Source organism: Chlorocebus sabaeus, chromosome 28 (genome assembly GCF_047675955.1).
Source record: "Chlorocebus sabaeus isolate Y175 chromosome 28, mChlSab1.0.hap1, whole genome shotgun sequence".
Classification (NCBI taxonomy): Eukaryota; Metazoa; Chordata; class Mammalia; order Primates; family Cercopithecidae; genus Chlorocebus; species Chlorocebus sabaeus.
This window is the reverse complement of record NC_132931.1, coordinates 1,614,974-1,745,010: the sequence shown is the minus strand read 5'-3', so window position 1 is coordinate 1,745,010 and position 130,037 is coordinate 1,614,974. Positions and strand designations below refer to the sequence as shown.

Genomic DNA, 130,037 nt, shown 5'->3' with positions numbered 1-130,037 from the left:
GCCAACATGGTGAAACCTCGTCTCTACTAAAAAAAAAAAAAAAAAAAAAAGATTTACTGGGCATGGTGGCACACACCTGTAGTCCCAGCTACTCAGGAGACTGATGCCGCAGAATTGCTTGAACCCAGGAGGCGGAGGTTGCAGTGAGCCGAGATTGCGATTGCGCCACTGCACTCCAGCGAGACTCTGTCTCGAGAAAAAAAAAAAGAAGGAAACCTGCAGAATTAAACTTACAGTGTTATCCTCCACAAGGGGCTCAACAAAGCCATGGAAACATGAAGTGAGATTGCAAATGTGACACTTCCAATAAAATTTTTTTTTAAAGAAAAAGAGGTCCATTAAATAATATACCTTAAAAAGCCAGGAAACTAACTGCAAGTCCTACAAAGACAGTGGCCAATGATTCTGTGATTTAAGGAATGCTGATAAAGAATGTCTTAATGCAGCGAAATATAATATGAAGTACAGGTAATCTTCTACTTTTAGCGTTTATTTTATTAGCCATTACAGGAGGCAAGTAGAAAATAACTATTTCAGGTCTAGAAAACCAAGAAATGGTATAGTAGCCAGTACAATGGTAGCCTCACAGCTAGTAAAACGGTTGTGATATGACCAGGGTTTTTCCTAAAGGTGTTCACAGAGTCATCCTGTAATGTCACAATAATTCCTATCACTGTGGATGAAAATCCTAACTTTTCCTTCCCATGACTGGCAAGTAAGTGTATGAAGAGTAAATTACTTCTATCATGAAAAAGAAAGTTAACACTAGTGTACTTTCTTCAGCCACTAAAATTCTGCAGAAACACAGATATAATAAAAAAATCATCAGGCCGGGCACAGTGACTCACACCTGTAGTCCCAACAGTTTGGGAGGCTGAGGCGGGTGGGTCGCCTGAGATCAGAAGTTTGAGACCAGCCTGACCAACTTGGTGAAACCCCGTCTCTACGAAAAATACAAAAATTAGCCAGGCATGGTGGCACATGCCTGTAATCCCAGCTACTCAGGAGGCTGAGGCAGGAGAATCACTGGAACCTGGGAGGCGGAGGTTGCAGTGAGTCAAGATCGCGCCATTGCACTCCAGCCTGGGCAACAAGAGTGAAACTTTGTCTCAAAAAGAAAAAAAAGGAAAGAAACTCAATTGTCAATATTTAGTCCCTAACAAGACTAACCCAGGAATAACAGAGCAGATAAAACCCAGCAGATTAAACTTCATTCAAGTACTAAGGCATACTGCGAGCCACCACAGTGCCTCTGAACACCGTGGAGGCAGTGGTCACTATTCTTGTACTGATGAAGACGACTGGGTATGGGATGCAGGGTCCATGGAGAGTGCCAGGACCGCAACTCAGAGCCAGGCTTTTCATCAAGGACTTACAGCCACACTTGTCACCTCTAGCTGGAAAAACATTTTAGTAGAAATGTCATTTTATTGTTTTAATCCCAGAAATGACCACAGTGGCAAATAGAACTTACTCTTTTATTGTTGTTGTTGTTGTTGAGGCAGAGTCTCACTCTGTCACCCAGGCTGGAGTGCAGTGGTGTGATCTTGGCTCACTGCATCCTCTGCCTCCCAGGTTCAAGTGATTCACCTGCTTCAGCCTCCCAAGTAGCTGGGTTTACAAGCACCCGCCACCACGCCTGGCTAATTCTTTGTATTTTTAGCAGATACAGGGTTTCGCCATGTTTGCCAGGCTGGTCTCAAACTTCTGACCTCAGGTGATCTGCCCGCCTCGGCCTCCCAAAGTGCTGGGATTACAGATGTGAGCCACCATGTCCCGCCTAGAACTTACTTTTTAACAACAAACTTGATTTTATTACTCTCACGAAGGATCCTTTCCAGTCATGGAATTCCAAACGAGAAGGGGTTCGAAAGGGGATCCTGTCTGGCAAGGCTTCTACATACAGGAACTCGGGGTTTGATTCAAACAGGATATGGTACTTTTACTGCCTCAGTGAGTCCAAGAGCTTGAGCTGAAAGTTCAAGAGAACATAATTTGTGGAAAATAAAATTTGATATAGACCTTATTTTATTTGTATCTGCATTCTCAGTACATTACGGACAAGTTCCCTACAATCGAGCAATATTCACTTCATATTGAAGGCATTTTGCTTAGGATATTGGGCAAATCTGAAGAACAAGCCTAAAAAATAAATACTTTTAGGAGGAACATTTGGGGAATGTTCCTGCGAGCACTCCCCATTCATTACTTCCTTCTCCGTGACAGATACACCCAATCAACTCAAACACACTTTCTTGCTAAGCTTGCTCAGAATTGTTCAAGACAGCACTCCAGGAAACCACTGTCAACAAATCTAAGTATTTGCCTCACGTGTGTCAGCCAGATTCGAAGTACAGACAGCGGAATGACATTTAGCCCAATGCCTCCCTTCCTCTCCCATCCTGACACATGAGAAAGCTGAATCCAAGAGAAATGAAGTTGTCTGCTTGGTTTCAATAGCAAGTGTAGTAGCAGAAATAAACCAAAGCCCAGTTTCTGGGACCTTCCTCTTTTAGTTCCTGAACTTCCATAATTCATTCAGACATGATCCTTCATTGATATGTTACTGAAGACCAACAGTAGGGGAAGGACTATGAGTCCCTTCATGTCCATATGAAAGGGTGAGACTCTTGTCTCCAAAAAATAAAAAATACCAAAATGTTTCAATTAAAAAAAAAAAAGGGTGACGGTTTTTGGCAATGTTTAAATAGAAAATAAGAGTATCACTTTCAAATAAGCTGATACTTTCTGAACATGTAATAACCAGGGTCACAGAATCACAGAGGCCAGTGAGAAGATTGAAAAGTACCCCTGTGAGCCCCAGTGACACAAACACCGCCAGGAACATTTCCTGTTCCTGTCCCTCCAACTCATCCACAGCAACATAATGTCAGCAAGTGGCACGATCTGCCTCCCTACCTCCAGGCAGCCACAGGGAAAGTAGAGAGCAAAGGGACCATTCCCTGTGTCACTGATTAGTGAGGCTCAATGGGAAACATGAAGCATGATGGGCACCCAAAGATAGGTGACAAGTTCAGTATCTCCCCTTTGTCTTCCTGCTTCACGTATTATCTGCATCTTCCGCTCTTCTCATGATAAGGAAAGAAGCAGCAATAGCGTGTCTACTGTGGAAACGTGGGACTACTCATCAGGAATCATGGAACTTAATGTAGAAGTTTATACAGCCCTGGGAAGCTTTCAGACCTGGTCTCCTAACATGTACATCTAAGTTTTCTAAGGCTCTTGACCAGGCAGTAGACTGTGAGCCCCCAGGAGTTTACACAGGTTTTCTAGGGTCTTCACACAGCTAACCACAGTCATGGCAACTCCTTAATCTCCTTTTTAAACAAGTGTTTTCCCAATTGTTCCCTTAAAATTGGGCAGTTTAGGTTGGGCACGGTGGCTCACGCCTGTAATCTCAGCACTTTGGGAGGCAGAGGTGGGCAGATTACTTGAGATCAGGAGTTTGAGACCAGTCTGGCCAACAAAAAAATACAAAAATTAGGTGGGCATGGTGGTGGACACCTGTAATCCCAGCTGCTCGGGAGGCTGAGGCATGAGAATCCCTTTAACCCAGAAGGCAGATGTTGCAGTGAGCCAAGACTGTGCCACTGTACTCCAGCCTGGGCGACAGAACAAGACTCCATCTTAGAAAAAAAAAAAAAAAAAAAATTGGGCAGTTTAGAGCCTCTGATATAGGAAGTGAGTGTGCACAATGATTGGCGGCGATGAGCTAATAAGCATCATTAACTAGGCCATGGTGGTTTTTTAAAATTGTGATTTGCCTGGCGAAGTGGCTCACGCCTATAATCTTAGCACTTTGGGAGGCCAAGGCGGGCAGATCACCTGAGGTCAGGAGTTTGAGAACAGCCTGACCAACATGGAGAAAGCCTGTCTCTAGTAAAAATACAAAATTAGTCAGGTGTGGTGGTGCATGCCTGTAATCCCAGCTACTCGGAAGGCTGAGGCAGGAGAATTGTTTGAACCCAGGAGGAGGTTGCAGTGAGCCAAGATTACACCCCAGCCCGGGCAACAAGAGTGAAACTCCATCTCAAAAGAAAAAAAAAAAATCGATACCCATCAGATGGTGAGGCATCCATAATGTGACAAGGTGCCAAGGAATATCCCTAAGGGTGGAACTACAGCAAAGTCTCCTGGATTTCCTTCCTCGGGTCCCTTCCCTGGGCCCACTCCCCACCCATATAACCACATCTTCACTCTTCTCCCCTAAACACAAATTGAGGGACACTCAAAGCAAGCATGGTACTCACTTCTTTTTTTTTTTTTTTTTTTGTGATGGAGTCTCGCACGATCGCCCAGGCTGGAGTGCACTGGCTGGATCTCAGCTCACTGCAAGCTCCGCCTCCCGGGTTTGCGCCATTCTCCTGCCTCAGCCTCCCGAGTAGCTGGGACTACAGGCGCCCGCCACCTTGCCCGGCTATTTTTTTTTTTTTGTATTTTTTAGTAGAGATGGGGTTTCACTGTGTTAGCCAGGATGGTCTCGATCTCCTGACCTCGTGATCCACCCGTCTCGGCCTCCCAAAGTGCTGGGATTACAGGCTTGAGCCACCGCGCCCGGCCTGTACTCACTTCTTAACCGATCCATCCCCTCCTCCATCCCCAACACATGGGGAGAACTTATGTTAGCCTTGAAAATAAGAAACACTTACCAGCCTACAGTTATTTTTCCAGGCTGCCTTTTTTTACCCTCTCACCTGGCAGAAATTTATTCTCCTGGCCAGTAGCTATTTGTAAAACTGGTCTGCCTCCCATTTTCACACCAAGATGCTAATTATTTAGTAGAAAAGGGAGTATTCTAAATCAGACAATTAGCAAATCGCCTAGAATTTCCACCCCCTCCACAGAGGCACACAAACAAGAGAATTAACCCAATTTGTTGTCTGTAATAAACAGGATGTTCTACCCACCACTGAGCCCCAGAGCTTGTTACTAGATGACTAATCCCCAGCAGTAATGGCTACAATGGCCCAGTTCCCTATTTTATTACTGTGTGCAGAAATTTGAAAGGCACTCCTCTCCCACCCCCATCTTCTCTTACATACTTTTGCACATCAATCCATTAAGAATCTGAAGTGTGGCCGGGCGCGGTGGCTCAAGCCTGTAATCCCAGCACTTTGGGAGGCCGAGACGGGCGGATCACGAGGTCAGGAGATCGAGACCATCCTGGCTAACACGGTGAAACCCCGTCTCTACTAAAAAATACAAAAAACTAGCCGGGCGTGGTGGCGGCGCCTGTAGTCCCAGCTACTCGGGAGGCTGAGGCAGGAGAATGGCGTAAACCCGGGAGGCGGAGCTTGCAGTGAGCTGAGATCCGGCCACTGCACTCCAGCCTGGGCGACAGAGCCAGACTCCGTCTCAAAAAAAAAAAAAAAAAAAAAAAAAAAAAAAAGAATCTGAAGTGTGGCCGGGTGCGGTGGCTCAAGCCTGTAATCCCAGCACTTTGGGAGGCCGAGACGGGCGGATCACGAGGTCAGGAGATCGAGACCATCCTGGCTAACACGGTGAAACCCTGTCTCTACTAAAAAAATACAAAAAAATAGCTGGGCGAGGTGGCGGGCGCCTGTAGTCCCAGCTACTTGGGAGGCTGAGGCAGGAGAATGGCGTGAACCCGGGAGGCGGAGCTTGCAGTGAGCTGAGATCCGGCCACTGCACTCCAGACTGGGTGACAGAGCGAGACTCCGTCTCAAAAAAAAAAAAAAAAAAAAAAAATCTGAAGTGTAATATATCTTATTCACTATTACCCTGTTAAATTGCTCTACAGCTGCCATGACAGTAATTGCAGTGATCAGTGATTCAGACTTCTTGAGCAAAGGGCTTTAAGTAGGTTTCATTATTAAACCTTCCAGAGGTCTTATTATTGAAATGAACCTGAGAGAGAGCAGTATGCCTCCTTGAGGCAGTCATACTAATGATTCTTAAGTTACGAAAAGATGTCAGACTCATCATCAATGCTGCGCTTGTGAGTACGAGTAACTGGGAATTTATCAACCAATAAAACCAACTGGCATTCTAAGAATGAAGAATAATAATCTCATTTTAAGTAGCATATGCGGTGCTGTGCAACCCTTTAAAAAGCTGCCTTTGGCCAGGCGTGGTGGCTCACACCTATAATCCCAATACTTTGGGAGGACAAGGCAGGCAGATCACCTGAGGTGAGGAGATCAAGATCATCCTGGCTAACATGGTGAAACCCCGTCTCTACTAAAAATACAAAAACTTAGCTGGGTGTGATGGCACATGACTGTAATCCCAGCTACTCAGAAAGCCGAGGCAGGAGAATCACTTGAACCCAGGAGGCAGAGGTTGCAGTGAGCCGAGATTGCACCACTGCACTCCAGCCTGGGCAACAAGAGCCAAACTTTGTCTCAAAAGTAAATGAATAAACAAATAAATAAGTTGCCTTTGACCGGGCACAATGGCTTAGGCCTGTAATCCCCACCATTTTGGGAGGCCAAGAGCGTGGATCACCTGAGGTCAGAAGTTTGAGACCATCCTGACCAACATGGCAAAACCTTATCTCTACCAAAAATACAAAAATTAGTCGGGCATGTTGGTGCATGGCTGTAATCCCAGCTACTCAGGAGGCTGAGGCAGGAGAATCGCTTGAACCCAGGAGGCGAAGGTTGCAGTGAGCTGAGATCTCGCCACTGCACTCTGGCATGGGCAACAAAGCAAGACTCCATCTCAAAAAAAAAAAAAAAAAAAAAAAAAAGAGCTGCCTTTGCTCACTGAAGTATTGCTTATAAGAGCAAACACTGGAAACAACTCAAGTGCACATGTATAAGGAACTGATTCAATAAAGTAGGAGGCAGCCATCCACCCAATGGAATACTATGCAGCTCTGATTTAAGAATGAGAAAGCTTTCTCTGTACTAACAAGGAAAGATCCCCAAAACATACTGTTAAGGGCAAAATAGTACAGAACAGGTTACATGAGCTACTTTTTGTTTAAAAGAGTATGAGGGGGGTAAGAACAAACGTTCATATTTGCTTTTATTTATGTAAACACTGGACGGATATATAGGAGCTATTAAGAGTGACATATGATAAGGTGGAGGAGTTCTACAGGGTGCACCAGATAGGGCTGGAAATAATATTAAACATCTCAACATATGCCTTTCAAAATAACTTTTCGTATTTTTAATTTACCTTTACTACCTATTTGTTTGGGTCAGGGCTCCATTTCCTCCACTTTGGGACCAGGTAATCAGGCTTCAGACTACCTACCTCTGCCTGTCAGAAGTCACTAACCTCATGAAAGGAATAATTTAGGTTAAAGGAGGAGCAAAGCTATTACTCAACTGTTTCCTTAGGAAAGGAAAAACTGGGCTGGGCATGGTGGTTCACGCCTGTAATCCCAGCACTTTGGGAGGACGAGGCAGGCAGATCACAAGGTCAGGAGATCGAGACCAGCCTGGCCAACATAATGAAATCTCATCTGTACTAGAAATACAAAATTAAGGCCAGGCATGGTGGCTAACGCCTGTAATCCCAGCACTTTGGGAGGTTGAGTGGGGGTGGATCATGAGGTCAGGAGATTGAGACCATCCTAGCTAACGTGGTGAAACTCTGCCTCTACTAAAAATACAAAGAAAAAATAGCTAGGCGTGGTGATGGGGACCTGTAGTCACAGCTACTCAGGAGGCTGAGGCAGGAGAATGGCATGAACCCAGGAGGTGGAGCTTGCAATGAGCTGAGGTAGTGCCACTGCACTCCAGCCTGGGCAACAGAGCAAGACTCCGTCAAAAAGAATAGAAAAGAAAAGAAAAGAGAAGAAAGAAAGGAAGACAAAATTAGCCGGGCATGGTGGTACGGGACTGTAATCCCAGCTACCCAGTAGGCTGAGGCAGGAGAATGGCTGGAATCCAGGCGGCAGAGGTTGCAGAGAGCTGAGATCGTGCCACTGCACTTCAGCCTGGGCAAGAGCAAGACTCTGTCTCCAAAAAAAAAAAAAAAAAAAAAAAAAAAAAACTGATAAAACATGCGGGCCCCTAAAATTTGAACATTTAGATGCAAGACTGGGTTAAAATATCTTTAAAACACATAAAAAATGTACAAAGAGCAGAGGTGTGACAATATGCTAAAAAATATATAAGGGGAGTGAAAGAGCAAGATAGTGGTCCTCCTTCCCTGCTCCCTTTACAGTTTTATTTCATCCTTGGCTTTTCATAATGGACTTTTGTAAAGAGGGTAGATACGCATCCAGGTCTAGGATTACAACTACAGGTGTCTGTTTGTTTATTTGTTGAGACAGAGTCTCACTGTGTCACCCAGGCTGGAATGCAGTGGTGCAATCTCGGCTCACTAAAACCTCCGCCTCCCGGGCTTAAGCAATTCCCCTGCCACAGCTTCCCGAGTATTACAGGCACCCGCCAACACGCCAAGCTAATTTCTGTATTTTTTGTAGAGACGGGGTTTCACCATGTTGGCCAGGTTAGTCTCAAACTCCTAACCTCAAGTGATCCGCCTGCCTCTGTCTCCCAAAGTGCTGGGATTACAAGCATGAGCCACTGTGCCTGGCCTGGATTGCAACTATTTTAAGACCATGTTCAGCACAGTGCCTTTTTTAAAAAAAAATTTTTGAGACGGAGTCTCACTCTGTAGCACAGACTGAGTGCAATGGCATGATCTCAGCTCAACGCAACCTCCACCCCCTGGTTCAAGCGATTCTCCTGCCTCAGCCTCCCAAGTAGTTGCAACTACAGGACCTGCCACAATCCCTGGCTAATTTTCTGTGTTTTTAGTAGAGATGGGGTTTCACCATGTTGGCCAGGCTTGTCTCGAACTCCTGACCTCAGGTGATACGCCCACCTCAGCCTCCCAAAGTGCTGGAATTACAGGCGTGAGCCACCACACCCAGTCACAAGTGCTATTTTATTAAATACTTCTGTGGTCCCCCTTCCCCAGACAAAAATAAAAAAGGAAAAAGGAAAGGGGAAGCCATTGTTCAGGGCCGGTAAAGGGTTTATCTAGCTTTGTGGTGTAAAAGAACCCATAATACTTAATAAATTTAATAATATTTAACAATATTTAATAAATTTAATAAATGTATTAATATTTAACAATATTTAATGGATTTAATAAATGTATTAATATTTAGCAATATTTAATAAAATTAATCCATTGTCTAGTCCTTACATCAAAACACCAAGGACAACTAGGCCCTCCTACCTCCTCGTAACTTCAACTAGATAAATGCAAACATGTTGGCTCACGCCTGTAATCCCAGCATTTTGTTGTTTTTTCTTCTTTTTTTGAGCCCGAGTCTCATTCTGTCACCCAGGCTGGAGTGCAGTGGCGTAATCCCAAATCACTGCAACCTCCGCCTCCAGGTTCGAGCGATTCTCCTGCCTCAATCTCCTGAGTAGCTGGGACTGCGGGCACATGCCGACATGCCTGGCTAATTTTTTGTATTTTTAGTAGAGACAGTGTTTCACCATGTTGCCCAAGCTGGTGTCGAACTCTGAGCTCAGGTGATCCACCTGCCTTGGCCTCCCAAAGTGCCGGGATTATAGGCGTGAGCCACTATATTTGGCAATCCCAGCACTTTGGACTGTCAAGGTAAGAAGATCACTTGAGTCCAGGAGTTCAAGACCAGTCTGGGCAACATGGGGAGACACTGTCTCTACAAAAATAAAAAAATTAGCTGGGCTTGCTGGCATATACCTGTGATCCCACACTCACTTGGGAGGCTGAGGTGGGAGGATCACTTGAGCCTAGAAGGTTGAGGCTGCAGTGAGCTATGATTCTGCCACTCGACTCCAGCCCAGACAACAGGATGAGACCTTGTCTCTTAAAAAGATAGGCAAGGCATGGTGGCTCACGCCTGTAATGGAGCCCTTTGGGAGGCCAAGGTGGGCGGATCACAACCACCCTGACTAAGACAGTGAAACCCCGTCTCTACTAAAAATACAAAAAATTAGCCGGGTGTGGTGGCGGGCACCTATAGTCCCAGCTACTGAGGAGGATGAGGCAGGAGAATGGCATGAACCTGGGAGACGGAGCTTCCGGTGAGCCGAGATCACAACACTGCACTCCAGTCTGGGCGACAGAGCGAGACTCCATCTTAAAATAAAATAAGATAAAATAAAAATAAAATAAAATAAAATGATAAATGCAAATTTGAATCACCTACAGGGTTAAAAGGCCACAAATGTTCCAATGTTAGCAGGGAGACTAGGATGGAAGAAGCCTCCACAGCTGCCCCCGTCAACCCAACTAAGAGAAAGAGGTTGGCGGTCAGAGGAACAGGTAAGGCAAGCCTTCATCTGAGCCCATCAGCTTCTGCAGAAAAAATATTCCATGATCATGGGATGACCTGACTGACTGATGCAAACTGTCCACACAGCTAGTTTGTCTTTGCCTCCTCTCTAGATCCAAAATGTATTGGAAATTAATGCCATAAGAGACCTATTGCTGCCCTCCTCATCATACACCCTTTATAGGAGAGCTCACACGAGCTGATGACTCTGGAATTCTGGTTACCATCAATCTAGATATCATGCCACTGGGCTCTATCTTTCCAACTACATTTTAGACATCTCTACCTGGATGTCCTGAGCATCTTGTGTCCAAAGATGAATTCCTTCTCCCTGGCAATGTATGTTCTCTGTATTTCCACTTTCCCTGTCTCAATTAATGGCATTGCCATGCACCAAGATACCTGAACCAGAAACCTGAAGGGCATCCTACAGTCCTCCTTCTGCCCTCCTCCTATTTCTAGTCACCGTGTCCACAATAAGCTGTCCTGATATTTTACCTCCTAAATATCTCTCAAAACCTCACTTCCCTTTCATATGCACTGGCACCCTCTATCAGCATCTCATCACTCATTCAACAATATTTAATGAGTATAAAGCATAGCTAGGTGTTTTTAAACAGAATAAAAACAGTGTGATCTTTGTTTTCTGGTGGCTCAACATCTAGTTGTTGTTTTTTTTTTTTTTCGAGATGGAGTCTCGCTCTGTTGCCCAGGCTGGAGTGCGGTGGCGCGATCTCGGCTCACTGCAATCTCCACCTCCCAGGTTCACGCCATTCTCCTGCCTCAGGCTCCCGAGTAGCTGGGACAACAGGTGCCTGCCTCCGCGCCCGGCTAATTTTTTGTATTTTTTTTTTATTAGAGACGGGGTTTCACCGTGTCAGCCAGGATGGTCTCGATCGCCTGACCTCGTGATCCGCCCGCCTCGGCTTCCCAAAGTGCTGGGATTATAGGCGTGAGCCACCGCGCCCGGCCAAGTTGTTTTTTTCTTTTTTTTTTTTTTTTCCTGAGATGGAATGTTGCTCTGTCGCCCAAGCTGGAGTACAGTGACGTGATCTCAGCTCACTGCAACTTCCGTCTCCCAGATTCAAGCAATTCTCCTGCCTCAGCCTCCCAAGTAGCTGGGATTACAGCTACGCACCACCACACCTGGCTACTTTTTGTATTTTTAGTAGAGACAGGATTTCACCATGGGGGCCAGGCTGGTTTCGAACTGCTGACCTCGTGATCCACCCACCTCACCCTCCCAAAGTGTTAGGATTACAGGCGTGAGCCATCTCTTATCATTCATTCCCTAAACAACACCCAGAGTGTCTCCTCAAAACTTAAATTAGGCCAGGCGCGGTGGCTCAAGCCTGTAATCCCAGCACTTTGGGAGGCCGAGATGGGCAGATCACAAGGTCAGGAGATCGAGACCATCCTGGCTAATACGGTGAAACCCTGTCTCTAATAAAAAATACAAAAAACTAGCTGGGCGAGGTGGCGGGCGCCTGTAGTCCCAGCTATTCGGGAGGCTGAGGCAGGAGAATGGCATAAAGCCAGGAGGCAGAGCTTGCAGTGAGCTGAGATCTGGCCACTGCACTCCAGCCTGGGTGACAGAGCAAGACTCTGTCTCAAAAAAAAAAAACCAAAAACTTAAATTAGATCATTTAATTCAGGGGTCAGTAAACTTTTTCTACACAAACCAGATAGTAAACATTTTAGGCTTCTGGGCCATATGTGCTCTGTTGAAACTACTCAACTCTGCTCTTGTAACATTAAAACAGCCATGGACAATATGTAAATCCATGGGTGACACTGTGTTCCAATATGGTTTATTCATAAAAATAGGCACCAGGCCAGATTTGACCCATGGGTTGCAGTTTGCCGACCCCTGATGTAATTGCAGTGCTTCCTACTCCATTGGAATTAATCCAGAATCCTTTCCATGGCCTAGAAGGTGCTCCATCCTCATCTGAGTATTACTTGCTCCTCCAGGCTCCACTATGCTCCAGCCACCCTGACCATCTCTGTGGTGCTTAAACACCGTGCCAAGTCTGTTCTCATCTCAGGTCCCTGCAGTTGACATTCTACCCATCAGGACCACTCTTGCCCAGATCTTCTTTGAGCTGCCTCAGCTCAAATGTCACCTCCTCAGAGAGGTCTTCACTGCCCACCCCAATAGGTCAGTGCCCATCCCAATGCCCAAACTTTCTAACTCCCAAAGCTCTATTTATTTTCTTCAAATTACTTATCACCATCTGAAAACATATCATTTGTTGCATGTATATAGTCTCCTTTCCCACCACCACACCACCACTAGAACAGAAGGTCCCCGAGAACAGAGACTGTCTTACTCATTCTCCCCTAAGTTCCCAGCACCTAGATCTGTGCCTGGCACTTAGTAGGGGCTCAAAAAATACCTGTTCTCTAAACTGTTATTGCCTCTAGTCTCACTCCCTCCAACTCACTGGTATCCTCACTACCACTAGTGATCTTTCGAAAACACAAATGGGGCCAAATATGGTGGGTCATGCCTGTAATAGCAGCATCTTGGGAGACTGAAGTGAGAGGATCCCGTGAACCCAGGAGGGTCAGGCTGCAGTGAGCCATGATCATGCCACTGCACTCCAGCCTGGGATACAGAGGGAGACCCTGTCTCAAAAAAAAAAAAAAAAAAAAGAAAAATTAGCACTGTATGGTGGTGCACACCTGTAGTCCCTACTACTTGAGTGACTGAGGCAAGAGGATCCCTGGGCCCAGGCGTCTGAGGTTACAGTGAGCTATGATTGTGCCACTGCATTCAAGCCTGGGCAACAGAACAAGACTCTGTCTCAAAAAAAAAAAGAAAGAAAAAGTGGGCTGGTAACAGTGACTCATGCCTGTAATCCCAGAGTTTAGTACCTCTTTTTAGCCTTTTAATTTCTGAAAAGCAGGAGGGCAGAAAAGATCAGTCAAATTAAACACAACAGCAGGGAGGCCACAATGAGGAGGTCTCCAAGGGTCTTTTAGCAAACTTCCTAAAACATGTCTCAGCTGTGCGGAAATAAGATTTTACAGTTGCGGTGGTGCGGCCCGTAATCCTAGCACTTCAGGAGCAGAAGCGGGGCAGATCACTTCAAGCTAAGGGAAACATAGAGGAAACCCCCGTCCCCTCCCCTCCCCCCAGTCCCACCCGGGTCTCTACCAAAAACACAAAACTTAGCCAGGCCTGGTGGCAGGCGCCTGTAGTCCCAGCTACTCAGGAGGCTAAGGCAGGAGAACTGCTTGAACCCAGGAGGCAGATGTTGCAGTAGGCTGAGACCGCACCACTACCAGCCTGGATGACAGAACAAGACTCCGTCTCAAAAAAGAAAAAAAACAAAGAAAAACAAAACACAAGGTTAAGAGAGACCTCAAACCTTACAGATACAAGTTTAACAGGGACCCCAAAGCAAAAAATCCCAACCTTTTTTCTCCCAATCATTGAAACACCAGGAGGGTATAATAGTTTTGCAGCCTAGCTGTAGCAGGCTGATGCCCACAAGATGCCCATATCCTAATTCCGGGAACCGGTGAACATGACCTTACACAGCAAAAGGGGCTTTGCAAGTATAACGAAGTTAAGGGTCTTTGGCCAGCTTGTCCCTGCAGGGTTTATGTACTCACCTGGATCCTCATAAGAGCAGAGCAGGTGATGGAGAGCGGAGGGAGGTGTAGCGATGAAAGCAGGAAACTCGCGTCACTGGAGAAGGGCAGCACAAGCTGAGGAGAGCAGGCCGCCTCCGGGGCCAGGAAATGGAATCTCCCGCAGAGCCTGGGAAGGCACTGACCCTGCTCCCATCTTGACTCCGTGGGACTGACTTTAGAATTCTGGCCTTCAGAACTGTAAGGGAATACCTCCGTGCTGTTTTAAGCCACTAAGTGTGTGGTAATTTGTTGCAGCAGCAATGGGGAACCAGTATTGTAGTGAAGCCTCAAAACCCACCTGAAGGGGCCAGGCGCAGCAGCTCACATCTGTAATCCCAGCACTTTGGGAAGCCGAGGTGGGCGGATCACTTGAGGTCAGGAATTCCAGACCAGCCTGGCCAACACGGTGAAACCCCATCTCTACAAAAAATACAAAAATTAGCCAGGTGTGGTGGTGCATGCCTGTAATCTCAGCCACTCAGGAGGCTGAGACATGGGAATTGCTTGAACCCGGGTGGTGGAGGCGAAGGTTGCAGTGAGCCGAGATTGCACCACCGCACTCCAGCCTGGGTGAGACTCTGTCTCAAAAAAAAAAAAAAAAAACTCACCTGAAGAAGGTTTCCAGTTCTGCCAGCAGTCCCCCGTGCAACACCCAGAAGCAGACATTCCTTTGCTGCGGGCCATGGACAGGCAGAAGGAAGCGCCTCCTCATGGCAGAGGCCTACCCGGGAGAAACCCAAGGGAAGGCACTGCCAGGCCAGCCCCTCTGCCAAGGCCATTTTCTTTTTTTTTTTTTTTTTTTTGAGACAGTTTTACTCTGTCTCCCAGATTGGAGTGCAGTGGCACGATCTCGGCTCACTTCAACCTCTACCTCCCCAGTTCAAACAATTCTCCTGCATCAGCCTCCCAAGTAGCTGGGATTACAGGAGCACAGCATACCTAGCTAATTTTTGTATTTTTAGTAGAGATACGGTTTTGTCATGTTGTCCAGGCTGGACTCGAACTCCTGGCCTCAAGTGATCCACCTGTCTCAGCCTCCCAAAGTGCTGGGATTACAGGCGTGAGCCACAGCACCCAGCACTCCTCAAGGTCTTTGATGGCAGGTTTTTCTAGGTGATCAGTCCTTGTCTGGTCTGGCTGTGTCCCACTCTCCCTCTCACCAAGTTGGAACCCCTAGCTAGTTACCAAAGGAGGATAGTGTGTACCCCAATCCCAGCTTGGTATTAAGGAAGGAGACCACTACTACTCCTGCTGCCCTCCTCCCCGCACCTTGCCTACTTCACAAGACAGGAGGAAAGAGAGAAAGAAACAAAAGTAAGATAAATAGCCAGACAACCTTGGCACCACCACCCGGCCCTAGGAATTAAAAAAAAAGTAGTAATAATAACATCAACCCCTGACCTAAACTACTTGTGTTATCCGTAAATTCCAGACACTGTATGAGAAAAAGCATTGTAAAACTTTTTGTTCTGTTAGCTGATGCATGTAGTCCCCAGTCATGTTTCCCACGCTTGCTCGATTTATCATGACCCTTTCACATGGACCCCTTAAAGTTGTAAGCCTTTAAAAAGGCCAAGGATTTCTTTTTCTGGGAGCTCGGCTCTTATGACACGAGTCTGCCAATGCTCCCGGCCTAATAAAAACCTCTTCCTTCTTTAATCCGGTGTCTGAGGAGTTTTGTCTGCCGCTCGTCCTCCTACAGTATGGTTCAGATCTGCATTTAACTCATGAAGCCTGGTTGCTCCCCATGCCCTGGAGGAAAAAAGGGTCTCACTGCAGGTATGATACAGGACGGGCCTGTCCCCAGAACCCTATGAGAGGGAAGCCCAATGTCCCACCAGGTTGGCAGGGCTGGGGAAGGGAGAGTTATGGTAGCCCCAAGACTAAAAAGACGCAGCAGAGGAGCAGGACAGTGCTCCCATGGCACTCATGCCGCTGCCTGAGTGGGATGAGGGAGGAGTGCACCAGCGCGGCTTTTCCCCTCCCTCCCTGCCATGTTAGTCTGATCCCCTCCAGGTGAGCCTGCCCACTTTGGGCCCAGGGTTGCTGCTGGGGCCTGTACCCAAATGCAGCCCCCCATGGCCATGGCACCAGGAGTGGGGCAGAGCAGGGAGGAGTCCTGGACAGAGGAGATGCAGGGATAGGAAGGAATGGGCCTCAAACTCCAAGAAGGGGCCCTTCTCATGGGTCCTGCTTTCTGGCCTCTCCTCCCTTACCCCTGGGCTGATCACCCTGTGAAGAACTAAGCCAAGGTTTCTCACCGTCAGGTCCGAGGGGTGCAATTACCAGGCCCTTAGGGAGGTGCGAGGCCCCTGAAACGATGCAAGGTGCCCGGCCTAATCTTTATATTATTAATAGAGATGGGGTTTCACCATGTTGGCCAGGTTGGTCTCGAGTTCCCGACTTCAAGTGATCCGCCCGCCTTGGGGACCCAAAATGTTGGAATTACAGGCGTGAGCCAACGCGCCCAGCGAGCCCTATTTATTTAAGCCTGTACATTTTGCACTTGTTAAAGTATTTGAACATTCAATTATCATGTTTTCTTTCAGCAGTCCCTCCCGGTTGCACACTTGGATAGTTTTTTTATTTTTTCAGACAGGGTTTACCTCAGTCTCGCAGGATGGAGTGCTGTGATGGGATCATAGCTCATTGCAGCCTTGAACCTTCGGGTTCAAGTATCTGGGAAGCTGAGGTGTGACTACAGAGAAGGGGTCGCGCCATGTTGCCCAGGCTTCTCTTTAACTCCTGGCCTGAAGGGTTCCTTCCGCCTCGGCGGCGCCTGGACATAGTTTTCTAGTTTTGACCCACAGAAACACTGTGCTGGGTCGGAGTTTGTCAACTACCCTTCTCCAGCCAGCAACACACAGAAGAACATGGTGGGGAAGTTCGCGGTTACCAGGCTCCACCCTGAGGAGAAAACAACCCAGATCCAGGCATGGTAGCGTCACTGTGACGTCGCCGATGGCTTCGCGGTATTGTCGCCAAACACCCACTCTTGTGACGTCGGCGGGGCCACGCGTCTGTGACGTCACCGAAGGTGCGCTCCTGTGACGTTACAGAGGCCCGACCCTCACGTGGAGCCAATCGGAATTCGAGGAGCGGCCACCGGGTTTTCCAGGAGCGCGCATGCGCAGATGCGTGGCCACAGACTGTAGGTCAATGTCCGCATGCTGCCGATTAGTATCCGCAGGCTCCCACCGGGCCCCCGCCACCGATAAGCTACAAGGAGGAGCTTTACCACTGGCTGTACTACTACTACTTGCGCGACTTCTCAGCCTGAGGCGTAGGGCGCAACAAGGGCCTGACGCTGAAAGAGCAGGCGCTGCGCACCAAGCGGCTGTCGCCTGGCGGGCACAAGCACAAGGTCGGGCAGAAGCTCCTCAGTGGCCACCGCAAGCCCGCTAGCTCCGGCTGCAGCCCTTGCCGCACACTTGCCTCACCTGAGCCTGGGTACGTCGCTCCCCAACACCTCCCCTAGCCAGTTCCCGGGGACCCCGGCTGCGTCCCCGCCGCCCGGCGCCGCTCATCCTGGGCAGGGTCGGCCCCCTCTGAGGCTGCCCGGCATTAGGGAGCTGCCCCCCCGGCTTGACCTCTGATGGCCGTTGCAACAACATCAAACGTTGGAACTTTGTAGGGAGGTACAAGGGGCTAGGAAACGAAGAAAACATCTTCTTAAAAATATAAGCGATCGGGCCGGGCGCAGTGGCTCACGCCTGTAATCTCAGCACTTTGGGAGGCCAAGGCGGGTGGATCTTGAGGTCAAGAATTCAAGACCATCCTGGCCAGCATGGTGAAACCCCGTCTCTACTAAAAATACAAAAATTGCGGGCGCGGTGGCTCAAGCCTGTAATCCCAGCACTTTGGGAGGCCGAGACGGGTGGATCATGAGGTTAGGAGATCGAGACCATCCTGGCTAACACGGTGAAACCCCGTCTCTACTAAAAAATACAAAAAAATTAGACGGGCGAGGTGGCGGGCGCCTGTAGTCCCAGCTACTCGGGAGGCTGAGGCAGGAGAATGGCGTGAACCCGGGAGGCGGAGCTTACAGTGAGCTGAGATCCGGTCACTGCACTCCAGCCTGGGCGACAGAGAGAGACTGCCTCCAAAAAAAAATACAAAAATTAGCCGGGCGTGTTGGCGGCCACCTGTAATACCAGCTACTCGGGAGACTGAGGCAGAGGCGGAGGCAGAGAATTGCTTGAACCCGGGAGGCGGAGGCTGCAATGAGCCGAGATCGCACCACTGCACTCCAGCCTGGGCGACAGAGCGAGACTCCATCTAAAAAGTGCTCTTGCTCAGACTGAAGAAAGTAATTGGGCCGGCCGGGTGCCTCATGCCCTTAATCCCAGCACTTTGGGAAGCCGAGGTGGGCGGATCCCTGGAGCTCAGGAGTTCCAGACTAGCTTGGGCAACTTGGTGAAATTCTGTCTCTACAAAAATACAACAAATTAGCTGGGCATGGTGGCGCGCGCTTGTAGTCCCGCTACTTGCGGGGCTGAGGCTGGAGTATTACTTAGCCCAGGAGGTGGAGGCTGCAGTGAGCGTGATCTCGCCACTGCACTCCAGCCTGGTCGACAGAGTGGGACACTGTCAAAAAAAGAAAAAAGAAAAAGAAAGTAACTGATCTGTGTTTTTGTCTGATTTCCTACAGGATACCGAAGGACCTGTTCAAAGTATTTTCTGTAACTCCAACTGTAACTTGGTTCTAGGAAGACAGAATCCTTTTTTGGTCAACAGACCTTTTCGCCCTCACTTAAGTTTACTGCTTCGATATCATTTCCTTACTAACTGATTGTTAATTAAGTAGTGTCCAAGTAAGTTAGCCTTTTTAGGGTTTATTAATTAAAAGAGAGCATCAAGAGTGACAGTTTAACTTCCAGGTTTTGGTTTTTTTTTCCAGTTACTGTGGTAACTCTTTTCAAGTCCACAAATGATTTTGTTCTTAACTGTAAAGAAGAAGTTAGAAATGTAAGTGGGGAGAGAACAAAGTTAGGAATATGTGTAAGATTTCTACCTAAATGTCAGCTGGGCGCAGTAGCTTACACCTGTAATCCCAGCACTTTGGGAGACCAAGGTGGTCAATCGCCTGAAGTCAGGAGTTCGAGACCAGCCTGGCAAACATGACAAAACCCCATCTCTACTAAAAATACAAAAATTAGATGGGAGTGGTGGTGGGCACCTTTAGTCCCAGCTACTCGGGAGGCTGAGACAGGAGAATTGCTTGAACTTGGGAGGCGGAGGTTGCAGTGAACCGACATCATGCCACTGCACTACAGCCTGGGCGACAGAGCAAGACTCCATCTAAAAAAAAAAAAAAAGAAAGATTTCTACCTAAATGTCACATACTGTTCTGAAGGTTAATATTTGGTATTCTGATGTGTATTGCACAGTGTGTCAACCTCAAATAATCAAAAGGGTCAGAATCTAAAGGGAGTTTATTCATGCAGAGAGTTTAAGAAGGGTCACCTGGGAAGCACAGATACCCAAGAGTGGAAGACAGTGTTCCAAGGCTTAGAAGTTTGGGATCACTTGCATAGACAAAGTTTAGGGAAGTTTAGCAGAATTTCAGCATCTCTCCCTGTAACGCTGAATACATACTTAAAACAATCTGATTGGTCCGGGTGGTCTTTCTTTCACTTGTATCACCCACGCGGGAGTGCAGTGGTGCAGTCGCCACTCAATTACAGCCTCAGCCTCCCTGGCTCAAGTGATCCTCCCACCTCGGCATCCCTAGTAGCTGGGACTAGAGGCATGCACCAACACACCTGACTAATTTTTGTATTTTTTGTAGAGACAGGGTTTCACCACGTTGCCCAGGCCAGTCTGAAATTCCTGGGCTTAAGCAGTCCGCTCACCTCGGCCTCCGAAAGTACTGGGATTGAATGCATGAACGGCTGCACCCAGACAAGGTGGTCTTTTTTTCAGGAAAGGTATATTTAACCTTCTACACTGAAGATGTAAGTCATGGGGTCTTTTGTGCCATCTGGTGTGAGTTTGGTACAGAACAATAAAGGAGGCAGTTAATCTGTAACAAAGATGAGTGATTGGAAGGAGAGGAGGACTAGTCTCTGGTCTCTCATAGTCATTTACCGACTGAAAATAATAAGGAAGGAATAAATTATAATTTAAGAAGCAGAAGTTACAAACATGCTATGTGACTCTGTCAGGGTGTAACTTACCTCTTGTCATAGTAAATCTTATAGGGGGTCCTGAAACTTTTTTTTTCTTTTTTAGTTACTAGGATCTCTGCCCTGTTGATCCCACAATTCTTCAAGGTGGATGCTGCTATCCACTTTTTTGTTGTTTGTTTTTGAGACAGAGTCTTGCTCTGTCATCCACGCTGGAGTGTAGTGGCGTGATCTCGGCTCACTGCAATCTCTGCCTCCTGGGTTCAAGCAATTCTCCAACTTCAGCCCCGCCAATAGCGGGGATTGCAGGTGCCCACCACCACACACAGCTAATTTTTGTGTTTTTAATAGAGACCAGGTTTTACCTTGGTGACGAGGCTGGTCTCGAACTCCTGACCTCAGATGATCCACCCGCCTCAGCCTCCCAAAGTGCTGGGACTACAAGCATGAGCCACCACACCCCGTCCGGGAGGGAGAGGTTACAGTGAGCCAAGATCACACTACCACACTCCAGCCTGGGTGACAGAGTGAGACTCTGTCTCAAAAATAAATAAATACATACATAAATAAAATACTTAGGATCTCCATTTCTGTGGGTCAGGAATTCAGGAGTGACAGAGCTGGGTTATTTGGGCTCAGGGTGTCTCAAAACATTGCAGTCAAGCTGTCCACTGAGACTGCAGTCACCTAAAGCCTGTTGCCAAGATGGCTCGCTCATGTGACTGCTGACCGGAGGCCTCAGTTCCTGTCACATGAGCCTCTCTACAGGCTGCTTAGGTGTCATGGTGTGACAGCTGGCTTTCCCAAGTAAATAATCAAAGAGTGAGCAAGAGGAAGCCACAGAACCTTTTATGATGTAGTTTGCAAAGTTGCAAGCCATCACTTTTGCTTTTTCCCATCTGTCAGAAGGGAATCATGTAACCCAGCCCACACGGATAGGAACTGGGCTCCGCCTTTTGAGGAGAGTATCAAAGAATTTGTGGACGTATTTTAAATGACCATACTATGTTTAATTATTGCAAGTACGGTCACTGTAGAAAAATTGGAAAATAGGGACAAGCAAAAAAAAAATCACTTGTAATTTCATGACTCAATGGATAGCATTACTAGTTGGGTGTATATAATTCCAATATTCAAAATATAAACACACTAGATGTACTGTGGTATAATCTGCTCTTTCACTTAATGTATTTATGTATTATAAAAAATACCTTTCATGTCAAATATTCTTTCCTTTTTTTTTTTTTTTTTCATTGAGACAGAGTTTCGTTCTTGTCACCCAGGCTAGAGTGCAATGGTGCAATGTCCGCTCACTGCAACCTCTGCCTCACGGGTTGAAGCGATTCTCCTGCCTTAGCCTCCCAAGTAGCTGGGATTACAAGCATAAGCCACCACGTCAAGCTAATTTTTTTGTATTTTTAGTAGAGACAGGGTTTCACCATGTTGGCTAGGCTAGTCTCAGACTCTTGACCTCAAGTGATCACCTACCTCGGCCTCCCAAAGCGCTGGGATTACAGGCATGAGCCACCGCACTTAGCCCCTCATAACATTCTTTAATGGCTGCATACATTTCATCATATGTATGTATCATAACTTAATGAATTCTGTTATAGGACGCTTAGTTTGTTTACAGGTTTTCCCTGTTTTACACGTGTTGTTAAATGAACATCCCTATAGCACATTTATTTGTACAATCATGACTGTTTCTTAAATCCCTAGAAGTGAAATTTTTGCAACACAGTTTGCATAATTTTAAACTTCAAATGCCTGTTACCTAATTTGAGCAGAATTTTTACTGCAATAATCAAGAGTCCATTTGGCCAAATTCCTTATCTATGACACCTGCAAAAGTTCAAATATTGATAACTGTAAGTGAATTTGTTGAGAGTGACTGAAATCACTATGGAATGAGAAGTTGCTATAAAAATTTTACTAAAGAGTGAACTGGCCGGGCGCAGGGGCTCACACCTGTAATCCTAGCACTTTGGGAGGCCAAGGTGAGCAGATTGCCTGAGCTCAGGAGTTTGAGACCAGCCTGGACAACACAGTGAAATCCTATCTGTGCTAAAAACACAAAATTAGCCAGGCGTGGTGGTGGGCACTTTAATCCCAGCTACTCGAGAGGCTGAGGCAGGAGAATCACTTGAGCCCAGGAAGCGGAGGTTGCAGTGAGCCGAGATCGCACCACTACACTCCAGCCTGGGCGACAGAGTGAGACTCTGTCTCAAAAAGATAAAATAGGGAGATCCGAGTGTGTTAGCACCAGCACCAACACACTACCAAACAGTTTTCCAAAGTGGGGGCACCAGTGTAAACTCCCATTAGAGCTGTATGGATTTCTCTTACAGCACGTCCTCTAAATCTTCGGCACTGTTAGTGTTTTCAGCTTTAGGATTTTTGGTGACTCTATAGAGGAATCTCATAGTGGGTATTTTGTTCGTTTTTGTTTTTGGGTTTTGGGTTTTTTTTTTTTTAACAAAATATATTCCAATTTAAAACAGAGTTCATTTCAGGAGAAAGATATGAAAAGTCAACTTCCATCGGTGTCTGGATTAAGAGTCAGGTCCAGTGGCCACAGAAGGTGACACTGAGCTGCTCCTCAGCCCCTCCTCCTGTCCCCCAACGTGCAGGACACATGCATTTCAAACAGTAAAAGCTTTGAAAACAGCATCGTAGGGCCAGGCGTGGTGGCTCACGCCTGTAATCCCAGCACTTTGGGAGGCCGAGGCGGGCGGATCACGAGGTCAGGAGGTGGAGACCATTCTGGCTAACACGGTGAAACCCCATCTCTACTAAAAAATACAAAAAACCAGGCGGGCGAGGTGGCGAGCGCCTGTAGTCCCAGCTACTCGGGAGGCTGAGGCAGGAGAATGGCGTGAACCCAGGAGGCGGAGCTTGCAGTGAGCTGAGATCCAGCCACTGCACTCCAGCCTGGGCGACAGAGTGAGACTCCGTCTCAAAAATTAAAAAAAAAAAAAAAAGATAAAACAGCATTGTATAGAATATTCTTTTTTAAATAAGGTTGAAATTGTCTGAAATCAGGACAGTGTAATATACAAGTATCACCGGGTCTTGTCCACCAGGCCAGCCGCAGGATCTGCTGCCACCACTGGGGACATTGGCAAGGGAATGCCCCTCTAGGGGAGCCGGGGGACCCAGGACGTGGGTCTTGCGGTGGCCAGGGGCTGCTGCTGCCTGGGCATGACATGGTCAGAGAAGGTGGTCGGCACTCACGAGAAAGCATTGGCAGGTGAGATTTCACCAGGGTGAAAATGCACACCCCACGCGTGGTCCCACACATGACAAGGGTAGGGGTCGGCTGCCCCTTCCCTGACCTGAGGGTGTCACTGACATGAGAACCACTGCCTGGGACTCTACTGGGGCAGGCACCCCTACCCCAGGCCTGCAACACCAACCTCTGCTTTTTTGAGGGGTCGGGGGATCAGGCACTCGGACCCAGAGGACCCAGGCCAAGACGGTTTGGTGGCCTCAGCCTGGCTCTGGGATGCTTGGCACAGCCCCCTCCCCTGGAAGGGCTAATACTTAGCACCCCAGTCTGCACGCTGGGCGATTCCACCCTTGTGCCAGGTTCAGGTCCCCTTGTGCGATCTGGGCCCTCAGAGATGCCACAAGTCCAGGCCCCCTAGAGGGGTCCGCTGCCGGCAGTGGATACACTGGCCCCGCCAGGGGTGGCACCATCTGCTCCCCCAGGGCACGGCCGGGCCCCAGCACTCACCATGGGGGCTTCTGGCGCCAACCCTCTTAAGTAGACACTTGGCACAAAAAAAGGACGCTTCTGGGAGAGACAAAAGCGGAAAAGTGGCGAGGGGAGCGGGGACGCTGCCCGGTTTCCCAGTGGGGCTGATCACCAGAAATGTACCTGTCCCCTCCACGGGGCTCCCCCTCTTCTCCCACCAGAAGCCAGCAGACAGCCCTGCGCAGAAGGAGGCGGGGGCAGGCGTGACAGTGGCAGGCGGGAACTGCTGGTGGGGTGGTCTTATTTGGGGGCTGTTTCTTTTATAATCTGCCAAGGCCAGAAGCAGCCGTCCAGGGTCCCGGAATTGCAGTGGGCGAGGGCAGCACGGACGATCCATCCTGGGACAGCTGTGCGAAGTCCAGACCCACAGGGTGCTGCAGTGGTCAGTCAGCAGCAGACGAAAGAGCCACCTCCCCAAAACAGTCCCCTCGTTCCCCACCTTCTGAGTCTTTGGGGGAGAACCAGTCTGGGTGCCTCCGTGCCTAAAGGGGCCCCGGGAGGCGGTCCCCCGGGCTGTGGCTCAGTGCGCAGCGGTGGCCTGGCGGGCTCCCCATCAGACCGTGGCTGTGGCCAGTCAGGCCTGGAAGCTGCCAGGGCCGGCGCCTGCCTCCACCTTCCACGCAGCCCTGGCCAAAGTGCTGGCTTCCCGCTCCTCAGGGGTGGGCACAAGTGCTTGGGACAAGGCCACGCATGTAGATGCCGGCCACGTCCCTCTCTCTACGTCTCGGGTACACACCTGGGAATATTCTGTAAAAGTCCCCACTCCACCCTCACTGTTTCCAAACTGGGGACAACACAAAGCAGAACAAAACGAAAAGAAATGCTCCATCCAAGTGGCCTTTGGGTGTTACCGGGGACATCCCTCCAGCTACCAAGCCCACATGGGCTCCAGTGGGGTGCACTCCAGCTGGAGCAGGGTGGCGGTGTAGCCCTCTGGAGCCCCTGGGCAGCCCCAAGCAGCTAATGTCACCCCTGGAGGCACAGCCCGGAGCAGCCCTGAGCCCCCATGACTCCAGCCCAGGGACCCTTCCCAGCCTCTGCAGAGGGATGGGGTACCTGGCCAGAATAGAGGACCCTGGGCGTTTCTTCAACCTGTGAGGTCAGGCGGTTCTTTTTTTACAAAAAAAAAAAAAAAAAAAAAAAAAAAGTTTAGGCACTTCCCAGGGTGGGCGACTGAGGGAGTCCCCCAGCCCCTTTTCAGGAGACCAGTGGGCAAAACACAGCATTGAGTCGTGAAGAGGCCAGGCGCACTGGGCGTCAATAACTTAAAAAAGGGGGAAAATGTCAGTCCCCGACTCTCCACGCCTTTCCTGATGAAGAAGAAAAGAAGCGGGGAAGAGAAAGAAAAAGCACGTGGGGTTGGAAGGACAATCGCGGGAGGCTGCTGGAGTGGGGACCCCCATGCTGGCTGGCAAGGGGCTCCGTGAGGCCCAGAGTCGCTGGGGACACGGGGCACTCGTGTGTTTTATGTTTCGTTGGGTGTTTTCTTTCTTTTTTTTTTTTTTTTTTAGAAAAAAGCCAGTCATAAGTCAAGGCCGGAAAAAGGCTGCCTTTGCCCGTTGACAAAAGGTGCGCGAAGTGTTCGCAGAGATATACATCCCCTGATAACTGTGAAATAAAAACCATTTGTTAAAAATATTAAAAACAAACAAACAAAAACAAACAAAATAACTCCTCCGCAGGCAGAGGCCCCGGCCCGGGCTCAGCAGCGCCACCCGGCGGCAGCCGCGGGCTCGGTGTGAAGGAGAGTTTGTCCGGGCCCTTGTCTCCGTCCGGTCTCCCTGGGCCTGGGCGCTTTCAGACCGGGTTGTGCTCCTTGAGGTTGAGCTGCAGGATGGTGCCCCTCACGGCCGCGAGCACGAAGCGGATGTTCTTCGTGTAGATGATCTTGTCGCCGTCGGGGTTCGTGTCCACGAACATCTTCAGGATGAACTCCCGCGCCGCTGGGCGTCCCGCTGGGGCCCGTCGAGCTCGGGAACGGAGCCCACCAGGTGCCAGTACAGGATACTGTCCTCCAGCAGGTCCTTCTCGTTGAGGAAGAGGATGATGGAGTTCTGGAACCAGGGATACTTGACGATGGTCCGGAACAGGGCTTTGCTCTCCTCCACCCGGTTCTCCTTGTCCGACTCCACCAGCACTTGGTCGTATTCACTGAGGGCGACGAGAAACAGGATGGACGTCAGGTTCCCAAAGCAGTGGATCCGCTTCCTGGAGCCGACCGCTGTCCCCCCACATCCACCATCCTGAAGATGATGCTCTCCAGGTCGAAAGATGCCGGTGGTGGGCACGCGGCCCCGCAGCGCGTCCTGCGGGGTGGGCAGGTGGCCCGAGGTGGCCCTGCGGGCAGCGTCCGTCAGGGCAGTACTTGGCCGGGTCCGAGAGCTGGCACTGGCGCCTGCGGTCGCAGCACTCCTGGGTGCCGGGGTCGTCCCGCAGGGTCCTGATGGCGCTGACGTACCGGTGCTGGAAGGTGGTCACCTTCTCCACGTCCGCCTCTCGCATCCGGAGCCACTGGCCTTGTTCTGCTCCTCCTTGTGGAGGATCTTCAGCGTCTCCATGGCCCGGATCGTGGCCTGGATGGCGGTGCAGATGTTGTGGTAGACGAGCTTGGTGAAGCCGCGCTTGGCCTCCTCCGAGTAGCCGGCGCCCTGGACGATGCGCGTCTGTTTGATGAAGATGCTCTTCCCGCTCTCGCCCCTGCGGAGCAGCAGCTGCTTGAGCTGGCGCCGGGCGTCGCGCTTGTCCCCCGCAGCTGCTTCTGGATCTCGGCGTTGATCCGCTCCTTCACCTCATCGCTCAGGCAACGCGCCATCACGGGCTCCAGAGTCATCGTCCCGGCCCGGCCGCCGCCCACCGGCCCCCGCCCGCCCTGCCCCGCCTCGGCCGCTGCCTGCGAGCCGCCGGGTCCCCGCTGGGGCAGCGCCCACCGCGGACTCCCGCGCTGCAGCTTAGCCTGCATTGCCGCCGCAGCCACCGCCAACCGCAGCCTCTGCAGCCGAGCGACAGCGCCCGAGTTGGGTTTTTTTCCTTGAGATGGAGTCTCACTCACTTTGTTGCCCAGGCTGGAGTGCAGTGGCGCGATCTCAGCTCACTGCAACCTCTGCCTCCTGGGTTCCAGCGATTCTCCTGCCTAGGCCTCCCAAATCACTGGGATTACAGCCGCCCGCCACCACACCTGGCTAATTTTTTGTGTGTGTTTAGGAGAGACAGCGTTTCACCGTATTAGCCAGGATGGTCTCGATCTCCTGACCTCGTGATCCACCCGCCTCGGCCTCCCAAAGTGCTGGGGTTACAGGCGTGAGCCACTGCACCTGGCCTAATTTTAGTATTTGTATTAGAAACTGTGTTTCACCACGTTGGCTAGGCTGGTCTCGAATCCTGACCTCAAGTGATCTGCCAGCCTCAGCCTCCCAAAATGCTGTGATTACAGGCATGAGCCACCATGCCCTGCCAAAAGTTGCATTTTTTTTTCCCCCTGGGAGATGGAGTCGCACTCTGTCTTCCAGGCTGGAGTGCACTGGTGTGATCTTGACTCACTGCAACCTTTCCCTCCCGGGCTCAAGCTATTCTTCTGTCTCAGTCTCTGGAGTAGCTGAGATTACAGGCCCATGCCACCATGCCAGGCTAATTTTTTTCTATTTTTAGTAGAGATGGGGTTTCACCATGTTGGCCAGGCTGGTCTTGAACTCTTGACCTCAGGTGATCTGCCCGCCTCAGCCTCCCAAAGTGCTAGGATTACAGGTATGAGCTACCACACCCAGCCCTTTTTCTATTTTTTTAAGAGAGGGAGTCTCACTATGTTGCCCAGGCTGGATTCAAACTCTCGGGCTCAAGCCATCCTCCTGTGTCAGCCCCCTCAGGAGCTGCGATGACATGCACATGCCACTGTGCTTGGCAACTTTTCATGTTTTTCCATTTCCACTGGATTGTAAATAAACTGAAGGCAAGGTCCAGAACCTGTGTGTGCTTGCAGGCCCACCAGCACTACAGATATGTAGCTTGAGCTGGACAGAGATTTAGGGCATAGAACTTTATTTTCATTTTATTTTTTGTAGAGGTAGGATCTCACTATGTTGCCCAGGCTGGTCTCAAACTCCTGGGCTTCCAGTGATCCTTCTGCCTCAGCCTCCTGAAGTGCTGGGATTACAGGTGTGAACCACTGTGCCTGGCCTTAGGGCACAGAATTAATGCAGTGTGAAAGGAAGTGCATCTAGCCCAGCCCCCCATTGATGGATTCATCTACATTCACCAGACAAGGTAGGGAGTTCAGGATGAGTTGCTATTATTTACAAAGTGATAACGTTTCCACTTGAAATCATGGTCCTGTGCGTTCATTCACCCCTCTAACTTTTCAAATCAGGAGACAGTGACTAGAGGCCCTGCCCACCATCCCCACAGCAAATGTCATGAGAATTTCAGGTCCATCCTGACAACCGTCCCGTCTCAGTGCCTGGGTGAGTTTCCTCGGTATTTAAGAATGCTTACCAGTCTTCGGGCTTCCACCCCAAATCCAAGAACTAGATTTCTTTCAGCTTCATTGACTTTTTATTAAGGGAGCAAGCAATTTTCTCTGGCAGTGAAAGCATTCTGCAGATGCGCAGTTCTATAGAGGAAATGTAAACCAGACACCTACCCCGCAAACAACTCACTTTTTTTTTTTTTTTTTTTTTGAGATGGAGTCTCGCTCTGTAGTGCAGTGCAGTGGTGTGATCTCGGCTCACTGCAACCTCCACCTCTCGGATTTCAGCCATTCTCCTGCCTCAGCCTCCTGAGTAGCTGGTATGACAGGCACTTGCCACCATGCCTGGCTAATTTTTTTGTATTTTTAATAGAGATGGGGTTTCATCATGTTAGCCAGGATAGTTTCAATCTCCTGACCTTGTGATCCACCTGCCTCAGCCTCCCAAAGTTCTGGAATTACAGGCGTGAGCCACTGCATCAGGCTCAACTCATTATTCCAGTAAGGACAGACAAGTCTCAGAACCTGCCAGGAGGGGATGATTCTACCCCTATAGCAAATTTAGAGAATATTAAAAAGGAAAATTAAAAGCACCTCTATCCTTCAAACCCAATGGTAACTACTGCTAAGATTTTGCTTTTTTTCCCATTTTCTCTTTTATTTCCTTCCTCCCTCCCTCCCTCCCTCACTACCTTCCTATTTCTTTCCTTTTCTCTCCTTCCTACTTTCTTTGCTTCTTTTCTTTCATTTTTCTTTCTTTTTCCTTTCCTTTTTCCTTCCTTTCTTCTTTTTCTTTCTTCCCTCCCTTCCTCTCTTCCTCCCTTCATTCCTTCCTTCCTCTTCCCTCCCTATCTTCCTTCCTTCCTTTCTCTTTCTCTCTTTCTTTTCTTTCCTTCCTTCCTTTCCTTCTTCTTTCTTTCTTCCTTCCTTTTTCTTCTTTTCATTGTTCCTTTCTTTCTTTCCCCCATCCTTCCTTCCCACCTGCCTGCCTTCTGTTTGCTTTGCATCAGATTTTGAAACACATTTGGAACCATGCTTAACATTATGCTAGGACAGTTTTCTACATAGTTATACTTCAAAATTTTTAAAAATAAATAACACAAATGGGTGTACCAAAATTTAAACATTCACCTGTACAATGTAAACAATGAAATTTTTTATTCGTATAGTCAATATTTGTATGTGCATTTTTTATATGCTTTTGATTATTATCTTAGGATAGATGTCTAGAAATGGAGTTAGTGTGCCAAAAAGTAAAAATTCTTTTTTCTTTTTTTTTTTTTTTTTTGAGGCAGAGTCACTCTGTCACTCAGACTGGAGTGCAGTGCTGTGACCACAGCTCATTGTAGCTTCCACCTTCTGGGCTGTGCAAGCAGTCCTCCAACCTCAGCCTCCTGAGTAGCTAAAACTACAGGCGTGTACCACCAAGCCCAAATAATATTTTTAAAATTTTTTTGTAGAGATGCGGTCTCACTATATTGCCCAGGCTGGTCTTAAACTCCTGAGCTGAAGTGGTCCTCTTGCCTCAGCCTCCCAAAATGCTGGGATTACAGGTATGAGCCGCCACCACTCCCAGCCTAAAAAGATTTTTAAGGCTCATGACATACTGTGCTGAATTGCTCTCTGGAAATGTTACAATTTTTGTTTATCAGGGAGGTACATTTTTCTGTACACTCTACCTTGGGAGGCGGAGTTTGCAGTCGAGATCATGCCACTGCACTCCAGCCAGGTCAACAGAGTGAAACTCTATCTCAGAAACAAACAAACAAACAAACAAAAATAGGCAACAAGGAAGGATGCTTAGGGTGTAACACTAAGCAAAAGAAGAAAATTTGATTGTGCTTTGCTTACAACTGTGTTTCAAATGTAATCACTGGGGAAAAACAAGGGTATGACAAAACAGTAGCAGTGCTAGGCAAACTGATTTGCGTTTATTTTCTAAATCAGTTATGACGCACTTCTAATACTTTGGTAATGAAGGAAAAAAACTATGCTTTGTCCAGCACGAACTGGGCATGACTAGACTTGACAGCAGTCTGTGGCGCAGCTATCCAGAGAGTTTGGTTGACGCCAAGCTCAGGCTGAGATGACAGCATGGCGTGGCGGCTAAGGAATTGACATGGCGCCCAGCTGGGTTTCGCAATGGCATTAGAAAACACCATAGAAGCCTCCACACAGCACTCACAGCCAGAGGCTGGGCGGCACTGCAGGGGCTGGGGACCTTGGATGAGCATAGCACCATTGCTGTTTGTTTCACAGAGCAGAACACAGGCTCAGCCACTTCCCCACACAGGTCACACAGCCTTGGGCTGGAACACGTTTCCCATGCAGGGCTCCTTCCCAGGTACCCCAGTCAAACTTGATGAATTAAGAAAATTATGGCTGGGCATAGTAGCTCACGCCTATAACCCCAGCACTTTGGGAGGCCAAGGCGGGTGGATCACCTGAAGTCAGGAGTTCGAGACCAGCCTGGCCAACATGGTGAAACCCCGTCTCCACTAAAAATACAAAATTAGCCGGGCATAATGGCATGCACCTCTAATCCCTGCTATTTGGGAGGCTGAGGCAGGAGAATCACTTGAACCCAGGAGGCGGAGGTTACAGTGAGCCAAGATTGCACCACTGTACTCCAGCTTGGGTGACAAGAGCAAAACTCCGTCTAGAAAAAAGAAAAAGAAAATTCTGATGGTGGTGCATGCCTGTAATCCCAGCTACTCGGGAGGCTGAGGCAGAAGAATCGCTTGAACCCAGGAGGCGCAGGTAGCAGTGAGCTGAGACTGCACCACTGCGCTCCAGCCTGGGTGACAGAGCGAGACTCTGTCTCAAAAAGAACAAAACAACAACAAAAAAGAAAATTCTGAGATGTCCAGGACCACCATGGATTAGAGGATTTTGCATGTGTGTGCCTTTTCTGTTTACACATGTATGATATGAAACAGTTAAATGATACAGAACTGTGTAATACATTGAGCAGGTACAGTGGCTCATGTCTGTAATCCTAGCACTTTGGGAGGCCAACGTGGGAGGATCACTTGAGCCCAGGAGTTCGAGACCAGCTTGGGCAACATGGCGAAACCCTTTCTCTGCAAAAAAATTTTAAAAGTAGCCAGCCGTGGTGATGCACGCCTCTAGTTCCAGCTACTGAGGAGACTGAGGCAGGTGGATCACTTGATCCCAGGAGTTTACAACCAGCCTGGGCAGCATAGCAAGATCCCATCTCTACAAAAAAAAAATAAAACAATTAACTGGATGTGGTGGTACATACCTGTAGTCCCAACTATTCGGGAGGCTGAGGTGGGAGATTCGCTTGAGCCCAAGAGGTTAAGGCTGCAGTGGGCTGTGATTGCACCACTGCACTCCAGCCTGGGCAACAGAGCAAGACCCTGTCTCTTAAAACAAAGCAAAACAAAACAAAAAATATGTAACATGTGAAGGAAAAAGCTCCGGTCACATCCTCCTCAGACAACCACTAGTATTCCTAGTATCTACCCTTTTGTATTTTTTTTTCTATGTGCTAACTCATGTGATGACAATTTTAAACAAATTGTCCCGTGTTCTCACCTGGAATTTTTTTTTTTTTAGACGGAACCTCCCAGGTTCAGGTGATTCTCCTGTCTCAGCCTCCCGAGTAGCTGGGATTACAGGTGCCTACCACCAAGCCCGGCCAATTTTTGTATTTTTAGTAGACACAGTGTTTCCCGATGTTGGCCAGGCTAGTCTCGAACTCCTGGCCTCCCACCTCGGCCTCCCAAAGTGCTGGGATGACAAGCGTGAGCCACCATGCCTGGTCAAGGACTTTGTCTTGTTCCCACATGTCCTCGGTGTCTAAAACAGACTCGCTTGGGAGGTGCATGCAAAATGTTCTCAGCCTGCTTCTGTGTGAAGGCCAGGGTAGGCACCTGTACGGAATCGGGGTCCCTGAGCCCATTGGAGTGGGTGCCATGCTTCAGAGTTGGGGCCCCCTGGCCTGCCATTCCCCAGCTCTCTGGTCTGACGTCAGCAGTGCGTGGCTTAGGAGATGATGAATGTGGCTTCCCGGCATCCTCTGTTCTCTTTTAGACAAAGGTCCAAGTGAGGACCCTTAGCCCGAGGAGTGGCCCATGGAGGGTGAGGCCCTGTCTACCCCCCACATTTCATGCCCACCCCCACCCCATCTCTTCTCCCCTGCCCTCCACCTCCCCTTGGCCTCGGGGTCTCTTCCTTCTCTCCATCCCATCTCTCTCCAGCACCCTGGTTTGGGGATGGGAGTCCTGTGGGCTGCCTGAGGTGGGAGGAGATTTAAAGACCCGTCTTCCAGAAGGTCTTTAGGAGGTACCTGGTCAGAACTGCGAGCGGTTCCCACTGCTAAGGGAAATTACAAGGCTTTGTTTTCATTATACACCCTGCTGCCTTCCGCAAAGGTTTTAAGACTGGGAACTGAGCCTCCTCTATCTGAACAAGTAGAATAGAGGCCTGAAAGCACAAAATTGGCTGTGTCCAGCAGACACACCCATTCTGAGGAACATGAGAATTCCCACCCTGCTGAGAATGGAAGTAGGACAGAGAGAGAGGGAGGCCAAGGTGAGGGTGGGTCTGTTTCACCTCTGGAGTACCCTGGAATGGAATGAGTGAGTGTCAAAGGAGAGAATTGTCACTTCCCCAAACCCAGCCTGGCCCGCGAAACCAGGAAGTCTTTTTTTTTTTTTTTTTTTTTTTTTTTTGAGACGGAGTCTTGCTCTGTCGCCCAGGCTGGAGTGCAGTGGCCGGATCTCAGCTCACTGCAAGCTCCGCCTCCCGGGTTTACGCCATTCTCCTGCCTCAGCCTCCCGAGTAGCTGGGACTACAGGCGCCCGCCATCTCACCCGGCTAGTTTTTTTTGTATTTTTTAGTAGAGACGGGGTTTCACCGTGTTAGCCAGGATGGTCTCGATCTCCTGACCTCGTGATCCGCCCGTCTCGGCCTCCCAAAGTGCTGGGATTACAGGCTTGAGCCACCGCGCCCGGCCGGAACCAGGAAGTCTTAACACAGTTCCACTGCCACCTGGTGGCAGTGTGCTCAATTTGCAGGCTTAGTGTGTACCCACTAGTTCTCAGTCACATACTATACTCAGTCACATACCTAGAAAGACCCATGGTCACTGCTAGTACACAGAACCTTCCAAATCTTCATTTAGACCGGTGGTGCCCTAGATTTGATTTCACAAACAAGATTGTGAGCCCAGGAATTGTGGATCTGTCTGCGTGTGACATTTCTGAGGAAATAAGTTATCCACCGCCACCGCCCCAGCCTTCCCCCATTCCAAGATCCCACCACAGGGCCAATCTTGGTACCAGCAGAGCAGGAACATCAGCCAAGAAGCAGCCACCAAACAGCCTCAACAGACTGCCTTTTGCCTTCCAGACAGCCACAGTGACGTGATCCAGCCCCTGTGGAAGCAGGTGGAGCTGCTCGTCAACACACATTACAGTGAGTAACAGGTGGGACGGGGTCTGGGGACATCCCGGCCCCCTCCAGCTGCCCTGTTTGCAGAAGGACTTTGGACCCATCCCCTTGCCTGCTCCCATCGGAGCTGCTCTCTGGGCAGGGACAAGGGAGGGAGAGAAGGGAGGAGCTGGGACCCTCCTTAAAAAGAAAAGAATAAGATAAGATAACCTCAGTGGTGTGCCAGGCATGAGGCTAGGTGCTTCCCCATGTTTTTTTTGTTTTGTTTTGTTTTTTTGTTTTGAGACAGAGTCTCACTCTGTCATCCAGGCTGGAGTGCAGTGGCACAATGTCGGCTCACTGAAACCTCTGCCTCCCAGGTTCAAGCGATTCTCCTGCCTCACTCTCCCGAGTAGCTGGGATTATAGGTGCCCGCCACCACGCCCAGCTAATTTTTGTATTTTTGATAGAGACAGGGCTTCACTGTGTTGGCCAGGCTGGTCTTGAACGCCTGATCTCAAGCAATCCGCCCGCCTCTGCCTCCCAAAGTGCAGGGATGATAGGCATGAGCCACCATGCCCAGCCCCCCGTATTGTTGTATCCCATCTCACAAAATCCCCATGTCTTAAGACCCACTTTACAGATGAAGAGAACTGAGGCCTGGTAAAGGGGTGTGGCTCGTCCAAGGCCCCACACTACTCAGTGGCAGAGATCAGGCTCATTCCACGGCGTGGTGTTGGGCCACACCAGCGTGTGGGGTTGCTTATGGTGGCAGGAGGGACACTGGAGGGGCCTTACTGGAAGGGTGAGGTCAAGTGGACGTAGAGGGAGGCAATGCCGAATCTCAGCAGCCATTAGTGGTGACTTCTGTGCTGCCTGGGCATGAGGGCGTGGACCCAGCGTGGGCCTTGGGGTAAGCACGGGTTGAGTTCTTATCCCCTGGCTCTGCTGTTCAGTGGCTCTGTGACCTCAGACAAGTCACGTGCCCTGTGAGCTCCAGGGTCCTTTCCTGCAAGCTGGGGGGCCACTCTTTCCACCTCCCAGGAAGGCTGGCAGGCCTTCAAAAGGGTTTTGGCAGCTTTGCCCCCTACATAGGCACAGGACACAGGGGTTGAGGCTCCTGGCCCCCTGGCACCGGGTGGCCTTACAGCAGCCATGTCTCTGCAGCCAAGGCCATTGGCATCTCGGAGCCCTTCAAGGTGCCGTACTCCAAGTTTCTGATGCACCCGGAGGAGCTGTTGGTGGTGGAGCTGCGTGAAGGCATCTCCCTCCGCAGGTCCAACTGCTTCGGGATCGCCAAGTTCCAGAAGGTTCTGAAGGCCAGCAACAGCATCCAGTTTGTCATCAAGAGGTAAGGCCCGACCAGGTCCACCGGAGACAGCATCAGGCCTGCTTAGCACCCAGGGGCAGGAGCAGCACCAAACTGCCATCAAGCGATTCTTGTGCCTCAGCCACACCAATAGGTGGGACCACAGGTGTGTGTCACCGTGCCCAGCTAATTTATTTTTTTATTTTTAAAATTTTTTTTTTGAGACGGAGTCTCACTCTGTCGCCCAGGCTGGAGTGCAGTGGCCGGATCTCAGCTCACTGCAAGCTCCATCTCCCGGGTTTACGCCATTCTCCTGCCTCAGCCTCCCGAGTAGCTGGGACTACAGGCGCCCGCCACCTCGCCCGGCTAGTTTTTTGTATTTTTTTTAGTAGAGACGGGGTTTCACCGTGTTAGCCAGGATGGTCTCAATCTCGTGACCTCGTGATCCGCCCGTCTCGGCCTCCCAAAGTGCTGGGATTACAGGCTTGAGCCACCGCGCCCGGCCCATGCCCAGCTAATTTATTTATTTATTTATTTATTTATTTATTTATTTATTTATTTATTTAATTTTTTTCGAGAGAGGGTCTGGCCACATTGCCCAGACTGTTCTCAAACTCCTGGACTCAAGCCATCTCCTGCCTGGTCCTCCCAAAGTGATTACAGGCGTGAGCCACCATGCCTGGCCACTATTTCTTTTCTTTTTTTTTTTTCTTTAGACAGAGTCTCATCTCTGTCTCCCAGGCTGGAGTGCAGTGGTGCGATCTTGGCTCACTGCAACCACAGCCTCCTGGGTTCAAATGATTCTCCTGACTCAGCCTCTCGAGTAACTGAGACTACAGGTGCCGGCCACCACGCCTGGCTAATTTTTGTATTTTTAGCAGAGATGGGGTTTCACCATGTTGGCCAGGCTGGTCTTGAACTACTGACCTCAAGTGATCCAGTCACCTTAGCCTTCCAAAGTGCTGGGATTACAGGCATGAGCCACCGCACCAGGCCCCTTTTCTTTTCACCTTTTTTTTTTTTTTTTTTTTGACAGCAAGGTGTTAGATGGGGTTTGGCTGCAGTTGGCAGACATGAGGCTCCCCAGGCCTGCCAGACCCAAAGTCACTGAGCTGACCCCTTTCACAGTCTCAGGAGAGCAGTGTTCAGTTTGTCCAGATGCAGAATGGGAACGTCCCATCAGCTCACGGGTTCTCCAGGCTGGCGTGTTGGTGTCCTGGGCCAGGGGCTGGGGGCAATGTCCCATCGTCCTAGGATGGGAAAGTCTGGCAGTAGCTTCTCCAGGCTCTTTCTGTTTCCTTGAGCGTGTTGTGTTTTTGCCAGTGAGGGCCCAGGGCGGCATCCGTGGATACACCATGTGTGCCCAGCTAGGATAAAAAGTCCCTTTGGGGAAGGTGGTGGCAGTTATTGAGTAAAAATGTGGTTGGGGGATTTCAGGAACAGTGGCTCATGCCTATAATCCTGGCACTTTGGGAAGCTGAGGTGGGAGGATTGCTTGAGTCCAGGAGTTCAAGACCAGCCTGGGCAACATAGCAAGACTGTGTCACTACAAATTTTTTTTTTTTTTTTTTAAGCTCTGATGTGGCAGCACATGCCTGTAGTCTCAGCTACTCATGAGGCTGAAGCAGAAGGATCACTTGAGGCCAGGAGTTCAAGACTAGCATGGGCAACATAACGAGACCCCATCTCTAAAAAAAAATTAAATTAGCTGGGCATGGTGGGGCACACATGTTACACCTGTAATCTCAGCTATTCAGGAGGCTGAGGTGGGAGGATCACTTAAGCCAAGGAGGGGTTTGAAAGCTCCAGTGAGCTATGATTGCACCATTGCACTCCAGCCTGGGTAGCAGAGCAAGACCCCTCCTCAAAAAAATGAAACAATAAAACAGGGAATGGGAGGATCATATTTCCATTCTGTGTTTGTTAATTCTGTGTTACTGTAATAGCATACGTTTAGGCTTGGTTTACGGCTGGGCACGATGCCTCATGCCTGTAATCCCAGCACTTCGGGAGGCCAAGGCGGGCACTTGAGGTCAGGAGTTCGAGACCAGCCTGGCCAACATGGTGAGAGCCCGTCTCTACTAAAAATATACAAATTAGCCAGGCGTGGTGGCTCACGCCTGCAATCCCAGCTGTAATCTCCCTGTCGTCAGGAGACTGAGGCACAAGAATCACTAGAACCCAGGAGGTGGAGGTTGCATTGAGCTGAGATCACGCCACTAGACTCCAGCCTGGGCAACAGAGTAAGACTCTGTCTCAAAAAAAAAAGAAAAGAAAAAGAAAAAATTACGCTTGGTTTGCTTGAAAGTGGCAAGAAAGAAGAGACTCTTAAGGGTTTATTCCTCCAGGGGAATAGATGGTTCTCAAACTGGGAGACTCACAGTGTCATTTTAGCATACAGTGGCGAGGAGACCCGCTGGGACAGGGAGCTCTTCTGCAGGGCCTGCCCTATGCCAGGAGGGAGGCTGCTGCTCCACGACACACAAAGAGCAGATAGCGAAAAGCTACACAACAGGGCTGGAGAGCAAGAGTTGTGATTTGTGCAGTAGAATCAAAGGCTTCAGCAGGCCAGGATAAAATGCAGCCACATACCTGGTGTGTCTGGGCATATTAAAAGGAAGATTGAACTGGGCATGGTGGCTCATGCCTGTAATCCCAGCACTTTGGGAGGCTGAGGTGGGCAGATAATTTGAGATCAGGACTACTAAAAATACAGATATGAAGGCCAGGCGCGGTGGCTCACACCTGTAATCCCAGCACTTTGAAAGGCCAAGGTAGGCGGATCACCTGAGGTCAGGAGTTCGAAACCAGCCTGACCAATATGGAGAAACCCCATCTCTACTAAAAACTACAAAATTAGGCCAGGCGTAGTGGCTCACGCCTGCAGTCCCAGCACTTTGGGAGGCCGAGGTGGGCAGATCACGAGGTCAGGAGATTGAGACCATCCTGGCTAACACGGTGAAACCCTGCCTCTGTTAAAAATACAAAAAGGTAGCCGGGTGTGTTAGTAGGCACCTGTAGTCCCAGCTATTTGGGAAGCTGAGGCAGGAGAATGGCGTGAACCTGGGAGGCGGGGCTTGCAGTGAGCCAAGATTGTGCCACTGCACTCCAGCCTGGGCAATAGAGCGAGACTCCGTCTCAAAAACAAAAACAAAAAACAAAATTAGCCGGGTGTGGTGGTGGGTGCCTGTAATCCCAGCTACTTGAGAAGCTGAGGCAGAAGAATTGCTTGAACCCAGGAGGCAGAAGTTGCAGTGAGCCGAGATCGCGCCACTGCACTCCAGCCTGGGCAACAAGAGCAAAACTCCATCTCAAAAAAAAAAGAAAAAAAAAAAATTAGCTAGGCATAGTGGCATGCACCTGTAATCCCAGCTACTCAAGAGGCAAAGACAGGAGAATCGCTTGAACTTGAGAAGCGGAGGTTGCAGTGAGCCGAGATTGCCCTCCCGCATTTCAGCCTGGGGGACAGAGTGACACTCTTGTCTCAAAAAATAATAAATAAATAAATAAAAAGGGAAGATTGCATTTCAGGCGGTTTAAGGATAAACTCGTGATAGACATATAGCCCATCAGATGTATGAAAATATAGGGAAATAAAGATTCACAAGAGAGTATGTGTAATTATAGCACAGTAATTGGCTCTACTGTATACATGTATAGTACTGTACTGGTTGAAGGAGAGTTTCTTTCAACAGATTCCCAGCATGAGCAATGTGGTGAAACCCCATCTCTAGGGGGAAAAAAAAAAATTAGCTAGGCTTGGTGGCATGCACCTGTAGTCCCAGCTACTCAAGAGGCTGAGGTGGGAGGATCACTTGAGCCAGGAGGTTGAGGCTGCAGTGAGCCATGATCGCACCACTGCACTCCAGTCTGGGTGACAGAGTAAGACCCTGTCTCAAAAAAAAAAAAAAAAAAAATGTAATTACATTCTGGCCGGGCATGATGGCTCATGCCTGTAATCCCAACACCTTGGGAGGCCCAGACAGGAGGATCGCTTGAGCCCAGGAGTTTAAGACCAGCTTGGGCACTGTATCGAGACCCCATCTCCACAAAAAAATTTAAAAATTCTCACACCTGTAATCCCAGCAGTTTGGGAGGACAAAACGGGAGGGTCGTTTGAGGCCAGGAGTTCAAGACCAGCCTGGTCAACATAGTGACCCCGTCTCTATTTGATTTTTAAAATTAAAAAAATTAGCCAAGTGCAGTGGTATGTGCCTGTAGTCCCAGATACTTGGGAGGCTGAGGCGGAAGGCGGAAGAATCGCTTAAGCACAGAAGGTCCAGGCTGCTATGTGAAGATCCAGTGAGCTATGATGGCATCACTGCACTCCAGCCTGGTGACAGAGCAAGACCTCGTCCCTTTAAAAATACAAAGAGAGGCCGGGTGTGCTGGCTCATGCCTGTAATCCCAGCACTTTGGGAGGCCAAGGCAGATGGATCATTTGAGGTCGAGAGTTTGAAACCAGCCTGGCCAACATGGTGAAACCCTATCTCTACTAAAAATACCAAAAATTAGCTGGGGGTGGTGGTACTCACCTGCAGTCCCAGCTCCTCGGGAAGCTGAGGCTCAAGAATCACTTGAACCTGGGAGGTAGAGCTCGCAGTGAGTTGAGATCACATTACTGCACTCCAGCCTGGGCGACAGAGCAAGACTCCTTCTCAAAATAAATAAATATATATGTAAATAAATAAACTACAAAGAGACAAACTAAAAAACCATCCTGGGCGCCTGCTGGGTCCCAGGCTTGCAGCCTAGTGGTAAATGCCACCAAGTCCTGCCCTGGAGTTGCTGATGTCACCCAGACAAAATCACAATATCATGTCAGTTAGAGATAACTGCTGTGACAGGATATAACTCAGAGTGAGGGGGAGAGAGGGACAGGAGGAAGCTGGATAAGGAGGTGACGCTGCAGCAGTGACCCAATGAAGGGAGAGGGCCAGCCAGGTGCATAAAGAGTGTGGGAGCAGGCCAGGCGCGGTGGCTCACGCCTGTAATACCAGCACGTTGGGAGGCCGAGGCAGGCAGATCATGAGGTCAGGAGTTTGAGACCAGCCTGACCAACATGGTGAAACCACATCTCTACTAAAAATACAAAAATTAGCCTGGCATGGTCGTGTGTGCCTGTAATCCCAGCTACTCAGGAGGCTGAGGCAGGAGAATCGCTTGAACCCAGGAGGTGGAGGTTGCAGTGAGCCGAGATCACGCCATTGCACTCCAGCCTGGGTGACAGAGGGAGACTCTGTCTCAAAAAAAAAAAAAAAAAAAAAAAAAAAAAAAAAAGACTGTGGGGACAGAGAAAAAGTCATGCAAAGTTCCTAAGGCAAGAACGTGCTTGTGTGTTTGAAGGCTCGCAAGGTGCCCTTGTAGCTGCTGGAGGCTGAGTGAGGGAAGGATGGTGAGATTGAGGCCAAAGAGGTAGCAAGGGACCAGGCACGGTGGTCCACGCCTGTAATCCTACCACTTTGGGAGGCTGAGGTGGGAGGATTGCTTGAGCTCAGGAGTTTGAGACCAGCCTAGGCAACATAGTGAGACCTTATCTCTATAAAAAAGAAAAACAGATCAGGAGTAGTGGCTCAGGACTGTAATTCCAGCACTTTGGGAGGTCGAGGAAGGTGGATCACCTGAGGTCCGATGTCTGAGACCAGCCTGGCCAACATGGTGCAACCCCATCTCTAAAAATACAAAAATTAGCCAGGCATGGGGGGTGACGGGGGCCTGTAATCTGTAATCCCAGCTACTCAGGAGACTGAGGCAGGAGAATTGCTTGAACCTGGGAGGCAGAGGTTGCAGAGAGCTGAGATTGTGCCACTGCACTCCAGCCTGGGCGACAAGAGCAAAAAAAAACCTCTGTCTCAAAAATAAGTAAATAAATAAATAAATAAATAAAAAATAAAAGAAAAATAAAAAGGTGGGTAGGGGCCAGATCACATGGGTTTGGGGCCAGCTTAAAGAGTTTGAATGTTATTTTATTTTTAAAAAATTCTTAGAGACAGGCTGTCATTCTGGTTTTTGTTTTGGTTTTTGCTTTCAACGCCCACTCCCTCAAACCATAAACCAGGGGCACCCGGGCAGCTTGAGGTTAGGTGCCCATTCAACAGCAAGTCCTCATGAGTGACATTTTCTATGGTTCTGTGCAGAGACACCTTGTGCTCATGAGCATTGCTTTTTTGTTTTTGTGGGTTTTTTTCTAGTTTTTGAAACAGAGTCTCACTCACTCTGTTGCCCAGGCTGGAGTACAGTGGCGTGATCTCTGCTCACTGCAACATCCGCCTCCCGGGTTCAAGCGATTCCCCTGCCTCAGCCTCCTGAGTAGCTGGGACTACAGGCGCATGTCATTACGCCTGGCTGAATTTTGTATTTTTAGTAGAGACGGGGTTTCACCACATTGGCCAGGCTGGCCTCAAGTGATCCGTCCACCTTGGCCTCCCAAAGTGCTGGGATTACAGGTGTGAACCACCATGCCCAGCCTTTTGTGGATTTTTTTGAGATGGAGTCTCGCTCTGTCATCCAGCCTGGAGTACAGTGGTGCCATCTCGGCTCACTGCAGCCTCCACCTTCCAGGTTTAAGCAACTCTCCTGCCTCAGCCTCCCGAGTAGCTGGGATTACAGGCGTGAGCCACCATGCCTGGCCATGAGCATTTGTTTTAAGAGACAGGTCTTTCTGTAGCCCAGGCTGGAGTGTCATAGTCATAACTCACTGCAGCCTTAAACTCCTGGGCTCAAGCAATCCTGCCTCAGCCTCCTGAGTAGCTGGGATGGCAGGAGCACGCCACCACACCTGGCTAATTTTTACATTTTTTGTAGAGAAGGAGTCTCGCTATGTTGCCCAAGCTGGTCTCAAACTCCTGGGCTCAAAGCGATCCCCTTGCCTCAGCCTCCTCACTTGGCAATGATGCCATCTTGGGTCCCAGGAACTGCCTCCTCACTGGGCTTCTCTCCCCCTGCCCTCCCCCCAGAGAGGGATTCTGGGGACCCTCTGGTGGACGAGAACCTGAAGAGACAGGGCTTTCAAGGTAAGGTTGAGCTCAGGGGGAGGTCTGTTGTCCCAGCACCATGACCTTGACCTGGTTTGGGCTTGGAGGGCCAGGCTGGAAGTGGGGAGGAGCTGGCCCCCAACCTCAGGGCCTAAGGAACCAGGCAAGCCAGGTTGGCAGCCCAGGCCCGGCTGTACCCTGCCAGCTCTGTGTTAGAGACTCCAGGGGAGAGGGGGTGCCTACAGGTGGATGGTGGGGGGAACTGGGTGGTGGGAGGGTACAGGGCCCAGGAGCCTGTCTGCTCCCCCCCCGCCGGCCGTCCCCACTGAGGTAGCTGACACGCCCACTCCTTATTCAGCGATCAGCTGTGGTCTTAGTGCTTTGAAATCAGAATAGGAGCCAGGTGCCACACCTCATGCCTGTAATTCCAGCACTTGGGGAGGTCAAGGAGGGAGGATGGCTTGAGGCCAAGAGTTCAAGACCAGCCTGGGCAACATAGAACCCATCTCTATGTCTATTTTTTTAAATTATTATACAAGTGTAATAATTAGGGTACATGTGCACAACGTGCAGGTTCTAGGGTACATGTGCACAACGTGCAGGTTTGTTACATATGTATACATGTTCCATGTTGGTGTGCTGCACCCATTAACTCGTCATTTACATTAGGTATATCTCCTAATGCTATCCCTCCCCCTCTATGTCTATTTTTAAGAAAAGAAATCAGAGGCCGACTGCAGTGGCTCACGCCTGTAATCCCAGCACTTTGGGAGGCCGAGGCGGATGGATCACTTGAGGCCAGGAGTTCAAGACCAGCCTGGCCAACATGGCAAAACCCCGTGTCTACCAAAAAAATACAATAATTAGTCGGGCAAGGTGGCACGCACCTGTGATCCCGGCTACCCGGGAGGCTGAGGCGGGTGAATTGCTTGAACCTGTGAGGTGGAGGTTGCATTGAGCTGAGATCGTGCCACTGCACTCCAGCCTGGGCGACAGAGCAAGACACTGTCTCAAAAAAAAAAAAAAGAGCGAGATGGTGGTCTGGGATCCGTCTGGCACATGCTAGCACTTGTCTTTTTTGTTTGTTTGTTTGTTGAGAAGGAGTTTTATTCTTGTCCAAGCTGGAATACAATGGCATGATCTCGGCCTACTGCAACCTCCGCCTCCCAGGTTCAAGTGATTCTCCTGCCTCAGCCTTCTGAGTAGCTAGGACTACAGGCTCCCACCACCACACCTGGCTAATTTTTGTACTTTTAGTAAAGACAGGGTATTGTCATGTTGGCCAGGCTAGTCTGGAACTCCTGACCTCAAGTGATCCGCCCACCTCAGCCTCCCAAAGTGCTAGGATTACAGGCGTGAGGTACTGTGCCCGGCCTTTTTGTGTTTTTTTGTTTCTTTGTTGTGTTTTTTTTTTTTTTTTTTTTTTTTTGGCAGAGTCTGTCTCCCAGACTGGAGTGCAGTGGCACGATCTCAATTCATTGCAACCTCTGCCTCCTGGGTTCAAGTGATTCTCCTGCCTCAGCCTCCTGAGTAGCTGGGATTACAGGCGCCCAACACCACGCCCAGCTAATTTTTGTATTTTTAGTAGAGATGAGGTTCGGCTATGTTGGCCAGGCTGATCATGAACTCCTGACCTCAGGTGATCCGCCTACCTTGGCCTCCCAAGGTGGTGGGATTACAGGTGGGAGCCACTGCCCTCAGATGGTGATTTTTTTATTGTATCTTGAAAGTTTGGGGTGTTATATTAGGAGGCTCTCAATCTGATTTAAATATTCTTTAGCCAACATCACACTGGTGGGAAAAGGGCGTTGCGACCTCATTACCACGGGTGGAGGTAGAAATCCAGGCTCCCCTCTCAGCCCCGACCAATACCACACAGAGGGTGGAGAGGACAGGAACAAACACTTCATTCTCACCAGGCAGGGCTGGAACTTCAGTCTCCACACAACCTCTACTGACACTGTGGAGAAAGGGAAGTGCCCTACACTTCCAAGAGCAGGAAAGGAGGAATTTCAGGTTCCCCATTCAACCTTTTTTAACACACAGAGGAACCTGGGGAAAAAACTAAGTACAAATTTCTTTTTTTGGCGGGGCGGGGCATGGAGGCTCATGCCTGTAATCCCAGCACATTAGGAAGCCAAGGTGGGAGGATTGCTTGAGCCCAAGACTTTAAGACCAGCCTGGACCGCCAGGCGTGGTGGCTCACACCTTGTAATCCCAGCACTTCAGGAGGCCGAGGCAGGTGGATCACGAGTTCAGGAGATCAAGACCATCCTGGCTAACATGGTGAAACCCTATCTCTACTAAAAATACAAAAAATTAACTGGGCGTGGTGACACGCATCTGTAGTCCCAGCTACTTGGGAAGCTGAGGCAGGAAAATCACTTGAACCCAGGAGGCGAAGGTTGCAGTGAGCTGAGATTGCGCCACTGCACTATAGCCTGGGTGACAGAGAGAGACTCCATCTCAAAAAAATACCAAAAAACAAACCAACCAACCCAGCCAGGACAACATAGTGAGAGTCTGTCTCTATAAAAAATTTAAAAATTAGCTGGGTGCAGTGGCGCACATGTGTAGTCTCAGCTACTCAGGTGGCTGAGATGGGAGGCTAGCTTGAGCCCAGGAGGTCCACGCTGCAGCGAGTTATGTTCGCACCACTGCACTCCACAGCTTGGGTGACAGAGCCAGACCCTATTCCCTCCCCACAAAAAAAAAACCCAAAAACAAAAAAGAATTTCACGATGGCGGCTACAAAGCCCTAAAGTTCAAGCACAGGACCCTGTGCAGACACACCTTTGTGCTTCTCAATTTTCTGTTTTTCATATCGATCCTGAAAGCTCTTGTTCTCCATAGGTGATTTATATGTTTCTATTGCAAATTGATTTTTTCTCCATAATGTTTGCTAAGTGGTTAGTAATGGTATATAGGAAAGTCATTTTGTACAGTTAGCTTTTATGGCTATTTTAGAATTTCATCTCTCACTAATATAGAGGTGAAATTCTATAGTTTCAATATAAATTCTCTTGGGTTTTTTTTTTTTTTTTTTTTTTTTTTCGAGACTGGATCTCAGGCTGGCATGCAGCGGTGAGATCACAGCTCACTGCCACCTCAAATTCCTGGGCTTAGGTGATCTTCCCACCTTAGCCCCCACAATAGCTGGGACTACAGGTACACACTACCACGCCCAGCTAGTATTTTTTGTAGAGAGGGGGGGTCTCTACAAAATGTTGCTGACGTTGCTCTCAAACTACTGGCCTCAAGCAGTCCTCCTGCCTTGCCTCCGAAAGCGATCACAGGCATGAGCCACCACACCCAGCCTTCTCTTGAGTTTTCTACATAAAATAACCATCTACAAATAATAGCTATCATTTTTTCTAAGTTCAGACAACAACCCCATGAAGCAGTAATATCATTAACCCCATTTCACAGCTGACGGATCTCAAACAAGAGATTTGTTTAGGGCCAATGAGCTCATAACTAACAGAATAAAATTCAAAACCAAATCCAAGTCTTCCAGCTCCAGAGTTCATGTCCTCACCACCAGACAGTAACAGCTCTATACTGATTATGTTAACTCCTTTTTTCTCTACTTTTATGTCTGTTTGACGACTGAGTACCTTGGGAGAACTGCCAGAACAAGGTTGATTGTGGTGACAGCAAATATTCTTGTCTTCTTAATTTTAACTGGCAAATGTCTCTCATGTTTCATTTTTAGGTATAGCTTAACCAGAAAACCTCTGTAGCATGAGAATATTAATAATAATGTATATTTTCCTAAGAAAGAACCAAATCAATGTTTGGAAGAGGGATGGATTATGAAACTTTATTGATAATGACTTCAGTTCCAAAGGTGTATTCTATTCACATTTACCCTACATAAAATACCAACACCTTCTTGTTGGCAAAAACAGAAACTCCGGCCATTGTATTGATGCTGACTTAAGAAAAATAGAAACCTCTATATAAGGCAACAGTCCATACCAGAAGAATTTAACCAATATGAGATACTTCCAAAAAAAATCAATTCAATGACCTACTTTATGGTATGTAAGAGACCCAAAAAAGTCAGCTTTTGAGGGAAGTTGATACGTTTATTGAACAGAGTGTACAGTAACTAAAAGAACTGTGTATTTCCAGGGGGAATTAAGACCACATATCTGGATTCGCACCTAAAAGCACATAGAAAATTAAACCCAAGAAAGGGAAGTTTTTTACTGAAATCACTTGGGCCCAGATTATTCTATACGAAGATTCTCACTGGCATTTGACAGTAACTCATCACCTGCTGTGCGAGCTTGGGAACCAGCTGACTGAGTGAACTGCTTCCTGTCTTCAGTGCGTGATGACACAGATGTGTCAAGCTTGATAGACCTTACATGTACATTTTTTTTTTTTTTTGAGACGGATGAGACGGAGTCTTGCTCTGTCGCCCAGGCTGGAGTGCAGTGGCGCGATCTCAGCTCACTGCAAGCTCCGCCTCCCGGGTTTACGCCATTCTCTTGCCTCAGCCTCCCGAGTAGCTGGGACTACAGGGGCTCGCCACCTCGCCTGGCTAGTTTTTTGTATTTTTAGTAGAGATGGGGTTTCACCATGTTAGCCAGGATGGTCTTGATCTCCTGACCTCGTGATCCGCCTGTCTTGGCCTCCCAAAGTGCTGGGATTACAGGCTTGAGCCACCACGCCCAGCCCTTACAAGTAAATTTAAGAATAAGTAGTTTTATACCCACCCTGGTTTTATTCCAGAATTACTGCTCTGCAATTTTGGGCTCCATCCTTAGGAAGATACTGGAAAAGCAAGGGAACCTTTCTCAGCTGCCTGTGTGAAGTGACACTGTTCCAGAATGGTGCCCTGGGGCCTCATGCACTATTTCACAAGTATAGCTGCATAATCTATGGAAGTCACTGAATGGAAGAATCATCATCAATGGTATATTTAGGTTATGGAAGGTTCCTCTGAGATAAGAAAAGGTTCTACAATGCAGGTAGCTGTTGAGCCTCCTAAATATTTTACTCATTTAGTTAACATCACACTGCATTGAGTGCAAGATTCTTTGGTTATACCATATTAACCACCAGGAGGGAGGATAACTCCTGGTTTGTAAAAGAGATCAGTGGTTCTTAATGGAGGGTGATATGGCCCCAGGAGACATCTGACTATGTCTGGAGAGAACTGTTCACAGCTCTGGGGGGTGCTACTGGCATCTAGTGGGTATGGATGGCAGGAATGTTGCTGAATATTCTCCCAGGCACGGGGTGGCCCCACAACAAACACCTCTCAGGCCACTAATGTGAATAATCCTGAGGCTGAAATGCGCTGAAAGAGGTTCAGAAAATGTGTCTGGACTGTTGGAGAGTCAAATGTACATTATGGAGGCTGCAAGGCGCCCCCTGCATCTCACAGCTGAGGGACCCTGTCACCTCTCACCATGGGAGGCCAGTTCACTCCCGCCTTCCATTCCAGGCCCAGTGCCTGCTCCTTCTCACTGAAGAACCCAACAGAGATTTGCTGAATGAATGAGGGAAAAATAAGCTAGAAGCATGGTTTAAAGTCTTCCATTGACTACATTAAACAGCAATTTTATGTGGCCTAAAATTTATTCTGAACCTTAGTGGTGTCATAGTCTCTGACTATAAAGAACCTCAAAGTTAGGGCTAATACGTTCTTAAAGATGGAATGCACATCTTAAGGGGAGTTTGTCTAAACACTTCTCGAGTCATTTTAGTAGGACAAACCAAATAAAATGGTGCTAAAGGCAAACATTCAATATACTTCATTTTAAACTAAAAAATTAACATATAAAATGCCATGCACAGCAGACACCATTCTTTTTTTTACATATTTACAATTTTACATATTTACTTATCAATATAATTTCTATCTTTACAATTATAAAATTATTTCGAACTGTGGACATACACTTTGTAGCATTCATTTGTTTTGTCCTTTAAAAGGCAATTATTTACCAAACCACAATGAATGCCAGAGGAAGCACACAGGAAAATCATGGAGGGAAAAAAGATTGAGACAAAATTTGCACACAAGCCTTAAATGAATCTGTATCAGTAACTCAAATAAATAGTATTTTATTATTAACTAAGCTTCCCTTGCTAGGAAAAATAAAACAAAACAATCCCCATATACTGTACCTTTAAAAATGCTCTGACATTTATAAGCAATTTAGTTACATTCTAGATCCCAATCAGTTGAGTGTAGTAAGGGCTACCTACAATTTAGGCTCAAATAAATACTCTCCATGTAAACTGTGATCATCCTGCATAAACTTGAGGTTGCAGTGGTGGAGGAAGTTTATCATTTTCAATGTTTTCAGAGTCAATAGCTGCTAACGGTTGATTTGGAGGCTTAATTTCCAGTGGGTATTTCTCAACAATGTCTTGAACTTCTCTTGTAATTCCATCTGTCCAATCTATGAGGTCTTTTTCCAGTTTCTTGGCTTCATTCATGATCCTTTCTTGTCGTTCATTCAACTGAGACAGGAGATCCAAGTTCTTATACATTTGCTTGACGCCTAAGCAAGCATCAGGAGACCAACTCTCAGCTTCTTGCTTCCTGGGAGAGGTCTGGCCAGACATGTAGCGATCAAAATCCTCCTGACTTAAATTCAAAGACTGGGCATCTAACTTCTCAATGAAAGCCACGGCACAGCACTACAGGAAGAGGACATTAATACAGTCATATTAGGAAAGCTACGCATACTCCAATCAATTTGTAAAAGTCTTTTGATCACAGAGAATTTAAAATAGAACCAAAAGTAAACAAAACAAACTCATGAACTTCCATGTAACTCAGCCTGGAAAATTACCTACTCCTATCCCCGGTCATGCTTCCTGTACACTCCCAGGAGCTCTGGGGCCAATGTCTGGGTGCAGCCTCCCCAGATGCACCATGAAGACATTCTGTCTAAGTCTTCCCAGACCTGCTATCTCTACCCAGGATACAGTCCCCGAGCGGGTGTAGGTCCTCAAGGCACTGGTGTGGCACACGGACCTCTGATCCTCAAATAAATATTTTAACACCAAGTGGTTAAAAGAACGGCTCCAGGCCGAGCCCGGTGGCTCAAGCCTGTAATCTCAACACTTTGGGAGGCTGGGACAGGTGGATCATGAGGTCAGGAGTTTGAGACCAGCCTGGCCAATATGGTGAAACCCCGTCTTTACTAAAAATACAAAAATTAGCTGGGTGCAGTTATGGTGCCTGTCATCCCAGCTACCTGGGAGGCTGAGGCAGGAGAATCACTTGAACCTGGGAGGCGGAGGTTGCAGTGAGCCGAAATCATGCCACTGTACTCCAGCCTGGATGACAGAGCAAGACTCTGTCTCAGGAGGGAAAAAAAAAAAAAGAACAGCTCTGAAGCAACAGAACCTGAGTTGACTGTCACCTCTTTCACTTAACAACCACAGTGAGTGACCCTGGGAAAGTTACTTAAGCTCTCTGAGGTTTCTGTACCTGTAAATGGGGGGAAATACCATCCAGATTTATTGTGAGAATTAACAACATAGCACATGTCACGGGCTTCCAAGAGGCCTGCAGTGGGCAATGAATACACGGTAGCAATTACTAGTACGGAAATGCCACTGCAAATGCCCAATTCAACAGACATCTGAGCCGGGTGTGTTGGCTCATGCTTATAATCCCAGCACTTTGGGAGGCCGAGGTGGGAGGATTGTTTGAGCCCAGCCTGGGCAACAGTCAGGATAGAAACCTCACCTCTAGAGAAAAGGAATAAAGAAAAAGAAAAACGTGATTCATCCGAGGAGAACGGAAGCGCACGCCCATCTGGCTCATGGTGTGTGTGGAGCTGCTGTGGCCCCTGTGACTGGAGAGAGGAGGTGATTCTAACTCCTCACTTAGGTGAATGGAGACATGGCATGGCCACTAACAGGAATAAAGAATACTGGAAAAGAAACAAACATCTGAAGGGGACGTAGCTCTGAACAAATTATATTTGAGGTGCGATACAAGTGTGAGGTCAAGACAGGTGACACAGAGCTGTGGGTCATCACTGCACAGGTGAGTGACAGCTCTTTGACAGAGGAGATGGTGAGGAAGAGATGCAGAGACAATGGAGTCCCAGGGAATGACACAATTCAAGGTGGAAGTAGAAGACACAGACTTTACAAAGAGACAAGGAAGTAGTGGGATTGTGGAAGCCAAGGAACAAGTTGCAGAACAAAGGACTCATGGAGAGTGCTATGAGAAGCAAAGGAAGATGAAGGCTGCGAGTGTCCATGGGGTTTGTCAGCTGGAAACTTTTTACTTTTGCCAGAGCAGTTTCACTGGAGCAGTGGGTGCAGGAGACAGACTCTGAGTCAGGCCAGAAGAGGATGAAGAGGGAAGGCACAGATGTACTTAAGGCTGCAGGCCAAAGGCCCTAGAAGCTGCTGAGTGTGTGCAAGCCAGCTACCTCTACTGTCAGTGACTGTGGCTACGCTTGAATGTGTCCTGGTCCTCCTTCACTTCTCTCACTACCTGCCATGTCCACACTTCTCAGGGACTTCCAGGTTGTCTGACCCGCTCTGGATAAAGAGCTGAATCCAAAAGGCTCTTCCCTCGCAGGCAAGTGTATGTTTCATTTATATTAAGAAATATGAGGCCAGGTGCGGTGGCTCATGCCTGTAATCCCAGCACTTTGGGAGACTGAGGTGTGTGGACTGCTCGAGGCCAGGAGTTCGAGACCAGCCTGGCTAACAAGGTGAAACCCCGTCTTTACTAAAAATACAAACATTAGCCGGGCATGGTGACACGTCTGTAATCCCAGCTACTCGGGAGGCTGGGGCATGAGAATCGCTTGAACCCAGGAGATGGAGGTTGCAGTGAGCTGAGATCACACCACTGCATTCCAGCCTGGGTGACACAGCGAGATTCCATCTCAAAAAATTAAAATTAAAAAAAAAAAAAAAAGATATACGAGTACTTCTAATCTCATTCTATATGGGCCACTTAAACTTTTTTAATACTAAGGATTAAACCACCATGTGCCTGAGAGGATGGAAAACAGTGTGAATAAAGGTGAAAGCATCTGATCAAGAGCATTCCCAAGTCCCTCCACCTGCAAATCACACTCCCGAGATGCTGGTGACTAGAGTAACACGTAGCTGAACACAATGGTGGAGGGTGATGAGTGATGGGGCAGGTCCAGGTTTGGAGGAACCTGAGACTTCTACAACTTTTGGAATCCACTTACAGGAAAAGGAGAAAAAGTGACAAATACAAAAGTAGGTATAAATGTGAATACATACTTAGAATCTAGAAATAAATCATGATATATTTTTAGAGTCTCAGAGATTCAAGTACCTGTTTTGAGACATTTTTTGGCAATTTATCAGAAATGCCCCCTATGTATCCTGGCTTCCCCTCCCCACCTCTTAGTTCCCAGCCTCTCAACACAAAAAACCAAGTCCATAAGCTGCCCCAAGGCTCCAAATTCATTAGCTTCATAGTACATTCCCTTGAAAGCAAATAAGCAGAGTTTAGTAGGAAGAAAAAGGAAGAATTCAGGTCAGGAGCAGCGGCTCATGCCTGCAGTTCCAACCCTTAGGGAGGTCGAGGTGCGAGGATTGCTTGAGTTCAGCAGTATGAGACCAGCCTGGGCAACATAGCGAGACCCCATCTCTTAAAAAAAAAAAAGAAAGAAAGAAAAAATTGGCCCGGTGTGATGGTGCATGCCTGTGGTATCAGCTACACAGCAGGCTGAGGTGAGAGGACTGCTTGAGCCCGGGAGGTCAAGGCTGCAGTGAGCTACGATTGTACCACAGCACTCCAGCCTCGGTGACAGAGTCAGACTCTGTAGTAGAATGAATGAATGAATGAATGAATGAGGGAAATATTCAGCCTTATTAACTTAAATATAATTTGCCTTATTCATGGTTGAAAAGGCCCAGCCAAGTGAAGGACTCTTCTACCCAGGACCGTGGGGAGTGATGCCCAACACATGTCATCTGTTTCCGTAGGACAAACACAAGCTCTGATCAAGTGCTGGGAGGCAGAGTGTCTGTATGGCCTGGTCCTTGTGCTCCCTGATGCAAAGTGAGCTTCCTCAGCCATGCTGCCTTCTCAAACAGGAGCATTCACCTGTCATGGGCCTGAGTCACCTGTCACATCCCTAAAACCACCACCTTCCTAGTCCTTCTCTACAACACCAAGAACTCACTTACTCACCAGATTGGTAAAATAGTAGCCATCCTCTCCAGTCATCAGTCGGCTTGGATTGCAGAAGCGCGTGATATACTGGATATTAGACTGAAGGCGTGGGGGGTTGCCCTTCAAAACGATGTAGATGAGGGTGGGGAGGAAGTCATCCGCTGACGCCGGCTCGTTCTTGGTGATCTTGATGGCATTGAAGATGTGCTTGCTGCACTTGGTGATGCAGGCCAACTTGTCTCGAGGCACACGCTTGGAATCCATTTCAATGATATCTACAAAGCAGAAAAGACAGTATTTCCCACGTAAAAAGAATCACAAAAAAGAAGCAATAGGAAAATCATGTTTCATCTCTAAAGTTATGAAGGAATCCTCACTAACCCCCTTTCCAGCAGTTAACTTAGTGTATACATGACTTACTAAATATGATCTCATACTCACAGAAAATAGAACCAAGAGCCAGGTACTACACAGTGTGCCCTACAAGCACATTTCTCTAATCCTCAGATTATGCAATGGATACTCTTATTAATGTTATCCATTTTAGGGATGAGGGGGCTGAGGTTCAGAGAGGTTAAATGATTTTCCCAAGATCGTACAGACAGTAGGGAGCAGGGTGGGAATTTGAAACCATGTCTACCTGACTGTAAAGCCCACACTCCTTTTTTTTTTTTTTTTTTGAGACAGAGTTTCACTCTTTGTTGCCCAGGCTGGAGTGCAGTGGCATGATCTCTGCTCACTGCAACCTCTGCCTCCTGGGTACAAGCGATTCTCCCGCCTCAGCCTTTAAAGTAGCTGAGATTACAGACGCCCGCCATCACGCCCAGCTACTTTTTGTATTTTTAGTAGAGACAGGGTTTTGCCATGTTGGCCAGGCTGGTCTCGAACTCTTGACCTCAGGTGATCCGCCCACCTTGGCCTCCCAGAGTGCTGGGATTACAGGTGTGAGCCACCGTGCCTGGCCAAGCCCACACTTCTAATCACAATGTAAGCTGCCTCTGAGCTCCATGGAGAAGGAAGAAGTTGTCTGATGAAGAGTCTTTTTACTGCTTCTGTGCCTCTGTTACATTTTAGAATGTTTTCGACAGTCCCAGTTTGCATACTGCTATTTAGAAATGTGGTTACTACACAAAGCATCTTTGTATTGGATGTGAGAATACAAAAATTAGCTGGGTGTGGTGGTGTGTGCCTATAGTCCCAACTACTCGAAAGGCTAAGGCAGAAAGATGGCTTGATCCCGAGAGGTTAAAGCTGCAGTGATCACACCACAGCCCTCCAGCCTGGGCAACAGAGCAAAATCCTGTTTTTCTTTTTTTTAAAAAACAAAACAGCTACTGGAATCCAACACACTTAGGTCTACAGTGACCAACTCTCCAACATGTGGATCTCCCCTAGCTACAGAAATCACGACATTCACACCTGCTGATTGGCAGAGGGGATCAAGCAAGGGAATACATTTAATCTCAAAATAACATTTTACCTCTCCCAGGAAAAAATTTCACTACCCACGACTACCACTAAGTCCAAGCAGTGGGCTCTCATGAACGCCCACTCTTTTCCAATAAGCCTGGGGGACAGCGAAGGGTGGTGAAATACACGCTGACAGCATTGCTGGAGAGGGAGCGTGCCTCTGGGGGTGCACATCTGCCGACAACTTGGAACATCATAAAAAAGACAAGGCAGCTTAATTTTACACCAAATTCTTGCCACTAGCAGGAATAAAAGTTTCAGACTCGGGCCAGGCAGTGGGGTATACCAAAGGATTCTTTCTGTTCTTAGATCATCCCTGAGGTCGCCTCCTAGGCCCATCTGCTATGAAAGACAACGTGTAGGGGGCAGATGTGCTAGGTAGTACACAGGCCTTATTTTAACTTACAAGTGCTTTTACTCCCTTACTTATGAGGCTACTGTGTGAATTACATAATTTTTGCTTATTTTATTGTTTGCTTCCTTTAATCCTTTAATTCTGTGTTATAATTATTGTTATACTGATCTATTTATTTTTCTTTTTATATGGAACTTACTATACATAAGAATTGGGTAAGACTGGGTAAGATTTTTTAAAGCCATTTTTACCACCTACATCTATCTTTAGCTTTCTACCTTTTATTGATTTTTTTCTCTCTCTTTTAAAGTTTAAACCACTTTCTTGTTAATCTTTATTTATCAGTGTTCTTTCATCTGGCATCCTATTCATCTTTATTGTTGACATTTTGAAAGCGAGTAAAAAGTGAATTATGTTTTATCTGGATGTGTGTGTGGCTGCTATTGCCATGAGGCAGGGCTGGGGTGGAAAAAGTGAGAGAAAGGAAGGAAAAGGAGAATAAAGGAAGATAAACACCCCCAGGGACTTCTTCCACATGCTTCATCCTGCAGATACCCCTTCCTAGCATCCTCCAGCCTGAAGGAAGTCTTCGTGGAACTCTTTGGATTCCCATCCTGGTGTGCGATTCCACGATTTGCATTGCTTCAAAGCCTCAACTAGGAGATACGCGAGGAGAAAGCAACACCCAGGAAACTCACTGCTGTCTAATAGTTTCCCTCCCCAGCCTGCCTGCTATGATTTACTCTTCAGAACCCTGCATAATTGCTCTATGTCTTCTCCCAGGGCTCTGCCTTGTCATGAATAGGAAGCACAGGGCTGAGTGTGTGCTCCATCTCTGCCGGGTCCAGGGGTCCAGGCTTATCTTGAATAGAGTTGTGAAATCAAAGGCTATACCTCCAGGTCATGGTTTCTCTACATGGACACTCCTGACATTTGGGGCTGAATAATTCTTTGTTGTAGGGAACTATCTTGTGCATTGTAGAATGTTTAGTAGCATCCTTGGCCTCTACCCACTAGATGTTAGTAGTACCCCCCCACAGCTGGACATTTTAAAATGTCTCCAGGTCTGGCTCAGTGGCTCACACCTGTAATCCTAGTAAGTTAGGGAGGTAAAGGTGGGAGGATCACTTGAGTCTAAGAGTTTGAGAACGGCCAAGGCAACATGATGAAACTCTGTCTCTACAGAATGTGAACAAAAATTAGCTGGGTATGGTGGCACGTGCCTGTGGTCCCAGCTACTCGGGAGGCTGAGGAGGGAGGATTGCTTGAGCCTGTGAGGTCAAGGCTGCAGTGAGCCACGATCGTGCCACTGCACTCCAGCCTGGGTGACACAGAGATCCTGTCTCAAAAATAAATAAATAAATAAATAAATAAGTCTCCAGATGTCATCCAATGTCTCTGGGGGACCACTGGTGCCTGGCTAAGAACCACTGCCCCCACAGCCACACAGAAGTCATGCAGGCGAAGCCAAATGGGAAAGGGTGTCTATCAACAGATGAATGGATAAAGAAAATGTGGCGCGCACACACAGTGGAGTACTATTCAGCCACATCAAAGAATGGGATCCAGTCATTTGCAATAACATGGATGAAACTCTGGGAGGATATTATGAAGTGAAATAAGCCAGGCACAGAAAGACAACCATCGCATGTTCCCACTCATTGGCGGGAGCTAAAAACTGAAAACAATTGAAGGATGTTTTACCAGAAGGATGGTTACCAGAGGCTGGGAAGGGTAGTGCGGGGCATGGGGGATAGTGGGGTATAGTGGCCAAGAGGTAACCAGATAACGAGAAAAGTTAGAAAGAATGAATAAGACCTAGTATTTGCTAGCACTACAAGGGAACTATAGTCAAAAGTAATTTAATTGTACCTTAAAAATTAATTAAGAGAATATAACTGGATTGTCTGTAACACAACAACTAAACGCTTCAGAGGATGGACCCCATTTCCCCTAAGGCAATTACCACTCATTACCTGCCTGGATCAAAATAGCTCATGGAACTCATAAATCTATACACCTATTATGTACACACAAAAATTAAAAATTAAACAAAACAGAGAGAAAAAGGGAAACTTCCACCATCAGCCACAGGCCCTGACACTCTCCTTGTCCTAAACTCTTGGAGCTAAGAGGAGCTGATGATGGACTCTCTGGTCCCCTTCCTGGGGTGACACACTCTTCCTTTCAGAAGTCCTGAAGAGTGTTTGACCTCAGGGCAGAGGCCTTGAAGACTCTCAAAATTTTATGCAGTTCTCTTCAACAGACCTCGTATTTGTTACTTGTCAGCCCAGAACATGAGTCTCCTGCCCTAGAAGAATATGACCCACACTGCGTAACTTGATGGGCAGCCTCTCCTATTGAGTCCCACTATTCGGGGAACACAGATACACTTCCCTGATCCCTCAGGCCACCCACCTCTACTTTCACCAGCTGATGCCCCAGTGAACCATGCCCTACCTGGGAGAAGGAGGCCAGGAAGCCTGGGGACTTCCCTGTTAGCAACAGGCCGTAAAGGCTACGTTGGCTTGGACAAAACTCTCATGGAACACTCTAAATATAAACCAGCTGATCTTGAACTTTCTAGTAAGAGTCAGAAAAAACACAAGTCCCAGGTCCGTATTCAGGCTTTTAGAAGGCCTCCACCTTCAACCTCTTATGAGGTTCCCGGAGCAAACGGTGCAGGAGACAGAGTAGTCATGACCTATGCCATAGCCTAGCAGAAAAGCTTGCAAGAAAAAAACACAATAGTATTGACCTGGGCCACTTGGATTCTACCTCCAGAACTTGCACAGGAAATTACAGAAACCAGTAATTTACTTAATAACAGGAGTTGACATGTGAAGATACACAAAGAGAAGCAGAACCCGAGAAAGTGGAAGAATCACACCAGCAGAGAATGCCTGGAGCAGACCTTCTTGCCGTTGTAAAGGCAGTAAGATAGTCCTGAGAGACTTCGCCTCCTTTATAATCCTGATAATACCCTCAGCAAACCTCCATCTCTTCCTGTGGCTTGAGTGAGTCTCTGGTTCCTATAACAAAAGGAGCCTACTCGATGGCCAGCCTCCAACACTACTAATCAACTGACCTGCTTCCTTTCCAGTAGAATTTCATTAACAATGTCTACATGAACAAGCCTTTCTAAGTCCTCTTTCTAATAAAGGAGACACTGGCCAAAGTTGAACATCCCTTCATTAAGACTTTTTTTTTTAATTGAAACGTTTGTGTTGCAGTCTTGCTGGGTCATTCCCATGAATGACAAACAAACCTTATAAGGAGGCTGGACCTGTCTAGAACGGCAGCGCCACATCAACCTGGGGCACTTCATTTATTTAACGATCAAACCAGAAAAATAACTCACAGCGCTTCTCTAATTAACAACCAGTCAGAGGCATCATTTTAATATGTTCTCCAGCATGGGGATTACCTTGCCTTACCAGTTCCCTTCTTCTCTCCAAAATTATTTTGAATACATAAATGCAACTGAATCTTTAAGAAATTTGTAGGCCGGGCGCGGTGGCTCAAGCCTGTAATCCCAGCACTTTGGGAGGCCAAGACGGGCGGATCACGAGGTCAGGAGATCGGGACCATCCTGGCTAACACGGTGAAACCCCGTCTCTACTAAAAAATACAAAAAAACTAGCTGGGCGAGGTGGCAGGCGCCTGTAGTCCCAGCTACTCGGGAGGTTGAGGCAGGAGAATGGCGTGAACCCGGGAGGCGGAGCTTGCAGTGAGCCGAGATCGCGCCACTGCACGCCAGCCTGGGCGACAGCGCAAGACTCCGTCTTAAAACAAAAAAAAAAAAAAAAAAAAAGAAATTTTTTCTATCATGGGAACAGTCAGCTGAATAAAAACTACATAAAAAAAGAAGCACAAAAAAGAGAAAAAAATATTTATTCTGTATTTGACCTTAGTTGAGTTCAATGCCCAAGAAACGAGACCATAATCCCTGAAAATAAAGGGGGAAAAGAGTTAACCTGCTCTTCTGAATGCCATCAAATTCATAAAACTAACAATCTCACAAATTACTTTTACTACATTCCAATGTACCTTCGACAATCTGCATTTTACAAATGTATAGACTAATATTACAGCAACATGTTACCCTTAAGGGGAAACATCGCAATAAAAAGGCTCTTGGTTTCACTGACCTGTGATAGCCTTCACCACCATATCAGACACTTCTGGGATGTCTTCATTAACAGGGACACACAGCATCTGAGGCGTAACCCAGCGCAGGGCTCTAAAGAGAGAGAGACAGTAAACAAGGGCTCCAAGGATGAACCGTGGCCATTCGTCTTGTCACCTCCTTCAGTTTAGGGAAAGCCTGAGGCATCATTGATCACTCAGACAATCCCAGGCCCACACACATCAACCCTCCAAGTACTAGGAGGTCAAATGACATGACAAAGCAGCTAGGATCCTAAAATGAGACTTCTACACTTATCACAAGAATGGAAGGCCATCTTGCTGACTGAAATGACATTACACAGTACTACCAACACTGAAATGCACTCGGTATTTGAAAGTCACCATTTGAGAACTGGCTGCTGCCTGTCCTCACTGTCTACAGCATTAATGTTCTTTTACACTCAGTCCTCAACCTTTTTTTTTTTTTTTTTTTGAGATGGAGTAACTCTGTTGCCCAGGCTGAAGAGCCGATCTTGTCTCACTGCAGCCTCTGCATCCTGGGTTCAAGCAATTCTCCTGCCTCAGCCTCCCAAGCAGCTGGGACTACAGACGCCCACCACCATGCCCAGCTAATTTTTGTACTTTTACTAGAGATGGGGTTTCACCCTGTTGGCCAGGCTGGTCTCAAACTCCTGACCTCAGGTGATTTGCCTGCCTTGGCCTTCCAAAGTACCGGGATTACAGGTGTGAGCCACTGCACCTGGCCTCAGCCCTCAATTTCTGAGGCACACTGGAGTTCATGTAGGAGGCCACGGGCAGGATCACCATGCCTGAATCACTCACTGTGTGTTTCCTGGTCCCACCCTAACTGCACTCCAACTACCCTGCTGCGGGCCTCCCCTCTTGCTTGGTTACTGCTTCCATTCTGTATCTTGGTCCAGGGCCCCTCTGGTTACTTCTGGCTCCTGACCTTGTGCTCCGTATCTTCAACCTGCCCAGTATCAACTCCTCACTTCAGCTGTGAAACTTCCAATACAGATCTGGCAAGTACCAGCCCCTGTCTGGAACCTGGGACTCCAAGGCCCCTCTTCCCTTAAAACACCTCATCAGCTCAGCCTTGGCCCTGTTCCCACACTTAGGTGGTCTTTTCCTCACTGTCCACCGCAACTGGAGTGCAGAGTGCTGGGGCTTGCCCCAGTGAGCCTGGAAGACTGGGTGCTGTGGGCAATGTCATCAATCCAATGCTAGTGAAAGATGTGACTGGGGAATGGTGAAAAATGTGCACCCCTGGGAGGAATGAGGAAAGATGACATCCACTGACTTGTTATTTGAGAAGGAGTCTTGCTCTGTTGCCCAGGCTGGAGTGTGGTGACACGATCTCGGCTCACTGCAACCTCCGCCACCTGGATTCAAGTTATTCTCGTGCCTTAGCCTCCCAAGTAGCTGGGATCATAGACATGCGCCACTATGCCTGGCTAATTTTTGTATTTTTAGTAGAGACGGGGTTTTACCATGCTGCCCAGGCTGGTCTTGAACTCCTTGCCTCAAGTGAGCCACCCACCTCAGCCTCCCAAAGTGCTAGAACTACAGGTATGAGCCACTGGGCCCAGCCAACATCCCCTGCCTTGATACGGATATTCACAGCTTCCTGCTTGAGGAAATGGTAATGGACCAAGAACACAGTCCCCCAATTCCTTGGCGATTTCAGGGATTGAAAACAATCTCAAATGCCAAATACAACTCTTACCAAAAGCTGCTTTGACAGAGATGGATAGGTAAAGTCACATTCCTTGTCTTTCTGACACAACAGAGCAGCTTCCACTCTAAGGAAGCAGGAACGTGAACTGTTGCTTTCCCTTAAGGTTTGAAAGGCAGGTGCCTTATTTCCCCCCAGTGTGTTCTTCCATTAGTAAGTAGTAAGTATAAAGCAAAACAAAATAAGCAACTACCTGATCCTCTTTTGAATGGCAAGATCTTTCTTCTCATCATCAGTAGTTTCTGGACAGAACACGTGTTTATAGAGACGAGTCATGATGTACTTTTCAATCTGATCCATTATCTTCTCGACTCTTTCTGGAGGCACTGAAATAACCAGAGAAAAGATCAAGATATATATATATGTGTGTGTGTGTGTGTGTATACACATATGTGTGTGTGTGAATACGTGTGTGTGTGTGTGTATATATGTGTGCATATATATGTGTGTGTATACATGTGTGTGTGTGTGTGTATATATATATATATATTTTTTTGGAAACAGAGTCTGGCTCTGTCACCCAGGTTGGAGTGCAGCGGCATGAACTTGGCTCACTGCAACCTCCACCTCCTGGGCTCGAGCCATTCTCCTACCTCAGACTCCCAAGTAGCTAGGACCACGGGCACACACCACCATGCCTGAATAATTTTTGTAGGTTTTTTTCTTTGTAGAGATGGGGTTTTACCATGTTGCCCAGGCTGGTCTCAAAATCCTGGGCTCAAGCAATCTACCTGCCTCAGCCGCCCAAAGTACTAGGTTTATAGGCATGAGACAGCATGCCTGGCCAAGAGTATATTTTCATAGTACATTCTACACAGCAAAAAACTAATTTACTAGAAATACATTAAATACACTCAGAACAAAAGTATAAGAATGTTATATTTAAAAATATGCTTACAGGCCAGGCGCGGTGGCTCACGCCTATAATCCCAGCACTTTGAGAGGCCGAGGCGGGCGGATCACGAGGTCAGGAGATTGAGACCATCCTGGCTAACACAGTGAAACCCCATCTCTACTAAAAATACAAAAAAATTAGCCAGGCGTGGTGGCGGGCACCTGTAGTCCCAGCTACTCAGAAGGCTGAGGCAGGAGAATCGCATGAACCCAGGAGGCGGAGCTTGCAGTGAGCTGAGATCGCGCCATTGCACTCCAGCCTGGGCGACAGAGTGAGACTCCACCTCAAAATAAATAAATAAATAAATAAATAAATAAATAAATAAATAAAAATATGCTTACAAAAGAACTTACTGGCCGGGTGCGGTGGCTCACTCCTGTAATCCCAGCACTTTGGGAGGCTGAGGCAAGTGGATCACCTGAGGTTAGGAGTTCAAGACCAGCCTGGCCAACATGGTGATATCTCCTCTCTACTAAAAATACAAAAATTAGCTGGGTGTGGTGGCACGCACCTGTAGTCCCAGCCACTCGGGGGCTGAGACAGGAGAATCACTTGAACCTGGGAGGCAGAGTTGCAGTGAGCCGAGGTCACACCACTATACTCCAGCTTGGGCGACAGAGTGATATTCTGTCTTGACAAAAACAAACAAACAAAAAAACTTCTTTCAAATGTTGGGCTGCCTTCCACAGCATCCTCGTTCTAACTGAAGTTGTCTGGCAGGACCTAACAGTGTACACCCTGCCAAATGGGGAGACCTCAGCAAGGTCACTCCCTGTCCTACATTGAAAAGGCATTTGCAACTCCCAAGACTGATGAATGCTGATGAAACTTATCCTTTCATTTTTCTGAGGTTTACCATAACACCTTAGAGCTCTTGGAGGTATACAAATGGAGCAGATTTCTCAGATACACACATGTCCTGAGTACATCCTAAAGTCTAACATCACTGGAGGTTGAATCCATAAAGAATCCCTAAAAACCTGAAGTGCCCCCCCCAACTTTTTTTTTTAACTATTAATACAATGACTCACCAAAATGGTGATTCCAAAATGGGAAATTCATTTAGCAAAGCCTTCCAAGAAGTTTTTTTCTTTCTCTCTCTCTTTCTGTTTTGGAGACAGAGTCTTGATTTGTCACCCAGGCTGGAGTGCAGTGGTGCAATCTCAGCTCACTGCAACCTCCATCTTCCAGGTTCAAACAGATTCTTGTTCCTCGGTCTCCCAGGTAGCTGGGATTACAGACATGCACCACGACACCCGGCTACTTTTTGTATTTTTAATAGAGGCGGGGTTTCACCATGTTGGCCAGGCTGGTCTTGAACTCCTGGCCTAAAGTGATCCGCCCACTTTAGCCTCCCAAAGTGCTGGGATTACAGGCATGAGTCACTGCACCAGGCCCTAAGAGGTTTTCGTCTGCTCCACCCCTGCCCCTAATGGAGTTATTAAGCATTACTCAATAAATTATCCAATTGCTCCTGGAAAGATGCACATGGCACAGTTAAAGGCACTGCTAAGTATAAGACCAGTTCCCAGAATGTCAGTGAGGTTACAGGATGAAGTCTACAAAACAGCCAGACCATCAGGGAAAGAAAGAAATTGCTAAGAGACTGAGCAGTCGTCCCTCTGCAATACCTGCAATCTCTCAATGGCTAACAGTGTTACCTTTCCCGCGAGTCTGCATCCTTTCGGCCACATTGTGGTAGAAATCCTGAGCACACTCTGACTGTTCTTCAATGCTCAGATCCTGAAACAGAGAGACAAAGAGGCCGCTTGTAGCTGAACAAAGTGCAGAAGCACAGCTCTACATTCTAAGAACTTTCCAAAAGCCACTCCTTGTACTGGTAGTAAGCCTAAAAGTACTCACAGGTTATATTAATCCTGCAGGAGAGTAAATCCTATCCATTAATATTATTTCCAATATCTACTGTTGCCAGACTTTTCCTTAGTTCAGCTAAGGGGTCCTTGTCTGTCTCACGGCCACAAAAATTTAGGCTCACAGACAGTTTGAATGGTGAGTAAGACAGGGTTTTATTAGATGAAAAGGGGGAATCAGAGACTCTCACAAGGCCAGAATCCCTGCTAGAGTGCTTCCTGCCAGGAGCTAAAATCCCAGGCTCCACACAGAAAGAAGAGGCGCCAGGCTCCTCCCCGCTACAAATGGTGCAAACTTCCCAAAGCTCCACCCCGGTGGGCAGGCCGGCTGGAGTTTTTCCGGGGACCCCTTCCCACCTAGCAGTCTCACCATGACCATCTCATTCTTTTTTCTATATCTACATAGTCTTAAATAGAGTTAATGCATGTCTTGATAATTTACATATTTTATGGACATTTCTCTTTAACCCACTGAATCATTTTTGGTGGCTTTATAACATTCCATCATATTAACTGACTTATTTGACTCTTCTCTACCACTGTGCATTTGAGTTGCTTCCCCTCTTTCACTGTTGTGCATCGTAGCTATAAAAAATTTTGTAACGACTATCTTCTTTTGGGTCACTTCTCTGTGATACATTTCCAAAAGTGGCATTAACCACTTAATAAGAATAAATAACGTCATAGCTCTAAGCATCTATTGCTACTCACACTCCTCAGAAACTCAGTGCACACTGTCATTAACCACGTGTATGGGCTTATTTCCCTATTGCCCTGACAACATTGGGTCTGATAATTTTCATTTGGTTTTACTGATTTTATAGGTGTAATATATGTATTTGTTTCTCACTTTCTACCAAAGAGAATTTAAAGTCTATTTAAAAGATATATGCAGTTCAGCACAAGAGACTAGAAAATAAAAAGAATAACAAAGTAATCCCAGTGCTCTGGGAGGCTGAGGCTAGAGATCGATTGAGCCTACGAGTTCGAGACCAGCCTGGGCAACATAGTGAGACCCCATCTCAGAAAAGAAAAGAAAAGTTAAAAAATTTCAACAACAACAAGTTTAAAAAAAAAAAAAAAAGCAAATTAAACACAGAGAGAGACTGAAAGCAGAGCCACAGATGACAAGACAGAAATGTTTTCCTGGAAGATGTCTAAATTAGTCAAGAGTCAGCCCATACATCTGTTTTTAAGTAAACTTTTTAGCAGTCATCATTAAGATGAAAACAGTTACATAATTCAGGGTTCAAAAGACAAAAGCAAACCAATCCTTCAGATGAAATTCTGACATCAAAATCAAAAATTTCTCCCAAGGGTTCTCACAAGGATGTCACCGTAGAAGAGCATGAATAAGGCCGAGAACAAACCCCCGGGACCGGCTGTCACAGACCTCATCTACATAGGCCATTGACATCACACGCCAAGGGCCGATACATCCTGTGGAAGCCTGCAGCAGTCTGACGGTCTGGCTTAAGTCTAAAAGGATGGCAGGATTCTCAGGGTCGTGGGCAGTCACCTCGTTCCCTCAGTGAAAAAGGCCAAAAGCACTCACGGCACTTTGTGATCACCGTGACTGCAGCCCTCATTACTGTCGACTACTTACCCATATACATGCCATTTGGTGAATTAAAATTGATCCCTCATCTATAAAAGCCTAGGGACTACCTTTAGTAAAGTTCAGATATTTCACTACATTAAGCTCTTATTTATATTCATGACTTCCCACTGTTTTATTTTTTATTGCACAGATTTTTAAAAAAGTTAATACTATTAAGCCTTTTATCTGGTCATTAAAAACAATTCTTTTGGCCAGGCGCAGTGGCTCACGCCTGTAATCCCAGCACTTTGGGAGGCCGAGGCGGGTGGATCACCTGAGGTCAGGAGTTCGAGACCAGCCTGGCCAAAATGGCGAAACCCCGTCTCTACTAATAACACAAAAATTAGCTGGACATGCTAGTACACACCTGTAATCCCAGCTACTCGGGAGGCTAAGGCAGGAGAATTGCTTGAACCCTGGAAGCGGAGGCTGCAATGAGCCGAGATCACACCATTGCACTCCAGCCTGGGTGACACAGTGAGATTCTGACTCAAGACAAACAAAGAAATTCTTTTTTTTTTTTTTTTAATGTTTTAAATTTTATTCCTCTTTTTACTTAATTTTTTAACACATATAGAGACAAGGTCTCACTGTGTTGCCCAGGCTGGTCTTAAACTCCTGGGTTCAAGTGATCCTCTGGCCTTGACCTCCCAAAGTGCTGGGATTACAGGTGTGAGCCACCGCGCCCGGGGAAAACAATTTTTTGATAGTTCAATTTTAGCTCCTCTTGCTGAAATACATATCCTAATCTATTTTCTTTTTTTTTTTTTTTCCGAGATGGAGTCTTGCTCTCTTGCCCAGGCTGGAATGCAGTGGCGTGATCTCACTGCAACCTCTGTGTCCTGGGTTCAAGCGATTCTCCTGCCTCAGCCTCCGAAGTAGCTGGGATTACAGGCATGCACCGCCACACCCAGCTAATTTTTGTTGTTGTTTTTTTCTTTTTTTTTTTTTTTGAGACAGTCTCGCTCTGTCACCCAGGCTGGAGTGCAATGGTGGGATCTCGGCTCACTGCAATCTCTGCCTCCCGGTTCAAGTGATTCTCCTGCCTCAGCCTCCCGAGTAGCTAGGATTACTGGCACTGGCCACCATGCCCAGCTAATTTTTGTATTTTTAGTAGAGACAGTGTTTCACCGTGTTGGCTAGGCTGGTCTTGAACTCCTGGTCTCAAGTGATCCAGCTGCCTCGGCCTCCCAAAGTGCTGGTATTATAGGCGTGAGCCACCATATCAAGCTCATATGCCAATTTACTTTCTTCTCAATACTTTCACGGTTAGCTCTTTGATTTGGCTGAAATGTAAGGTGCATGGTATGAAACACAGAACTAAAATAAACTTTATACAAGCCTATCTGTCATCAGCAGCAGTTAGTAAAGCATGACCTTATTCCCTCTTGTCCTCCCAGTTGTCATATAACTTGCTCCTGAGAAATGAAATCTATTTATGAAATCTCTGGTTTATTTCACTGTTCTATATTTTCATTTTTTACCCAAATCTCATCTAGGTGTGATGACTTTCATTTTAGAACATACTTAAAAATCTGCTGGATTTAGAAGCCTCCCTGCTTCACAAATTCCTACTTTTTACCCCCTCACAAAAAAAAAATCATATGGTATATGTGTTTTCCTGTTTTTCTAGAATAATGAAACATTGTAATTTAAATGATATTTTAAGTGTTTATACTGACCTGCAAAGTTTGTCCTTTTTTTTTTTTTTTTTTTTGAGACGGAGTCCCGATCTGTCACCCAGGCTGGAGTGCAGTGGCGTGATCTTAACCCACTGAAATCTCCACCTCCCAGGTTCAAGCAATTCTCCTGTCTCAGCCTCCTGAGTAGCTGGGACTACAGGTGTGTGCCACCACACCCGGCTAATTTTTTTATTTTTAGTAGACATGGGGTTTTGCAAAGTTGTCTAGGCTGGTCTTGAACTCCTGACCTCAAGTGATCCACCCGCCTTGGCCTCCCAAAGCGCTGGGATCACAGGCGTAAGCCACCACACCCGGCCACCATCAAACTGTGTTTTAATTCTTTGAATGAACTTCTAAGTTGACACATTAAATTCTCAATATTTAACATTCTTTATTGCTGTTGTCTTTTAAAATTACTTTTTTTTTTTTGAGATGGAGTCTCACTCTGTCACCCGGGCTGGAGTGCAGGGGCGCCATCTCGGCTCACTGCAACCTCCACCTCCCAGGTTCAAGCAATTCTCCCGCCTTAGCCTCCCGTGTGGCTGGGATTACAGTCGCCTGTCACTACGTCCAGCTAATTTTTTGTATTTTTCATAGTAGAGAAGGGGTTTCACCACGTTGGACAGGCCGGTCTCGAACTCCTGACCTCGTGATTCGCCTGCCCTGGCCTCCCAAAGTGCTGGGATTACTGGCGTTAAGTCACAGCACCCAGCCTAAAATTACTATTTAAAAAAAAAAATGCTAGGCTGTTTTTTTATCACTAGTATGTACACTGTAAGTAAATTCTGTAGACTTATCTTGCCATGTTGCTGTATCTGTGCTTCTATTACTGTTCTGTTTTCCCTTGGATTTTCTTTTTTTTTCTTTTCTCTTTTTTTAAATCTTTTAACAAATGGTTTATTGATACTATGTTATAATGCATGACAAAATGACAAAATATTAGTATCTAATTCTAGACTTCATGGCCACCCCACAGGATGAATCTTTGGAACAGAAAAAAAAAAATAAAGATTTTGTTTTCCCATAATCATAAAGTTATTATACTCAGTCCAGGCACAGCTAGTACAACATTCTGCTCAACCCCACAGGCTCTACTCCCTTTACCACCTATTTATAATATGTTTGGGTCACTCATAGGAGTGAAACACTGTCAGCATCAATAGTTAGTAGCACTCTCAAAATACATTTTGTTGTACTGAATAGAAACCGTAACTATTCAATTAGTCTAGTAATTCCAAATGGTCTTATTACTTCTATACATAAGATATGATCTTACAACATTTATGTAGCTAAATACTTATACTTCCCATGCTTTTTGAGGATTCCCAAAAGACTTTAGGGGGTTCCCAAGACTTTTAGGGGTTTTTTTTTTTCACAATAAAAGAAAGGAACAGTGTCAATCCATGAGAGTCAGACCAGCAATTTAATAAGATCCTCTTCATAGCTCAGTTCCCGGTGCATACAGAAATTCAATACAGCCCCATCACTCTCAGTTCTTAGAAGAATTTGAGAAGGATAAGAGCAGTAACTATCAGTTTTGTTTAACAGCCTAAAAGTGAAAACAGATGTCAAAAACAAAAACAAAAACAAAAAAAACAGCCAAATTCTTTCATCCCAGGATGTCTGAAAAGGAGAGACTCTATGGAGTGTGGATACAGAAAAGGAGTTATTCCCACCGGAAAAAAATGAACTGTGGACATAGTCACTCAAGACCAGAGAAACCACCACTGTGAGTAAGTAGCTTCAATTTCACTGTTACCCGGGGGGGCACACACCAGAAAACCTGGGACAAAGCCTGGGCTACAGCCCTTAGGATTCATTCTCAGGCTTCCTGGTGCTGTGGTTCAACAGCCTTTGTGGGGATGGAGAGAACCAGATACTATCACCATCACGTGTAAAAAAGAATACCACAGCAACAGCTGTCAAAAACCAGCTGGAGCTGAAGTTACACACCATTTGAAATCCACACTGTACTTGCTTTCTTGTGAAGGGCTTGAGACATGTGCAGAGATACCTTAAACATGTGTAGGTGACCTTCCTTTTGAAAGGCAGAGGAGGGCCTCTTGTGAACTCTTTCTACTCATTTGTTTTCCGATCAGTTCACCATTTCAACTAGAAAAGATGCTGTAAGCTACCTCAGCTGGCTTCTAATTTGGACACAGCACCAATACTACACACACAACTGAATGAATGACCACATCTTCCTGGTTCTTCCATTGGGCAGGGTCAATATGCTTCTTTTGGACTGAATAGGTGTGATCTTGTTCGAGAAAAGTGTGTAAATGTAGGGCCAGATTTTGTTTGTCTCCGTTCCGGAAAATTGGTGGAGCACTCCTCGGCTCTTGTATAATTCAATGACTGGCTTTGCCACATCTTTGTACTGTCCTAGCTTGGCAGCAACTGCTTCGGGTTTATCATCCTCCTGCTGGACTAATGGCTCACCAGTGACATCATCAATACCATGTACATGAGGTGGATTGAAGTCCAGGTTATATACCCTTCCGCTAGGAGGGTGAATTCAACGGCGGCTGAGACGATCTTTAAGTGTTTCAAATGGAATGTTCAAACTGATCACTAGATCCACTTCACAGATTTTGTCCAGGGCTTCGGCTTGTCCTAATGTCCTAGGAAAACCATCAAGGAGCCAGTGCTGGCCACGCCTATTCTCCAACTCAGACGTCATTAGGCGTGTGATCACATGGTCTGGAACCAAAAGACTTCTCTCTATATACTGCTATGCTGTCTCACCAACTTCGGTGTTGGCCTTGATGTTCTCCCCCAAGAAGTGGCCGCTGGAGAGATGCTGGAGGCCAAAGTTCTGGGCGATCCTCTGGCACACGGTGCCCTTGCCCGAGCCGGGTGGCCCGAGGATGACCGCGCGCAGGAGTTTAGAAGCCACTGTCTTCGCGAGGAGGGGGGCGGCCAAATGCGCAGCCCCGACCACGGCCCTGGAGGGAGCCCCGGGAACTTTGTTTCTCGGCCCCCTACCTCTGGCACCCTCCACTCGCACTGGGACTCGCCGGCTCCCCTTGGATATTCTTGGTAAGATGTTTCCCTGAACTTCCTAAAAATTACATTTGTATTCATTCTAAAAGCACTCATTACTCATTACACGATGAGTAGAACTCAAGTCACTGTACCAATTCTATAAAAAAGTCAAGAAAATGCTCAGATGGCTTTCAATTTACATGGGAAGACTGAATGCAATCATTATAATATTCTATAATTACAAACAAGAAGGACAAACTACCGTGGGGCACACCGTAAGTCTCACTTTTTCTTACTGGAGCTGTCTCCTTCTCTAGATCGGTGGTAGCAGCAGTAAGTGTGCTTATTTTATACTAACGCCTGTGCTGAGACGATGGTGACTAGATCTTTCTAGCGATGCTCACGAGAAAAGTTGTTACCTTCCTGCTCTGAGGTGTGAACCCAAGTAGATCCAGAACTACTCTATGAGAAAAGTCCTGATGCTACCCACCCTACCCCAGAGTTGACTGAAAGCAGGATGGGCCTCGATCTGAGCATGCTCCGTGGCTCAAATGCGTGGGTTTTCATTACCACCACCCCACACCTCTATTTCCAGTTCTCCAAGGAGACTTCCATCTAGCCCTCACCTATGAATTGATGAAATATATTTACATGATACATTCTCTAAGTTTCATTTCTGTACTAAACTAGATCACCAGACAAATATATCCATGGACTATACTTTAGGTTTGCTGGAGATATTCTTTCAGAGAACTAGTTTTAGTTTTCAGCCTGGACTTTGTTTTTTTTTAATCTTTTTAGACAAAAGTCTTGCTGTGTTGCCCAAGCTGGAGTGCAGAGGTGCCATCTCGGCTCACTGCAACCTCTGCTTCCCAGGTTCAAGTGCTTCAGCCTCCCTTGTAGCTGGGATTAAAAGCAAGTGCCATCACACCGGATAATTTTTGTATTTTTAGTAGAGACAGGGTTTTGCCATGTTGAACAGGCTGGTCTCAAACTCCTGGCCTCAAGTGACCTGCCTGCCTTAGCCTCCCAAAGTGCTGGGATTATAGGCATAAGCCACCGCACCCAGCCTATGCCTGGACTTCTATGTAGGTAATCACAGTAGTAGCTACGTGAAGAATATGCCCATAAGAACATGTTTTTAAACTCCAAGTACCATTAAATTATGACCCTATTATCTCACTGTTATTTTAAATTAATTTTGTAAACCTCAAATCCTTTCAATAAGCAGAACGGGTCTATATAACAAAACGACTACCATTATGGAATGTACGATTTTTTTTTTCTTGAGATGGAGTTTCACTCTTGTCACCCAGGTGAGATCACCCATCTTGTCACCACCCATCACGCAATGGCGCGATCTTGGCTCACTGCAATCTCTACCTCCTGGGTTCAAGCAATTCTCCTGTCTTGGCCTCCCAAGTAGCTGGGATTACGCCCAGCTTGTTTTTGTATTTTTGGTAGAGACAGGGTTTCATCATATTGGCCAGGCTGGTCTCGAACTCCTGACCTCAGGTGATCCGCCCGCCTCGGCCTCCCAAAGTGCTGAGATTATAAATGTGAGACACCGCGACCAGCCAAGATGAGTTTTTTTTTTTTTTTTTTAAACTATTAAACCCTCAAGTCTAACTTTGTTATGGGGGACAACATTTTAACTGATATTTGAATTTTCCTTTATGGCGCTATAATTTAACTTGTTATTGTTTTATTATTTTTTCAGAAATTGCATTTGACTACATTGCCTAGGATGGAGTGTAGTAGCTATTCACAGATGTAATTGTAGCTCACTGCAGCCTCACATTCCTAGGCTCAAGCAATCCTCCTGTCTCCCTCCTGAGTAGGGGGGACAGCAGGTACACACTGCGGTGCCCAAATCTATCCTTCTAGTTCATGTATTTTCTGCAAAAGCATATCCATTCATTTAATCTTCTTAGGTAGTTTACACATGGTTTTACACCTTTCATTTGCACCAAATTTTAGCACTTAAAACAAACCATATTCATTCTTGTGATTATTATTACAGGTCTGAGCATTCCTAACCCAAAAATAAAAAATCTGAAATGCTCAAAAATCCCAAATTTTTCAGTGGCGACATGACACCACAAGTGGGAAATTCCTCATCTGGCCTCATGTGACGGGCCGCAGTCAAAAAGCAGCCAAAACTGTTTAATGCACAAAACTGCTTAAAATGTGGTATAATATTACCTTCAGGCTACGTATGTAAGATATATATACAACAAATGAATTCTGTGTTTGGACTTGGGTCCCTGTCCCAAGTTATCTTATATATGTGTAAATATTCCAAAATCTGGGAAAACCCCAAATCTGAAACACTTCTGGTCCCAAGGCTTTCGGATAAGGGATGCTCAGCCTGTAGTGCTCACTTCCAACTAGAAACTCTCTGAGTTCCTTTTAGAGACCCGAGCGGCCTGTCTTACTGGTGTATCATGTTCTCCTCAGCTCCATACAACCCCTACAATTTTACAGTACAATGCAGAAAACTCCCTTTCTTTTTTTTTTTTTTTTTGAGACGGAGTCTTGCTCTGTCGCCCGGGCTGGAGTGCAGTGGCCGGATCTCAGCTCACTGCAAGCTCCGCCTCCCGGGTTTACGCCATTCTCCTGCCTCAGCCTCCCGAGTAGCGGGGACTACAGGCGCCCGCCACCCCGCCCGGCTAGTTTTTTGTGTTTTTAGTAGAGACGGGGTTTCACCGTGTTAGCCAGGATGGTCTCGATCTCCTGACCTCGTAATCCGCCCGTCTCGGCCTCCCAAAGTGCTGGGATTACAGGCTTGAGCCACCGCGCCCGGCCGAAAACTCCCTTTCTATTTCCACCGCAGTTTATGCTCCAGTAGAGTATTTACTTCATAATGTAAAAGAACTCCCCTGCCACTCTGTCTCTCGTCCCGCTTTCCATTCTTGTAGGACTTACACTATGTTACAGATCTGCTTATTGTCCATTTCCCCCACTAAACTGTTAGCTCCACGAGGGCACCGTTCACCACCATATCCTCACGCCTAGAACAGGGCCAGGCACATGGTTAGTGTTCAGTATGGGTTGACTGAATGAATGTGGCCATTTATTACCATTCCTCCCTTTATAAGATGCTGAAGACAATTCTCCATAGATCTCTTTCTACCCATCTGTGAGCAAAGACAATGACTGCCTTTGTTTTGCAACATCTTTTCAAGGATTTCTGTATAGCAAACAGCTTTAGGAGACAGAGATAGTACCTCCTTCAAGAGAAAAGGCTAGACTGCTTACTGTGTAATAAGGATCCCTAAGTCCAAGGTTCCTCTCCTCTAATACAACTCACTGCATGCACAGGCTTTCCCTGGTCTTCTCTGCATGATCCCATAGGAACAGATACTCAGGGGATAAGCACAAATGCAAATGGTCTGGCTACTGCTGCTGCTGTAAGGAACTGGCGTTGTCTCTGACCCAGGAGACTCGTGTCTTTGGCCAGTATCTGTGAAACTATGGCAGGTTAATTTGTTAGCCTGCAAATAAGGTAACTCTCAGGCCCCTCACAGTGTTTGCCAAAGGGGCAAAGTGAGAGCAGGTTTGTGCTGGTAAGTTCTTTTAAGCTCTACAAAACTCCAAAAGGTTTGTCATAGTCTTCCAAGAAAAAAAGATAGTAGAGCAGTGAGCAAATCCTTTTCCTCAAGTACTCTCTAATCATTGTATGGGATCATCTTTTCTAAAACAGCTTTTTTTTTTTTTTGAGATGGAGTCTCACTCTGTCGCCAGGCTGCAGTGCGGTGGCGCGATCTCAACTCACTGCAACCTATACTCCCAGGTTCAAGCAATTCTCCTGCCTCAGCCTCCCGAGTAGCTGGGACTACAAGCATGTGCCACCACGCCAAGTTTTGTATTTCTAGTAGAGATGGGGTTTCACCATCTTGGCCAGGTTGGTCTTGAACTCCTGACCTCGTGATCCATCCGCCTCGGCCTCCTAAAAGTGCTGGGATTACAGGCGTGAGCCACCGCACCTGGCATCTTTTCTACAACATCTGAGTAAAGTTGTCATTTTATTTTATTTTTCTAAAATAAAGTTTTACTTTGTGATTAAGACATTGATAAGTGGGTGTCTATCATTGAATATTATGCTGAGAGGCACTCTATACACTTTCTTAATGGTCTGGCTGAGATCTTTGTTTCCACTTCCAGTTTTGAAAACCTTTGACTATTTTCCTTGACCATGTTTTCTGTGTATTTCATCTGGAACTTCTGTCATTACAATGTGAATCGTCACAGTCTATTTTCTGGGTTAAGTTTTGTCTGTACTGCTGTTAACTGCTTAACCTATTTAGGTTTTAGCTTTGATGTCCATATTTTTTTCTATTATCAATTTGTGCTACCTTCAATAATTTTTTAAAGGAAAAGAAACATGAGGGCTTTAATCCTCTTGAAAAATGAAACACACATTTAAAGTGTGCCAAGGATGCAGTCCTCATATTCTGAGAAAGTCCATCTCACCAGGGAATATATCTTGAGGTCATTAGTAACTAGTAGAACACAGATTTAAACATTTCCACATTTAGATGAAGAAAACAGGGCAAAACTAACTGATTTTCTCAAATTCAATTACTGGCAAAATAAAGGTGGTGGGAACCGTTAAGGTACATATGCTCATTTTGCACCTCCAAAAACAAACAAAAAAGCCAGAAATCTGTCATTTTTAGCAGCTAGACAGTGTCTAAGGAACTCATGTTCTTCATAAAGGTCATCATAAAATTATTTTTAGCATAAGAAATGTTTCGACCCTTGCTTTCCCTTTATTGAATGAAATGTTTAGTGGGCTAAGAAATCCAGTAACTCCCATGCTACAAGCAGGACAAGAGAGACACAGTGCAGACAGGAGTGTCCAGATTGCCAAAAAGCGGAATTCCCAAAGACATTTTGTTCATTTAAAATACTTTGATGTCACTAGAGTCTGAGCAGATACAGTGTGATTCATGAAAATCCAGATAACCTGTAGTCTCCTATTGGCCTTTTTTTTACTAAGTGGAATGATTAAACATGTGGTACTAAAAATCAAAGAACACTCCTGAATACGAGTTCATTAATGTAACTGTGAGATCAGCTTACTGTGCTGTTTACCCACTGGTTACTTCTGCTTTCCAAGAGCCTTGGGGAAAGTCAAAAGTATTCATAGATGAGAAAAGGTGAACCAGCTTTTCATGAATTATGGAAAGAGATTTAAAGAAAAAAAATGTCTTGTAAGAGGCAGCTAAGCCTTCTTCACCACACCAACAAGGGCGGGTCTCAGGAGCTGCCCATGCAGCTTGAACCTCACTTTAGTAACTAGAACCACTGGGCTCAGCTCTTTCCCCTAAACCAGCATGTGGAACAAGACCTCATGCTAGATCTTCCTGTGATGCGTAAGTGTGACGGCTGGGTTTTCACGCTGGGTTTTCATGTGTGAGATATGCCTCCCTCAAACCTTGTTACAACACTGGCACGTTGCCTGTTGGATGTGAACAAAGATGAAAAAAAGGCCGCATGCTCATAAGGGTGGAACTTGGCACTGACAGGGTTCAGCTTGGCAGTGCTTGCTGAACACTTCCTGAATCTGGACTTCACTCATTGTGAGAGTCTCACAGAGGTTCTTCAGGTGAAGGTTATTGTCTTTAATTTCTTCTTCTGGAACACGCAGTGTTGCCTTCTCCAAAACATCTGCCGCCTCTAACGAGTCCTTGCAGAAGCCCTGAATGCTGTACATATTTGCCTCCTCCACCAGTTTTTGGCTGCTCTGCTGCGAGCCCTCAGTATCTGCCAATGCTTGCTTATCTTCTTCCACAGCCTCCTTCAGCTGCTCTTCCAACTTGACTTCTTCCATGAGTATCTTGTCTGTAGAGGGAGTATCTGTCCCCCATTTGGTTTGGATCCACGTCCTCTTCCAAGTGCTGGCAACTGTTCTTTTGTTTTGTAGTTGTGTGCAGAACTGAGGAGAAGGCCTGGAGACACTGCCGACACCGGGAGACTGTGTGGCACCAGCCTCACGCATGGAGCCACCATGGCTGCTCCGGGATGATGATTTAAGTTTCCTCTCGCCTGTCACTCTATGCTTCTATGACACGTTTTAAATTATTTTTATTCCTTCAATATAATTATCAAATATATCTTATATCTACTTTTGTTCCTTATGACTTATAGATTCAGAGAGCTCAGAGCTATTTCCACTGCCTCACTTCTCATCCTCAGTGCTTCTAATTTTAAAATTGGGTCCTGGGTTGCTACCCCTACTGAAGTTCTCACAATAATTAAAGCCTATTTGCTGGCTAAAGGTTCTTTATTTTGGGTACATACTTCTGTTCTTCTAACAGTAATTACATGGCAGGGCAAACTACTCCTTGATTAAACATATAGTTTAGAATAGCAGAGTCATTTTAAGGTATAGAAGGACACTTATCTTTCTACTTATTCTGGAAAAGAACATGAGAATTAAGATATAGCCATGTCTTAAATTGTATATTTTTTTGTCCTCATTCAGGTACAAAGCTTTAAGTCCATATAATATAATCAATATCAGATTTTTTTTTTTTTTTTTTTTTGAGACAGGGATTTTTTTGCTCCTGTTGCCCAGGTTGGAGTGCAATGGTGCGACCTTGGCTAAGTGCAACCTTCGCCTCCCAGGTTCAAGTGATTCTCCTGCCTCAGCCACCCTAGCAGCTGGGATTATAGGCACCCACCACCACGCCCAGCTAATTTTTGTATTTTTAGTAGAGACGGGGTTTCACTATGTTGGCGAAGCTGGTCTCCAACTCCTGAGCTCAGGCGATCCACCCATCTTGGCCTCCCAAGTGCTAGGATTACAGGCGTGAGCCACTGTGCCCGGCTCAGTATCAGATTTTTATAGAAGGACTGGCTAGAAAAATAACAGTGAAACAAGCAAAAGGTGGTATGTTGTGCTTAACTGCTTCCTTAGAAAAAACAGCTTATCGGCCAGGCGCGGTGGCTCACGCCTGTAATCCCAGCACTTTGGGAGGCCAAGGCCGGAGGATCACGAGGTCAGGAGATAGGGACCATCCTGGCTAACACAGTGAAAGCCGTCTCCACTAAAAATACAAAAAACTAGCTGGGCGTGGTGGTGGGCGCCTGTAGTCCCAGCTACTCAGGAGTCTAAGGCAGGAGAATGGCGTGAACCCAGGAGGCGGAGTTTGCAGTGAGCCAAGATTGCACCACTGCACTCCAGCCTGGGTGACAGAGTGAAACTCTGTCTCAAAAAAAAAAAAAAAAAAAAAAAAGAGCTTATCAGAATGACTATTAAGAAGTCTTACTGTAGAAACTGAATTGATTGCCATGAATGGAGTATTAAGGGATTAATACAAATTAAAAAAATAAAAATAACTGAATTGAGAAACCCAAAAAATGAGGGGTGTTTTTTGTTTGTTTGTTTTTGAGATGGAGTCTTGTTCTGCTGCCCAGGCTGGAGTGCAGTTGCATGATCGGCTCACTGCAACCTCCACTTTTCAGGATCCAGTGATTCTTCTGCCTCAGCCTCCTGAGTAGCTGGAACTACAGGTGAGCACCACCCTGCCCAGCTAATTTTTGTATTTTTAGTAGAGACAGGGTTTTACCACATTGGCCAGGCTGGTCTTGAAATCCTGACCTCGTGATCCACCCACCTCGACCTCCCAAAGTGCTGAGATTATAGGTGTGAGCAACTGCGTCTGGCCCCGAGTTTATTAAACGCATTAATGCAATATCCAACAAATTAAAGGGTAGGTACTTTGAGGAAGTAGAGCCTGCCCCCTTTAAAAGTAGGACAAGCTACACTTTCAGAATAGGGAAAAAATGTATCTGAGGGATTTATTAACACTTAGCAAGGGCAGGATTTAAATAGGTTGAGCAGCAAAAGAGTTTTTCTAGAAGTTTTATTTACTTTTATTTAATTGCAGTCTAAAGATGTCTTAAAGTGAGCGTTTTCATATAAATAATTTACAGAAAAAAGTTCTTTACAAAGCCACAGATCTCATTCAGTTAGGTAATATGGTTTTCTAGTTATTATGGGAAAGGTTAACACTTAATTGGGTCTCTATAATGCTATAAAATTACCCTCACCACATGAAGCTCTGTACAGATGACAAAGAGAATGTATACCTCTTCATAAGTGACCACATATACTCTTGAATCCTCCTGAATCCATAATCACTCTCAGACCTGTGTGAAGCTTGGTTCTTAAGGTGAGATTCTTAAATTCAAGTTAGGCCAGGCATTGTGGCTCAATCCTGTAATCCCAGCATGCTGGCAGGCCAAGGTGAGGCTATGAGATCATGTGAGGCTACAAGTTCATGACCAGACTGGCCAACAGAGTAACACCCCGTATCTACTAAACATACAAAAAATTAGCTGGGCATGATGGTGCACACCTGTAACCCCAGTTATTCAGGAGGCTGAGGCATCAAAATTGCTTGAACCTGGGAGGCAGAGGCTGTGGTGAGCCGAGATCATGCCACTGCACTACAGCATATGCAACAGAGCAAGACTCCATTAAAAAAAAAACAAAAAAACAATCAGGTCAGGCATGGTGGCTCATTTCTATAATCCCAGGATTTTGGGAGGCTGAGGCAGGCAGACCACTTGAGGTCAGGAGTTCAAGACTAGCTTGGCTAACATGGTGAAATCGTGTCTCTACAAAAAAAAAAAAAAAATTATCTAGGCATGGTGGCACATGCATGCATAATCCCAGCTACTTGGGAGGCTGAGGGAGGACAATCACTGGAACCTGGAAGGTAAAGGTTGCAGTGAGCGGAGATCACACCACTGCACTCCAGCCTTGCCAACAGAGCAAGACTCCTATCTCAAAAAGAAATAATAATAATTCAAGTTATGTTGTACAGATTAGGTTTTAAAAATTAAGCTTTATTAATTTGGCTCAGCAATTTAAATTCTTGCTCTGATGACTTGTAAGAACAGAAAAGTAGCTGATGACAACTGCATTTTCAACATAAAAGGATTCCATGTTAATGACATAGCTGCCTGTCTAATTTGCAATGGAAATATCTTGTTTTAAAGAATGTATAGAGGTACTATAAGAGTATATATGTTTTAACATTAAGTAGCTAGTAAGACTAACAAGAAAGAAAAAAGAGCAAAATAAACAAGCTTCAGAAAAGTATTAGCAAACAACAGTATTTGCTGAATAGCACTGGGCGCCGTGGCTCACACCTGTAATCCCAGCTCTTTGGGAGGACAAGTTGGGAGGATCACCTGAGGTCAGGAGTTCAACACCAGCCTGGGCAACATAGGGAAACCCCGTCTCTACAAAAAATAAAAAACTCAGTCAGACATGGTGGTGTTCGCCAACAGTCCCAGGGAGACTAAGGCAGGAGGATCACTTGAGTCTGGGAGGTCAAGTCTGCAGTGAGCAGTGACTGCACCACTAGGCTCCACTCTAGGTGCAAATACAAAATAAATACAAACCTCCACGCTGCTTCAAAAAAAGAAAGGAAGGAAGGAAAGGAAAGAAAGAAAGACAGATGTGTTGCATAGTAAAGCATTAAACCTCAATACTGCAGTGGGTATGAAAATTATGTAGGTGCTGAAATTTAAATTCTAAAAACAAAAAAAATCTAAGTGTAGACAGATAAAGTGTTTCTTGATAAAGATAAAATGGCTTAAAAATTTTAATGCAGTTCAGAAAAGATGTAATTTTCTAGACTTGACCCATACGCTGAAAAGACTGCTCACTGCTGGCATATACTGGGATTGGAGAAAACAGAAATGATGTGGGAGAAGATATGGGCAAGAGCAGATCATTCTGGATCTCAGAAATTTTAGAAAGAATAATACTGTGGGATGCAGTAGGAACAATTATCCGTTTATGGCAAGGCTGCCAGGGCAGTTTTTAAACAGGTAAGAATGAATTCTCATATTGCATAGGCCCTTAGGATACCATCTGGAAAGTTTAGTTGGTGGTAATAACATTAATTTAAAGGTTTTGAGCAGTTTTGATAAATTGAGTACAAAGGCTATTTTATACTACCACATTCTTCACAATGTCAGAGGAACTGGCCCAAGAAATTTATATGATTACTGATCTGAAGTTAGTTAGGTTAGTTCAGGTGTAAAGAATGTTTATTTACTTAATTTTTTTTTTTTTGAGATGGAGTCTCGCTCAGTCGCCCAGGCTGGAGTGCAGTGGCCGGATCTCAGCTCACGGCAAGCTCCGCCTCCCGGGTTTACGTCATTCTCCTGCCTCAGCCTCCCAAGTAGCTGGGACTACAGGGGCCCGCCACCTCGCCTGGCTAGTTTTTTGTATTTTTTAGTAGAGACGGGGTTTCACGGTGTTAGCCAGGATGGTCTCGATCTCCCGACCTCATGATTCACCCGTCTTGGCCTCCCAAAGTGCTGGGATTACAGGCTTGAGCCACCATGCCCCGCCTTATTTACTTATTTGAAAGGACATTAACTTGTGGCCAAAGGCCAAAAGGGCTTCTCTAGGGACATTCAGTTTAAAAAACATCTCTTTCATATGCAGTATGTGCAGACTTCACACTAAAGATAACTGAGATACATGCATAGGACTTGGCCACCTAACCATGAAACACATAGTATAGAAATGGAAAATAGGTGGCTTAGTGGCTCTTAAAACAGGAGGAATCTGAGGCCATATCCAGGTCTCTGATATAAACTAGTGATGCCTTACAAATAAATATGGTGATATTTGTACCAGTTAATTACCTCTTTACTTTAGTATACTCATTTAGAAGTCTATTAAATTATTATAGAATAAGAACACATCATCACACTTCTAAGGAAAAGAGAAACAACAAATCTGAGTTGCGCAATTTTCTAAAACATATTATGATACAGCATATATGCTATAAGTACTACAGTATACATATGCTAATTTAATATAGCTATCTCATCAACATTTCATGTGGGCTCAAGAAAAAAATAAATACAAAACCTCAGTTTTTAGTTCTGATAAAAATGAAAGATGGTGTCACATGAACTCTGAATTTTTCCATATTAAGGATATCTATCGGGCCGGGCGCGGTGGCTCACGCCTGTAATCCCAGCACTTTGGGAGGCCAAGGCAGGTGGATCACGAGGTCAGGAGATCGAGACCATCCTGGCTAACACAGCGAAACCCCGTCTCTACTAAAAATACAAAAAATTAGCTGGGCGTGGTGGCGGGTGCCTGTAGTCCCAGCTACTTGGGAGGCCGAGGCAGGAGAATGGCGTGAACCCAGGAGACAGAGCTTGCAGTGAGCCGAGATCGCACCATTGCTCCAGCCTGGGCAACAGAGCGAGACTCCATCTCAAAAAAAAAAAAAAAAAATGGATGTCTATCACGGTTCCTAACTTAAGAAAAAAAAAAAAGATCAATGAAAGCTTACTTGTTTTAACTCTAAATGTTTTACTCTAGAGAGAAAAAATACCTAAAGAAAGAGAGCTACTTACTTACACAGTCTAATTACATTTCTGAAGGGTGAGAAAGCAAGCTTTTCTCCTTTACAAGCTGAACTCAGTATCTAAAAAATTTTGACACAGGTCTACTGCTTATTAGCCTAGTGATTGCTGACCCCAGCTAGAATATAGCTGAACAGTTAAACACTCTGCTGCTTTTCTAATTTCCTTTTTCTAAGACTTCCTTACTTCATAGAAAGAACTTTTGGAGCTAATTCTGAGCTTAATGGTTATAGAATGTTACAACAGAATTAATCCCTATTTACAAAATGAATTCCTTTACAGGCAGTCTTATGAATTACTGCCACTGAAATTATGGGTAAAAGTAACAGGTGCGAAAGTCACAAGTTCTACTTGACATTGGCAAAATCTAGCTGTGTAACCTGGACAGGTCACTTATCCTCTTTGGCTCTCAACTTCCTCATCTATAAAACAAAGGGACTGAAACTCCATAGCTGCTAAAGTCCCTTTCATTGTCCCAATTCTATCTGTCCTTTCTCTAACTGAATGAGAAGAATTCTAAATCAAAATACAAAAAACAAAACATAATTCAACAACAACAACCACCACCCTTAAAATTACTGCAACAACCGTTAAAATTACTGCCACCGGCCTGACGATGGTTGCACAGAGTTAAAGGTCGACTATGGCGGTTTATACCGTTTACAAGGTTACAAGTCAAAAAGGCCTGTTACTAAAGCACATCATTCAAGTGGCTTCAATGTCAGATTTCCACACAAAGATGATCCAAACACCACTGAGTTGCAGTGGAAAAGTACTAGCCTGAGAGTCGGGTTTTAGCTTGATTCAGAGGCTTTTCTTAGGTAAGTAATTTAACATCTCTTGGTCTTGATTTTCTCAGGTATAAAATGACAACGTTACACTATATTATCTCTAAGACCTTTCCTCAAACCAAAACTCTGTGTTTCTACATGGTTATTCCCAACCTACCCTTTTGTAATGCATTCCTTCCAAAAACAGCTTGGTCTGTTTATAGATTTCTTGGCCTGTCTTGTGGAAGGTCTTGAGAAATTCTATGAACTCCTTAGACACTCTATCCGTTTCAATGCTGGTTTGCCGGTTTATGGAAGGACTGGGAGCTTTTGCTTCCTGAATTTCTGCTGGGAAAATTAAACATAGTAAGTTTCATGACATAAAAGATCCATTCATGGAATTACTTTAAGTATGTAACTTAAGGTTATTTAAATTATGTTTCATCAAAGTTAAACTTGAATTTAAATCATTTTATGTTTGAATGGTTGGACAAATTTCCTTAAAGTAAACTAAATCTGTTTTACAAGTAGGAAGTATGAGTAGACAAAACTACATTATCTAAAAGATATTCCTACTGAAATAAAAGTTGTTCTATTAGCATTTTCTTTGCCAAAATATATCATGCTTTGATCTATATATTCAATCATGAACACTGAAATGGCACCACTAGGCTTCTCAAAGACTGCTTGAGTTTATAAAACTAGTCAACAAATAGAAAAACAATCAATAGAAGCACTGAAATGTCAGATGACTTATAAATGTTAGACAACCTTTCCAAATCCCATTTTACTTGACAAAAAGGCAAAGGTTAATGTGTTTATGTGGAGACTCACAATTATTTACCCACCATTTCGTTGGTGAGTCATACTGATCAAAGTGAAAGAATGCATCCGAAGTGTTAATAGCATGATGAACACGACAAAACACACAATGAAGAGACAAGGGAAACATGCACCATACTATCTGATCAGCTGGGCAGACAACTCTTTCCCCTCTTCAAATAAACACACTGAAAGGAAAATGGGACATTTACACAAGAGAGATAAGGATGTTGTAACAGGCAGTACGTGCTTTTAGAAAGTACGAACTACCACTTGGTCTCTGATCACATTCTAAACCTCCTGATTTTGAACTATGCTCTCTAATGTTTATAAGGAATTTAAGTTCCCCATATCCCAATGATTTCCTAAAAAGAAAAATAATTTTTTAAAAAAGTACGTTTTATTTTTTTTTGAGATGAAGTCTTGCTTTGCCACCCAGGCTGGAGTGCAGTGGCATGATCTCAGCTCACTGCAACCTCCACCTCCCAGGTTCAAGCAATTCTCCTACCGAGCTACTCAGTCTCCAAGTAGCTGCTCTCTCTACAAAAAGTAAGAACATTAGCCAGGCATGGTAGTGCATACCTATAGTGCCAGCTATTTGGGGGGGCTGAAGCAGGAGGATCGCTTGAGCCAAGGAGTTTGACACTGCAGTGAGTTATGAGATCGCCCTACTGCACTCCAGCCTGGGCGACAGAATGAGACCTTGTCTTTTCAAAAAAAAAAAAAAAAGTAAGGTATGTACACTGTGCTGTTTTATGTAAAATGGGGTAGTGGGATAAGAATATATGTGTTTATAACTCAGAATAAAAGCACAAAAGGATACACAAGAAAGTAATAACAAAAGTTGTCTGAAAGTGGGAGAAACAAAGCAGTGGTGCTTAGGAACTAGATGGGCAAGAGACAAACTAGAAACGAAACTTCTGACCATACCTGTTAGCGCCATTTGGATATACTACCTATTTTTTAAGCACATAAATAAATCATGTACAATCTAATTCAAAACAAAAAAGGGAACATCTTTTCTAAAGTATTTTTTTAAATAAATCATGTACAATCTAATTCAAAACAAAAAAGGGAACATCTTTTCTAAAGTATTTTTTATCTCAATTGAAAACCAAAGATTGTGCTGACATCGGTATGATTAGAAAAAAATTCTTTAGTGTTTGGAAGTGAATCCTCCTCTGTCTGATAATTCCGCTTCTAGTCATGATGGAAAACTCTGATCGCATCAGGTTTACCTACTATCTTAACAATTGGAAGGTCAGACAAATATATGAACGAAAGGTTTTCAGACACTGGATGACAGGCAAACAGCAGATTAACTCCTGAAAGAAGGAAAACAAACACAGTCTGTCCTAGAGTGTCCCAGCTCACTGCTGGGAGAGTTTTAAAGTCTTGGCACAGGGAGCGGCCACTCAAACAGAGCATAGCTGACTTGCTGAATTGAGGAGACAGCATTTGGAGTTCTGGGAGGCCAATGTGACCAGAATTTGCAAGGCAAAATATGCAAATGCTATGGAGGGGAGAGGGCTACACAGAAAAAGCTCCAGGTAACTGCAGAGGGTTCCCTTGAGTGTGGCTGAGTACTGCACATGCATATGAGGAAATTACCCAAGATGAGAGAAAGAACCACCAAGTAACATGTAGAACCACAGCACAAAGGACGGGAGGAAGAAATATAAGAATCCTGTTTAGGGAGGGGAACATCATACACTGGGGCCTGCTGGGTGGTGGGGGACAAGCGGAGGGATAACATTAGGAGAAATACCTAATGTAGGTGACAGGTTGATGGGTGCAGCAAACCACCAGGGCATGCATATACCTATGTAACAAAACTGCACGTTCTGCACATGTAACCCAGAACTTAAAAGTATAATAAAAATATATAACAAATTACATGTAAAAAATTCCATTTAAGATTCTTTTCTGTAAAGTGGTATAATACTATCGTTTTAAATTTTTTCTTTTTTCTGTAAAGTGGTATAATATTACTTGAAGGTAGATGATAAGTTAAAGATGTATTCTGTAAACCCCAGAACAACCAGTAACAGAACAAAGAGGTATAGCTAACAAGCTGATAGTGGAGATAAAGGTGTGGTCATAAAGAAGGCAAGAAAAGAGGAGAAAAGGAACTAAGACAAGATGAGATAAACACAAAGAGCAAGATGGCAGGGGTAAACTTTCCCTTATCAAAAATCACATTAAATATATGTGCTATAAACAGTCTGATTAAATGTCAGAGATTATCAGATTAGATTAAAAAACAAGACCCCATTTCATGTTGTCTGTAAGAAATTAACTTTAAATATAAAGATACAAACATGTTAAAAACTAATGAAAGGGAAAGGATACTCTGAAACAATGAAAAAGAGCTTAAGTGGTTACACCAATGTTAGACAAAGTAAACTTAAGAACATGGACCATACTGGCCGGGAGCAGTGGCTCATGCCTGTAATCCCAGCACTTTGGGAGGCCAAGGCAGGCAGATGACAAGGTCAGGAGATCAAGACCATCCTGGCTAACATGATGAAACCCCGTCTCTACTAAAAATACAAAAAATTAGCCGGGCATGGTGGTGGGCGCCTGCAGTCCCAGCTACTCGGGAGGCTGAGGCAGGAGAATGGCGTGAACCCGGGAGGCAGAGCTTGCAGTGAGCTGAGATCTTGCCACTGCACTCCAGCCTGGGCAACAGAGCAAGAGTCCGTCTCAAAAAAAAAAAAAAAAAAGAACATGGACCATATTACCAAGAACAAAAGGGCATCTCATCATAAAAAAGGGGTTCATTTTTCCAGAAGACACAGCAATCCTAAATATGTATATACTAATAACACTGCTTCAAAACACAAAAAACAAAATCTGACAGAACTGAAAGGAGAAACAAATTTGGACATTTCAATATTCCTCACTCAGTAATTGACAGAAAGGTGATTTTTAAAAAGTCACTAAAGACAGAAGACTTGAACAATGCAATGCTATCAACCAATTTGACCTATCTGACTCTGACAGAACACTCAACCCAATAAAAACATAATACATATTCCATCTGACAAAATAATAATGGTAGTAACTTACATATAGATAATGTCTATTAAGCACTAAGTACTTTTACAATGCTATTTTGTATAATCCTCACAAGTCTATCGGGTTATACACTTATGATATTTACAAATGAGGAAGCTGAGGCTTGAATATGTTAAGTAACTTGAATAACGTTGCAGTCACTTATACAGTAAAGACTGGAATTTGAACCCAGCTCTGTGCGCTTAAATCCAAGGCCTGAGCTGTTGACTATGCTGCAATTACCTCAGTAAGCCAAAGAGAGGACTGAAGACTCTTCAGAAGAACACCAATCCCTCTGACTTTGGAGGTCTGTAGGCCAGTCAAAGACAGGAAAACCCTACTCATTTCCTTTATTGCTTTGCTTACAATATGCTTCCCTCCCACATATACTTATCCAATGAGACACTTCTACTTTAAAAAAAAAAAAAAATCCCCTTTTAAAATGTAAATGAGGATTAATTCTATTAGCTAGTTACGATCATACAAGTTACTAAAATCAACACTTGGTTGTTTTTCTCTAAGCTTCCTAAAAATTAACCCCTACTAAGAGGCTAGAAGTTTGGATTAGAGAGGGGAAAGTGAGAGACGGTTCAGGTGTTCGGTACACAGGGAGGACGTGAGTTATGTCTGAACAGCCAAATAGGGATTCAATGTGTAAGGTGAAAGAAGTGAAGAAGAAGAAAATATGGAAAAGAACAATGTCACCCACATTACAGTTTATAGTTTTGGCTAGGGCTCAAATGGCAAGTGCTTGCTCTTCAACTTAAAGTCACCTTGTGTTTTTGGTTTCTTTTTAAATCAGGGTCTCACTTTGTCACCCAGGCTGGAGTACAGTTGCATGAACACAGCACACTGCAGCCTCAACCTCCCAGGCTCAAACGATCCTCTCACCTCAGCCTCCTAAGCAGTTGGGGCTACAGGCACTAGCCCAGCTATTTTTTAATTTTTTTTTTTTTTTTTAAGAGATGAGGATCTCACATTGTTGCTCAGGCTGCAGTGCAGTGGTATGATCTCGGCTCACTGCAATCTCCACCTCCGGGTTCAAACAATTTTCCTGCCTCAGCCTCCCAAGTAGCTGGGATTGCAGGCACACGCCACCACCTCTGGCTAATTTTTGTATTTTTAGTAGAGACAGGGTTTCACCATGTTGGCCAGGCTGGTCTCGAACTCCCGACCTTAGATGATCCACCTCTCCCGGCCTCCCAAAGTGCTGAGATTACAGGCATGAGCCCCTGCACCAGCATATTTCTCTATTTTACTAAATTAACACAAGGATTATGATTTTTGTTCAATCAGTTTTACTTCATTTATTGTTATTTATTGATTTCTTCATTTTATTTTATTTTATTTATTTTTTAAGACAGAGTCTCGCTTTGTTGCCCAGGCTGGAGTGGCACGATCTCAGTTCACTGCAATCTCTACCTCCCAGGTTGAAGCGATTCTCTTTTTTGTTGTTGTTGTTGAGACGGAGTCTCACTCTGTCGCCCAGGCTGGAGTGCAGTGGCAAGATCTCAGCTCACTGCGAGCTCCGCCTCCCGGGTTCACGCCATTCTCCTGCCCCAGCCTCCCGAGTAGCTGGGACTACAGTTGCCGGCCACCACGCCTGGCTAATTTTTTGTGTTTTTAGTAGAGATGGGGTTTCACCATGTTAGCCAGAATGGTCTCGATCTCCTGACCTCGTGATCCCCCTGCCTCGGCCTCGGAAAGTGCTGGGATTACAGGCGTGAGCCACCGCGCCAGGCCTCAAGCGATTCTCTTGACTTTGCCTCCCAAGTAGCTGGGATTACAGGCGCTCACCTCCACACCTGCCTAATTTTGGTATTTTTAGTAGAGATGGGGTTGCGCCATGTTGGCCAGACTGGTCTCAAACTCCCGACCTTAGGTGATCTGCCCGCCTCGGACTCTCAAAGTGCTGGGATTACAGGCGTGAGCCACCGTGCCCGGCCTTATTGTCCTTATTTATTTGGACATTCAAATTATCCCAGACTTGGTCAGTGGAAACCCCTCCAAGCTGGCTTCTGGATCTTCTGAAATGTCCTCAAAATATTGAAGGGGCCTTTTTTCCCTGCCCCAGTCCCAGAATCAGTCATTTCTCCAAGAAGCCCTGGTTCACTTTAAAGAATAATAGTATTTAGAGTCTAAGGTCTGGGTGGTATTGGTATTTTTTTTTTTTTGAGACGGAGTCTGGCTCTGTTGCCCAGGCTGGAGTGCAGTGGCGTGGTCTCGGCTCACTGCAAGCTCCACCTCCCGGGTTCACGCCATTCTCCTGCCTCAGCCTCCCGAGTAGCTGGGACTACAGGGGCCCGCCACCACGTCCGGCTAATTTTTTGTATTTTTAGTAGAGACGGGGTTTCACCGGGTTAGCCAGGATGGTCTCGATCTCCTGACCTCGTGATCCACCTGCCTCAGCCTCCCAAAGTGCTGGGATTACAGGTGTGAGCCACCACACCCAGCCAGTATTGGTATTTTAACTCTAAAAAAGAAAAGATATGCTTTGTAGGACCACTGTCTTCAGATCCATTCGTGAAAGAGGTACATAAGATGATACTTGGGATGACAAGATTATAGGAGTTCTGAAAGAAAAGGGCACTTTGGAATGTATAAGCAAGTATCTCAGCTTGGCCAACCACTGTGACTTCCTCTACACAGCTCACTCACCCTGACTGTGCAGACTAAAACACTGTAACTGAGTCTTTACAGTCAAGATATTCCATGTACTTTCTCTGAAGGCGTATCCAACTCTACAAGAATGTGAAAATATCTTCAAATTCCGTAGAAGGTTATTTGTATTTTGTCTGCTACCAAGTTCTTATGTATGGCATAAAAGCTTTCCTTTATGCTACTAATAGAAACAAGTAAAATACCAAGAGCAAGGGCATCACAGACTAAAGAAGATCAAGAATACGGAATACAAAAAATCTGTTTCTAGTCTAGACCCAATACATTAAAACTGCACTCAGGCTAACCTTATCCACACACAATGGCCAAAGAAGTAATCAGTGTGAAATGCAAAATTTACCTGGCTAAGTTATATTAAGTGGTCTGTGAAACAAAGACATAATGGAATCTTCTTTTCTAACATGAATTTTTAAAATACTTTACGGTCTTTATCCCCAAAAGCTTTCTACAGACAACAAGCAACTAAAGAACAAAATATCTAAAGTACAAATCTAACATTCAAAAAGATGGGGGGCGGTGGGGAGACAAGAACAAAAGTAAAAACCATTCTGCATACATATTTTTTAAAACAAAATTCACTTGGATTCTTTCTTTTTTAATTAATTACTTTTTTTAATGTTGGTGTCTCACTCTGATGCCCAGGCTGGAATACAGTGGCACAATCACAGCTCACTGAAGCCACTAACTCCTGAGCTCATGTAATCCTCCTACCTTAGTCTTGCAAATAGCTGGGATTATAGGTAGGTACAAGCCACGGCACCCAGCTCCAGAATTGTTTCTTTTTAAAGTACAGACTCTGTACTAAATTGTAAATCTTCTTTCCATAGTATAATGCACACTGTACAGAGGCTTTTGGGCCACAGGTTTTTAAAACCACCAAGGAGAGTCAGTGAATATAAATGACGATTATGTACTTAAGTAACAGAAATTTCATATATATATTATTTATGATATATATTAAATAACCTGAGTTTCTGAAGTATACACATTGGATAAAGGAATATAATGGAAAAATATAGACCCAGGAATTAGGAGACCCAAGATCTCATACACAAACTCATTGTGCAACCTTGGGTAAATTAGTTAACCTTTATGGACTTTCATACTGTCACCTGCAAAATGAGGCTGTTAGAGCTGATAATTTTATAATTTTTAAAATTATTTTATCTGCTATAAATACTTATTTCACTACATATCATCAAGAAACAGACCTTAAGCTAAATAGGAATGAGTGGTCTTAATAGTAAATGCCCTTGCGCTCCCTGCAAGATTATTGTATCAGAAGAATAACTTGCATTTTAAAACAGCTAACACTTACTGGAAATCTACTGTGTGTGTCAGGCACTGTGCTAAGCTCTTTACGCACATTAACTCACTGAACCCTCATCACATGCCTCTGGTAGGTATTACTGTCCCTCACTGTTGACAGGACTCGGAGTCGTTAGTACACCCAGGGTCACAAAGCTGGTAAATGACAAAGTTAGGACTCAAACTAGGGGTGATTCCAAAGTCACCTTACTATCTGTCTATTCCACCTTCTAATAAATAAATCATGAGCCCAATACATTCTTATTTAATCTCTGGCAGGAACTAATTTTTTTCCTCGTTTTTCGTAGAGACAAAATTGCTACAACTGGCAACCAACCAAGAAACAACTTCAAATTCATCATATAATCCATCTTTTTTCTTTTCTTTCCTTTTTTTAGACAGGATCTTGCTCTGTCACCCAGGCTGGAGTGCAATGGCACCATTTTGGCTCACTGCAACCTCCACCTCCTGGGTTCAAATGATTCTCCTGCCTCAGCCTCCTGGCCTCAGCTGGGACTACAGGCACATGCCACTGTGCCTGGATTATTTTTCTATTTTTTGTAGAGACGGGGTTTTCTATTTTTTGTAGAGATGGGGTTTTATGTTGCCCAGGCTGGTCTCAAAAACTCCTGAGCTCAGGAAATCCATCTGTCCTGGCCTCCCAAAGTGCTGAGATTATAGGCTTGAGCTACCGCACCAGGCCTGGTATCCATGTCTTAAAGAGAAGTGTGTTTTTGGTTATGAGCAATATTTCCTTTTAATAAAACAAAAGGAAACAGCAAAAGTCACAAAACCTAGAAGACCGGCAAGGATCTTAAGGGGTAACACTATCTTATTTTTCATTCCGTTGCCTCCAGGAGAGAAGACCTCATTACAATTACCCCAGGGTAGGAACTGGGGAGCAAGTGAGGGGGCTCCCAGAGAACAGGTCTTCTGACAGCATCAGTGGTGGTTCCCAGTCTCCCTCATTATTTCACATTGACTGCATAACTCTGAGTAACAACATACATTTTCAGAGACTGAGGCCTGACAACAAAGATTCTTTCCTGCTTCACGTTGGGCCACTTCAACTGGCTAGGCTGCTCAATCGTAGAACAACTGTGACTTAAGTGACAATCCTCTTGCTAGTTACATGGCATTTTAAGAAGCAGGGTGAATATGATCACCTACATACAAATCCATGCACTGGAAAATAACTACTACGGCTCACTCTCATCCCCCCAGGAGCCCAACGTGGGCCTTTTCCTATATTTTCTCAATACACTTTTCTCAAGACACAAGTTGTCTCTCAAATAAGCTCTCGAGCAGAAAATCTCTCTCAGATGACTTTCAAGCCTAGAAATCACCATTTCTGACAAGCTGTGAACAATGAGGGTATTACACCACAGAACAAACCAGGATCCACAAATAAAGACACAAAAAAACAAAACATCCAAAGAGATAAAGTCATTTGGATGGGGATGAATTTCATAAACAAAACTACTTATTTCAATTCTCTTTATTCCTCCTATAAACAAATTTCTCTAAAACACAATGTCTTTCAACCAAAGAGAGTATTGGTTTCATATATTGTCTGACCCTCAAACCCACTTTCAGTCTCAAATCTGAGCTGATATTCTCAAAAAGTTGACAGAAATTACAAAGCTGAGCCTGTGAGCATTGTGGATCTACTCTGTGTCTCACTCAGGCAGAGAAGAAAAAAAGAGTATCAGAACATTACCCTTCTTTGATCCGACCCTGGAAGACGCACTGAAGAATTTCTTCACTGTGGTAACCTTACGGGTCTTCTCGTTGGTTTTCTTTTCTTCAAACTTGGAGAATGTGAGGGATTGGGCCCCTTGGCTGCTCTGACTGCTGGCAAAGGCCTCTTCTTCCTCCCGCTGGAGTCTGCAATTCAAGAAAGGATTAGAATGATCTAGATATTCTTCAAGGTTTCTCTTTATCTGAAGGTTATTACTGCATTAATTCAGGAGGATCTAAAGATTTTAGAACTAGAGACTAAATATACCAAATCAGCCTGAGGTCTCACATAGCTACAGGATGGGCTGCTCTTCATGCACTACAGATTTCAAATGGGATCTTCTCATGCTCATTCAGCAACTGCTCTAGGGCTACATGAAAGAAATCAAGTCTAGTCCTTTTCCCTAACAAGCTCAAGGCTGGAACAGAGAAAAAGGTAAGTAAACAAATGCTACATAATGGGACAGCTGCTACATTAGAGAGTAAACATTGAGTGCTGTGAGAACACAGGAAAGAACAACTCAATCTGCTGGGGGAGTCTGTTGGGGCCTTACCACAGTGATGTTTGGGCTGGGTCTTAAAGGATAAATAGGATCCTTTTTTTTGGGTTGTTTTTGAGACAGAGTGTCACTCCATCGCCCAGGCTGAGGTGAGATGGTACGATCTCGGCTCATTACAACCTCTGCCTCCTGAGTTCAAGCGATTCTCACGCCTCAGCCTTCCAAGTTATTGAGACTACAGGCATACACCACCACGCCTGACTAATAAGGCCGAATAGTATTCTAAGTGAAAGGATATTCCAAGAAGGAGGAACTACAAATGTGCAAGCCTGTGGTTTGCTTCACAACAAGCTGAATGTAGCCAGAGCACTGGGTGTGTAATGAATGGTGATGCTGGATACACAGTAAGGCACCAGAGGGTAAGGAATCTTGATTGCTAAGCCCACATTCTGGATTTCATCATGTGGTGGGGAAGCAAGAAAGACTGTAAATCCAAGAAGTTATCGTTGTCAGATCTGTGCTTTAGAAAGATCATGCAGGTAGCTGTGTGAACAACTTGAAGGGTAGAGAAACTAGAGACAGGGACAAGAAGTAAGAGTATATTACAAAGGTTTAAGTAAAAGAAAATAAGTACCTGGAAAATAGGAGTAGAAAAGGTAAAATTCAAAAGCCTTTTCTGAGTTGGAAGAAACAAAACTTGGTCAAGTTGTAGGTAGCAAGGGAGATGAAGGAGAAATTAAGAATGAAACCAAGATTTTTTAGCTAACTTGGTAAATAGTGATGCCATTAATTGAATCAGAAGGGTTAGGAGGAAAATGTTCAGAATGGGGAGAATAATAAATAAAAGCAATAAATTTGGCTTTGGATTAGCTGCATGTGAACCACCTGTATTAATTCCCAAACACAGGTCAGGTGCGGTAGCTCATGCCTGTAATCCCAGCGCGGGGAGGCTAAGGTGGCCAGATCACTTGAGCTCAGGAGTTTGAGACTAGCCTGGACAACATGGTGAAACCCTGTCTGTACATAAAATATAAAAATTAGCTGGGTGTGGTGGCATACTTCTGTAGTCCTAGCTACTTGGGAGGCTGAAGCAGGAGGATCACTTGAGCCCAGGAAACTGAGGTTGCAGTGAGTCAAGACTACACCACTGCACTCCAGCCAGGGTGACAGAGCAAGACCCTGTCTCAAAACAAACAAACAAAAACAACACAAGCACTATCTAAAAGATAATGATTTTCCAAGTGTGATTCCCCAGACAGCAGCAGCAGCATCACCAGGCAACTTGTTAGAAATGGAAATTATCTGGTCTTACTCTCAAGCTACTAAGATCAGAGACTCTGAGGGTAAGGTCCAGCAGTCACTGCTTTTACAAACTTTCCAAGTGATTTAGCAGGGTCACAATTAAAAGCAGTAAGAAATAGAACAAAAGTCACAGGTGGAGGTGCTAAGCCTGAGGATGGAATCAGGACACCTCTTTCTTTGGGACAGACAATAAGTTAATATAAAGGTATTAGTACATTTTTATGTGGCGAGGGGATGAAGCTGACAGAGTTCGTGCCTAGTGGCCTCTACTCTGTTTTTGAAACAGGATCTGCTACTGACAGCATCAGACATGCAGGGGAAACCCTGAGGAGATCATTCATGTTCTGGGCTAAAATTTTCTCTCTTTGATTGACAACAGTCACTGAAAGCAATGTGTGATTTCTAATTCTCTGCGTTCACCACAGATGTCAGCAAAGTAGTCACTCAACAAATATTGGCTGACTGGATGAAAAAACAAAAAACTAGCTAGAGGAGTTGGAAGAATTCCATTTGACTCTCTTCTGTTGAAGCAGTTTTAGAATTTCTAGAATGCTCTGGCAAAGAGCATTTTATTAGTTACTATGCTCACTAGCCTTCCCATCATTTATTTATTTATTTATTTATTTATTTATTTATTTATTTATTTATTTTTTGAGGCAGAGTCTCACTCTGTCTCCCAGGCTGGAGTGCAGTGGCACGATCTCAGCTCACTGCAACCTCCAACACCTGGGTTCAAGCAATTCTCCTGCCTCAGCCTCCTGATTAGCTGGGATAACAAATGTGCACCACCACACCCAACAAACTTTTTAAATATTTTTAGTAGAGACTAGGTTTCACCATGTTGGTCAGGCTGGTCTCAAACTCCTAACCTCAGGTGATCCTCCTGCCTCAGCCTCCCAAAGTGCTAGAATTAGAGGCGTGAGTCACTGCACCCGGCTCATCATTTAATTTTTAATTTTTAACATCATTATTTTTCTGGATAATACCAACTGCCTTTGACCTAATTTTTAAAGAAAAGTTAAATTTCTACAATGCAATGACTATATACAAGTCAACAGATTTCTACTACTGTGTTTTATCACTGAGCTAGATGCAATGCTGAATATATTATATTAAAAGAATGAGGGAAATAATGCTTGATGAGTGCCATTTGCAAGCCCTGCACTGGGTACATATTTATTAGCTCATTTAATCTTCACTAGGAAATATGTCTATCTCCATTCTTCCACTCCAAGGAGCTTATTATCTAAATGTGAGAACTAAAACTAACACAACCCAAAGAAAATAATCAGAAGTTAAGACAAACACAAAATGAAGAAACTACTGAAAGCTGTTCATTAAAAGTTAACTGAGAAGAGGGCAACACATCCTTTTCCTTAATATTAAACTGACGTGCTGATAGCTTAAAGCAGAAGTGAAAAAATGCATTTGGAAGGTGACAGAACTACGTATCCAGTCGCGTCACTGTTCAATCACCCCTAGTTAAGTCCTTTTACCGCTCTGCCAGCTCCCAGTCCTCCTGAATCTGCTTCTGCCTGGCCTTGTGGTACTCTTCCCTCCAGCACTTGGAGCAGAAACCCTGCCAGGCTGGGTTGCCGTAGTAACCACATCCTTTCTTGCACAGGAGGTCCGACTGATCCACATGAATTCCTCGGCGTTCAGACTTCAGGCTCATCTTCTTCCTGCTAACCAATGAACAAACAAGAAAGTGCTGTTGAAAATGGATTATCATTCTACTAACTAAAATCTTACCAATTATGAACAAAAAGTGAGTCATTCCATTATCTTCAAGCTGTAAGAGAGGGAAGGAAGAAATGAAGGAGGGAGGGAGGGAGGGGAGGAAGAAAGAAAAAAGAAATATTAAATATAGTAAATTTCATGACACAGCCAAATGAAAGACTTATTCCCCGCCCAAAATACAAAAAAAAAAAAAAAAAAAAAAAAAAAAAAAAAAAAAAATTTAAGAAAGGGCTAACATTAAAGACTTAAACGTAAAGGCTGGAAACTAGAAAACTCCTAGAAGAAAACTTAGGGGAAAAGCTTCCCGACACTGGATTTTGCAACGACTTCTAGAATATGACACCAAAACCACAGGCAACAAAAGCAAAGTCAGACAAATACATTCCATCAAACTTGAAAATGTCTGCACAGGCTGGACGAGCTGGCTCACGCCCGTAATCCCAGCCCTTTGGGAGGCCGAGGGGGGCTGGTAATAAGGTCAGGAGATCGAGACCATCCTGGCTAACATGGTGAAACCCTGTCTCTACTAAAAATACAAAAAAATTAGCCGGGCGTTGGCGGTGGCTCATGCCTGTAATCCCAGCACTTTGGGAGGCCAAGGCAGGCGGATTATGAGGTCAGGAGTCGGAGACCATCCTGGCTAACATGGTAAAACCCCGTCTCTACTAAAAATACAAAAAAATTAGCCAGGTGTGGTGGCGGGTACCTGTAGTCCCAGCTACTCGGCAGGCTGAGGCAGAAGAATGGCGTGAACCCAGGAGGCGGAGCTTGCAGTGAGCCATTCTGTGAACAACACACAGAATGAGAGAACATATCTGCAAACCACATATCTAATAAGGGGTTAATATCCAGAATATAAAGGAACCCTGACCACTCAATAACAAAAAAACCAAGATAATCTGGTTAACAAATGGGAAAAGGACTTCAAGACAATTCTCCAAAGATATACCAACAGACAACAAACAAGTGAAAAAATGCTCAGCATCACTAATCATCACAGAAATGCAAATCAAAACCACAATAAGATATCATTTCATACCCATTAGGATGGCTACTGTAAAAAAACAAACCCAGGATGCACACAGTGGCTCATGCCACTTTGGGAGGCCAAGGTGGGAGGATCACTTGAGGCTAGGAGTTCAGGACCAGCCTCGGCAACACAGCAAGACCCCATCTCTACCAAAAAATGCAAAAACTAGCTGGGTGTGATGGTGTATGCCTATAGTTCCAGCTACTCGGGAGGCTGAGATAGGAGGACTGCCTCAGCCCAGGAGTTGGAGGCTGCAGTGAGCCATGATTACACCACTTCACTCCAGCCTGGGTGACAGAGCGAGGCCTTGTCTAGAAAGAAGAGGAGAGAAAAAAAATTGAAATAATATCATAATTTCCAAAGTCAGTTTTCTTTTCTACTGTGTAATATTTAAACTCATTTGTTCATAGTCTCACAGCTGTATGGTAAATCGCTATGCAACAATTTCCTTTCAAACTGAAACCACATGGTCTTCATTCTTCTCCACAATAACAAACTGCCAAACAAGCACAGAAAAAAAGCAGCACTCCTCACCATTCATTCAAGAGACACACATGTGCAGATAAAATTAAGCCCTATATCTTGGGGATCTTATTAATTTAACTCAAACATTTACTAAGTGCCAACTGTGTGCAGAGAATTGAGCTAGATGGCACTGGTGATGCAACTGATAGAGCACGTCCTTGCCCTCATGAAGCTCATAACCAAAAGCACAGGCAGACTGAAAAATGCAGAAAAAGAGAGTGTTAGGAAACTGTTGGGAAGCAACAGACATAGGACTTCTGACATAGGGAGTATAGAGACCACTTGGGGATGCTGGTGACAGGCCTTAAAGAGCCTTGTGTTGAAAGGGTCTCGGAAAGATGACAGAAAGAGGAAGGACATTCTGGACAGGAAGGATGCCTTTCACAAAAAGCTCAGAAGCAGGAAGGCAAATGTAAAATATGAATGATTTGTATAGACAGAAGGTAAACTAAACAAGTTAGGTGGGAAGTCAAATCATGATGGCTTTTTAAAACTCTAAGCTACAGAGTCTGGACTGAAAGTCAACACTGAAAGCTCCTGAAAAGGGGAAAGCGTGGTAAGATCTCTATCTTAAGACATAAAACTTGAGATTTAGAGTTCTGTCTTCTAGCATGACCAAGTGAGAAGGAAAATAAATCCCCTCCTGCAAAAGCAACTGTAAAGATGGACAAAACTTCCACTTTCTGCGATGCATCTATGTCCAGATCAAGGAATGAACTCAAATTTCAAGCCCTCCCCTCTAACTTTGCTCTTATTTTTGCAGGTTTCTCCTGTATCTCCTCTGTGCATGCACAGGCTCTGCTGATCAGAGTGGAAGCCTAACTAAAGACTGAGATGTTTGGGCGCAATCTCAATCTTTGTCTGAACGAACAACAATCTTTGGCTGAATATTTAAGGTGTGCAGACACAGGGGTGACAGCTAGAAGGAAGTCAGGCATAAATGAAAACAAGGAAGAAAAATTGAGCACAGCGATTGCAGTTGCTGGGGAGAGAGGCCTCACAGATTTCACCCAGCTATCAAACCTGGACAGTATGCACTGTGCACTACTTTTGAGGATTCTGAAAAGCAAAATGCAGAAGTGGGGAAGACCAGAATTGGAAGTATCACCCAGCCGTCTAAGAGATTACCTCCTTCTCCCATCCAATACCACCAGCCAACCTGGAAATGGGCCCCACAGCACACAGAAAGCTCCTCTAGATCGGGCTCCAGGCATGTGAAAGGGAACTCATAACAGCCAGGGAGAATATGGGGATCTCTCCACTTACCATCCCCACTTTCTCTTGAGCCAGTGCCCAGCAATCGTGTGCTTTGTCTGCAGCTATGGCTGAAAGGAGAGAGTACAGCAGCCAAACTCTGAGGCAGGAGAACTATGGATTTTTCCCAATATCTATCCTTGGTCTCAAACGTACAGGCAGTGGTGGAAGGACATGACAGAGTGGGATAACTAAATCCACAGTTTTCTGGACAAAGAAAGGAAATATGAGCTCCTGGGGAACAAAAAGTATGGGAAAAATTGCTGAGGAGAACTCAGGAAAGCAATTTCTAGGCTTACCCTTAGGCTGCATATGCATGGATCTGATGCTATTCAGTACCAAAGGTTTCTAAATTGAGACTAACAGAGAGACCACTATGCAGATCTCAGATCAGCACATGCATGAAACAGATGGAAACAGCACTACAAAACTCTGAACAATGAACTGACATTAAAGCCACAGCCCACAGAATCTGCATCCCGAACTTGGCAACAAAACATTTTGCTCTGGGAATAACTGTTTAGAAAATAAAAAGACAAGCTACAGAATGGGAGAACATACTTGCAGCAAATCACCAATTTGGCAAAGAACTTACATACCCAGAATGTATAAAGAACTCTCAAAACTCAGTTGTCAGAAAACAAAACACCCAACTTAAAAATGAGCAAAAAACCTCAACAGACACTTTACCAAAGAAGACAGACACACTGGTGTCGCACATTTCCGTGAGAAGCCTTTGCTACATACTGTCCAGTCAACAATGTTTGTATATTGAACATCCTTACAAGAGAAAGATGATAGTTCCTTCCACAGCAGAAGACAATTTGTTAACTGTCCAGTACAGTAAATATAATGTCTCCCTTCACATCAAAGGTTTGAAACGTTTGTTTGCCACCCCTTATGGAGAGCTCAGTTCCCTGAGCTTGGATTTCCTACTTGTGTCATTGCCCACAGGGAACTTACAGGACAAAGGTAGTCAGTCCATGTGGACATGAAGCTGGTTCTGCTGATGTCCTGTGACCTGTGTCCTCCTCTTTTGCCTCCAACCAAGAAGTTTGTCGTCTAGGGACAATATCCATGCAACTATGGAGACTAACTTGCTACTTTTAAGTAGGGAGGATTTAAAACTCAGGTCCCTTGCAGTTATTGTGGTGGCAAAGAAGCACATGAATAGTTGTTCAACACTGTTCAGTCATTAGAGAAATGCAAACTAAAACCACCATGAGCTGTCACTATTAGAATGGTCAAAATAAAACATACTGACAGAGCCTGGGCAACATGGCAAAATCCACTCTCTACCAAAAAATACAAAAAAAAAAAAAAAAATTAGGCAGGGATGGTGGTGCATGGATACGGTTCCAGCTACTCAGTAGGCTGAGGTGGGAGGATCACTTGAGCCCGGGAGGTGGAAGCTGCAGCAAGCCAGTATCATCACACCACTGCACTTCAGCCTGGGTGACAGATGAGACCCCACCTCAGAAAAAAAATAAATACTGACAATACCAAGTGGTGGCAGGGATGCAGAGCAACTACAACCCTCATACATTCCTAGTGGAATGCAAAATATACAGACACTAGAGAAAACACTTTTATAGTTTCTCAAAAATGTATACATACAATGACCATCCAACCATGTAATCCCTCTCCTGGGTATTTCCTCTAGAGAAATAAAAACTGCTATTTGCAAAATTCTATACACAAACAGTGATAGTAGCATTATTTGTGATGGCAAAAAAATGACAACTAAAATATCCTTCAATGGGAGAATGAATAAACAAACTATGGTACATCCACACAACAGAATGCTACTCAGGAAAACAACAACAGGTATCAGTACACCCAACAACTTCGATGAATCTCAAAGGCTTTATGCTGATAGAAGCCAGCATCTTAGTTCCTTCTGGCTGCAGGAACAAAATACCATAAACTGGGTAGGTCACAAAAAACAGAAATTTATTTCTCACAGTTCAGGAAGCTGGCAAGTTCAAGATCAAAAAGTCATCAGATGTTGGTGTCTGGTGGTTCAATGAAGGTACCTTCTCCCTGTGTCCTCACATGGTGGGAGGGGAAGACAGGCTAGGCTCTCTGCTGTCTCTTATAAGGGCACTTATAAGCCCCAGTCATGGGGGCTCCACTTTCATGAACTACTCACCTCCCAAAGGCTCCACCTCCTAGTAGCATCACCTTGTGGTTTAGAATTTCAACATATGGGCCAGGCGCGGTGGCTCAAGCCTGTAATCCCAGCACTTTGGGAGGCCGAGATGGGCAGATCACGAGGTCAGGAGATCGAGACCATCCTGGCTAACACGGTGAAACCCCATCTCTACTAAAAATACAAAAAAATAAGCCGAGCGAGGTGGCGGGCACCTGTAGTCCCAGCTGCTCGGGAGGCTGAGGCAGGAGAATGGCGCGAACCCGGGAGGCAAAGCTTGCAGTGAGTGGAGATCTGGCCACTGCACTTCAGCCTGGGCGACAGAGCAAGACTCCGTCTCAAAAAAAAAAAAAAAAAAAAAAAGAATTTCAACATACGGATTTGGGGGACACACAAAGATTCAGACCATAGCAGCCATCTTAAAACTTAACACACTGTATAATTCCATTTAGGAACTAGGGGTAGGAAAGGATATGACTATAAAGGATGAGCACAAGAAAGTTTTTAGGTGATGAAACTTCTGTATTCTGATTGTGGAGGTGCTTACATAAATCTATTAAAATTTAAAAATTCCCAGAACATTATACTCCTCCCAAATCAATTTTACTCTATGATAGAAAAACAACCACCACCACCACCACCACCTTGGCTGGGCACGGTGGCTCACGCCTATAATCCCAGCACTTTGGGAGGCCGAGGCGGGTGGATCACACGAGGGCAGGAGTTTGAGACCAGCCTGGCCAACATGGCAAAGCCATGGCAAAGTCTCTATTAAATATACAAAAATTAGCTGGAAATGGTGGCAGACGCCTGTAATCCCAGCTACTCAGGAGGCTGAGACACAAGAATCATGTAAACCTGGGAGACGGAGGTTGCAGTGAGCCAAGATCACGCCATTGTACTCCAGCCTGGGCAACAGAGGGAGACGCTATCTAAAAAAACAAACAAACAAAAACTTGAGAGGCAATTTCTAGGTTAGATTAGGTAGAAGTACAGAACAGGAGACACAGCTACTGACCAAGAGACAACTACAATTAGAGGACCAGAGGTAACACAGTGGGTAGCCAGGCGTGGTAGCGCTTGCCTGTAATCCCAGGTACTCAGGAGGCCGAGGCACAAGAATCGCTTGGACCTGGGAGGCAGAGGCTGCAGTAAGCTGAGATCGCACCAGGGCACTCCAGCCTGGGCAACAGAGTGAAACCCTGTCTCAAAAATAAATAAATAAATAATAAGAGGTAACACAGTGGGAATGGAAAGAAGACAATGGTAATCTACCTTAGAGGTCAGATCTGTAAGAGTTATTTAATGCGAATTGGCAGGGAGAGGGAAATCTAATTAGAAAGAACTCTCAAGTTTACTGTTTACTTCCTCTGCAAGGTTAAAGCCCTCCAAGGTCAGGATTTAGATCTAAGACATCAGCCATTTATAAATAGTAGATAAGGCTGAGGGAGAAAAGAAGAAAATAAGAAGTAGAAAAAAAGAAAAGAATAGAGGCCTAGAATGTTTTTAAAGACCATCTACTACGTCCTATGGTAAGAGATAAAGATACTAACATTAAGAAATCGTGACTTATTCCATCAAAAAGGTGGTAAGTGGCAGAGACATCACTAAGCATTAAGCTTCCTTTTTTTTTTTTTTTTTCAGAAGAGGGTCTGTCATTCAGGCTGGAGTGCAGTGGCGTGATCGCAGCTCACTGCAGCCTTGACTTCCCGAGCTTAAGCAATACTCCCACCACGCCTGGCTAACTGTTGTATTTTTTTGTAGAGGCGATGTTTTGCCACGTTACCCAGGTAGTCTTGAACTCCTGGGCTGAAGTAAGCCTACACTTAGTATACCAAGTTCTGGGTTTCAAATTATTTTGAAAGTCTAAGTTAATCTTGCCATTATCATCCTGATGTCCCTTTTCTTCCCTTCCAAGAGAAATAGGCAAAAGGAAATACCTATTTTTTTGCACAGATCAATTAAGTGTTTTAAATTTTGTGCTATAAGTATGATGTTGTACTATATGTATGAAGTACACTATATGTATGAAATATACTATATGTATGATGTTACTAAAATGAACATAGTTTGGGGAGTCTGCCTAGCACATAACCTCCCGTGTTATCAGGAAACTGTCCTCTCAATCCGCAAAGATAAGCTGGCAGCAGCTATGTTTGTATAAGGTGAATGGTCCCCCAATTCAGGGTCACAGCTGATTCTCTCCAACTGTGTTAGAGTCTTTTGCTTGGAGTTTTGGAAATGGGACTAACTCGGGGCTGTTCTCTTGAATGATGGAACTGTGTAACTTGATCATCTTCCATCAAGTGGTCTGAGCATCAGGACAGTCTACAGAGTGAAACAGACATACCCCAAGAAGCAGAGAAAAGTAGAAGGCCCGGTAGGTCCTGAGTGATTTCAATCTCCCAGATCCAATCCCTGGCTAAGGTTTAGCTGTACACCTGCCCTCAGATTCTGAGTCATACACCCTGGTCCCCTAACTGCTTTTTTCTTTTTTTCTTAAGCTGGTTCCAGTAGAGCCTATTATCTATGCCAAAAGACTTCTACAGATGCTCTTTAAGAGCTAGAAAAACATAAAGGAGTGCTCTGTGCATTACTTGGCATACGTTAAAAGCTCTTTATGTATTAGACAGAAACAATAACAATAGCTCTGAGTCTAAGAAGACTGATTTGGTATGGACCATGAAATCACAGACATCAGTCATATGTGCACTCGAACCCCAGCTCTGCCACGTACTGGAAATGTGATTTTAGGCAAACTATGTAATATTTCTGAAACTCCCTTTCCGATGTCCCTCTCCAACCTCTCTGCTCCTATCATTCTCCACCTTTTCACCAAACTAAGCCTCACAGGACCTGTGTACCCATGACCTTCACTCTCTGTGATTAAGTCACCTTACACTGCAAAAAGACTTTGCAGATATAATTAAGTTGACTAATCATGGAAATAAGGAGATTATCCTGGATTATCTAGATGGGCCCAATGAAAGCACACGAACCCTAAAATGCAGAAGAGAACAAGGACCCAGAATGGCCAAAACAATCTTGAAAAAGAATGTAAGAAAACTTATATTTCCTGATTTCAAACCTTACTACAAAGCCATGGGAATTACTACAGTGTGGTACTGGCACAAGGACAGTCATAGAAATCAACAGAATAAATTGAGATTTCAGAAATAAACCCACATGTCTTCTGTCAACTGATTTTCCACAAAAGTACCAAGACTATTCAATGGAGGAAAAAAGAGTCTTTTCACCAAATTGTGCTGGGAAAACTGGATAGCCACATGCAAAAGAACGATGTTAGATGTTAGATGCTTATTTCATACCACATACAAAAATTAACTCAGAATCAATCAAAGACTTAAATGTAAAAGCTAAAACTAAAGCTCTCAGAAGAAAATACAGAGGTAAAATTTTCATGATACTGGATTTGACAAAGGATGTTTAGATATGGCACCAAAAGCAGGAGCAACAAAAGACAGATAAATTGTACTCCAACAAAATTTTAATGTTTGTGCTTCAGAGGACCATATCAAATGAAAATAGAACCCACAGAATGAGAGAAAACATCTGCAAGTCATTTATGTAATAAGGAACTTCCATCCAGAATATATAAAAAATTCTTATAACTCAATAATAAAAACTAAGTAACAATTTTTTCAACGGGTAAAAGATCTGAATGGACATTTCTCCAGAAAGATAGTCAAACAGTCGTGAGTATGTGAAAAGATGTTCCACATCATCTGTCATCAAGGAAATGCAAAACGAAACCACAATGAGATGCCACTTCACATCCAGTAGGATGACTAGAACCAAAAAGTCAGAAATAACAAGTGTTGCCAAGGATGTGGGGAAACTGGAACCCTCATACATTGTTTGTAGGAATGCGAAATGGTACAGCCATTGTGGAGAAGCCCTGCAGTTTCTCAAATGATTAAACAATATTACCATAGAAACCAGCAATTTCACTCCTAGACTAGAAACAAAAACATATGTTCACAGAGAAACTTGTACATGAACGTTTATATCAGCATCATCCATAATAATCCAAGAGCAGAAACAACCCAAATGTACATCAAGTGATGAATTAATAAACAAAATGTGGTATATCCATAAAATGGAGTATTATTTGGTCATAAAAAGGAATGAAGTACTGATATATGCTACAACATGGTGAACCCTGAAAACATGCTAAGTGAGAGATGCCAGTTATAAAAGACCACACATTATATGATTCCATTCATCTGAACATCCATACCAGGGAAATCTAGAGAGACAGAAAATAGACTGGTGGTCACTTAGCACTGAGAGGGAACAGGATGGAAATAAAGGGTATAGAGAAAGGGCATGGGTTTCTTTGTGAGATGATGAAAATATTCTAAATTTGGCTGTGGTAATGGTTGTAATTGTGCACTTGAAAAGGGAGAATTGTATGGTATGTGAATTATACCTCAATAAAGCTATCTTTTTCAAAAACAGAAGGGACAAAATGTGCAGTTAGGGAGAGTCAAATCACTATTGATGGTTTTGAAGCTGGAGGAGACTAAAAGTCAAGAAATTTGAGTGGCTTCTAGAGGCCGAGAATGACTTCTGGCTGACAGCCAGCAAAGAAATGAGGACCTCACACTTTCACCACATGAAAATGAATTCTGCCAACATGAGTGTGTGTGGAAGGAGACTTTCCCTATCACCTCCAAATAAAAACCCAGGATGGCCGATGTTAATTCTGACCTCCTGAGGTCCTCAGCAGAATACCCAGTGGAGCCTGCTTGAACCTCTAATCTACAGAACTTTGAGAATAATAAATGAGTACTGTGGACACGGGCAATGACTCACGCCTCTATTCCCAGCACTTAGGAAGGCTGAAGTAGGATGACTGGTTGAGAATGGGAATTTGAGGCTGCAGCAAGCTATGACGGCACCACTGAACTCCAGCATGGGCAACAGAGACCTTCTCTCATAAAAAAATAAAAACAAAAAATAAATGAGTGTTTCAAACTGCTATCCTTTCCACTTCCCTCTTTGTTGGGAAAGCCTTTGCAAGTGCTGTTCCAATGTGAGGAATGCCGTGGCCCTTGCTGTCCAGGAGGTGGTTTCTTTCTCATCGTTTAGGTCTAAGCTTTCATATCAGACTGTGAGAAGCCTTCCCTAGCCTCTGTGAAATACTACCCACCCAACCTACCCCACCCTCACCTCTGTCGTGGACCCAATGCCATTTCTCCACATCCTATTTCTTATTATTCTTGGGGCAGGCGGAGGGGCACAAGGTGGGTTAGAGGCGGGGTCTTACCACGTAGCCCAGGCTTGAACAGATGTGACCTACCATGCCCAGCCTTCATGTCCTATTTCTTTTTCTTTTCTTATTTTTGGTTTCTTTTCCTTGAGACTGGGTGTCACCTTGTCACCTAGGCTAGAGTGCAGTGGTGCAATCATGACTCACTACACTCGACCTCCCCAGGCTCAAGCGATCCTCTTGCCTCAGCCTCTTGAGTAGCTGGGACCACAGGCATGTGGCACCACACCTGGCTAAGTTTTGTATTTCTCGTAGAGACAGGGTTTTGCCATATTGACCAGGCTGATCTCGAATTCCTGGCCTCAAGTGATCCACCCAACTTGGCCTCCCAAAGTGCTGGGATTATGGGCGTGAGCCACTGCACCCAGCCTCCATGTCCTATTTCTAATAAGTATTTTTTATTTACTTCTTTACCTGTTGATCTGTCTCCCTCACTGCCAGAATGCAATTTGCTGAGGACAGAGACCTTATTTTCCTTCTCCACTGTTACACTTCTATTGACTCAAATAGTACCAGTGTGATGTTATATATTGGTTTTCATCCACGGTCCCTGGCTGGTAACTACCATAGCCCTCCTCCTAGGTTTGGTTTGGTTTTGTTTTGAGACAGGATCTCGCTCTGTTGCCCAAGCTGGAGTACAGTGGTGAAGTCTCAGCTCACTGCAACCTCCGCCACCTCCTGGGTTCAAGCAATTCTCCTGCCTCAGCCTCCTGAGTAACTGGTACTACAGGTGCCTGTCACCATGCCCATGGTGTATTTTAGGTAGAGACGGGGTTTCACCATGTTGGCCAGGCTGGTCTCGAGCTCCTGACATCAAATGATCTGCCCACCTCAGATTCCCAAAGTGCTGGGATTACAGGCATGAGCCACCATGGCCAGCCCCAGGCTTTTGTGTTATAAGGCTGGGTGTGTTAGGCCTCATGGGCAGCCTCTCTGACTTTTCTCTACCCTCCTTTTACCTGCCCCAAGGCAGGACTCTACCCTGGATTGGTCTTAAACCCTCCCCAGAGAGGGTCCAGCTCTAGACTCTGACGGACGAATGCTGATGTCAGGAAGCCTCCATAAACACCCAAGAGAACTGGGCCCAGGAAGCTTTCAGAGAGCTGAACACAGTGGAGGTTCCTGGAGGGCTTGCACCCAGGGAGGGCATGGAAGTGCTGCACCTTCCCCTATTCCTCACCCCCAGCATCTCCTTCGCCTGGATCCTTTGCAATATCCGTTGCAATAAACCGGTAAACATAAGCATCTCCCTGAGTTCCGCAAATCACCTCGGCAAATTAATCCAACCTAAAAAGGGAGCCATGGGAACCCGAACTTGGAGCTGGTCAGTTAGAAGTTCTGGAGGCCTGGAGTTGCAACTGATGGGGGTTAGGAGGGGCAGTCATGGAGACTGAGTCCTCACCCTGTGGGATCTGACACTATCTCCTGGTAGATAGTGCAGGAAGTGAACTAGAAGACACCCAGTCGGTGTGGTGTGTAGGGGAAGAATCCGCACACATATGGTCATGGAAGTCTTCTGTGTTGATGATTGCTTGGCGTGAGCAGAGGAAAAATACAGTTTGAGGAGTTTTTTCCCTGCACAACTGGGCATATCATACGTTCTCAAATCTTTGTTGAAAGAACAATAACTGAATGAATAAGGTTATTGTAGAGACCATAGAATAACATGGCTATAAATAAAGCAATGATACATACTAAATGCTTAATAAATACAAAAATCCCTTCCCCGGGGCCAGGTGCAATGGTTCATGCCTATAACCCCAGCACTTTAGGAGGCGAAGGTTGGAGGATGGCTTGAGGTCAAGCGTTCAAGACCAGCCTGGGCAACACAGCAGACCCTGTCTCTCTATTATTTAAAAATGTTCAAAAATCTCTTCCCCTCATGAGTGATTAGCCATTATGTTAAAATTATACATGCTGGCTGGACATGGTGGCTCACATCTGTAATCCCAGCACTTGGGGAGGCTGAGGCAGGCAGATCACACGGTCAAGAGTTTGAGACCAGGCTGGCCAACAGAGTGAAACTCCGTCCTATTAAAAATACAAAAGTTAGCCGGGTGTGGTGTAGTCCCAGTTACTCAGGAGACTGAAGCAAGAGAATCACTTGAACCTAGGAGGCAGAGGTTGTGGTGAGCTGAGGTCATGCCACTGCACTCCAGTCTGGGCAACAGAGTGAGACTCTGTCTTTAAAAAAAAAAAAAAAATTATACATGCTAATCAACTTTACAAGGGATTAACACATGTAAACCATTAACACATGTAAAAACCTGGAGGCTCAAGGGCAACATGTTGAGTTTTTGAAAAACTCCATCTTGAAAGTTCAAATACTCTAGGATTCATACAACCTTTCCAAATGACAAAACTACAGATAAGGAGAACAAATTAGTGCTTTTTCCAGGTTAAGAGTGGTGAAAGCAAGGGAGAGGAGGGGAAGGAAATTGGTATAAACAGTTAACCCAGCAAGCCTGACTTGCTCAAATGATGCACATTCTCAGACGGGCCTGCATGTGAGACTGGCCCTTGGTCAGCTCCTAGAAACTGAGGTCTTGTACTAGCCCTATGCCCTAAGTGATAAGGGTGTTTTGTATGGTTACGGTACTGAACCACATTGTTCCAGCTTGTCTAGATATTTTGTGCAAACTGTATGATTTATGGTAAACACCTGCTTTCCTTCTGGAGTCAGTCGCAAAGCCTATGTGATATGTGATATAAAGTCTATGTGATATAAAGTCGCATATGCCTATGTGATATGGTTTGGATCTGTGTCCCCACTCAAATGTCACGTTGAATTGTAATCCCCAGTGTTGGAAGTGGGGCCTGTGAAAGGTGATCTGATCATGGTGCAGTTACTCATGAATGGTTTCGCACCATCCCCTATGGTTCTGTGCTTGTGAGATCTGGTTGTTTAAAAGTGTGTAGCACCTTCTCTCTTGCTCCTGTTCCCACCAGGGGAGACACTTTGCTCCCCCTTTGCTTTCCACTGTGATTGGAAGCTTCCTGAGGCCTCCCTAGAAGCAGAAGTTGCAATGCTTCCTGTACAGCCTGTAGAACTGTGAGCTAATCAAACCTCCTTTCTTTATAAATGACTCAGAGTCAGGTATTTCTTTATAGCAATGTGAGAATGAACGAATGAATACACTATGTGACCAGCCTCCAATAAAAACCCTGGATTCTGAGGCGTACCTGAGCTTTCACAATAAAAAACACTTCACACGTGTTGCTAGAGTTTACTGGGGAAGTAAGCACATCCTGGGCAACTCTGCTGGGAGAAGACTCTTCGAATCTTAACAGTGCTGGTGTCCTGTAGAATCTGCTCAATGCACAACTACCCTTTATTAATCCTGCTTTGTATCCCCTCACTGCAACAAACCATAGCAAGGAATAAGTATGACCTGTGAGAGCCCCAAGCGAATTACGAAACCTGGGGGCAGCCCTGGGGACTGCTGACACAGGATGTGACTAAAAAGGCAGGAGGGAAGTCTTTGGGGTAATGGAATAGTTCTGTATCTTGACTATGGTGGTGGCTACAGGAATCTACGTATGAGATAAAATGTGCATGACACTATACACATACGTTGCACAAACATGAATTTCCTGGTTTCGACATCGTATTACAGTTATGTAAGATTAAGCAAACTAGAAGAGTACACAGGACCTGTCTGTACTATCTTCACAGCTTCGTATGGATTTGAAGTCATTAATTGTTCCAAATTTTAAAGTTTTGTTAAAATTCACACATGAACATTTTTTAATAAAAATAAACAACTATCACAGGACCAATGTGTATCAGTTAAACACACCACTCATTCTGCTGCTTCTAAGTATAAAAAGAGAGCAAGGGTACCACCAAAAGAGAGTGCCATCATTTGAAAGGCTATGTAGTGGTGGTGACAGTGTCTGTTACGGTAGAAGGTAGGAGAGTCGGCACACCCAGACTGGACATCAGAGCTACAGACGGCATATCCTGTAAACACAGGAAGAAACATAGGGGATCAACTGCGTGAAACTCAACTCTTTCTCTCCTGGGTAGACAGACCTGTCCCTAGACAGGTAACCACCACCAGCACTGGTGGTTACAGGAGGGAGCTCTGAGGGGCCACATGCAGCTCCTGTGGGAGCACTGCATTCCAATAAAGAGGAGCTTGATTGAGCAACCTGGACATAAAGAATGCACAATTCAATTGGTCCCACTCATGTTAGGGAAAACAGAGTAAAAATGATCTCTGCTGCTGGGACAGTTAGGATTCTATAAACTGTGCCCCAGAGCTAGGATTTATTCCGGGTCCAGGTACCCTAAAAAGGACAGAGAGGTACAAAGCTTACTTACAAAGCTCCCAGAACTATTAGTACTCCTTCTTAAGGCTCAGGATGCAAGCCAGTTTCGTCTCAGAAAAGCAAAACAAAAACACTTTGCAGATGTGAGTAGTTTCCCGCTATCCTTCTTGAGGGTCCACTTCCTATTCCTGGGTTCAATGTCATGCCCTCAGAAGTCACTCCTCTCTCCAGGCAACTCATCTGGGACTTACAGGAAACATCCAATCAATTCTAGCAAAACAATAAGCTATCCTTTGACCTCAGTTAAGGAATGAAACTTATGGGTGATTGTTTTCCCTTAATTTTTTTTCCAGTTAGAAAAGAATACTCACTATTTACAAAACCTGATCTATATAGACAAGCAGAAAAAAATGTTTTAGTCATCATCCAGAGACAGTTACTGTATATGGTACATATTCCTATAGTGTTCCCTCTGCATTCATTCAAATATTTATATACTGATTGATTACTGTACGACAGGCACTTGGGATACAAATGTAAGTAAAAATAAACCGTTTCAGTCATTGTGGAGCTTACTGTGTAATATGAGAGTATGACTATATATTTGGAAGGCCTAAAGGAAGAAAATAAAACACTATTAATGCTGAGAAATTAACTTTAAAATGGCTAACTTTCAAAAAGAATTCATATTTATGTGAAATAAGCTAAACAGGTACATGAAATCTGTGGAACTCTTGTAACAGACAATATCTCAGTCATAATAGCATCAATATGTAAAGACTTGTAGAAAACATTTTAATGAGAAAATATAATCCACATAAAAATACAGAAAGATACTTAACACAATGTGCGAAAATAAATGTTATAACCATGCCAAACATTCCGAAATGTGTAAGTTTACTACAAATGGCCATAAAAATCCCACAAGACTTTTTGGAACTCAACAAAATGATTCTGTCAGCAAAAATAAACAGACTCAATTATTTTTTGATTTTCTAAATTAATTTTCTGAATTTATTTGCAAACTAGTTAGAAGACTGTGAACTCACAGACCTGTCAAACAAACCATTACAGTATACACTGACTCAAAAATGAATCTAATATAATATATAAGGTAATTTAATGTTAGAAGAAGGAGGGGAAGGAGAAATTTTCAATAAATAGTGTTGCAATAACTGGTCAGCAATCTGATACCCCCTACATTAATTACAGGTATCTTTAAAAAGTTAAAGTTTTTAGAGACAAACAGAAAATGGAAAGAACTGAAATTAAGTATTCAGGAAAGTTCTAAAGAGGTGAGGATCTAAGGTTACAAACTGCAGGAAAAGTCAAAAAGGAAACAATACTTAAAACACATAAACTGAAACGTCTAGCTAGTTTTTAATAGGCTATCTGTAGCCAAAACATAAAAGCAAATAAGGGACTAGAAAAAAAATCTGAAGTAAACAGGACAATGAAGTATTTTATTACATTCAGAAATAGTACTAACAAAATTTATAAATCTGTGAAAGGCAAGCAGGAAAAGGTTATGAGCAGACCATGACCTTGAACAGACCACAAAATGTGAACAGTGTGCTAGAAACAGAAACGGAATGCCAAAGGTATGTGCCTTTAAAATTCTGACATATACCAAACTGGTCTGACAAAATATACTATTTACATTCCCACCTACAGTGTATGAGAGAATCTGGTCTCCCATAACCTCATAAGCATAGCATTATTGAACTTTAATTTTTTGTCACTCTGACAGGCAAACAAAAAAAATCATTTAACATGCATTTCCCTAAGGTTAGCCACCTTTACAGATATTTATTAGCACTTGTATATTTTCTTTAACTGATTTTGCTCATTTTTCATATCATTACTATTTTCTTTCGATTTATAGATACTCCTCTTATATATCTTTCAGTCCTCACTTTCATGGTATGAAGACACCATCATTCTAATAAAAGGCTTATTAGTATTTCCAATCTGTAATCCAAGGTTCACCAACTTTCATATGATTAAATATGCTTCCAAAATGAATGTGAACGTCAATGTCAGAGTTTTAATGTTAAATATAACAAAACATTATTTGTCCAAACGTTAGCCTGGACAAATAATTCCAAATGATAATCAACTCCCTGGAACATAATGTAGAGTTGATTGCTGCTGGAATGAGCAGAGCAAGCAGGGCAGCATTCTTAAGGAATGAGTTCCAGACAACAGTCTTCTATTGTACTAGATCAAGCCCTCCTTGGTTAAGCAAAATTGTAACTCTAATCTGAGCATGCCATTCTCTGGACTAACAGCTCAAAATTATATACAAGATAATCTGGCTACTGTAGCCTACTTTGTACCATTTCTCTATGCTCTCACCCAGGGAAGCAGCACAAATGGTCAATTTATTCACTAAGTTACTGACCAAAAATTATTTCTCCTAACTCCACCTAAAGTAACAGCAACCTGCAATACATGAGGTGGTCTCTGTTAAAGGCATTTCTTTTCTTTATGTTTTTTTTCTTCTTTTCTTTTATTTGACATACGGTCTTGCTGTATAACCCAGGTTAGAGTACAGCGGCATGATTACAGCTCACTGTAGCCATGACTGCCTGGGCTCAAGTGATCCTCTCCACTTTAGCTTCCCAAGTAGCTGGGACTATAGGTGTGCACCACCATCCCTGGCTAATTTTTTTTTTTTTTGGGGGGATGGAGTCTCACTGTCGCCCAGGCTGGAGTGCAGTGACGCAATCTCCACCTGCTGAGTTCACACCATTCTCCTGTCTCAGCCTCCAAAGTAGCTGGGACTACAGGCACCTGCCACCATGCCCAGTTAATTTTTTGTATTTTTACATACAAATTTTTGTATTTTTACCGTGTTAGCCAGGATGGTCTCGATATCCTGACCTTGTGATCCACCTGCCTTGGCCTCCCAAAGTGCTGGGATTATAGGTGTGAGCCACTACAGGATCTCGCTATATTTCCCAGGCTGGTCTCGAATTTCTGGCCTCAAGCAATCCTCCCATCTTGGCCACCCAAAGTGCTGGTATTACAGGCATGAGCCAATGCACTCAGCTCAGAATTTTTTTCTCAAAGGCATATCATAGTTTTAGTTTTGCTGCAGCCATTTCATCCGTAATCACTTGCTGTGGCTGGGTAAAGTGATATATACACACGCGCGCACACTGGTTTAGAGAAATACAAAACGCAATGCCTAGACCTGAAATGCATTTATTCAGATTTGTTAGATACGCGCAATCAAATATTCGTGTTATGCTCTAAGCTTTTAAGAAGTCTTTTGTATCTAAAGTATAAGACACATATGTAAATGACATCTAACTGAGCTGGACAGGCCAATGTACTGGAAAAGAGCTACCACATGTTGCCACAGGGCCTCGCCCTGTTGGCCAGGCTGCTCTTCAACTCTTGGGCTCATGTGATCTGCCCGCTGTGGCCTTCCAAAGTGCTGGGATTACAGGTGTGAGCCCCCAAGCCTGAGCTAAATTCTCAACAGAAATAATAGAAGCCAGAAGATAACCTGACAATGCTGAAAGATTCTAAAGTATGAATGGCTTAAAACAAAAAAAAAAAAAGCTGAAAGATAAAACCTGCCCACCTACCATCCAGTGCTCAGTGACTATTTCCTTTAAAAACTGATGGCAAAGGCCTGGCACAGTGGCTCACACCTGTAATCCCAGCACTTTGGGAGGCTGAGGTGGGCAAATCATGAGGTCAGGAGATTGAGACTGTCCTGGCTAACATAGTGAAACCCTGTCTCTACTAAAAATACAAAAAATTAGCCAGGGGTGTTGGTGGGCGCCCGTAGTCCCAGCTACGCAGGAGGCTGAGGCAGGAGAATCGCTTGAACCCAGGAGGCAGATGTTGCAGTGAGCCAAGATTGCACCACTGCACTCCAGCCTGGGCAACAGAGCAATACTCCGTCTCAAAAAAAAAAAAAAAAAAAAAAAAGATGGCAAAAACCAGACATTTTCAGAGGAGAAAAAAAAAACTGTTATGCAAAGACATCCACTGGAAGAAATACCAGGGAGAGCTCTTCAAACTGAAAGGAAAATTACCCCACCCCAACTAGAACACAGAGATGCAGAAGGAGCCTGGCCCAAAATACAACTTTTCTATCCACTGGGTAACCCCAAAATTTGTGTGAATCACTTTATTACAATGGTGTGGAACCAAACCCGTAATATCTCTAAAGTATGCCTGTTATATTTTACAGCAGCCCTGGGGAAAAAAATATACCATCCAATAAGAATTGTTATAAACTCTACAAATAATTAGAAGAAATGAGTTTTCCACAAATTTACATCAAACTCTGGGTTCACAGCATCACTTGTTCTTTACAGATAGGGCAGTCATACACCCCAGTGAGCAAGCAACAGTCCTGGCCTAAAAGCACCCGCTTTGATTCTCAAAAGTGACCTCCTGTGGATAGTAAGTTACATGGTCATCCTATTTATGAACTCACTTAGAATACCCTTGTGTCTGCTCACCTTCAAATCCTACCTTGTTCAAGGATCAAGGGACATCTGACTCCATCTTCCCCACTGACAGGATAATTCTCTCTCCAGTTCCTGTAGCTTTTTATAAATACAGCCATTATAACACTCATGTCCTATTACAATTACTTGCCTACATGTCCACCCCATGCTCTTCGCCACTTAGCAAGTGCCAGGAACTGAGCAGGTACTCAACAGATGTTTTCCAAGCTTCTCAAACGATTCACCAGAAGACTGGCAAAGCACCTGCAGAGACAGTGTTCTCTCACTTTTGTCCCTTACACGCTCTCCAGGGCTCAGTAAAGGTGGGAGTAAAAAATTAAACAGCAGGCCGGGCACGGTGGCTCACGCCTGTAATCCCAGCACTTTCAGAGGTCGAGGCGGGCAGATCACGAGGTCAGGAGATCGAGACCATCCTGGCTAACATGGTGAAATGCCGTCTCTACTAAAAAACATACAAAAAATTAGCCGGGCGTGGTGGCGGGCGCCTGTAGTCCCAGCTACTTAGAAGGCTGAGGCAGGAGAATGGCGTGAACCCAGGAGGCGGAGCTTGCAGTGAGCCGAGATTGTGCCACTACACTCCAGCCTGGGCGACAAAGTGAGACTCCATCTCCAAAAAAAAAAAAAAAAAAAAAAAATTAAACAGCAAACAACTAACCTGACAAGCAGAGGTTCTCAGACTTCAACGCACATTAAAATCACTTGGAAGACTAGTTAAAACACAGAGTACTGGGTCCTACCCCAGGGTTTCTGATTCAGCTGGCTTGGGATAGGGCCTGAGAATCTGAATTTAACAAGTTTCCAGGTGATACTGCTAGGAACTACCTTTGAGATAAAGAAAACATCACAATTACGAAAATGTCCATTTATTCTCATGACTTCATTCCCAGTGGGAGACACCCTTTTCTGAATATGAGGAACCATGAGAGAGCTTTTGGAAGAGACAAAAATCAAGACTTTTTTTTTTTTTTTGAGACGGAGTTTCACTCTTGTTCTCCAGGCTGGAGTGCAGTGGTGTGATCTCGGCTCACTGCACCCTCTACCTTCGAGTTTCAAGTGATTCTCCTGCCTCAGCCTCCCAGTAGCTGGGATTACAGGTGCCCACCACCACACCCAGCTAATTTTTGTATTTTTAGTAGAGACAGGGTTTCACTGTGTTAGCCAGGCTGGGCTCGAACTCCTGACCTTGTTGTGACCCGTCCACGTCGGACTCCCAAAGTACTGGGATTACAGGCGTGAGCCACCGCACCCAGCCAAGACTTTTTAAAATTGGGACAGAGTCTCCCCGTCACCCAGGCTGGAATGCAGTGGCACAATCATGGCTCACTGCAACCTCGAATGCCTGGGCTCAGGCAATCTTGAGCCTCAGCCTCCTGAGTAGCTGGTACCATTAGTTCAAGCCACCACAGCTGGCTAGTTTTTTTTTATTTTTGTTTACATAGACGAGGTCTTTGTTGCCCAGGCTGGTCTTGAACTCCTGGGCTCAGGTGAGCCTCCCACCTTGGCCTCCCCAAGTGCTGGGATTACAGATGTAAGTCAATGCGCCTAAGATTACGACTTTTGGGGCTCAAGAGCCCAGTGAAATAGGAGTCAAAGGTCTGGGGAGGAGGCTGGTTTTCCCCTGAAGATATAATCCAAATTCTACAGCCACACAGGGAAAGTTTCAAAACAAAACTGAAAGCCTCTGAAAATCAAGAGTGAAATTTTCAGCAATCTCACTGTTCTCAAAAGACAAGTATGACAGTATAAAACCACTGTTGGGGAGGGACTCCTATAAACTCACCAGACTGTCAACTGAAAGGCTTAGGTGGGTACCTGCTAGGAATAAGGGCGAATCAGAGTGAAATGCAGCCTTATCCAACCTGCAACACAACCTCAACCCTCAGCTCAGTCTCTAGCAGTATTAGGTGATCAGCCCCACTCTACCTGCCTAGCAAAAGGAACAGTGATTTCTTCTCTGAAAAACAGCATCATCCAGACCCTTACTGTATTCACAATGCCTCACATTCAGAAAACTAAAAACCAACAGAAAAAGCAGATAATAGAAATAGATGCTCAGATGATTTATACTTGATTTTACCAGAAACACTTATTTAATGGTATGTTTTTAAAAACAGAAAAAAGGAGGGAAGGCCGGGCGCGGTGGCTCACACCTGTAATTCCAACACTTTGGGAGGCTGAGGCGGGTGGATCACCTGAGGTCAGGGGTTTGAGACCAGCCTGGCCAACATGGTGAAATCCTGTCTCTACTAAAAAATACAAAAATTAGCCAGGTGTGGTGGCACACGTCTGTAATTTCAGCTACTCAGGAGGCTGAGGCAGAAGAACTGCTTGAACCTGGGAGGCAGAGGCTGCAGTGAACCAAGATCACACCACTGCACTCCCGCTTAAGCAACAATGTGAGAGACTCCGTCTCAAAAAATAAGAAAAAGAAAAGAGGGAAAACGTATAAAAAGATTAAGAATTTCAACTGCAAACTGGAATTTGTTAAGTGTCAAACTGAAATTCTAGATCTGAAAAGAATAATTTCTAAAATTAATAATTCAAACCGTATATTTAACAGCAGAACGAACACAGAAGAAAAGTATTTTCTAGTACTCAGATTCTTCTCCAAACACACGTAAAGCATTTGCTGAAGAATGAAACTGAAATCTTTGCATTTCACTGACCTAAATGGCAGAATCACTATCATAATCACTATTGCTTATGTTTGGGGCTGAACTGGTTGGACCTGTAGTCCAACTGGCTGACCAGTTTTTGTCAGAATCTAAGAACCTTAACCTTAAAATAATCTCAACTTATTTCTCAAGCACCATTATATGTGTGTATATTTAAGTGTACCAATGCATTTATAGCACTAGAAAAATATGTATCTTTTAATGCACTGAGTTACTAGATGGAAGTATTGAAAAGCCAAAAATTCCTCTTTAAGGAAATAGCTTACATCCTATAAGTGCTCTTACAGGTAACGAAAAAACTGTGTCTGCAATTTGTTCCCTAATATGTCACAAGCCAAAAATAGGCTCTTGGGAGAAAGCAGTGTCTACTCAATATAGCTGAATTTAAAGAACTTAAATACTGAATTTCAGTACTGTCTCTCTCATAAAACACTGTATTTCCTGGGGCAAGTAACACCTTAATAATGTTTTATAAAAGCATCAGCAGTTAGCATATGGGTATGAAAGCACTTTGCCATTGAATTTCTCATACATGGTATTAAAAAGTGTCCATTCATGACTATACAACATTTATTTTTATTTATTTTTTATTTTTTGAGACAGAATCTCGCTCTGTCGCCCAGGCCGGAGTGCAGTGGCGTGATCTCTGCTCACTGCAAACTCCGCCTCCCGGGTTCACGCCATTCTCCTGCCTCAGCCCCCCAGTGCCCGCCACCACGCCCAGCTAATTTTTTGTATTTTTAGTAGAGATAGGGTTTCACCGTGTTAGCCAAGATGGTGTCGATCTCCTGACCTCATGATCCACCCACCTCGGCCTCCCAAAGTGCTGGGATTACAGGCATGAGCCACCGCGCCCGGCCGACTATACAACATTTAAAACCCTAGACAAATAAAATCCACATGCACTCATTACAAATAAAATCTACACTCTCACTAGACAAAATCTACATTCTCAATACAACCCCAACTGTAATGGCCAATAAATTTACACAAATAAAAGTATAATCCAACTTGCTAAACAGGACCCAAGCATATTATCTCGTGAGACACCAGTTATGATAAGTTTTAGACATTCTATTTCGTTAGTCTATAGTTTTGTTTGTTTGTTTGTTTTTAGAGATGGAGTCTTGCTTTGTTGCCGAGGCTAGAGTGTAGTGGCTATTCACAGATACAATTATAGCGCACTGCAGCCTCTAACACCTGACCTCCAGCAATCCTCCTGCCTCAGCCTCCCAAGTAGCTGGGACTACAGGTGAACAACACCTCGCCAGGTGTTTTTTGTTTTTACACTTTGTATTTGCTTTCTTACAATATTCTATTCAAAGCTTTGGTCACCAGCCCAACTCCTTTTTGAGGAACACATTTAGAAAACAATGTCAAAAGCTTTACAATTAAGGAAACATACAATTAAGGAAACATAGCATTACATAACTATATTTAGGCAAGGGCAGTTTCACCCAGTTTACTGAGTAGGAGTGAATAAGGATGGTCTCTCTCCATTAGCACAATGCCTGGCTCCTGTTAGCATTTGATAAATCTGAACTATTATTACTTGAAAGTACAACTCTTCAGCTGGAGCAAAATACAGACAACACAACTTACTGGATATTTCATCTAAGATGAGTGGATCTGCTCCCATTTTAAAAATAAATCATATGCCTGGGCTTTCAAGACAATGCTCTCTGTGTTGGCGCTCGCATCGCGAAACCTACTTCCAGAAATGAATCTTCAGTCTGTTTGGTATTCCCTCAGCCCATCTCTGTATGGAGGTGAAATGGCTTTCATTCAAATATGTGCCCCTGTTGGACACACACTGGGTCATGCCACCACTGAGGCTTTGGTGAAGGAAGTCATGGTGAGCCTCAAGGCCTGATACCACCTACCACGAGCCTCAGGGAACCCAGCTGGCACGGCAGCAGCGGTCTTGCTCCTATGACATAAAACAGTTTTTGGAGTGTGCCCAGAACCAAGGTGACAGGAAACTCTGTGAGGGTTTCAATAAGGTGCTGAAACAGTGCAGACTTGCAAACAGATTGGTCTAATCAGAAAGTCTGAATTGGAGAAATGGAAAATTAGCTCTCATAACCAAGTTATTTAGTGTACAAATACAATTGATAGTGAAGGTATAAAGTATAATCGTCAGGTAAACCTCTCCTCTCTCATAGCTTCCCTGCTTCAGGACTGCAATGGAAAAGGGTGTTCTTACTGTGCAGAATTTCATTAAGATGGCTGGGTAGATGTTTGTGTGGCACCCTTAAACTAGCTGTTATGATTTTATTCTTTGTTGAGTTAATCAGAATAAAGTGATTTTCTTCCAAAAAACAAACAAACAAATATGTGCCCGTGTCAGACTGTTCCATTGTGATACCCCCATGATAAAGCATGCCTGTTAAAAACATATGGCTCCGTGATTCACCAACAACAGAAAACAGATGCACTCAAGGAACTTGTCAGGAAGCACAAACTCAAACTCCACTGCTGATAAATTCATTACAAAAGATCCACTGAGAAAGTATGGAAGGTAGCTGAAGAATGTGCAATTTACCTACTTATCTAGATAATCTAAAACAGATCCTTAAATCAGTCTAGAGATCTAAGTACTCGGATCACATTATTTTGCAAGCAAGAGAAATGTTTTTATGGAATGTTTTGATGTTATATCACCGTCTTACACAAAAAGCCAATAAGGAGTTTTACTAACACATAAAGTAAAACGACAATTAGGCCTTTGAAACGCATGCTGTAAAGAGTCTTTGGGAATCCAAACCAGAAATGATCTCTTTTGTCTTACGGTCACTGACCCATGTAACTGATTATATTTCTCTCTGTACTGGCTACTCAAAAGCAAAGCCAAATGTGTGGCCTTCTAACACGTAAGACTTCAGTCCAAGTGCTCTGTGTACACAGTTCATTCCTGTTTCCATCTTAATTTCCCCTCAGTCCTGAATTCCTCACCCACTTATCTCTGTATGTTACCAACAGCATGTCACATGTATCTTTGTAAGTCATTACAAATCCTTTCTGGAACAAGATGTGGAACAAGTAAATGATATATTCCACTGAAAAAAATTATAGCACAATAAGAAAACATTTTCTTTGATTAATAAACATTTTCTATGTTCAATTTCTAAACGCATTTTCTTTTATGTGCTCCAAAGTACCTTCTAAAGGAAAAATGAAAGTGCTTATAATTAGAAAATTCTAACAGAGGAACTACAAAAATAAAACACTTTCATTATGTATTTTTAACTGCAAAGCACACAGAAAATTATAAATATACCCGTATGTGAAAATCCCCCAAAAGCGATTTTTAATTTTAGAATACAGACCAAATCACCATAAATTCAATTACAGTTGTGTATTTATTTTGAATGGGAACTGAACAGACTAGCTTCAAATGTGGTTCAGAAGGTCTTTGTACAATTCCTCCTGAGTTGTTCTGTGCCTAGCATAGAGGATGCTGCCAAACCATTCCTTAGCGTGAAACAGCAGAGAATTTAGAACCCTCAAAATTCTTGCTACATTCCTGCTTCAGAGATTTCAGCAATCTCCTCACTGTTACCAGGGGAAAATAAAAAGCTTAATACTCTCTCAGTGTGTAATATTTTACGCATTCATGAACACATACTTACTCTAACTTCTGACTTTTAACCACATTTAATTAATTGATCATAATCATGGTTTTTGGTCATCTTAGTGTCCATTGCCAAGAGAGCTATGCTACCAGAAACAAAATGTTCCACTAGGGCCAGGCTCGGTGGCTCACACCTGTAATCCCAGCACTTTGGGAGGCCGAGACAGGTGGATCACCCGAGGTCAGAAATTCGAGACCAGCCTGGCCAACATGGTGAAACCCCGTCTCTAGCTCGGCATGGTGGCGCATGCCTGTTAACACCAGCTACTTGGGAAGCTGAGGCCAGAGAATCACTCGAACCCAGGAGGCAGAGGATGTTAAGCCGAGATTACACCATTGCACTCCAGCCTGGGCAACAAGAGTGAAACTCAGTCTCACCACGCCCCCTCACCAAAAAAAAATTAGCTGGGCATGGTGGCGGGAGCCCATATTCCCAGCTACTCAGGTGGCTGAGGCACAAGAATCACTTGAACTGGGGAGGTGGAAGTTGCAGTAAGTAGAGATCGCGCCACCACACTCCAGCCTGGGTGACAGACCAAGACTCTGTCTCAAAAAAAGAAAAAAAAAGGTCTACTATAAATTACACTTTGTATCCCACTGACAGTAACTTCACTGAAAACAGGAATTTCACAGGAAACTTGAAAACAGCACCATAAAAGTATAATGTTTTCCTAAAGCATTTTAGGACCTTTATCCAAACATCAAACAGATAAACATAAGTTAAATAGTATTAAGTGGGATAACTGTAATTTCGCATGTTTACATATTGTAACAATAGTCCAGATTATTTAAACTCACTTCAGCCATGTGAAGTAACACACATGATGTTTCTACAGTGCTTTATGATAGAAGTGTGCATTTAATAAGACTTTCAAGATGTTTGGTCTGTACTATGAAACTTCTTTTTATAGAGACAGTATCACTCTGCCAACACAGGCTGTAGTGCAGTGGCTTGATCACAGCTCACTGCAGCCTGGAACTCCTAGGCTCAAGCGATCCTCCCACTTCAGCCTCCCAAAGCACTGGTATTATAGGCATGAGACACTGCACCAGTCTGAAACTCTTGGTTTTAGTGTGATCACTTTTTTTTGTTTGTTTGTTTTGTTTTTGAGACAGAGTTTCACTCTGTTGACCAGGATGGAGTGCAGTAGTATGACCTTGGCTCATTGCAACCGCCGCCTCCCGGGATCAAGAGATTCTTGTGCCAAAGATTCCTGAATAGCTGAGAACACAGGTGCACACCACCATGCCTAAGTTTTTTGTATTTTAGTAGAGACAGAGTTTCACCATCTTGATCCAGGCTGGTCTCAGACTCCTAGCCTTAAGTGATCTGCCCACCTCAGCCTCTCAAAGTGTTGGGATAACAGGTATGAGTCACCGCACCCGGCCTACGGTGTGATACCTTTACTGATGGGCTAAGAAGCCACTCACTTGGTACCATTTCTATCTCAGTCACAGGTGTTAGGTTTACACAGGTATTTCCTACATTTGAGGGATATCTCTGCTAGAGATGTTTGCTCTGCAGCCAATAAAACCACAAGTGCCAGAAATTAAACTCACAGTCCAGACAGAAATTCTATGTCTCTAGCCAAAGACTCACATAAGTAAACAGAATCTTAGTTCTACATGTAGACATCACAATGAGTAAGTACTGATAACATTTTTTTCATTGAAAACCAGCAACAAAATTCAAAGAAATCAATGAATTATTCTTATAAAATCAGTTAAGTACTGATTAAACACTTGTGTGCCCAACTGGTGTTGAGAATGTAGAGATAAATGAATGTAGAATTCCTGTTTACAAATTAGCTGGGTCAGACATCCTTACAGAAAGAAACAACTAGAAAATAAGTATACATTCACTTCAAGCATCTTTTTTTTTTTTTTTTTTTTTTTGGTAGAGATGCAGTCTTGCTATTTTGCCCTGGCTGGTCTCCAACTCCTAGCCTCAAGCGATCCTCCCACTTTGGCCTCCCAAAGTGCTGGGATTACAGGCGTGAGCCACCATGCCTGGCATCACTTCAAACATCTAATAAGCAGAGAAAATTAAAATACAAGACAGCAGTAATTAGCTGGGCGTGGTGGCGCATGCCTATAGTCAGTCCCAGCTACTCAGAAGGCTGAGGCAGACAAATTGCTTGAACCTAGGAGGCAGAGGTTGCAGTGGCCAAGATTACGTCACTTACGCCAAGACCACTCTAGCCTGGTCACAGAGCAAGACTGTCTCAAAAAAAAAAAAAAAAAAAAAAGAGCAAATAATCAAGCACCACACTGAAAACATTTATCCTTATCAGCTACATAGCAGCCTGTGTGTAAGAGCTACATAAAATTCCACGTTAGGGCTGGGTGCAGTGGCTCATGTTTGTAATCCCAACACTTTGGGAGGCTGAGGCTAGAGAATCACTTGAGGCCAGGGGTTGGAGACCACCCTGGGAAACATATAGGGATTCCATCTCTACAAAACAATTTAGGCCAGGTGTGATGACTCACAGTTGTAATCCCAGCACTTTGGAATACCAAGGAGAGTGGATAACAAGGTCAGGAGATTGAGACTATCCTGGCTGACACGGTGAAACCACATCTCCACTAAAAATACAAAAAATTAGCTAGGCATGGTGGCGGGCACCTGTAGTCCCAGCTATTCAGGAGGCTGAGGCAGGAGAATGGCGTGAACCCGGGAGGCGGAGTTTGCAGTGAGCCAAGATCGCACCACTGCACAACAGCCTGGGCGACAGAGCAAGACTCCGTATCAAAAAAAAAAAAAAAAAAAATTTAGCTAGGCAAGCTAAATTAGTAGGTGGCAGGCCTGTGGTACCAGCTACTTGGGAGGCTGAGACAGAGGCTCGCTTAAGCCTGGGTGGTGGAGGCTGCAGTAAGCTATGTTTCTGCCACTGTATTCCAGCCTGAGTGACAGACAGAGACAGACACATTTCTTTTCCTTTTTTTTTTTTTTGAGATGAAGTCTCGCTCTGTTGCCCAGGCTGGAGTACACTGGTGCAATCTCAGCTCACCAAAACATTCGCCTCCTGGGTTCAAGCAATTCTCCTGCCTCAGCCTCCTGAGTAGCTAGGATTACAGGCAGGCACCATCACGCCCAGCTAATTTTAGTGTTTTTAGTAGAGACGGGGTTTCACCATGTTGTTCAGGCTGGTCTCAAACTCCTGACCTCGTGATCCGCCTGCCTCGGCCTCCCAAAGTGCAGGGATTACAGGCATGAGCCACAGCGCCCAGCCAGAGAAACCCATTTTAACCACACAAGGATCCAGCTAAAAACCCTTCCCTGGTTCTGTTACCATCAGATAAATCCTAAGCTCCTGTATGTCTGTCCTGCACTTTTTCTCTTTAATAACCACCCTCCAGGCTCTGTAGCTGATGCCTGTAATTTCAGCACTTTGGGACACTTGAAGCAGGAGGATTACTTGAGTCCAGGAGTTTGAGACCAGCCTGGGCAACACAGCAAGACCCCATCTTTACAAAATATTTAAAAATCAGCTGGGTGTGACAGCACCCATCTGCAGTCTCAGCTACTCGGAAGGCAGAGGTGGGAGGATCACTTGAGCCCAGGCAGTTGAGACTTCAGTGACTCATGATCTTGTCACTGTACTCCAGCCTGGGTGACAAAGTGAGACCCTGTCTCCAAATAAATAAGCACCTCCTTATAGTTACTGGTCTCCTCTCCTTTGGTTCGCCCCTCTCCATCACTCCACCCTGTTAGTCTGAATGTTACTCATTCTTCAGGACACCTGCAGAAAGTATTCCCTGATCCCTTCCAGGCCCCACACCCAACAGCATGGCCTAAATGCCCGGCTCCTTCCTCAGTGCTCCATCTTAGCTCACACTGCTTACCACACTGTTTTCAAAGTATCTTGACTGTCCCTTCTCCTTAACTGGCTAACTTCTAGAGAGCAGAGCAGAAACATGACTGCTTAGAAGGTCATTAAAAATTCAAATCCTGAACATTTCTTAATCCTGCGGATATGAATCAGTAACTCTTAAAAGCAAAATGTTATTTATCATTAAATATTAATAATATAATCACATTTTCTTGTATCTCTGGCAAGTATCTTGGTACAACAATTTTAAGGAACAGACTTTTTTTTTTTTCTGAGATGGAGTCTGGTTCTGTCGCCTAGGCTGGAGTGCAGTGGCGCAATCTCAGCTCACTACAACCTCCGCCTCCCGGGTTCATGCCATTCTCCTGCCTCAGCCTCCCGAGTAGCTGGGACTACAAGTGCCCGCCACCACGCCCGGCTAATTTTTTTTTTTTTTTTTTTTTTTTTGTATTTTTAGTAGAGACGGGGTTTCACCGTGTGAGGCAGGATAGTCTCGATCTCCTGACCTCATGATCCGCCCGCCTCGGCCTTTCAAAGTGCTGGCATTACAGAAGTGACCCACCGCGCCCGGCCAGAACAGACTCTTCAACAACAGTTAAAGAATCCGGTTCACGCCTATAATCCCAGTACTCTGGGAGGCCGAGGCGGGAGGATCGCTTAAGACCAGGAGTTTGCCACCAGCCTGGGCAACACTGTGAGATCCTATCTCGAAAAAAATAATAAAGAAAAACAAAGCAGTTTTAGGTTTAGAGGGGGGAAAGTAGCTCTCCAAGCCAAAAACCAACTCCCAAGGTGCTCCTGTAAACTCGTCCTGGGAAAATTTCCTACCTAATCGTAAAGGCAAAACGAGCCCACGGGCGCCCACGACACATTTCCCAACCACAAGGATTGGTCACCCGCGCTGAGACACCGCCAGCTGCCTATGACCTAGCCTCCAAAGCGGCAGAGTCCCTCCCTCTCTCTCCCTAAACTTCCGTGATGGGCATCCCTCGGCTCTCCTCCCAGACAGTTAGGAAGTAGGGACTTCTGCTCCTAACCCCAGCCCCGCAGCCTCGCCCTCAGCCACGGGGTGGAAGTCAGGACCACAGGCTTCAAATCCCCTCCCAATTCCGGGACGCTTCTGTCCCCCCAGAGTGACGCGGGATCAAGTACCAGCGCCCCTGCCGCAGCCGGGGGCTGTGGTCTGGGTCCGAGTGTCCCATACCGGCGCGTTCCGGGGAGGTCGTGGGAGGGGCCCCGCGCGACCACAGGTGTTGCTTCGGAGCTAGCGGCCTGGACGGAAGGTGGGAGCCAGGCCGAGGGGAGCCGCCGGAGAGGGAGGTGGCCAGGAAATGCTCCGCGTCAGGCCGTCGGGGCTCGGCCGGCGATGGAGATTCCGGCAACAAGCGCCTGGGACGTAGAGGCCGCGCACTGTGAGGATTAAGGGAGCCGAGGGCGGCCTGGAACAGGGAAGGCGGCAGTGACGGGGGACGGAATGTGGGACGAAGGACAGCGGGAGGCACCGACGCGCAACTGCCCCGGCCCCGCGGACGGCACGGACCGATCGCCCTGCCGCCCCCAGCCCGAGACGCCCCGCCCTCCCCCTCCCGTAGCTGAGAGCTGGGCAGCTTTTAGCTCCAGTCCGTCCGCTCCGTACCTCGCCCGCGTCTCCGCCGGCGTCCAAACCGCCGCTCTCCCGCTTCGCTCGGGTAAGTCGGGGCTCCCAGGTTCGCTCCCGCCTCACACCCACCCTCCTGCTCGCCCCGCCCCCGGCACCGCCAGCGAGCGCACGTCACGCACGGCGCGTAAACGTCACTTCCGGGGCCTTTGGTTCTTGACGGAAGGAAGTGCGAGTGGATCCAAAGCGTTGAGCTAAGTGGGGTAACGCCCTGACGCCGAAGAGCAAATGGAAGAGGGCGGCCTCTGGGCTAAAGCTGGGGCGCTGGGGAGCCCTGGAGAAACCGGCGTTTCCTAATCTGTGGCTCAGTCCCTGCTTCCGGCTTCCGACGCGCAGCAGCCGGAGGGCAACGCTGCGGCCGCGGTGGTAGCGCGAATGGCAGGTGGAGCAGAGCCACTGCGCCGAGGGACGCTTTAAAAACTATGAGTTTCAGCCCTTCGCGGATCCTAGGATGTGACAGGTGTTCGAGTTAAAAGGTCTTAAGGCGATCGCTTGATTCAAAAGCAGCTGAATCTTTAGGAGGCTCAGGCAGGAGGATCGCTTGAGACCAGGAGTTCGAAACCAGCCTGGGCCACAGAGCAAGACCCCCGTCTCTACAAAAGAAATTTTACAAATCAGCCGGGCATGATGGCGGGCACCTGTGGTCCCAACTACTGGGGAGGGTGAGGTGGGAGGATCGTTTGATAGCCCAGGAAGTTGAGGGTGCAGAGATCCCATCTCTGAACTCCAGGCCAGGTGACAGCAGAGCGAGATCCTGTCTCAAAAACAACATACTCGACACCCAGAAGTGAAATAAATTAGCCAGTGTCACAAAGTATTAATGGTTGAGTCACAAATTGAATCCTGTGTACGTGATTCTTTACGTGATTCCCATGTAAGGAATGTTAAAACAGTAAATACTAATTGCTGTGCGTCCTGGATGCCATCAATGGCGTAACGTGCAGTCATAGCAAGAAAAAAAAGAAAATACTATGCTGTGGCTGTGAGAAATCCCAGCTTTGCTAATTATCGCTGCGGTGTTCTTGGACAGGTTGCCTAATTTTTCCGTCTTTTTTTTTTTTTTTTTGAGAGTCTCACTCTGAACTGGAGTTCAGTCGTGCGATCTCAGCTCACTGCAACCTCCGCCTCCTGGGTTCAAGCGATTTTCCCACCTCAGCCTCCTGAGTAGCTGGAATTACAGGCACCTGCCACCACGCCCAGTTGTTTTGTTTTTGTTTTTTTGTTTTTGTTTTGTATTTTTAGTCCATACAGGATTTCACCATGTTGGCCAGGCTGGTTTTGAATCCTGACCTCAAGTGATCTGCCTATCTTGGCCTCCCAAAGTGCTAGGATTACAGGCGTGAGCCACCGCGCCCGCTAATGTTTGTATTTTTACTAGAGACAGGGTTTCACCATATTGACCAGGCTAGTCTTGAACTCCTGACCACAAGTGATCCACCAGCCTTTGTCGCCAAAAGTGCTGGGATTACAGGAATGAGCCACCGCGCCCGGCCTGAATTTCTAGTCATTATTCGTTATTGTTAAAGTGGGGATTAATTGATTCGTTTCTCAGATTCTTCCTAAGTGCCTAATGTGTGCTTTGCTGAGGGTACAACAGTATAAAACAAAAGTAAGGCCAGGCGCGGTGGCTCACACCTGTAATCCTAGCACTTTGGGAAGCCGAGGCGGGCAGATCACCTGAGGTCAGGAGTTCAAGACTAGCCTGACCAATATGGAGAAACCCCATCTCTACTGAAAATACAAAATTAGCCAGGCGTGGTGGTGCATACCTGCAATCCCAGCAACTTGGGAGGCTGAGGCAAGAGAACCACTTGAACCTGGGAAGTGGGGGTTGCAGTGAGCTGAGATTGCGCCATTGCACTCCAGCTTGGGTAACAAGAGTGAAACTACGTCTCAAAACAAAACCAAACAAACAAAACACAAAGTTCCTGTGCCAAGGAGGTGGAGGAGGGAATAAACAATAAATTTACAGTAGTACATTAGATGGTGGTAATTGCTATTACCAAAAGACAGAATAGCATTTACTTTAAAGATCTTAACAGACTTTTGTGATTACAGAATCAGGCAACACACCATTCTATAAACCATTCTGTAAAACAGAATGAGTGTTTTTTTTTTTTTTTTTGAGACAGCATCTCAGTCACCCAGACTGGAGCACAGTGGTGCAATCTCGGTGCACTCCAGCCTCCAACTCCCTGGCTCAAGTGATCCTCCTGCCTCCCCCTCCCCAGTAGCTGGGATGATAGGTGTGTGCCACCACACCCACCTAGTTTTTGGGATTTTTTTGTAGAGACAAGGTTTTGCCATGTCGCCCTGGCTGGTCTCAAACTCCTGGACTCAAGCAATCTGACCATCTTAGCCTCCCAAAGTGCTGGGATTACAGGCATGAGCCTAGGCCCCTGGGCCCAGAATGGGTGTTCAATGGGCTGAGCAGAAGAGGTTGGTTTTAAAGACAGAAAAGGCCTGAGGAAAGCAGTAACAAAAAGTGGATATCAATTCAAAGTTTCCTTGTGAAAGTTAAGACAGAGAGGACTGGCCGGGTGCGGTGGCTCACACCTGTAATCCCAGCACTTTGGGAGGCCATGGTGGGCTGATCACCTGAGGTCAGGAGTTTGAGACCAGCCTGGCCAACATAGTAAAACCACATCTCTACTAAAAATACAAAAATTAGCCAGGCATGGTGGCCTGTACCTATAGTCCCAGCCACTCTGGAGGCTGAGGTGGTAGGATCACATGAGCCTGGGAGGTTGAGGCTGCAGTGAGCAGTGATCTTTCCACTGCACTCCAGCCTGGGTGACAGAGCAAGACCCTGTCTCAAAAAGAAAAAAAAAAAAAAAAAAAAAAACTGCAACCAAGAAGCTTGCAGCTTTAAAATAGACAGGAGCGGCCTCGTGAGGTGACCTGAATAAAAGATGAGGGAGCCAGCTGTGGTGCTATGCAAATATCTGGGCAAGAATGTTCTAGACACCGAGCAGCAAGAGGGAAGACCCTCCTGACACCGCTAACCTGTTTAGCAGTAGCAGGGTGGAGCACAGTGGTAGGATCATGGCTCACTGCAGACTCCAGCTCCTGGACTCAACCAATCCTCCCACCTAAGCCTCACAAGTAGCTGTGACTACAGGCGAGTGCCACCACACCTAGCTGCTATTTTGCTGTTGTTGAGATTGTGTTTTGCCACGTTTTAGTGTTACCTCACAGGAACAACAGAGGTTTGTTTTTTGTTTTTTTTTTTAAAGACTTTCCTTGGCAAAATTAAAAGAGAACAACACTGTATCAGTCTTTCATTTTTTTTTTTTTTATTGTTTTAAACTACTGAAGAAGTCTGGTAACCATTGCCACACACCATGCTTCCTTCCCATGCCAAGGCTGAGCCCCAAAATCCAGATCTAAAGGTACTCTCCAAGTTGTTTTAGACTACCCCCCGACATGGGATTACACTTATTCCTCTCCACACAGATGACAACTTCCTGGTCTCATATTGTGTGGGATAGCCAGGTGTGGTGGCGCATGCCTGTGGTCCCAGCTGTTCAGGAGGCTGAGGTGAGAAGACTGCTTGAGCCAGGAGTTGAAGGATGCAGTGAGCTATGATGGTACCGGTGAACAGCCACTACATTCCACCCTGGGCAATAGAGCAAGACCCTATCTCCAAAAAACAGCCCCCCCAAGAAACAAAAACCACCTAAAATTAAATAAATACTTTAATACCAGCATTTTGGGGGGCCAAGGTGGGAGGATTGCCTAAGGCCAGGAGCTTGAAACCAGTCCGGGCAGCATAGCAAAATTCTCTCTCTCTCTCTCTCTCTCTCTGCATTAGAGCACATGTATATTTGTGTGTGTGTATGTATATGTCTGTGTGTGTGTGTATAAATAAAAATAAAATTTTGTTTTGTTTTGTTTTTTGAGATGGAGTCTCCCTCTGTTGCCCAGGCTGGAGTACAGTGGCGCGATCTTGGCTCACTGCAACTTCTGCCTCCCGGGTTCAAGCGATTCTCCTACCTCAGCTTCCTGAGTAGCTGGGATTACAGGTGCCCGCCATCACACCCGGCTAATTTTTGTATTTTTAGTAGAGATGGGGTTTCACCATGTTGTAGTGAGCTGGTCTCGAACTCCTGGCCTTAAGTGATCCACCTGCCTCACCATCATCACCTGCCAAGTCCTACCCATTCTAACCCTGACAGCTCTTAAATCAGGTCTCTGCACCTCAACCCCATTATCGCTGCTCTAGAGCGCAAGCCTTCAGTGTCCTTTCACTTCCTGAATTTACCATCTTTATGCTCTTTGCCCCAAACGCTCTTACCACTCTCCTTCTTCTTCTGTCTATGTGGCAAGTTAAATGGCCCCATATCGTGGTATAGGTTGTTCACTGCAGTGAGTCCTGGCTTCAGGTCAACCGTGTCCTCTGAACCCGGCCCACGACGACTTGTGGCCCAGGTCCCAGCTGGTTTTGGGCTTCACTCTGTTTGAGCTCTTGCACAGCAATCCTTTCCCCCTTCACTGTCTGAGAACTTCTTTTTTTTTTTTGAGACAGAGTCTCACTCTGTCACCCAGGCTGGAGTGCAATGGTGCGAACTCGGCTTACTGCAAGCTCCGCCTCCCGGGTTCAAGAGATGCTTCTCCCACCTCAGTCTACTGAGTAGCAGGGATTACAAGCATGCACCACCACGCCTGGCTAATTTTTTTTGCATTTTTAGTAGAGATGGGGTTTCACCATGTTGGCCAGGCTGGTCTCAAGCTTCTGACCTCAAGTGATGCACCCTCCTCAGCCTCCCAAAGTGCTGGGATTACAGGCATGAGCCACCACACCCATCACTGTCTGAGAGCTGATCCTTCGTCCTCAGCCTGAGGCTAGCTCTAGGGGACTGTCCTTGCCCTTGTGTCTCCAAATGTCCAAGCCTGTGGCCACCTCCCTGTTGACAAGAGACCACTTCTACCCCATCCATCTCTGGTTCCCCTTCCCTCCCCTCTACCTGCTCAGATGTCTCAGCCCATGCACCACCTTTAGGGTTC

At 45.3% G+C, this 130,037-nt stretch overlaps 1 protein-coding gene, 1 long non-coding RNA gene and 3 pseudogenes across 9 annotated transcripts; 2 read left to right on the top strand and 3 right to left on the bottom strand.

The window, feature by feature from the left end:
* The first annotated feature begins 16,813 nt into the window (after window positions 1-16,813).
* Window positions 16,814-37,006, top strand: LOC103246588 (uncharacterized). Of its 2 annotated transcripts, XR_005237944.2 has the most exons (4): window positions 16,814-17,377; window positions 33,651-33,716; window positions 34,839-35,022; window positions 36,555-37,006. It is a non-coding gene; the product is annotated as an uncharacterized lncRNA (long non-coding RNA). The 2 variants fall into 2 exon arrangements; XR_012091688.1 differs by lacking the exons at window positions 33,651-33,716; window positions 34,839-35,022; window positions 36,555-37,006 and adding an exon at window positions 18,579-19,534.
* On the bottom strand, window positions 25,610-26,642 carry LOC119621389 (guanine nucleotide-binding protein subunit alpha-11 pseudogene; annotated as a pseudogene).
* A 9,306-nt stretch (window positions 37,007-46,312) lies between the features above and the next one.
* On the bottom strand, window positions 46,313-125,134 carry RABGEF1 (RAB guanine nucleotide exchange factor 1). 7 transcript variants are annotated; one of them, XM_073012655.1, is made up of 10 exons: window positions 125,010-125,108; window positions 94,910-94,986; window positions 93,960-94,148; window positions 90,642-90,808; window positions 81,231-81,400; window positions 62,382-62,463; window positions 60,019-60,151; window positions 58,090-58,181; window positions 52,132-52,388; window positions 46,313-48,620 (listed from the first exon to the last, which is right to left on the bottom strand). In XM_073012655.1, the coding sequence occupies exons 3-10, from the start codon at window positions 94,136-94,138 to the stop codon at window positions 48,222-48,224; spliced, it is 1,479 nt and encodes a 492-aa protein (XP_072868756.1). In that variant the 5' UTR covers window positions 94,139-94,148; window positions 94,910-94,986; window positions 125,010-125,108; the 3' UTR covers window positions 46,313-48,221. The 7 variants fall into 7 exon arrangements, with proteins under 7 accessions (XP_072868756.1, XP_072868757.1, XP_072868751.1 ...); XM_073012656.1 differs by having other exon boundaries at window positions 81,231-81,397; window positions 125,010-125,107; XM_073012650.1 differs by lacking the exon at window positions 94,910-94,986 and having other exon boundaries at window positions 125,010-125,134.
* On the bottom strand, window positions 64,916-69,398 carry LOC103246920 (adenylate kinase 4, mitochondrial pseudogene; annotated as a pseudogene).
* On the top strand, window positions 74,228-74,338 carry LOC119621412 (small nucleolar RNA U13; annotated as a pseudogene).
* Window positions 125,135-130,037: the final 4,903 nt, after the last annotated feature.

Bases quoted from the DNA above. Each gene is read 5' to 3' on its own strand.
- RABGEF1 (XM_073012650.1), bottom strand. From the start codon at position 94,138: ATGAGCCTGAAGTCTGAACGCCGAGGAATTCATGTGGATCAGTCGGAC. The intron at 81,401-90,641 runs GTAATGTTCTGA...TAATTTTCCCAG, and splicing joins CAGGGTCGGATCAAAGAAGG to CAGAAATTCAGGAAGCAAAA. The intron at 62,464-81,230 runs GTAGGTTGGGAA...TCTCTGTTTCAG, and splicing joins AAGGAATGCATTACAAAAGG to GATCTGAGCATTGAAGAACA.